General features: G+C 43.2%; 2 protein-coding genes and 1 pseudogene across 5 annotated transcripts in view; 1 reads left to right on the top strand and 2 right to left on the bottom strand.

Moving 5' to 3' along the window:
* Window positions 1-24172: 24172 nt before the first annotated feature.
* EDEM3 (ER degradation enhancing alpha-mannosidase like protein 3) lies at window positions 24173-80033 on the bottom strand. 2 transcript variants are annotated; one of them, XM_080917681.1, is made up of 20 exons: window positions 79693-80033; window positions 75443-75488; window positions 67559-67659; window positions 67035-67074; window positions 63214-63326; window positions 61602-61755; window positions 59425-59559; window positions 57802-57907; window positions 51620-51717; window positions 49366-49491; window positions 49105-49188; window positions 46862-46945; window positions 46088-46212; window positions 42149-42314; window positions 41760-41914; window positions 40617-40773; window positions 38334-38525; window positions 37637-37802; window positions 34341-34526; window positions 24173-27923 (listed from the first exon to the last, which is right to left on the bottom strand). In XM_080917681.1, exons 1-20 carry the CDS (start codon window positions 79851-79853, stop codon window positions 27517-27519), a joined length of 2802 nt encoding a protein of 933 aa, XP_080773807.1. In that variant the 5' UTR covers window positions 79854-80033; the 3' UTR covers window positions 24173-27516. The 2 variants fall into 2 exon arrangements, with proteins under 2 accessions (XP_080773807.1, XP_080773808.1); XM_080917682.1 differs by having other exon boundaries at window positions 40617-40770.
* LOC308421681 (tubulin beta-2A chain-like) lies at window positions 79852-98712 on the top strand (annotated as a pseudogene). Its single transcript has 4 exons — window positions 79852-80079; window positions 80402-80501; window positions 93930-94337; window positions 97451-98712. The product of its transcript is annotated as a tubulin beta-2A chain-like (transcript).
* A 10260-nt stretch (window positions 98713-108972) lies between these two features.
* The window catches only part of NIBAN1 (niban apoptosis regulator 1), a 148091-nt gene continuing 135167 nt past the window's right edge, over window positions 108973-121896 (bottom strand). For both annotated transcript variants that reach the window (XM_080917565.1, XM_080917566.1), the window contains 3 exons: window positions 120810-120917; window positions 114395-114506; window positions 108973-113181 (listed from right to left, as the gene is read on the bottom strand). In XM_080917565.1, coding sequence (XP_080773691.1) covers window positions 112043-113181; window positions 114395-114506; window positions 120810-120917 — 1359 coding nt within the window. In that variant the 3' untranslated portion in view covers window positions 108973-112042. The remainder of the gene's footprint in view (window positions 113182-114394; window positions 114507-120809; window positions 120918-121896) is intronic.

Genomic DNA, 121896 nt, shown 5'->3' with positions numbered 1-121896 from the left:
CTCTTTGATATGTAGATATGAGCTATAAAATCCTTCACCAAAAGTTCTGATGAAATATCTCCCCAAGTTTGTCATTTGTTGTTTGTTTATTTCTTAATTTGTTTGGGTTTTTTTTAAGACTTATTTATCTTTATTTTATGTGCATGGATGTTTTGCCAGCATATATGCATGAGTTTCCCTGAATGCAATACCCAAGGAGGCCAGAAGATAGATGATAGATAGATAGATAGATAGATAGATAGATAGATAGATAGATAGATACATATATACATACATACATACATGCATGCATGCATACATATATACATACATGCATACATACATAGGTACATAGATAGATATATAGATAGATAGATAGATAGATAGATAGGTAGATACATATATAAATAGGTACATAGATATATATATAGATAGATACATACATAGATACATAGATAAATAGGTATATAGATAGATAGATAGAGAGAGAGAGAGAGAGATATCTTCTGGCCTTTCTGTATCAGTAAAAATGTTCAATAAGGAAATTGTCATACATACATACATACACACACATATATATATATATATATATATATATATATATATGTATCTAAGTATATAATTGTGTATACATGTGCTTATATCCACATTTTCACATTTATGTTTTTATCGTTTTTAAAGTTTTAATCAGTCAAAACTATTTTTGATTATGCAGGACTCCAATTTCTTCTGATGGATTTCACATGGAGCCAACATCATTTATTACAGTATAGAAATGGTCCTTTCTTATTAGAGGAGATGATATATTTTCCATACAGTGTATTGCTATCTCTTATGCTATCTATGCTGGTCTGGGACTTGTATGGAGAAATGTAATGCTCTGAGCCACAGTGTACTAAACGTATTCCTATGATGTTAGAAAGTGGTTTGTTTTGTGGCAGGAATCCTTCTGCCCCTCTGCATCACCCTAAGACTGTTCTTGGATATATAGCATTCCACAGAAATCATAAACCCGAGTCTAACTTACAGACTCTACTAGAATGCCAAGTAGACGTCCACTAATTATACTTGTTATGTGGACATTGTTACCATTGTATAGCACGAGACTTTCTCTTCCATCCTATATGTTTTCACTACTTTATTCTGATCTAACAGATCCTTTGATAAAGTATCATTCCATATGGTCTCTGTGGATTTCTTGTCTATATTAATAATCCTTAAAAAATTGTATTGGGGGCTGGAGAGATGGCTCGGAGATTAAGAGTGCTGACTGCTCTTTTAGAGGTCTGAGTTCAATTGCCAGCAACCACGTGGTGGCTCACAACCATCTACAACAGGGTCTGACGCCCTCTTCTGGCACAAAAGTGCACTGCAATGCAGAGAGAACACTCACACATTGAATAAATAGTTTTTGAAGTTGTTTTCCTTCTAGTACCATAATATCTCTGGGGTTCTCGGGCATAGAACTGTGCTGACCCAAGCTCTAACCTGTCACTTTTTCTTTTCCCATACGTGTAGAGAACATTTCAATTTCTTGTTTTCTTGCATTTCTTAGAACCTCTAAATAATATGGGTTTATAAGGGTGACCTTGTGGATGCCTTTCTCTTGCTGACTGAAATGACAGTAACTTTCCACGTCCTCTCTCATAATGGTGCTCACTGTTGATATTGGTTCGTCCGGCACACTCGCGCACACACACACACACACACACACTTGCACACATACACACACGCGCTCGCAGGCACACACCTTATTTACAATACTTTTTATGCCCCAGGTTTTAAAGAGTAACAGTGCGCTTTAATACACGGAAACGATGGAATACAGGGAAACATTTACACATTCCTAGAATAAAACCTCCCTGGTCAGACACGGCTCTCATATTACAACAATCGACTTGCTCACTTTAAATTCGGCCCCTTTGCCACTGGATTTATTGGTATGATTCAGACTACAGTTTTCTTCTGGTTTTAATTTATACAACTTTTTTGCATAAACTATTCTCAATTTATTTACTGGCTCGCCTTTTTCCTTATTTTTAAAGTTATTTGCATCCCTGTGGCATCTTGTGGCTATAATTTGCTCTCTAATTTTTTAATTGGTTGGATAAGAGCTGGGCTAAACAGCGATCTCAACATTGAAAGGCACTTTTCCTTGAAGATGGTAATTCAGACTCCGATAGACTTCCCTTTTGTTCCGGGGAAGCATGAATAAGCCCTTTGTCCTCAAGAATTTCATTCAGAGAAAATCGTGAAATCATCCCTAGTCCAAAAAAAGGACGATTTTGGCCTGTGAAGCAGTGGGCAGAGGGAGGCAAACACATGTGTCTGCCTATGTCACATGCGTCTGCCTATGTCACATGCGTCTGCCTATATCACATGTGTCTGCCTATATCACATGTGTCTGCCTATGTCACATGTGTCTGCCATTGTCACATGTGTCTGCCATTGTCACATGTGTCTGCCTATGTCACAGGCCAAGTCCTACAGACTTGGTTAGGACTCCTTTCTGCCTGGTATATTTGGGGTGGGGAGGTTATGGTGCGGAAGAAAAGAGAAAAGAGAAATGTTTTCCATTTTCTGAAGGAACCTGGAATGCAACAGACTGAAAGGGATTTTATAAAGCGTTGTTTGCAAGAAATAGGGAGCTGGGGGAGGGGTGCTGGACGCATATGATGAAGATAAAAAATGAAACCAAAAGAAGTGGAGCCCGAGGCCATTCTGTGACACAGTAAACAGACCAAAATCTGCTGCGGCCCTGGAGGGAATTAGATGTTTCCCCCAACACCACCTTGTGGAGCACATCAGCATCCGCAGAAAAAGGATGGTTATTCCACTTTGAATACTGCTAAGAAGGTGGCCCAAGAAACAAAGCCTGGAAACCCGGCCGCGTGCCAGCCGCGTGCTCTGCCAATAGGCCTTTCTCGTGCCCCGGCCTTGGGTAGTGGGTCTACAGTGCAGGCTTGAGTAGATAGGACCAGGCCTACCCTGTTGGCGCCAGGCCTGAAGCAAGACCTCTGAGAGACCCCAGGACCAAGGCACCTCCCACGAGTTGTTTACACACGTTCACCACGTCCTTCTTTCTTTTCCGTTCTCAGACCCTTGGAAGTACCTCCAAAAGCAGCAAGGCTGAAGGGAATTAAGGAGGCCATTCCTTCTGTAAGGAAAACAATATGGAAGGCCATGACCGCCTCCCTCACGGGAGCCATCTGTGCCCTCACAGGTACTCCCTCCAGGGTATTATTCCTCCACTGCACAGGGCACTTTCGTGTCCTAGGCAAGCATGAATGACTAAGGGATGCTGTTGCTAAAACCCTGGCTAGGTGAGCGGCGCGTGACACCTAAGAGACAATACTGCGCGCCATGATGCTTCACCAGGGAGGCACCGGATTCATGAGACCTCTCTGGAATTCTTCACCGACTCCTCCCTCTCTCCTTCTCACGCTTATTTACCGCTAGTAAATGCCGGAAGCCAGCCTTTGCCCTACGTCTTTCATTCGGAGTATCCGAACTGCCAGGGCGGAAGGCACATTAGCACAAGGAGGAAGCAGAGAAGGAAGCCTACAGAGCCTGCCCCTAGGTGCCTAGAGCACGGGATGCTCTCAGAACTGAGTGATGGGGTCAGAAAGGGGGAGCTGATGTCCTGCGGCCTGGCTCCTTACAGTGCACCCGCAGACTCTTCCATGTAGAGCTATGTCTTCAACTCATTCGCTCAACTGTCTCTCGTCCAGGAATGACTCTCCAGCGCCGAGCTTCCAGTTCACTTACATTAATAGGGCTTGGGTAGACCGAGGAACAAGTGTCCCTCTCTCCTGACATCTCATCCTCCGATCTATTTTTTAACACTAGGGGGATAACCAAAGTGCCATGGCTTGTCCTTACGGGTTCTCCAGAGCCTCTCTATTCGTGCTTCTGGTTACAGAAAGAGCAAGCGAGCCAAGCTTTCAGATCGCTCTTACCAGTCACTACCTCAATAAAATCGACTAATACTGCTGGTTTCTGCAGGCTCCAAAGCACAGGAAAGTAGGGAAGTTACAGTCTTCAGATCTCACAGTCTCCCTGTCTTACAGACGTAACTCACATATCGCAGTTTGTGAGCAAAGCCAGCCCCTTCTGCTTTACAAGCTGTGACTGTTCTGGAGGAAGGGCTTCCTCATGCCTGCGCTACAATGAAAACATTAGGTATTCTATCTACTTAGCTCCTAACTACTGAGCCACTTCTCCATTACAAAAAAAAAAAAAAAAAAAAAAAAAAATTCTTATAGGCACTTTTTCATTACAAAGGCAATAAACAACTTTGTAAAGAAAATTGGAAAGTAGCCATTTTTTCTTGCATGTTTGAACACTATTTGAAATATGTTAAAAATGATTATGTTGTGGATTTCACATCCCAAGATTCAACCAACAGGGGGTAGAAAATACTTTGTATATGTCTTAGTTATGGTTTCCATTGCTCTGAAGAGATACCATGACCAAGGTAACTCTTATAAGAACAACATTCCATTAGGGCTGGCTGACGGCTCAGAGTTCCGGTCCATTGTCCTCATGGTGAGAAACATGGCAGGCTACAGGCAGACATGGTGCTGGAGAAGCTGAGAGTTCTACATCTTGTTCTGAAGGCAAACAGGAGAAGATAGGCCTCTCAGGAAGCTAGGAGGAGGACCTCAATTAAAGCCCACCCCTCTGGTGACACACTTCATCCAACAAGGCCACATTAATAGTGCTGCTCCTTGGGCCAAGAATATTCAAACCACCACAGTGAGGTCACACTGGATGTCTTTCTTTTATTTTATAAATGTTTTGCCCCCGTGTCTGCCCATGTACCACACATGTGCCTGGTTAGAGGAAGATGCTGGATCCCCAGGAGCTGGAGTTACAGACAACTGTGAGCCACCATGTAGGTTCTGAGAACCGAACCCCAGTACTCTGCAAGAATGAAAAGTACCTTAACCACTGAACCATCTCTCCAGCCACTGGGCTGTGTCTTTCTCGGTCACTTTCCAGCTTGTCCTTTGAGATGGGACCTCTCAGTGGCTCCAACACTCACCGACAGGCTGACCAGAGAACTCCGGGGACTCTCTGTCCCCTCCTATGCTAAGGTTACAAACGCACAGAAACATGCCTGGCTCCTTTATGTTGATGCTAAAGATGTAAAGACAGGGATAGCTACATATTTTTATTTTCTAAAACGGAGGCACGTTACCCACTGAGCCACCTACCTAACCCGGAAAATACTGTAAAATATGTTTATTAGAGTTTATTATTTATTTCAGGGGTGCATGATACAGCATGCGTGGAAGTCAGAGGACAGTTTGCAGGAGTTAGGTGCCTCTTCTACCATGTGGGTTCTGGGGATTGAACTCCGATCATTAGACTTGGTGCTGTTATCTTGCTAGCCAAGAAAAGACTTACAAAAAAAAACCTGTCTGCCTTATGGAGACAGACTTTCTTATTCATTATTCACTGCACAATGCAGTTTAAGAGCTCTTTAGCTGCATTCACAATGTATTGGGTATTAGAAGTAAATTTAGAGATGTTTTAATGTTTAAAGAGGGTGTGTGTGGGCTGCCTGCGAGTATTACAACGCTTTGTAGAGAAGACTTGACTCACCGTGAAGAGTGAGGGACTGAAATTTAAGAGCAGAACGTAGGATGGCAACCCACAGAATGAGACCAGTCTGCAAAGTGACACAACACTGGTGGATCACAGTAAGTCCAGGAGGAAAGAAAGCTAACGATAGTTATCTCTGAACGGTTGCAAACGGACATTTTTTCCCAGCTCCTTCTGGCAGTATCTTTATTTTTTTTCTGGGTAACGCATCAATGTGTATTAACTGATGAAATGTGAAAACGGTATATTCTTTTCATTTAGGAAATATAAGAATAAAAACGAATCCCATGCCCATTCAGATTCAACTATTGTTTAATTTTGATGTAATGTATATTACTAGAAAATATGTAATTTAAAATAAATAGCAACTGTAGCAGAGACTCTGAGCATCCTCGGTCTGAGACAGGTCTGCCCAAAGCCCTTCCCTGGGTTCCAAAGGCAGGAGTAGAAACCCTCCCACTCTTCCCTATGCGCTGTTCGTGTGTACACTACCTCTCACAAGAGCCCTTCCACTAGCACGTGACTGGTCCAGTTTTAGAGCGCCAAGAAACGCATTGATTGTAAGGACCAGTGCTTTTTTTCTTTTCTTTTTTTTTTTTTTTTTTTTTTTTTTTTTTTTTTTGTTCCTCTTCATTTTAAACTAATGAGCAAAACGTAACCTTTCCTTAAAAGTAAGCTGTGGGCCAAGGACCGTGTCCAGAAGCAAGGAGTTGAACTAACTACCCATTTCTTGCCAGATGGAGATGAATATTTTACATCATTTTTCTTAAAGGCCTGCTGTGGGCATTATATGGCACAGTAATGGAAGGACCTTCGCACAATGCCGGGAACAAGTTAACACTGGAGCGGAGCTGAGAGGAGAGCACCTCTGCCCTCTGCCCTCTGCCCTCTGCCCTCTGCCCTCTGCCCTCTGCCCTCTGCCCTCTGCCCTCTGCCCTCGCTTGGCCAAGTCCAGCACCTGTGCTTTAGGCTGGAGCACAGCGCCCCCAGCGGGCAGCCTCGGGCATTCCTGAGGTGGCAGCTGTGATCCCCCACTGGGCACAGGGAGAACCTTGTTCCTTCTGCCTGGCAGGGGACTGGAGAACAGGTTCTGTTCCTTATTCCAGAGGCTCTACAGGAATCACAAGGTGCAGGGTTTGAGCTGCAAACCTTCTTGGGAATTTCTTGTTGCTGCCTAGGGCAGGCGGTTTCCCTTAGCATCCGGAGATGCCATTAGACAGGCTGGGGACAATCAGCAGTAGTGGGGCCGGGAGGGTTCACGCTGTGCCTTTCGGTCACGGATTTCCTCCACGTTGCAGCCCAGGCCCTAGGCCGCCCACGGGAGACAGGTGGCCCAGCTCTGTGCTGAAGGCTCTCCAGGCTCAGGGAGGGCCATGGCTTCTCTCCCACTGTGCACCCTATTTAGTACCCTCGTGCTCTAAGTCACCCAGAGTCCCCGAAGCGTAACTGTTGAGGATGTAAACTGTATGGAGAAAGGCGGAAAGGAGACTCCTGTCCCCTTTCCTCTCCTCGCCATCGTAACCTTCCTACCACACTTCTCATGGAAGGCTTCTTTCTCCACACAGCAAGGGAATAAAAATCTCTGCCACATGAGGCACGTTGTGACGTGAACGGAAATGGAACGTTCCATCTGGCTCCTGAGGGGATGAAGAGAAACGGAGCTGTATGGTGGTGGGGTTTATTTCCAAGGGCAGACAAGACAGGCGGATGAACGTGCCTCCGGGGCCTCCCGAGGTGTCAGGCACTGGGCTAGGTGTCTTCTGTGGGTTCCCCTGTTTTGTAGAAGAAGACTACTCAGCTCAGAGCCCCGCAGCTCGCTGGCACATAAAAGAAAAAGAAACGCTCAGGACTGGAACGCCTGCTGTGTCAAGACACCTAATTAGAAGACAGCGTTGCATGTGAGGAGTTAGGAGGCCTCCTGTTGCACGAAATGTGTCACCAGAGGAATCACGGAACCAAGCATGTTTACCATCTAGATGACACAATGCGGCAGGCAGACGTCCGCGAGGAACTGGGCATGCGCCACACCTTTGTATAATGCGGAACAGAACAGTAAGCCTTTCCGGACAGACTTGCTAGATCAATAAAAGAATCCACTACCATCAGAGAGACCTTCACTCTCTTGAACCTGTCTCATTGTCCCAAGGCGACCAACAAAAGAAAGCACTTTGACAACAACAAAATTTGACAACCTTTTTCCCCCTCTCTAATTAAATAGTAACAACTGACTACTTTAATCACCAACAAAAGTTAGAGATTCTTGGAAGGGAAGAAAGTTCTTCGGTGCTGTGAGACAAGATCTAATCACCTATGCAGCCTAGGCTAGTCTAGAACTTACAATCCTCCTGCCTCAGCTTCTCAAATGCTGGGATTACAGGCCTGTGTAACCATGGCAGCATAATCTCTTACACCGCAGTTTCTCGGAATTTGTTGAGGCAGCTCACAAATGAGAATTGCAGAGTATCATGAAGTTCCGTTGAAGGGGACTTAGAAATCCGTCCCCACAAAGCTGGTCCTCGGTGACACCAAGCCCCATCCCATCGCTCCCTGGATGGCTCAGCCATTCAAGCAAAAGAGGTGATAACCGGGATCAGATGGTTATCAGAATGGGCTCAAGCCGAGATGTGGGATTACAACTAAGAAGCCATGCGCAGTTGAAGAGAATGTTGTCTATTAGGGAACTATCCAGTGGTAAGACTGACCCTTGATGGAAGGAGCACAGGTTAGACCACGTCTATTTGCATGCTGCCCTGATGATCGTGGACTAAACCTCTGAAACTGTAAGGCAGCCCCCATGAAGTGTTCTCATATATTGGTCACGGTACGCCTTCACAACAAGAAAACCCTAACAAAGACAGAGTGAGCGCTAAGAAGTTGCCCGTTTATGCTGGGGCCATCAAAGAACATTGATCCTGGAGGTGTGCATTCTGGGAGTTTGTGATAAGGCCCATTACCTTTCAGGGAGACCCCCACTCACCATGCTCCCCCTAAAAGCATCTCCCTCCTCCTTTTGGCTTGGTTTTTCCTTTGTTACCAATATATTTCAGATGCTGAGACCCATTTTATGATGTAAGACACCTCTAATCTGCTTTCTGGTTACAGTTGCCAGGTAGAAACCAACTCTAGCTACACATGTCTCTGAAGCACAGTCTCTTTTGGGGGACAATGCTTTATCATGTTTGCGGGACAACTAGGCTGTCAGCATTATACTGTAGTCAATCCATCTTTGAGATGAAGATATGGAGACAGATAAATAAGGTCCTTTTCCTTGGCACATTACAACTGTGTTGGGACCTGTTTATGCCCGCAGTTGGTCAATGTCCTTAGCACACACCTTTAACCCCAAACAATGAAGGTAAAGTTGGCTTGGAGAAGGAAGTAGCCATGTTTGAATTGAGGGGCAGACGAAGTGAAGAGTCGGAGGCAGATCTGACAGAGTGAGTCAGAGACAGGATACACCAGCTCTCACAGACCAGCACGGGCAGGAGAGGTTACTTACGAGCAGAGAGAGAAAGAAAAGGGTGGTGGGGTGTGTGGTGGCCCTCTGGACCCCTGAATTTTACTTATCTTCTGGCTCCTTCTCACTCTGACTTGTTCCGTCTTTACCCGTGTAAAGCTTGTCCATTCTCTGTAAAACTGTCCTGGTAAAAATGCATGCACACACACTGCCCACCGCCCACCAAACCTTATACAAACAGTTTATTGTAGCGAAAGTATTAGATGGATCTTAGGGTGCTAGGGACAGAGTGCAGCCGCTACAGGGAACACAGAGGCTCGAGTGACCCATTACAGCTCCTCCTCAGTTCTTCATCCTCTGGATCAATGTCTTAAAGTTTATGGCTGACCTATTCCTCCCTGATAAGCTTTGGGCTATGTTTTCACAAGGTTGCATTTAAATTTCAAAAAGTCCGTATCCGTAATAAAGATCCCTTCCCTGAAGATGTGTGTGTGGCCTAACGGGCAGGTTGTATTGGGGAAAGTGTAACAACTGTAGACCACTTCTTTTGAACTGGTGCTTGGTCATTCTACTGAACAATACACAAACACTCCTTTCTTGGTAAGGGCTGGAGTTTCCAGATCTGCTGGGCCTGGGATCTCCAGTAGGGGTCTAGGCTATATGGAATCCCGGGGATATTGATCTGCTCCTCAATAAGGGTCCAGATCACCCGTTGCGCATGCTGAGCTTTTCCCAACACCACCTTCCGAGCACTGAAACAAATTTTGAGTTCAGTTGTTTATCTTCAATACCTGTCAATAACTGGCCAGTGTAGCCAGCCGGTACCTGTTACTGCCTTCAGAGTTGGAGTTAGTTCCGTCTCGTTCTCTGAACACACACATTTTCCCTGCACTGAACAGTAGCACCTGAAGCATGCCTTATGCCCTGCATTTCACACTCGCAGAAAGACATCACTTATGTGTAAGCCAAGTACATCACACTGTTGAGAGTGAACTTGGGAGAGAGCATATCTTCAGCTAGAACGCAGGGCCACAAGGAAGGCTAGCTTTGCCCCTTTTTCAACACTCTGGGGAGATACCTAAGAGCCCCCAACTAGGTCTCACCTTTTGAGGTCTCAGAACTGCCACCCTGCAGACCAAGCACCAGATCACGTGACACTTTATGGAAGGCACAACTGAACCCCATCTGAATCACACCGTCCTCTGTGTTTTTCTTATGTCATATCGAACCCCAGAACTTGGGTTTAGCTGCTTAATTTTTATGAGGTGATACGAGCCTTACTCGGACTTGGTTGGTTTTGGTGACCTATTACCTCAGGCTATGGTGCCCTGCCTTCCTGAAAGGATTATAAATCTGTCCTGTCACCCTTATCCCCCTTAGCATTCCCTTTTTCAAACCTTTTCAAACAAGTCCTTTCTTCAAAGGATGTTCAGCTTGAAAACAAAAATTTGTCAAATAGGCTATTTGAAGCTACTCTATTTCTGTCTACAATACAGCATAAGGCTAATGCGTCCTCCACTGTCATCTCCAGAAGTCCGAAAATCTTCTGCTGATTCCACCATGAGAACCGCCACCCATTGGTGGCAGGCATTTAACATGCAAAGTCACCCTGCATCTCTGACAGTCACCCTTCGGACTGACTGACAGTTCCAGGATGAGTGGTCAGTCAGCTTGGCCCTTAAGATGATCACTGCTATTGTTTTGCTGTGTGTTTTTAAGAGGGCTGACTGCCTTACTCAGAGTGCATGGGTAAAATCACATCTCATGCCTAGCTGGTACTGTATATCAGGTGACAGAAACTACAACTAAGTTTTGAAATGACAGACAAGCGGTACCCTACTGAATCTGTTGCCCATTCACAAGAGTTTCATGTTCTTTGCAGTTCCTGAGCAGGTCAGGAAGCAGGAGCTGATGCAGAGGCCATGGAGGGATGTCACTTACTGGCTTGCTTCCCCTGGCTTGCTCAGCCTGCTTTCTTATAGTATCCAGGTCTACCAGCCCAGGGATGGCACCACCCACAATGGGCTGGGCCCTCCGCCTTGATCACTAGTTGAGAAAATGCCTTACAGCTGGATCTCATGGAGGCATTTTCTCAACTGAGGCTCCTTTCTCTGTGATGACTCCAGCTGTGTCAAGTGTCACAAAACCAACCAGTACAGATAGATAGTTAGATGACAGATAGATGATAGATAGATAGATAGATAGATAGATAGATAGATGATAGATAGATAGATAGATAGATAGATAGATGATAGATAGATAGATAGATAGATAGATAGATAGATAGATAGATAGATAGATAGGCAGCCCTAACTCAGTCCTGAAGTACAATCTCACCATCTCTTAGAAAACATACCCATACCACAGTCCCTGAAGCTTCTCTGCCTTCACCACCCATCCTGTCCCTCCTTGTGGCTTTCTAGGAGAAGCTTCCAAGAACTGAAAGTTTTCATTGCTGTGGGCTTCTGCCAGCACCTCCTCCCACACCCCTACACCCCTTTCCCAGTACCCAGGAGAAAGGATGTAACATGGCTTGCTTGTTTTTAGGAACAGTCTCCTCTCTCTATGCGTATAAAAGCAGTATGTCTCTGTGATGGTTTGAATAGTCTTGGCCCAGGGAATGGCACAATTAAGAGGTGTGGCCTTGTTGGATGGAGTAGGCGTGTCACTGTGGGTGTGGCTTTAATACCCTCATTCCGGCTACCTGGAAGCGAGTCTTCTCCCAGCAGCCTTCAGATGAAGATGTAGAACTCTCAGTTCCTCCAGCCCCATGCCTTCCTAGATGCTGCTATGCTCCTACCTTGATGATAATGGACTGAACCTCTGAACCTGTGAGCCAGCCCCAATTAAATGTTGTCCTTATTGAGAGTTGCCTTGATCTTGGTGTCTGTTCACAGCAGCAAAATTCTAACTAAGACAATCTCTATGGAAGCAAATGCTGGAAGGCAACATCATTTTCCATAACATAGGATCTCTTGGGGACTGTGGTAGGACCAAAAGTATTTGACACTATCTTTTCAAAAAGTTGTTAATAGACAAGTTGCAATTGTATATGTTTCCTTGAATACAATGTGATCTATGTCATATATGTATAACAAGAAACTAAATTAAGCAAATTAGCATACTCATCACCCCAATTTATTTATTTATTTATTTTTAATGGTTAAGATGGGTAGAAGCTAGTCTCTTAGCAATGCTGAAGTAGCAACACATTGTTATTAGCTGCCATCAGCCCGATGTGTACCAGACTCCAAGACCTCACCCCCGCCGTCCCACTGAACCCTCCTCCTCCACTGCAAAGCATGTCCCTGTATCCCTTGACCGCAGAGTCTAGATAATTGTAACAACCATCTACATAGTTGTAACAACTCTGGTTGCTACAATTCCATCCTCTGCTTCTGTAGGCAGGGTTGTTTTATAGTCCACATGAGAGTGGGACTATGCTGTATTTTCTTTCCAGATCTGAGTTATTTCCTTTAACGTAACACTCTCTCAGTTTACGTACGCTGGAACAGCTCCACACCTTTTTCCATAATGGATATAGAAACGTGCATTCCTGCTAGCCCTTGTGACAGATAAGAGCCATTCTGAGGAGCAGAGTTAATGCCTAGCTGTGCACATTTGCAATGTCCTTAGTGCTCAGTGATGCTGAGAGGTTTCCATGTGTCTGCTAGTGATGTTGTCTCCAGCTGATACACTTCCTTACACCGACAGAGTAAAGAGACAACCATGGGATTGAAGAACACACACTTGCACAAGATAAATCCAGAGCCAATTTCTAAACTACATGCATAGTTTAAACAACTTGATTTTAAGAAAGCAAACAACTCAACTGAGAAATACAAAAAGGGTCTGACCTGATTGTGTGTTCGTGTGTGTGTGTGTGTGTGTGTGTGTGTGTGTGTGTGTGTGTTCATGTGTGTGTGTGTGTGTGTGTGTGTGTGTGTGTGTATGGTGTATACATATCCATGTGCCTTTTAAATATTCATGTGTGCACTTATAGATTAGATCTTCTGTCTGCCTTGGCCAGAGAAACTCCTTGGGAGACAATTAATGCAGAGACTCCTGTGACTGAAACACATCTTAAGGGGTTATGGAAGGCAGGCACACCTGTGTTCCTCATCTGCCCAGCTGTGAAGATCAAATGTCTCAGTATTATCTCTTGACTTCAAATGGGAAATAAGTGTTTGCTGTGGTCGTTATTTTTATTTTCTGGTTGTATTCATGTCAGGAAAGGAAATTCGTATGTGATGCTATTCTTTCCAGAGTGTTTCTTGTGCTTTCCACAATAAACAGTCTGTGAGATGATCTCACACCGCTGTGCTGTACAGATGAGGGTGTCAACCTTCGAGTAAGAATAACTCACCAGGATCATCAAGTTTAGAATGTAAATTCAAAGACAGTGCTCCTGTAGACAGTGCAGTGACATTTATTAGACAATCGGAATAGAGCATCTATTCGGAAACTATGGATGAAGTATCTTACCCCCTCCCAAATTTCAAAGCCATAGTGAGTGACCAAAAGTGGTAGAAAATAGAAGGGAAATGCTTTAAATGATGAATCTTATATATTGGCTCATGAGAAAAATTTAAAATATATTGAAGGGAGGAGATACTGAAGATAAGATACCAGGGAGATAGTAAATAATCTGTAGAAGAATTTAACAAAGCCAACAGGTGCCCACTGAAAACCCTGCCAAGCCTCTACTAGACAGACAGACAGACAGATAGATAGCAAACAACACAAACAAACAAACAAACAAAAAACAATATTGAGAAAGAGGAAAAACCACTTATTGTTTTGGCAATAAGAAGAAAGCAAGAAATTATTGTTAATAACTTTATTGCGATAGTTTCTATAAACTAGACAACTCCCCTATATAAATTTAACCATGTACTTAATTCTATATAACTTCAACAATCCAAATTAAAAACTATACAGAATTTGACAAGCACAATGTTTCAAAACCACAAAGTGCATGGGGTGGGAATGAAAAACCTGAGTATCTATTTTTAAATTATTTTAGTTTTTTTTAACATTTTTGTTTAATATGTATGAGTGTTTTGCAGCATGTGCACACAGTGTGTGCACACACTGTGTGCACATGGGTGCCTACTGAGGTTAGAAAAGGGAATCAGATCCCATGAAACTAGAGCTATGCACAGTTGTGATTCACCAGGTGGGTGCTGGTCCCCTGGAAAAGACAAAGACTGCTAACCACTGAGCCATCTCTACAGCCCCGTACCTACCTATTCCTCATCTCCTTTGTTATCAGCTCACCACTATTACCAGAACTAAACAAAACCACCCAGCTGCTGTGAACTTCACTAGCCAATCTGACATTTAAGAAAGAAATTAGTAAAAAATGATCAATAGGAAAGGCTAAATTGTTATATTTAACCACTTTTGTGGTTTGTGCTACTCGGAGCCTCACTCCTGGTGACCCATGACGTCATAAACAGATATCTGAGATCTAACCCTAACTAACCATAGCCTGTTTCAAGAAAATAGCTTGACTGCAAACTTTACTTCTTAAGAAAGACGGTGTGATACCCACCTATCTGTGGAGGGGAGATGCGCTCCACATAAGTGGTCCCCGGGAGAAAATCTATTACTTCTGTAATCTGCGAGAAGATGCTCACCTCTGTCAGTCCGCAGACCTCCACGGTCACCTGCCTGCTTGTATCTTTGTACCGAACCATCAGAAATTATTTACTTTTTGGTGTCCTGATAAATTCTTTTACTGCCCACAAAATTGTTTCACATGGAAGAAATAACACAATTTTTAAGTTCTTTCCAAAACTAGAAAAGATATTTTCCAGCATACTTTGAGACCACTATAATTTTGATGACAAAACTCGATAAAGACACTAAAGAGATAAAATCTAACTTATCTCTTTCATGAATATTAACACAAAATATGAATATAATTTAGTAACATATCAAACAAGCAAACAAACAGATATACCAATGTCAACCAAGGTCGACCCCAAAAGTTCCAAATTGATTTAATATTTATCAATGTGATTCATTGTAGCAATGGTACAAGGAAGAGAATGTATATAATTTATGCTGTAAGTACATCATATAAACCTTTTTACTAAATACAATAGCAAGGCATAAAAACATCCTCATTAAAGTAGGAATACCTCAACCTGAAAAGGGGCATTTTTGAAAATCATGTAGCTAACAACGTATATAGAAATGAAATATTTGTGACAGGTATTAAGGAACTATGCCTTCTAGAAAGCACTGACTTCTCACTTGGGCCCACAATGTAACTCAAACAGGATGACTGGCTCCAAGGCATAGTAGCACATGCCTTTAATCCCAGCACCGGAGAGGCAGAAGCAAAATCTCTGAGTTCAAGGCCAGCCTGGACTATCAGGAGGAAGTCAGGCATCCTTGCCTTTGCTGTGTGTCCTGTCTCCTTTAAGGAGTATGTGTTGGCCACACCTAACCTATCTAATCATCTTTGAGCTGAGAACACACAGACGACAAAAGGAGCAGAGACAACTGTGTGACTGACGGCTTGTATGCTCCCCTGCTCCAGACACTCTAAAAGACACCAGGAAATCTACACTTATCGTCCTGAACTCATAATGACCTCGGTTTCCTGGAACAGTAGAACCACCTGGGCAGATGTCAGAATCAGCCCCAAGTAGGAGTGATGACCTCACAGGAACCAGGCTGTCCCTACCCAGCAAGCAATAATGACTCCCAGAGGTCTCCTTGCAGAACCAGAGTGGAAGCCATAACTAATCAAGTCACAGTTTGACTAAGACTGCTGAAGGTTGGATTCCTCTCTCTCACACACACATCCCAATTCCTCCTCTGAACCTCAAGTCACCATTTTAGGGATGAAATGCATAATTTCCCTCTACTCAAAGCAGCCCTCAGAGTAGTGCTATACACACAAGATAGCATTACCATGTATGAAAAAAACTCCTGAAAACTTACCCAAAATGCTAGCACTCATAAGGAAGTTTAACAGGGTTTAAAGCATAGGTCACTACTTAAGAAAACTAATTTTATGTCTACATTTAAGCATTGGATGATTTAAAAATTAAGGGGATCGACGTAGCAAAAGACATTCAAAGATTCTACACCAGAATTTCTGAGATACTGTTGATGGACCTTGAAGAACTATGTTTTAAGTGACCAACCATCCCATGAGTCTAGCAGCTGTGGCTTGGCAGGGTCTGAGATGCCCAGTTAGCATCTACATAGCCAGCCAGGAATGTCGGACGTAACTGACAAGCCTATTCTAGGAGTTACATAGAAACATGAAGGATCTAGAACAGTATGGGAAAAGGGTGTAAGACTGAAATTAGCAACTTAATTGTGGAGAGCTCACACTGCCCGACTTCGACTCTTGTTGGGAATCTATGGCAATCAATACGGAGGAATAGGTGAATAATGCACGTGAGAATTTGCTAATTTGATGCAGCGGTAAGGACTACGTGAGGTAACTTTCGACTGGGTGAAGAATTTCTTACCTCGGGACAACAGTAAGTTATGTGTGCTAACAAACGCTACAGGTCACATGGCACATGTTAGTTCTCAAATAAAAACTCATGCATCACTGGTCTGAAAACAACTTAAGTTAAACACAGAGAAATAGGTTTGATTCTTTAATACAATTGTGCTTTTAAATATTATCATACATTTAATATTTCTAAGACCTTCCTTTTAAAGATGATCGCATAGGGGCCGGTGAGACCACTCAGTTACTCAAGTGTTTGCCATACAAGTATGAAGACTTGAGTTTGATTGCCATCACCACATTCAAAGCAAAACATTGTGCATACTTGTAATCCCATGCTGGGGAGGCAGGGGCAGGGGGATTCCTGGGGCAAACTAGAAAGTTCTAAGTTAAGAGAGGGGGTGGGGGAGGGGAAGGGGAGGGGAAGAGGGAGAGAGAGAGCCCGTTCTAGAAAATTAAGATGGAGGATGCAGAGAGCGACTTTGGAGCACTCAGACCTAAGTGGGATGACCTATCAAAGCCGTCCCCTCAGGGTTCAGGAATCTATGCAGAAGAGGAGGCAGAAAGATTCCAAGAGCAGAAAGTGGTGGATGACTCCAAGGAAGCAGAGTCTTCCAGACACAAGGCTGGTGCACCAGCAAATCCACAGAGATGGTGACCTCACACCCTGTACCTATACAAGTTCAGCCACAGTCCTAGCACAGAGAAAGGGCAGTGGATACAAAAATCCCACCTCTAGCTAAGAAACTATTTGCAATCGACACCTTCTGAGAAGGGGAAGTTAATTTTCTTCAGTGGCGTCTTACTGGGTCAACCAAGCTCCGGGGCATAGTTGGCCACACAAATCGACTCCATGTTTTTTGTGTGTGCTTTTTATTTAGATTTTTCTTTTTTTCTTTTTTTTTTTTTTTTTTTTTGGCATCTTTTGTCTTATTGGATTTTTCTTGTTCGTTTTTGAGAGGAAAAGAACATGAAGTTGGGTATGTAGGAAGATGGGAATGATCTGGAAGAAGTTGATGACAGAAAAAATATGATTAAACATTGTATGTTTATATATATATAATGTTATATATAATGCATGTATAATGTTATATATAGTGCTTGTGTGTCATATACAATGTACACACATACATACACACACATATTCCATCTTTGCTGTTTGGCTCTGGCCAGTTTTAAGTGTTCTCTGGTTTTGGAGACCATGCAATGAAACCCACTTTTTGGGCACAGCTTCAACACACTGAATACAGAGCGCCCTTTCGAGGGTGGAGCGTCTCCAGATGGAGAATTCTGCTTTGTTATCTGTACAATATGGAGAGGCAGCAACTGAGGTACTGCCTTGGGAGCTAACTAGTATCCTTGTTTGCCTAGCTCATCCTGGGGACTCTCGGGATGACAATTAAGGGGAGAAATAAAGTTGCTACCCCCCCCACACACACACTTAGGGTGTACCTTGTTTTATGCTAAGAGTCAATTCCTTACTACAGTCTCCCATTATTTCCTCAATATTTGGTTTCTGAAAGTTCCTCATTGTTTCAAGGGATCTTTTTCTGTATTTTTATGAGAGTTCAAGATGGTGAAGCTGGTTTCAACGGGGCGGGGGGGGGGGGGGATTCTCTACCTGACTCTCTACTTGATCCTGTTAGAAGTCGAGGGATTTATCACTCTGTCAAAGGCCACCGGTGATGGCCCGGACTGATTGATACTCTTAGGATGAAGATCCTCTGCAGGGAGGAGGTACGGAGGGTGGATGGTGAAGGCTCATTTGCGCCCAGAGCTTTACTCCACTGAGCCAGTGGGCTAACCGCCTGAAAACAGCCACCCTCTGAAATAGGTTCTCTATCGTCTTCACGGGTGAGGAAGCTGAGATAAGTTGGAAGCTGGGCTGGGATTCTTACTCCGTAGTCTGGTGCCTGGGCGGACTCTCGACTGCTAGTTATACATAATGAAGACAAAGAACACCTCAAAGACCTCACCCCACTTCAAGTGCCCTTGATGCCCCCACTGGGACTCTTCAAAAACAAAATAAAACAAACCTCTACCTCTTACTAGAACCAGCCAGAGGCGTTATTAGTCTCCCTGCACCAGCTTCCTATGATTTCCACCATTTCCAATTTGGAAATGCCACATTCAGTGTTTTGGGTCATTAAGCTTGGAAGCCCCTGAGCCTAAGACCCACCCAGCTAAGAATCTGAATCTCTCTTTCCACTGAACTCTGCCCACACATGAGCTAATTGGGATGAAAGACAGTACAAGAAAGCACAGAATGTAATCTTTCATGAATGGATTTATTCATCAGGAAAAGAAGAACAGATACTTCCAGTTAGGAGAGCCAGTTTCTAGGGAATCAAAAGACATTTTTGTTCAAATGTGCCGTAAGTTTAAATAATGAGCAAGTCCGTCTACGTCAGTCGGTCAGTCGGTGCTACAGCAGGGCAGCGGAGCCCTGTCTGCACCAGCTTCGCAGGGCAGCTTCGAAGCTGGTAATGATCTCACTAGCTGGATGCTAACTTGCAAAGGAGGGGTGACTGAGCAGAGTCTGCCAAGTAAAGCCATGACCCCGAACGCACATGCGCAGAGCCTTCTTGCTGCGGAAGCTTAGAAGGGGTCAGTTCCACATGGGTGTGGCCCTGAGAATTCGCTTCCCACATCTGGCCTGTTTTCAGCCCAATGAAAAGAACGGATTATAGCGTGTTCTCAAGAACCTTTTGGCTCTGAAATCTCAAGACTCCCATGTGGGCTATGTTCTCTTCTGGGTCTACTTCAGAAAGACCACAAATGCTTCTCAGTGTTGTCCTGACGCAAAGCTGTTGCGTCATTTTTTTGACATTTCCCAGGGGTTTCAAACCCTCCTTCCTTGGAAAGCTCCTTGGGAATGAATGTGACCTGGGGAGGTGCTAACTCCTCCCACATTCCAGATTAAGCACTCCATTTAGCTCACCCAAGGCTAGTGACTGCCTGTCCTGTGTCCCCAATACCGGCCCTAATGAAAGCCAGGTGGCCACTTTTCCTTTCACTCCTTGACTCCCAATCTAGTGACACGTCAGAAAAGCTGACTGACAGTGGGGTTTAATTCTAATTTATAGACACCTCTTAGGTCTGGCGGTGTGGACCGCAGATGATGAACTAGCCGTTTCCTTGGAAACAAGGAGAGCTAGCTCACTTGGCTACCATTTTGAAGGGGGTAATAAATATCCCCAGTCTCAGAAACCAAAGAGCCAAGTCAGTAAGCAGTCCATCTGCCCACCCCCTACCCTTCTGACAAGGACTGGGAACTTCACTTTCCAGGTTCCCTCTGGAGCTGGTTAGTTGCCCACGAAGGTCTCCTGTGTGCATCTCTGTAAACTACAGCATGCCAAGCTACCACACAGATAAAGAATCACCCATTCAGCATGTGAGGATGCCTGCTGAAGGTACCAAAAAAACAAAACCAAAAAGGTAGTCCTTTTTACTCCCAGGCCTATGAGGAGGACATTATTCACCATGCTGGATTAGCGCTTGCCTGTTTAGCCCTTTCTGAGAAGTTTGTGGGACCGAAAGGGACCACTTTTGAACCGGAATGTATCCACCTGGGTACGGAGCTCTCTTGAGGCTCCTGGAGACCGTGAACCGCAGAAGGAAGTTGTTTGGTGAAACAAAATCAGCAGTTCGGCAGGACTACCTGATAAAGGCAAGATCTGAACTCGGTTTGGGAGAGACATTTTCTTGCTTCAGGTCAAAGAGCATCTTTGGTTGACAGAAACCTGTGGGAAGAGGACAAGACAGAGGCAATGTCCATTGACCTACCTGGCTGTAGAGCTCTGAATCAGAAACCATGCCATTTGGAGGGTGCCTTTGGGGTAAGTAGTTGATTATGAGCTGAAGGCAGGTCAATGGTAAAGGGTCCTCTAACCCCGAAGAGCACTCGCCCTTCCATGCAAGCATGGAGTGATGTTCCAACAGGCTAAACGCTGCAGACTGCAAATCTTTTTCTGTCACACATTGTTTGGCTTGAACAGCGTTACATCTTTGCTCTCAGTTTGGATCTAAACTGCCCTAAAGTGCTGTAGGCTTGGCCAATGTAAACAGTGCTCAGAGGCAAGCTTTGTGGTGAAATCATTGGGTTACAAGGGCTCTGGCTTCATGAATGGGTTGGTGAGTTTCTAACCTGACATCATTGGGGGGTGGTGAGAACTTTAATCTAATTGGAGAAAGGAGGTTCCTGGGGCTTACCACTGAATGTACCCGCCTCCCTTCCCTCAGTGCTCTACTTTTCAGCCACCCTGAGACAGGCAGCAACATCTCCCACATGCCCTAGCTAGTGATACTGTGCCTCACCACCGCCGTGGCAATGGAGTAAGATAACCAACTACTGAAACCTTGACAAATGTGAACGAAACGAAATCATCCCCTACCCCCTTTAATCTGTTTCTCTTGGATTTTTTTTTCCCGTTGAAAACATCTAACACATTAAATACCACCCAGGGGCTTCTATGCTACTGTCTAGGTGACTAGCCTGTGACATTTTACGGAGTGGGGGATAGTGGAACCTTTAGGAGCTGCGGCCCAGTGGAAGGAAGTTATGTCACTAGGAGTATGTCCCTGAAGGAGTGTTTGGGACCTGGCTCTCTTTTTCTGCTCTTTGTTTACCATAAAGACAGAAGTTTTGTTATTTGCACCCGACTCAACGGTTAACTCAACCACAGATCCAAAAACTAGAGCCAAACAACCAGGGACCAAAAATCCTCACAGTATGGGCCAAACCAACATCATCTTCTCTTTTGTCTTAGCAACAGAAAGCAATAGAAAATCTGTTTTAAGATGAGAAGATAGTTTTCTTTGGAGGGGAGGTTGCCAGGGCTGAGGACAGATAAGGAGGGCTGGGGAGATGGGCAGGTGCATGATGTGAGATATGCGAAGAATCAACAAAAGGTTTTTTGTGTTTATAAGTGAGATTTCACCCGGGTTTCTGGCCTTTCTCAAAGGGTATTCACTTATGTACTCTGTATCTGTTAGCTGTGGGGCAGTCACCTAGTATCTGTATCTGCTGCTGGATGGATTGGTACTGTGTAACAGTACTTGTGTTTAAGTAAGCCTCACACAGTAGCATAACACTGAGTCACAGTGCCTACCTCATCATCCCCTCACCCTCACTTCCTGTCTCCTGCGGGCGGTACACCACCTCTGTCGTCATAAGAATGGTGTGTGCAGGACAGCAGTAGAGACTCCTACATACAGAGTAGCTGCCCATTATCCAGAGATAAGGTCAGATATTTCCGTGTGTTAATGTTACTTAAAATATAATGCCAGCCTGTGTTGATTCTTACCATTCTCTATGCACTTAGCTATGTATGTATTTATGTTTATTTATTTAATATACCTCTGTAGCCTTTCCATTCACTGCTATACTCTCTAGTTTTGAATGTCGTAACACATAGTTTGTTGATGAGTCAAGGGCATGGCTATCCGAGGGTGTGAGGGTGTGTGTGTGTGTGCGTGTGTGTGTGTGTTTAATTATCAGAACTACACTCATACGATAGGTAATTCTAGATTTTCATTATTTAGTCTTATATTTCAGCAAGCCACTGATTTATTTAAAACCCTTCAGCAATTTCTCATTACCCTTAGAACAAAATTCAAAAGCCTTATCATATATCAAAACCCTTTAGCCTTCCCTTTGGAGAGACCTACATTCCTAATCTCTGGAGCTGAGGCATCTCAGAAACCTTAGCATCCACCACAACACAGCTTTCCCACAGGGCTGAGTCCTGCGTCATAGACTCCCATAGATAGTATCTAGATTGTCTGTTTTCAAAAGCCTCATTGCTTTGGTATTTTTTGATTTGAAGTCTTTATTTAAAAAAAAAAAACAAAAAACAAAAAACCAAAAAACAAAAAGCAGATCTGCAATGGTCTTGAGTATCACTCTAGGACTTCTAGAGCAGAGTTCAGTGTCTGGAGAACAGTAAAGACAACATTAATTAACAGCTGCATTAATCAACACTAGAAAACATGCCCCTTAGACACTCCACACATACATTATTCCTATTGCTCTGTCTCGATCTATCCTACTGTTACATTTACCTGCAGACATTCACGTGTCCAATTTTTCATTCCCATCTCCGCTCCCCTACCCCCAAGTATTTAGAAGGAGATGTGTGGGCTTCTTGTTATATTTTTAGATGACGTTAGAAAAGAAACGAATTGTTACAAAAGTTCTTTCTCCATTTCTGACTCTCCCTCTCCTGGGTCGTGCTTGCGTTTTCACTTGCATTAGACATAGAACAAAAGAATAAGACCAAGAGCTGCCTAATCTCATGGATGAGTGAGGTGTCTCACTGTAACTCAGCATCCCGCATTTCTGTCGCATGGCTCTGTGGTGGAGGCCGTGGGATGCTTCTGGTGCCTGCAGAACGGGAGTCAGGCAGTGGCCGGAGTTCCTTCACTCTCAGGCTCAAACGGAGTCTAGTAGTCCGATCTGTTTTCCCATTTTTCAGTACATCTGGTTCATTTGAGGTTCCAACTCTCTAGTACGAGGGTAGAAAGAGCCCTTGGGATCCTTCAGGGAGCCATGTAAAGAGGCACACACATAGTGATGGGCTGGCGAATACTGAATCCTCATTTGCATCTGTTTTCTTTGATGAAGAGTACGGGAGATTTGGAAAGGATGAAACATTCCAAGCTGCAAACATCTATCAGAGAAATATGGCTAGGAGCTCGAGGCAGTGCTAAATCTCATCTGAGATGCTCAGCCGTGATGTAAGTGAGGCTGCTCAGAAGTGGGATTTGGTTTCATCCAGTTCCCAAAGCTATTCATGCATCCAGTGTGCAGTTGGACTTCATATTTAAGGCTTTGCCAATTTAGTTCAACAGAAGGAAGAATGTTTTAATATTGGGTGAAATCCTCTCCACCCTCCACCCTAGTCACTAAATTTGGTACTTTGACTAAGGTGCCTGGAACTTGTTCAAGTCTTAACATTGATCATGATCGTTGCATGATCTTTCATGTATCTACTCAGAGGCCCTGGGAGGGCAAAGAGTTCAGAGCCATTGCAGAGTGTTACTGAAATGCAATGGCCAAGGCCAGTGTGCTGGTTTCATTGAGGGAGCCACCACTACCCTCCCGCCACCATAGGCTCTGCTGTGTAAATATTTGATCCCCAGCCTGGGACACTATCTGGGGAGGCTCAGCGGTGTGGCCTTACTCTGCCACCACAATAGGCTGTCTCCTGCTCACGGTCCTGTGTGAACTCTCAGAGGTACCATGTCTGACGGCTGCCATGATAATGAGGGGCTTCAGACCCTTGGGAACCATAAACCCAAAGCTGCTTTTGCTCATGGTCTTCAATACAGGAATAGAAAAGTAATCAATGAACCTACTTTTGATGATAATATTAAAAGAGGTCAAGTAATTTTATTAAATATAAGTAAATCCAAGACACAAATGTTACCAACAGTGACACAGAACTATTACTTTTTTAAACTTTAGTTTGATTTAGGTACTATTTGAGTTTTAGAAGTGATACTTGCATGGGTTTTTATTCCCTAAAACGCCTGTAAATTCACTGTCCTGGGTAAAGACAGACAAAAGGAAAACAGAGACACCAAATTCTAGATATTTGTACAATGATTCTAAAAATTTGAAATTTAAAACTAGACCAGAATATTTACATGTTTTATTAAATTTACAATCAGTAATATAATCAAATACACAATTATATACAAGGATTATATACATTTTGCCCAGACTTTTACATCACAGTACATAGTTTCCATTAGAAATATTGTTTACATTTATCACCAAACAATAAAACCCAACAACAGTAGTGTTACAGCACCTGTTAGTACAGACAGCTTTTTCATAAATTACATCATAAGAAAATATACGGCTGTAAATTGGGCTTTTAAAAATGTCTTTTATAAAATCTGAACATACAATGTTTCATTCACAGAATGTTTTTTTCTATGTTCTGACTGTAGCCTTGTGCATAAAACAACCAGTTGGAATATTTACTAGATGCTACCCTCCCCTCTAAAACTACAAACACTATCTGAATTACTTAGGCTGAGCTTTCTTTATGATGAATCTGGCATGGAGTTCGGTGAGAGAACAAATGCTGGCTTTGCTATAAGACAGGCTTATATGATGGTAATTTAAATCTAAAAGAATTCCCGAGAAAATAGTTCCATTAGTGAAACTGAAGTCAGAGAGTGCATAATTTTTCATTTAAAAATATCTAACACTGTAAAGAAAAAGGAAAGGGAAAATTACAAAATAATTTGTTCCAAAACAATTATACTTTTTTTGGAAGCTTATTACATAGGTTAAAAAGAAAAAAAGAAAACCCAACTAAGAAAAATAGCCCACCTCAAACATATCTAGTAAATTACTGTTCTTTCACATTTAAATTTTATGGGGAAAATATTGCAAATTAGGGCATATAATTTCAATGGAGTTTTTATGTGAGAAAAAAAAAAACCCCTAATTTTACTAGGTAAACAAGCTTTAAAACTTGGAAATACCTGAATTAAATACTTGCTCTAACAGCTAACCTTTAGCTTTCAGGTAAAAACCCACACTTGAGTCCAGGTTTGTAAACATTATATACATCTTTCTTAGTCAAATGATTTTATGGCTGTGGTGGTCATTTCAGCTCCGTTTCTAAGCAGTCAACATTTAACTGAGGTAGACCAGATGTTTCTAAACCCAGGGTCTCAGAATTCCCTGAATCTTCAGCAAGTAAATAAAATATGAGAGGTTTTTTAAACAAACAACATCAACAACAATGAAAAAATGAAGAAAATCTATGCTGTTGGAATTTTCTAGTGAACTCAAAGCCTATGTTGTGGCAGTCTGTCAAATTCGAAAATGGATGGAGAGTCAGTTAGAATGTTGTGTTCCGAAGCTGAACATATTCCTCCTTTCTTACGTAGGGGAATCTGAGTATTATTCCTTCTAGAGTAAGTAAAATGTCTTAAATTATTCTTTAAAAGTTTTCTAAAACAAATCAGTAAGTGCATCTAAACCTTAATGCAGGGCAACAGCACCTCCTAGTGGCCAAAGGAATGGTATGTGGCAGTAAGCTGGCTTTTCCTAGTGTGTCATGGGCTCCTTTATGCCATTGTGTTCTCAAGATTAAAAAAAAAAAAAAAAAAAAAAAAAGCAGCTTTGATTAACTTAGCAGAGTCTGATTTAGCCAACAATGGCTTTGAGCTACAAATACAAAATCAATCCATATAAGGCTTCTGTAATCAAAGTCTCAAGGGACATCTGTTCCGTTCTCCAGCCCCAGTCCTAAAAACCACATCATGTAATTGAGCCTCAGCTATTCTGGCAGCTTTGCAATGAAAAATGAAGCACATCCACTCTTCTGAATATTCTGTGCATTACAGTTCTAGCTCCGCCCACTAAACGTGACATGCAGAGAGACTAAAATACCCATGTTTGCTGTCAGGTTTAACCACAAGTTAATAAAGGCCTAGTCATACTACCCCGTCCCCCAGGGAATCCTCTACGATTAATATTACTCACTGACCAGTTCTGTTTTGTTGGGCCCTACAGGTACTTATCCTCTTATAAAAGGGCGCGTTTACCTGGGACCTAAGACAACCACACACACAGCCACGGTACAGCACTGCTGCCTTTCATAGCTCCACGTTTGTCTAAGTAATTCAGTACCTCAAAACCATGTTTTAGAGAGAAATAATTGTGTAATGCCATGGCAAAAAGGAATTAAGTCCCTCAAATATTCATTTAGAAGCAGTTAAAGCAAGCTTAAAAATAAATAAAATGAATAAAATCATGATTTCAATATAGAGCTATCAAGAGGCAAAACCAAAAATAATTAAATGTGACCAGCTCCAAAAATAACAAAACAAAAACCCACTTTTTCTTTTACTTATATGGCTATATAGTTTTTACACAGGTCACTAGAGACCAATTTTCAAGTCCACATCAGAAGGAGGAGTATTTGTTAAAACAAAACTAAACAAACTGAAATCCATGATTTAACAGAAAATGTGACAGACTCCAGCTTCAAGGGAGAAAGACAGCAGTCACCCCGGGGTTACAGACCGCCACCATGGCTTCTCACGGCTCTATAAGATAGGGAAGTGGAACAGGGCTTGGAGATGAGCCTTGTCTCAAACTGCGTCCTAAACATGGGATGGAGTAAGGCTGACGGCTAGAGTAACCACCGTACGAGAAATGAACTTGGGAAGACGTCCACTCTACCCACAAGGCCCACTGCTGACTTCCATTAGAGTAGTCATAGCTCCCCTCAGGGCAGCCCAATGGGAAGTTGATATTGCAACATTACAGTCTCTCTTTCTCTCTATTATCCCACAATATCTATAGGACCCTCTTCCTGGCCCCATAGTAGGTCTTTATGAAAACCTATAGAAAGAGCGCACTGGCTTCACCTTTGGTTTAAATGCTAAGGTCATTGTTGGGAGAGGAAAGAAATCAAGTCGTCTCGGCCATCTGTCACTGATGGAAGCAGGTAAGAGCGATGAGCAGAAACTGTGGTTACCATGAATGCATCTGCTTCACAACCCATAGGTCACTTAGAGTTCCTGTGAAGGCAGCAAAGCCACAATGCCACAATACTCATTCAGATCTTCCCCAAAGGCCTTCTGACCCAACCCCAGGGCAGTGAGGCTTTCTTTAACTAGAAAGCTGCACTGATGCTTGTTCCCACTTTCCATTAGCTGACTTTGTTTTTTGTCTACCCAGGAATGGCCAGTCATCTTTCCCTGGCTTGGGAGCTGCAGGTTATGCATTACCACCATTTGAGGGGTTGTGAGTTTCCACTTTAGATGGGACAGCTTCAGCGAGGTCAGCTCTAACACAGCATGCTCCAGGTTCCTATGGTAACTACTTACCCCAGTCAGAACGTGCCTGAGCAGTGCTCAGGGCCTCCCAGGAGAGCCTGCTTGGTACAGGGTGTCGGAAACCAGTTTACCTCTTCTTTTTAGTATCTACCACCAGAGTCTTTACAGCGAGTCATAGTTCGTCCTTCTCCATCATTTCAAATGCTTCTATGTCTTCATTCCAGTCTGCTAATATGGAGTCTATAGGCCGGGCCTTTGCACCCCAGCTGACATTAGGACTGGGGTCCTCCTCAGTTTCTGATTGTTCTTCAAGTTGGTTATCTAAGTCTGTACATTCACCATCAAGACTTGCAGTCTCATGGGTTTCTGGGGAACTAGGTATCTGTTCAGAAGGGGCAAAGCCGGCAGCTTCTTCACTGTCTGCTGGAGATGACGACTCTGAGGGAGAATCTGGGGGGTTTTCAGGGGTCTCCTGATCGGCCAAGTCGACTGTCTGAGAAAGCGGCAGCATCTGCTCTGTACTTTGATTCTGAGAATCATTTTCAGAAGATGGCTGGTCTTCATTTTCCATCTCAGGATCTGTATGAGAAAGAAACAAACACATCACTCCCCCTCTTAAAAACTACATCACATTTACAAAGTCACCTGGGTTTTGAGTAAAGCAGTAAAGCAGTGACATCAATGTAGAACAGGACACAGTGGCACTGACGACAAGGCCTTACAATCACACCTTCCGTGTGGCTACGGGCAGAATGTGCTGACAGGGAAAATAAGCGCCGCTCCGCGGAGAGGAGAAGAATCAACAGCATGGCGCTGGCTTGGACGAGGAGTGAGGAGTAGTGAAAGCACTAAACAAAGGTGTAAATGCATAAAAACGTCAACGTCAGAGCGGACGCGGCTCAGTGGCTAAGCAGCTTGCTGCACGGTGGTCAGGATGGTGGGTCCCCAGCACCCATGTAACAAGCTGGCTTCTCACAGATACCTACGGCCTCCATGTGAACGCACACATACAATTTATTAATAACTAACTTCAAGAGAATGTGCGTACAAGAACATTCTAAATGCAATACATTTTAACATTTTAATAGCATCTATCATTGCTAAAACTTGAAATCATATCTGTTGGAAAAGTAAAAATTCCACTCAGTGATCCACTTAGATTCAAACAAAACAACCTGATGGTTTTAAGTATTAATATGACTCATTAAAATATTTTCATAAAGACAAGAACTAAGATTGTCAATAAAACTATTCCTGTATATCTATGAATTTTAAAGTTAAAGCCTGAAATTCACTAGGAGCCTGAGCAGGTACAGTTTTTGTAATGAACATAAAATATAAAAGCCCTGGAAGTATTCTGAGTTCCCACAATACAGTATTAAATCGGCCACATCCTGCTAGGCCTCTTTCTGCAATGTAGCTAGAACTCTCCAGCTGCCTGGTGCCAGAGAGAAAATGAGGAGTGAAAACTGTCTTTAAGCATCTCACAGCCCAACAAGAAAGCAGTATTTACAAAAACTGGGTATGTCTACACCTAAGTGAAAAATCCCACTTTTAACCTGGGAGCTAGGCATGTGCCACAAGGAAAGTGGTAACAATATCTGCGGCTCCTTCGGAAGGTAAGCCGAGCTTGCGATCAGAAAGGGAGGAAAATGGACCAGCTATGAAGCCAAACTAACCCTTGGAGGGACTGTGGACAAGCGGGCACATACAGGTGAGTACGTACGGTCCCCTCTCAGGTCGGATCTCCTTATTAGGGAGGTTTCTGCACACACAGGAGCACACACATGAGCACACACAGGAGCACACACACACAGGAGCACACACACACAGGAGCATACATGCTTACTCGTTTCTGCACACACATGAGCACACACACACACGAGCACACACACACACAGGAGCATACATGCTTACTCATTTCTGCACACACATGAGCACACACACACAGGAGCACACACACACAGGAGCACACACACACAGGAGCACACACACACAGGAGCACACACACACAGGAGCACACACACACAGGAGCACACATGCTTACTCTCTCCAGTTCAGGCTCTGAGTCTCTGGATGGTGTGACAGCTTGAATAAGAACTGTCACCCACAGACCTGAGCACTGGCACTTGGTCCCAGCTGCTCTAGGTGGTGCTATCCGGGAAAGTGTAGGAGGCAGATTCTTCCTGGAAGAAGTGTTCACACGGATGAACTTTGGGGGTTCTTTCCTTTCTCTGCTTTCTGGTTGAGGTTTAAGATGTGTTCTCTCAGCTGCCCTGCTGTAGCTCCGTTATTAACTCTAGCACTGAGGGAAGGCTGTCCAAAGCAAGCACTCTGTAAGCTGCCTTTGTCATGGTATTTGCCACAGCAACAGAAAAGTTATTTAACACAGTTGGGTTTCTGGTTTTCTTGCTTGTTTTTTGCAGGGGAGCTGAAGGTTCAAACATCTTAGTTTTCTTCCTTCCTTCCTCCCTTTCTTCCTTCCTCCCTTCCTTCCTCTTCTTTCCTGCCTTCTTTCCTCTTCCTTCCTCTTCCTTCCTTCCTCTTCCTTCCTTCTTCTTCCTACCTCTTCCTTCCTTCCTTCCTTCCTTTCTTCCTTCCTTCCTTCCTTTCTTCCTTCCTTCCTTCCTACCTCTTCCTTCCTTCCTTTCTACCTCTTCCTTCCTTCCTTCCTTCCTTCCTCTTCTTTCCTGCCTTCTTTCCTCTTCCTTCCTCTTCCTTCCTTCCTACCTCTTCCTTCCTTCTTCTTCCTTCTTCCTACCTCTTCCTTCCTTCCTTCCTTTCTTCCTTCCTTCCTCTTCCTTCCTTCCTTTCTTCCTTCCTCTTCCTTCCTTCCTTCCTCTTCCTTCCTTCCTCTTCCTTCCTTCCTTCCTCTTCCTTCCTTCCTCTTCCTTCCTTCCTTCCTCTTCCTTCCTTCCTCTTCCTTCCTTCCTTCCTTCCTTCCTCTTCCTTCCTTCCTTCCTTCCTTCCTTCCGTGCTTAATTTCTCTTATTATTTTGTCATCTCAGTGTTCTGGGCTGTGAAAGAGGCACAATTAAGTAAAAAGATAGGAATCATGGGTGTGAGGTTGAGAGAGAGAGAGAGAGAGAGAGAGAGAGAGAGAGAGAGAGAGAGAGAGAGAGGTCGGGACAAGTGTAGGGCTGACCTGTCTAGTGATAAAGATACAGACAGTCTGGCTTAGACCCTTCAGAGGTCACATGTGATGCACTGTTACTCTGGTGTCTAGTTAGCCAGGGTAAACATAGAAAAGATACAAGTCTCACCTCTATTTTTAGATTGTGACGGAATACTGAAACCAAAGTGTGGGGGTCAGAATGAAAACGGCCCCCAGAGCTGCACTGTTAGGAGGCACGGCCTTGTTGGAGGATATGCATCACTGGGGGATGGGCTTGGAGGTTTCAGAAGCTCAAGTCAGGCCGTTTCACTCTCTTCCTGCTGCCGCTGAGAGAGAGCTCTCAGCTTCCTCTCCAGCACCAGGTCTGCCTGGGTGCTGCCATGCTTCCTGCCATGAAGAAAACAACCACGCCTCTGACACTGTGAGCCAGCCCCAGTTACCTGCCTTCCTTTATAAGAGTTGCTGTGGTCACGGTGTCTCTTCACAGCAACAGAACACTGAGACATAAACCAAATCTAACTCCTACCAAAGTTAATAAAAAATTGTAAAGAAAACTAAGTGCAAGCATCATTAACTACTCAACAGAAGTGCCAGCAGCTAAAAGTGAAATTGTACCTTCTTTCATAATATAAATTTAAAAACCCTACAAAACAAACTTATGACAGGCATACAGCTCATATTGCTTAAGATACACAATCATAATAACAGTAAAAATGAGAGCTGATTAACTTAATAGATATGTTCCACAACAGGACATTGTCACATTAACAGTTTTCTATTCTATTAAAAAAATATCAAATACAGAACTTCAAAATCTCATTTCTACTTCTTTTAGTTTTTGAACTAAAACTGAAATTCTAAACAAATACAGTAAGGGAAGAGCTGCCATATGAAATGTATTCAAAACAAAACTTGAGTTACTTGCACAGAAACAAGTAAGTTAGAAGGACAAAAGTGCAAGCGTTGCCTCTTTGGTTGTAAAAGCCTATGACCCACAGAACAAGAGTGAGCAGGGGCAGCAGCCAAGCCAGCCTGGGCTCTGGGAGGAACAAGGATCCAAAGGAGCTGAGTCTGCCATGTTACGTCTAAGGTACTTGTCACCCGTCAAAAGGGTGTAACGTTGACACAGAAATGGCATATCAGAAAGCCAAGAAACAAAGACTGGAGAATAGTCCAAGGAACATTACTGGGTATATTAATGGGAAAATTAATGTTGGTGAAAACATAAGAGTTTGAATAATATACATTCACTCAGCAGCACATTCTATGGTAACTAAAAGCAAAGCTCAGATAGTTAAGAAGAGCCATGTATTAGACAATCATGTAATACAATCACTGAACTATATCAGGGGAAAAAACCCTTATATTCTACCAAGGAGAAAAAGTGACATCAAAAGGTGGCATTCGGTTTGGGAACAGTATGGCTGAACTTCTCAAAGAGGAAAAGATCCACAGAGATGCAAACACCCGGCAGGTGACTAGCACAGCCTGTTAGGGAGGGCAGCGAGCACAGCTTCCTGACCATCACGCTGGGCTGCTCCTCTCCAGGCAGAGAGCCATCTGCTCGCGTCTCAGGCTGCCCTGGCTGGAGTCAGACCTTTACCAACGGTCCTGCATAGCCCAGTGCCAGGGCAGTCACGCTGAGGCCTACTGTGGGTGGGTTATTTGAAGACTGAGACTGCTCGGTTTCGATTGAGGGCGGTGTGTAAGACAGGACTCTTTCTTTCAATCTCTCTTCCATTTTCCGTCTGACTTCTTACCCAACAAGCACACACGAACACATAGTAACCTTGGAAGCATCTGTCTCTAGCCTTCAGGGCACAGGGCCTGCCTGTTATGTAGGCTGGAAGTGTAAGAATGGACTGGAACTTTAAGTGCTGGTGTGCTCCTCCATAACCAGGGAGAAGAGGAAAACTGACTCTAAGCTGTTAGCTGCATCAATTTAAAGGCAACCAACACACTGTTCTTTGTTTGTGAGACAGGGCTGAAATTATTAGATATCTTTTAAAACTCAAAATTTGAAGCAATTAGAACTAAGAGACACAGTGTTAAACTGTGTGTTTATAACTTAATGTTAGAAGTGTTAACAGTCTCCCCAAGGAAGCAACACTTCTACTTGATAAACCTGGAGTGTTTTCACCTCTGAAGAATGTGGTATCTGATCACTGGTGCTAGCAGGTAGAAGGACATCAGATATACACACCTTAACAGTCAAACCTGTCAGAAAAGGCAGGTATAGGAAGGAGCTTGTCTGGGGCTTCTAGCTCCTGTATTATAACTGCAAAGGACTTCTATCAGCAAGAAATATGACTATGTCTTGGAAGGATGATTTGAAGACATTTTGCTGCTTAGATTAGGTACTTATGACTTGACGGTCCTTACATAGGACTGTCTTCCTTACACTCTTTCTGGAGTATGACCACTTGTTTACCATGATCACACATCTTAACGGGTGCGCCTCTCACCTCCACAGGAGCTTGTAAACAAGCCAATGTCTTAAATATTTTACTCTGTATGTAAACAAAGGTGATCCAAAGTAATCATTTCTCATACAACAATGCTGCCGTCAGGGTGACTTGTGCATGGGCATGGACCAGTGAACTCAGCTAGAGTATGGAGTATATAATTAATAGAACTGCTTATGGGAGGATCAATAAAGAATATTACCGGGTAACTGATTGAACATGAAAGTTATAAATTACATTAAGTCATATATTATGGTACTCGGTGAAACAAAATTATATATATAATAATTGACTTATTAAACAAAATTATATATGCATGTGTGCATAGCACACACACATATATAACTGTTTTTTAAATGCAGGATACTTACTACTGTTAATAATGTAGCTTGGAATCATTTTACCTTTTAATATGGCTGCTGAGATTCCCACGGCAGCACAAGAAAGGGGAAAGCAAAGGCATTACAGAGGTACACAGAGTAATGTTCACTCGCCTGCGTCTGATGCACAGCAGAGCAGCAGAAGGGAGTGAATTTTGAAAAAGTCCACAGGAGGGTTTGAGAAGCTTAGGACCTGTCCGTATTCTGCCTCCACGCCCACACATCCGTACACCCACTCATTCAGTCCACTGCTCTGAAACAGCCGGCAGTTCAAAGACTCACAGAACAAAGCAGTACGAGATGACGGAACACCGACTAGGACAGCACTGTACTGTCGGCATTTAGAAAAGAGTGTCGTCTGGAGTCACAGTGAATCATCCGCTAACACACACCACACAGCACCGTGCATTTGAGGGAGGCATGAGGACAGTTCCCTCGAATGAGGATCACAGCCTGCATCTGGCACCCTGCGTCCCCTCAGCCCCCATCTCCTCAGGTGTGAAAACTAAGTGGCCTTCACACAGCAGGTTCAAAGAAGTTCTGTGACTCCTGCAGCACAAACACCAGAGATAACAAATGCACGTGGGAGGTGCTGCATTGCTGATGCCTCTATCAGGAGTGGCCAGGGCAGAGCAGGGCTGGTAAGACCTCTACTGTCATACTGTAGGCCACACCCTGCATGCAAAAATCTAATTCTAAAAGCATTCCAATTCAGCCAGCAAAATAAGTGTTTTATTATTTACAATAATAATAAATTACTATTAATATTTCCCAATACTAATGGTAATTTATTAAAAACAACTTATTTATTATTTATCATATAGTTAAATATGAAAATAGTAAAAATAATAAATGCTAATAATATTAATAAAGTAGGAACAATAAATTAGTATTGTTTCCAAGAGAACAATTCTAAACCGCCATCTGAAACTGTCACTTGCTTTACTAGTGAACTAAGAGTAAAAGAGCCGTGTGGCTCTCGCCAGCAGTTCTGCTCCGGGCTGAACAGGGCCGGTGCACTAGCCCTGGCTGTTACCTCGGTCTCTCGCTTTGTCGGAAAGGAGCACCTCCACCTGCTCATGCTCTCGGATGGCGTCCAGGATGATGCTTCCCTCCTTGCTGAACAGGAAGAGCATGGGGATCTTTATGTCATCCGTGTCTTTGCCATCGCCGGCCATCTGGAACAGGGGGGCAGTGTCACTGCTGCTACCCTCGTTGTCATCTGCACACAGACAGACAGGGAGTCACTGCTTGTTACCTGCTGATGGAAATGCTCTTGGGCACCAAAAAGAGTATAACCTTTTTTTATTTTATGACTTATCCTAAGGAAATAATTGAAATCAGTAAAAGCTCTAACCTCAAAGAAACTCACCGGACTGACAGTTCTAAGCCACTCTCAATAAATTATGATGAATTACTTGACACAGAAAACTGTGTGAAAAGCACAGCACACAGATTTCACGACGGTACTATTTTCATACGTGAAAGGACAAGTCTACACATGACGACTTTAATGACCGGATCACACAGGTGTAACTGTGAATGACCTTTAGGTTCCTCAAATAGCTTTGTCACAGTCATGAATTTTAGACCAGGATCACTGAGCTGGCAGTAGCGGAACTGAGCAGTGCTGTTATCTCACACTGCTAAGTAGCAGTTAACTTCTCTGCCCACGTGAGTGTCAGTCACATCCACTGTCATGCATCATGTCCCTGAGTCAAGGGCAGTCCCATCCCTCACGGTTTGCTAGTGTCTTCCTCTTAGTAATGACTGACCAGACAAAGGATGGCTGACCTCTGACCCGCTGTAATCCTAGAACTGCCACCCAGAAACACTGTTGCTGCCAGTAACCGGTGTAAGTGACTCAGACTGTGTGCCTGGCTGCCTTTTGGGAGCTGTGACAGGGAGGGAGAGGGAGCCGGTGTGGGAGGAGGCGCAGCTGCTCCCAAAGCTGAGACGGTGCTGATACAAAGATGGAACGTGTCAGCCATGACAACGCTCAGTTCCTCGTGTTTACCAGGTGTGTGCTGCTCTCGGGCTGAGTGAAAACCATCCCTTCCCATATAACAAACAACCTCCCTTCTTCAAATATAAGAAAATTATTACCTTCTGCAGTCAAATGATTTCTAAGGTAATTTGTATTTTTAGTCCTCATAAGAAAAAAATAAACAAAATTTACTAAAAGGAAAAAAACTGCCTTATTAGGAAAAAATTTAGGAAAAAGAAGTCACACATTATATCAGAGAACATCATAAAGACTCAGCCCAGAAACTGGGATAATCTTATACACTGAAAGATATTTTTAAAAGACTGATATACACAACCTATGCTATGTCTTATACTTTAAATATGTTCAGTGTTGGTAAGTAAGACATGCTCAAAATCCTAGTGACAATAAGGTATTAAGTTCTTCTGTCATAGTAGCCAAGGACAAACAGGATGTCTTGGGGCTAGGAAGAGGCTCAGTTGGGACGGCACCGGCCACACACTCATGAAGACGGGAATCTCTAGTACCCACATAAAAGATGGCTACTGTGATGCGCACCTGACCCTGGCCCGGGCGTTAGGGCGAGAGGCAGATGCACAGTTCACTGGCCAGTGAGCTTTGGGCTCCGTGAAACACTGTTTCCAAAACTAAGATGGAGAACAGCTGGGAAAACACTGACACTGCCCTGGGGCCTCCGTGAATATGTGCGTGCGCACACAACCTGTACATACACACACTCAGAAGAGAACAGGTTTACGTGAGGGGTCAGGAAAACCTCCTGTAACTGGCCACACAGTAGGCGCTGTTGGAACTACCCAATGTACAATGCAAAGCACGCAGAGACAGCGTGTGCAGTACGTACTGTGCCTCAGCAACGTCTAAACCGAGACACAAGTTACGAGGCCCACACCCAATGTGGGTTTCTCCTCAAACTTCAGCTAACAAACTTTATTCACTTAAACCAACATTTTAGTACCCATATAAGATAAACAAAGGAAAAAGTAAATGATTTTTGCTGAAATAAATCTAAGTACTTAAGTGATCACATTTTGTTTATAAGTCAAAAGCAGGGTCAACCCTGCTACACTCACTCGCCCTGCCCTTTCAATGCCTTACCTACAATCAATGTAGAAATGGATGCTAATTAAGGGAAATAAAAAATGCAAAATAAACTTTCTCAGTCAATTCACAACTGATGTGGGATTCCAGTCTTACACTTCTTTCTAAATACAAATGCCTTTTTACCTTCAACATCTAAAATTATATGTTCCTGCTGACAATCCTGGCTTGTTAGGGGAAAGGGAACTAAAGAACAGCAGAACTCTGGTTGAAACCTGTGGGTAAAATAAGCTAAAACTGGGCATTTGTAATTCCAGTGGAAAAAATCCACAGGACGCAGTGTTCTAGCAACCTGTGCTTACGTGCTGTTCAGTATTACGCAGCCCACACAAATCCTTTTCAGAAAGAAAAGGTAACATATGAAGCTCAAGAAAAACAAACAAAAAAACAAAAACAAAAACAAAAAAGAAGAAAGCCTCGGTCCTTCTTAGGAAAAAAAAATGTATAGCACCCTCTCAGAGTGTGGTACACCCGGACCTTAAATCACTAATAATCCAAGAGCTAAGAATATAGCCTTGTGGCAATTTTTGGTATTCACAGATCATTATTCTATACTCACCAAGAAATCTGTTTCCATGTGACGTTCTGTTCTACATGTACTTTATGCTTATGGTAACTAGTGGGATTTCATTGCATGCTATCAAACCTCTAAAAGAATTAAGTACTGACAAAAATATTCATATAGTGTTATGTCAAAATGCCTTTAAAAATCTGTATATGTATCCCTCTTTTCTTAAAATAAAGTTGTAAGAGAGAGAGAGAGAGAGAGAGAGAGAGAGAGAGAGAGAGAGAGAGAGAGAGAGAGAGAGAGAGAATAACGAATAACCGGAGCTGGGCCAACACTGCACTGCCAGTCTGTGACAGCCACCAACTGTGCCACAGGTCTGGGATTCCAAACCTGCCACCCTGCGGAGGGACAGAAGTCTCTGAGGGCTGCCCACTGCAGGTGGCTGAGTGCAGTTCTTACCTGGGGACTTTAGGTCTCGAGGGCCGTCTCTTTTCCAGAGTGTGGGTATTTTCACAGCACTCCGGCTCCACCCTCACACCTCACCCCAAATATTTTCGCTGACATATCAATAGAAACCAGTTTCTGTACTGTCAAGAAATGATCACATCACTGAATCATCCATCCTTTGTGTTCTCAAATGTAAATAACCAGAACATCCTTTTGACAAGATTTAAAAAAAAAAAAAATGAACAGCAAAGGCTCTGATCACCTCACTCACCAATCACAATGCCGCCGATGGCACCAGCATTCTGGATGTTCCGTGCCTTTTCTGCAAACATGCACTGCCCTCTTTGTATCAAGGCAATTTTCCCCATCACTGCCTCAGGGTTAGTGAGCTCCGAACAGCCATTATATGGTTTACTGCTTGCAACAAATCCTCTTGTCTGTCAGAAATAAAAGCAACGTACATCATCTTCTTCAATTATAACCTAATCCTTTAATTTTAGTATCGTGAGCTTTAAGGGAAGGACCCCCTCCCCCTCCTCCCGAGTGTGTGTACACACAAAAGCTACTGATCGATCATCAGTCTCACCACCATCAAAAGCTATTCACCTCATCTTTTAAGACTGGGTTTCTCACAGAACTTGGGGATCACAGGCTGGCCAAGGGATCCTGAGAAGTCCTCCTGCCTCTGCCCCAGTGCTGGGAGTAGAAGAGGCACTAACATGCTCGTTTTACTGTGTGCTTGGGATGGATGCAGGTCTTCCTGTGTGCATGGCAGCCACCTAAGAACCCGGTAACTATGCTGGAGGCTGGATGCTCAGGTAATGCTGTGCTACGCTGTGCTGCGGATCGAAGCCAGGGGCTCACTCAGCTGAACGTGTGTTTACACCACAGGGCCCCCCAACTTCTACACATAAAGAAGTCAAATACTTACTATTTCAACTCCAGCAAGCTTACTGGAGTGCACATACCTCTTTGTGTTTAGACAGATCCAGCCCAAACTGAGCTGGTCCAGCAGTTAAGACTACCCTGCCGAAAAACGGGTGGGAAATGATCTGGACAGCTCGAGGAGGCAGCTGCTGCTCCTTCTGCTGCTGACTGGACAGCTCTATCATCTCCTGCATGAACCGCAATCCATCCTCAGCATCAATTGAACTAGCAGCCTATGAAAGAAACAGACTCAGTGGGGCTTCCCTGTCCTCCCGCACACTTCCCACCCTTTCTGCTTCCTACATGGAGTCTCTCTCCTTTTAGTACAGGCTCCTACTAAATATCTGTGATCTAACTTGGCCTCAATACATTCTCTCATCAACTACATTCTCTGAAAACAACTGTCTCTAACTTCTCTCCATGTCTCTTTCCTTACACGCTTACACGCCAGCTCTGGGGCACACTCGGCTGTCCTGTATGAGATGCACAGCGCCCTTCTGCTGGTTTACCTCTGCCAGCTTCCCCTTTGAAGGGAAGGAAAGCTTCTGCTTTCAGAGAACACTTTCAGAGAAAGAAGACACAATTAAGTTAGGGCGGATACAGGCTAAGATGTAGAAACATGGAGCAGAGATATAAAAGGTGGGCTCTGTGTAAAGTTCAGGACGAGTGTTAAATGCACATGTCTAACATGTCGAGCAGCAGAAACAGGATGCTGTTAAAGAAGAGGGAGAAAAGAATGTCACTACACTCTTAGACGTCTACACTGAGTGGGTGTGCCAGGGAAGCAGAGCTACAAAGGAGTCTACAAGGCAAAGAGTGAGAACAGAAAAGAAAGTACGTTGCTAGAATACCCTGGGACCAAAAAGAAGAAACCGTCTTAAGGAAAGTCAACAGTTAAGCAAAGTTAAGCTGTACTAATGATTAAGAAGCCACAGGGGCCTCAATGAAAGCATTAGAGATGCCACACTCACAATTAAGGACCATAAGGATAGAGGAATATTCTTAAATGAAAGATGGAGGTAACAAAAAATAGATAAAAATGGGAGGGAAAGGTGATGTCATGGGAAAGCTGGTTTGAGGACAGGCTATCGGAGTGCTTCCAGCTTAAAATTAATCAGAATACTATGCTGTTCAGAATCAAAGTGCTAATGATGCAAGTAACTTAAATGTTTCATGTTATAAAATTTTTAAAGTAAAAACCAAAAAAAAATTGTCTAAAAAGTATGGTATATTGTTCAGCTACAAATATATGAGAAGCTTGGTTTCTGTAATGAATAAACTACCAAGATTCAATATTTTGGGGAAACTAAAACAGTGTGAACTATTATTATATAATTATTATATAATATTTTATATAATATAATAATATAATATAAAATAATATAATATAATAATAGATAACCTCTATCTCAAAATAAAATAATGGAGAGACAATGAACCAAGAAAGAAAAATTTAGATTTACATCCTATTTTTTACTATAGTGCTATAAACAAATCATCCCAACTGATCACACAGAATTTGAATGTTTCCAAAAGACTTCCATGTGTGTTCCCTCAAGCTTCCAACAGTCAAAGCCATCACTCTGTTCAAGTGAGGAACAAAGCAACAGTACCTAGTCCATATGGTACTTAGTCCATATGGTACTTAGTCCATATGGTACCTAGTCCATATGGTATCTAGTTCATATGGTACCTAGTCCATACAGTAAGTAGTGCATACAGTACCTAGTCCATGCAGTACCTAGTCCATACAGTACCTAGTCCATGCAGTACCTAGTCCATACAGTACCTAGTCCATGCAGTACCTAGCCCATACAGTATCTAACCCATACAGTACCTAGTGCATACAGTACCTGGTCCATATAGTACCTAGTCCATGTACTACCCAGCCCATACAGTACCTAGTGCATACAGTACCTATCCCATACAGTACCTAGTCTGTACAGTACCTAGCCCATACAGTATCTAACCCATATAGTACCTAGTCTTCACAGTACCTAGTCCACACAGTACCTAGCCCATAGAGTACCTAGTCCATGCAGTACCTAGTCCATGCAGTACCTAGCCCATACAGTACCTAGCCCATAGAGTACCTATTCCATACGTACCTAGTCCATACAGTACCTAGCCCATAGAGAACCTAGTCCGTACAGTACCTAATCCATACAGTACCTAGCCCATAGAGAACCTAGTCCATACAGTACCTAGTCCATACAGTACCTAGCCCATAGAGTACCTAGTCCATACAGTACCTAGTCCATACAGTACCTAGCCCATAGAGTACCTAGTCCATACAGTACCTAGCCCACACAGCAATGTCTTACTTGGATTGCATGTTGGACCAGCTGGACTCGCCCATCTTTGAGGTGAATCAAACTCACCCCCATCTTCTTCAGGATTTCTAAATGTTCAGGGTTAGTGGCCATAAAATCTCTGGCTCTCAGAGGAGGCTTAGCCCCACTTCTGAAACTCTCCTCTCTGCTGAAAGGAATCAGAAGCAAAGCTTACAACTATACACTGTAAGTAGTAAAATATAAAAATAAAATAAGAATAATCTTAGTAGCTATTTGCAAAACAGCTAATTTTAGATCTGGTAGAGCTGCATTTTCCCATGCATAATTCTGATTATTAACAAAGTATGTTATTTCTGATTATTACCCGTGTATGTATGCATTTGTCTATGTGTTCCAGTAAACTAGATCATGTATGCTGTCTTTGTCCAAAATCTTCTATTTCTCACATTTTTTCCAGTTTTAGTTTTTAAAAACTGTATGTGTACCAGTGTTCTGTCTGCATGTATGTCTGTGCAGTGCCCTTCAAAGCCAGAGGAGGATGTCACATCCTTGGGACTAAAGTTACAGACAGTTGTGAGCTGCCATGTGGGTTCAAGGAATTGCACGTGGGTCCTCTGGAAGGCCAGCCAGTGCTCCTAACTGCTGAGCCACCTCACCAGCCCTGACAATACTTTCATCAGTGGATAATGACGCCTACTTCATTCTTTCTGCTCCCTGTAGTCAACAGCCTTTACAGTGACTATCTAGACACAGAAAGTGTTTACATGCCTCCCAAATCAGTTCAGTTACAATCGAGCGTAAGGATTTCTAAAAAATAAAATAAAACACAAACAAAGCAACACAAAACCTGTCTTTCTACTATGCAGAAACTAGAGAAAACATCAAGACATACCGAACTGATAAATCTCGCATCAAAAACTGGCCTAGATAAATTTAAAAACTGTTGTATACTATCTACTATTAAACAAAATGCAAAAAAGTTCACATAACTTTAATTTAATAAAAACTACATATCTCAGTGTCTCTGGTCTAAGTGAAAGTCTTTTCAACTATTGTTATATGCCCCTTAAGCATAGCTATTTATTATGAATTAACTTGGCACTAACTATATTATCAAATATAATGGTATTTATTATAAAATAACTATGGTATTAAATATAAAACAATACATACACTCTGATGATGCCTCTTGGACAGCTCTTATCCACCACGTTTTTCAAGGGTTCGCGGATGCTCTGAGCGTACAATGGATCATTAGGAAAAAGAATCTGCGTGTTTGGACAAGTCCAATCAAAGTTACTATCATCCAGTTCTGTGTATTCTGAGGTCTAGAACATAAAAAAAAAAAAAAAAACTAATAATAGTGATACTTAATATTATGGATAAAAGGGAGATTTTTATTAAACAAGAGTGATGTCCTAAAAGCAAATGAGACAATATTGTAAATAGTCCCCTCCTACCATGCATATATAAGCTGAGTTCTCATTATAGGTTACTTCCTAGAAAAATAACACAAATCTATAAAAAAGAAAGGGGATGAAGTCATTTAATTTAAAACTCACTGTGTTCTTCTTCGAGATGCTTCGGTTTGTGGTAGAAAGCCAAAGAGGTAACAGATGAGCTTCTGTTGTGAAGATATAGTCTTCGATGTCAAAAATTATGTCTTCTTTATCAGCAAATAACAGGTACAGATATTTAAACATTTCAGCCAAGAAGAATGAATCCATTCTAAATTGAAGTCACAGACACATATTTAAAACTAGAGTCACTATAATACTGAGTGTCTCAATCCTTCACTGTCAAATAACCTAACTCAAGTGTAACGCAATGGCACAAGAGACCAGAGGAGCTGCTATCACTGCCACTAATCTTATCAAAAAGTCACAAAAAAAAAAAAAACCTGCAAAAAAAAAAAAAAATCCCACATAAACACACAAAATTCACACCTCTCTCTCTCTCTCTCTCTCTCTCTCTCTCTCTCTGTGTGTGTCTCTCTCTCTCTCTCTCTTTTTAGACAGGGCACTCTGGCTGTTCTGGAACTGGAGCTCTCTGTGTAGACCAGGTTGTCCTTGAACTTACAGAGAGCAGTTTTTCTCTGCTTCCTGAGTGCTGAGATTAAGACCTAAGCTACAACTGCCCATTTTATTTTGTGTTTTTTTTTTAAATGTATTTATTTTTTGTTTTGTTTAAATGTAGGTGTGCTATGTCTGCAGAAGGTCATGTGTGGTTGCTGGGAATTGAACTCAGAACCTCTGGAAGAACCTCTGAGCCATCTCTCCAGCTCCCATACTACACATTTGACAGGTTTTCTACTGTGGAGAAAACAGCACAGACACAGTAAGTAAACATCCACATCAGACTTTGACGGTATCATTTATAAAATGTTCCACAGAAGTAAACGCAAAGCCCCAGGAAGGCACAGCTTAGTACAATACTTATGTCCCAGAGCTGTAAGGGTTTTATCTATTTGTTTACTATTTAGTTGAGGAGAGACAGAGGGAAGTATGGACATGCCTTCACAAGTAGCTTAATGTTACAACATTTTACAAAGAAATTTAAGTAAAATTAATTTCAGGAAAAGAGCATCTAGGGATTAGATGGGAATGCCCTGCCTCCCATAAGGCAGCAAGGCTGTGACAGTAACTGATGCCTATGGCTTGTTTAACAGGTGGAAGGGCATTGCTAAGAATGATGGGAGTGGTGAACAGCTGGGATTTAAAGATGACACTTTTCTGTGAAGGAGGTCGCTGGCCATCGGGACATTACCTGAAGACTAACTTCTGTTTCCTGTTCCACAAAGGGAACAAAACAGCAAACCTACGTGTGAGAATGAAACCACAACTCTACTTTTTCCTGTGTCTGAACAGCTGTGCGGTGTGTGTTCTGTCACAAAGTTTCCCACCACGCCTGGAACTAGTCAGCTGGTCAGGCCAGGTGGCCAGTGGGCTGTGTGCACCCTGTTTCTGCCCCTGCAACCCTGGGCTTCTGGACACATGTGGCCAGGCCTGGCTCTTTATGTGGGTGCTGGGGGATTACACTCCTCGTGTTGTGCAGCAAACTCTTTACCCACTGAGTCAGCTCCTGGTCATATCATTTTAAAACCTTGTGGCACATTTTAAATGCAAATCTTGTCTGGAAAAACAAAGCTGTCCTGTTAGTCTGTAAAAAGCTTACTGTAGCTCTGCCTTTCTGAATGCTACTTCAGAACTGCAGACTGACTGGTACATCAATGAGTGAGAGTCTGTGAGCTGATCATAAAGCATGTTTGTAAACATTTAGAAAAGAGTAAGACGTAGTTGGATACTCATCTCTAGGTTCCGGTTCGTCTGGTTGTATCTAAAGCCAGAAACATACACAAGTGCAAAGGTGTTAATTACCCTTGTCTAAAGTGACGGCTAAATTCCTCAGCATTGTCTTCGGCACCTTACAGCAGGGTCTTCACAAAACTTTTTTGTCAATCAGATTATTTTTAGTAATCACATACTACTAGAAAAATACAAATATTTTCTTCTTGAAAAGTGTGTGTGTGTGTGTGTGTGTGTGTGTGTGTGCAAGCCCACTTGTGTGCACATGCAGTTTTGTTTCAAAGTGGAGGATAAAATCTAGGACTTAACTCAAGATAGGTAGGTTCTACCACCAACCTACATCCCAACCCAGATAGTTCAAGAGATATTCTATATACCTCACTACAATCAGAAAGGAGTGAGGCAGTGATAACACGTCTAGCAACATCATCATAAAAGGAGTAGCGGGTAGAAAGGTAAAGGAAGGTTGGTCAATTCTGAACACTGGAAGGTCTTAAGAGAACGACCTGTCCTCTAACTCCCTCCAGTGTCCTGTGCAACATTATCATATGCCTCTGACCTCTCGACACACCCGCCCTGCTCACCAACCACAGCACTGCAAGGCCAGGACTGCGTCTCATCTACCAACCCTAACACTTAAGTGCAGAGCCTGGTGTGAAGTAGGCGCTCACCTACTGTTCCTTGAACAGACTGCTGTCATCACATGGTTGTCTGTGCCAATGTACTGATTACAATTCTCACCAATTTTACCAAACACCTTGGAAGCAATTCTCTTATTTTTCCCCTAGGGTTGTTCATCTTTAAAATGAGGATGATGATGGGTTTAAACTTCCAAGGGCTGCTGGATCAAATGAGTCAAACATACGTGCTCAGAAGAGCGCCTGGATACAGGGAAGTCCGTTGTTTGTGTGTCTACTTCCCCAACCTAGACTTTCCTTATCAGCTACAGTGGAAAAGGGAGTTTAAGGCCAGCTATTTCTCAAACACTCCGAGAGAGAGAGAGAGAGAGAGAGAGAGAGAGAGAGAGAGAGAGAGAGAGAGAGAGAGAGAGAGAGAACACCAAGGGCCAGCGCTGTGAGTGTGAGCACCGTGTTCCTCACGTCTTCAGATCTGTGAGTGTGAACACCATGTTCCTCACGTCTTCAAATCTGTGAGTGTGAGCACCGTGTTCCTCACGTCTTCAGTCTCTTTGCCTAGAACAATTTTTCATCTGTCTAACTCTTCCTCATCTGTCAGGCCTCAGCATTCTCCAGAAGCATCTCAGTGAACATCACATCCCCCCTTACATCTCATGCCCCTTCCAAATGATTCACAGCACATTTGAAAAGTCTGTTTATATATCTTGTCGTTGCTGATTCAGGGGCTCAAAAGACATGCCTTTACATTCTAATCTTTCTTTACAAAGATTTATTTATTTATTTTATGTATATGAGTACATTGTAGCTCTCTTCAGACACCAGAAAAGAGCATCATATCCCAATACAAGGGGATCTGAGCCACCATGTGGTTTCTGGGATTTGAACTCAGGACCTCTGGAAGAGCAGTCAGTGCTCTTAACCGCTGAGCCATCTCTCCAGCCCTGTATGTCTAACCTTTCAAACTAGTATAATGCTGGCAAATAATGGTTTCAGTAGTTATGAAATGGATCTTTGGTACTAACCAAATGAATAAACCAGCTTTAGTGACCACTCAGAGTGCAAGACTACAAAAGTGATCTTGGAACAGCAGGAATGTGAGTGGCAGCCACACTGCTCAGTGTGTGTGCCCTTACCACTTGAGTACTTCAGGACACATCTACGTAGTAGCCAGTGAAACAGATCCCAGCACTGTCTCCCCAGGGATAGAATCAAGACCACATATTGACATTGACCATGATACTGTTGATGAAGAATTCTTGACTGAATACAAGTCAGCTCTTTCACTATGTTGATAATTTTTCTTACATAATATTAAAACCATTACAGCACAGAACACAATATTTTTACTGTCCCTGAAAACAGTAAAAATAAAAAAACAGTAAAAAACAAAACAAAACAAAAAAAAAAAAAAACTCTGACAGACCACGGCTTTCCAACCTGCTTTACACGAGCAGATCAAAGGTTCTTAAAGACAAGAGCAAGTAAACTGAGGTTTGCACTCAGTGCCTGCATGCTGTGCTGGGCTCTCTGCTGAGGCCAGGGGACGGCGCTGGCTTACCTGTCCTCATGACTCCCAGTCCGAACGTCCTTCATGGCAGCAAATCCACAAGGCACTCGAGCGTACTTATTCAAATTTTCAATAAGTGTTTTCCCCACTTCAAGGTAATAAGGGTCTCCTGTAGCCTGTTAAAAGAAGGATAAAAATGTATGCATAGATGGAGCATATATGCTGCCATACACCATTATTACTACATCCAGTAAGTACTGAGTGCCTACTAGATGCCTGCCAGGCCTTCTGTTGGGCACCAGCACACATTACATGGGAAACAGGTTTGGAAATACACCACTGATTCACCGATTTGATTTATAGAATTTCAACCAACTGAAACCATAAACTTAGCCTTTAAGTTACATTTCTAAATCCTCAAAAGAGCTCCCTGGTTGAAGGGAAGAAACTTGCTTTAGGACACACAATATAAAATTGTTGAGTTTTGTTTTTTTTGTTTTTTGTTTTTTGTTCTCATGACCCTTCTTCTTTATAGCAGAGATTTTTACGGTGTTCAGAAGGGGATAATTTATAGCATAGTTGAGATCTCATTTTCCTGTGTCTTCTGTCTGGAGCTACAGCCTCTACCTCGGGTCTTCAGAATTATATTTGAAAAGGCACTAAGTTCACATCAAATCTTACATTCTTCTATAATATTATGAGCTAAATGAATGCAAATCATAATACATCTGAACATTATAACCATGAATATTATTTTTTATCATAACAGAGCAAGAGAAACAACAGGATGTAGTGAAAAGGCCAAGAGGCGGTGAGTTATCTTACCTTGTATAAGAAGTAGGTACTTTCTGCAAACTCTGGCCTTAAAGGATGCTGAGCCCAATGAACTCTGAAATCTGTAGTAAATGCCTGTATAGAACAACATATAAGTAAGAATTAAAATGTGAACAATCGGTTTTAGAACACAAAGCAAAATATATAAAAGGTAAAAGTAACTAATATTCAAGTCACAGTAAATTTTCATCCATAAAATCCTATTGTTACTAAAATACTAATTCATCTTTAGAAAGACTGTTTAGCTGAGCTTAATGAATTATTTTTCTGTGTGTGCACGTTCGTGAATGTGTGTAATCACAGAAATACTCACAGAGGGTAACTCTGGTACTCCTCAGTTTTTTCCATCCTGCCAAGTAGAGTGGCTGACCAGGGAGTCCCAGAGAGTCACCTGCCTCTGCCTCCCCAGCGCTGGGATTACGGATGTGCACTACCCTGGGTTCTAGGGACTGAACTCAGGTCTTCACGCTTGCATGGCAAGCACTTCACCAACTAACCCATCTCCACAGCCTACATTACCTTTTAAATAACCAACTGGACCAACAATAAAGTCAGAAAACCTCAATGGCATTCAGTAGAGGCAATAAATACATCCTATATTGTTGATAAGAGCATTTTCCCTTTCTTTCTCTCCTTTTCCTCCTAATTAGTACCTATCTACTGTTCCAATTCCCTTTTAATCTTTTTTAGTTGACAAAACTGTGTTTGTGGTGCACAGTATGCTATTTTCATGTGCCCACACACAGTGACGAATTCAGTCAAGTCAATTCATTCATGTATGTTTCATCTAACATAACATATTCTGAGGACACTTAAAATTTACTCTCTTCTATGTATTTCTGTCCTTTGTTATTTTATGTACTTTCAAAGATATATTTTTATTGTAGCCTATTTTCTTTTATAGTAATATCAAGTCCTCTGTGAAATGAATCAAAAACTTACTTAAAATTAGTCTATTTAAAATGTCATCAATAACAGCCAATAGTGTCCTTAATTTTTTTTATTTTACTTTATGTGCATGTCTGTACTGAACGCCCTGGAACTGGAGCTACAGACGGTTTGAGTGCCCGTGTGACAGTAGGAATGGGACCTCGGCCCTCTGAAGGGCAGCCAGGGCTCTTCAGCACTGAGCCACCTGTGAGTCCCAATAGCCAATAGGGGGTTGTGGTTTTGTTTGTTTTTAAATAAAAAATGAAGAAAAATTTCATCTGTGATCAGTGCATCTTACTGAAACCTCACATAACTCGGTATGAAGATGAGCTGTCTGCAACGCAAGGCCTTGCACATAAAGGTGAATAGAACTATACTTCCCAGAGCTAACACCTTAGGAACACCTAAGTAAATGGAAACCTTAGGTATTTCACAGAGAACAGAAAGAATAAGGCTACAAACAGGGTATAAGATTTATAAAGGTATATTTCTAGAAAGTCAAAAAGCAAGCAATTAGTATTTTTTCAAATAAATATAGCAAAGATATTTATTATAAATGTAATGTTGTTTTAAAAAAAAGTCATTTTCAGTCAGCATGAAGACAATATCAGTATTTTTAGGATGAGTGCATAATGACCAAGATCACATCTAATGTACACGGCTTTCATCAAACAAGCTTCAAAATATGCATGGTGAGATCTCCCTCGCTGGTGTGCAGCATAAATCAGAATGAAGGCCAGCAAGACCGCTCAGCTCGTCAGTAAGCTTGCCATGCGGGCCTGACAACCTAAGTTCAGTCTCTGGAACCCACAAAGTCAAAGGAGAGGGACTTCACGATGAGACGAACTGGAGCAGGTTGACAAACAGTGAGCTCGGGCTTCAGAGCAGCCTCACCGCTGTCCTACATTAGACCTCTCAACGTATAAAGAAAATGATATGTCTAAACAAAAATGTAAAGGAGTAAACGTCTTAAAGATGAAGACTGATTAAAATGTAATCAACAGCAGCCAACAGCACTCTCACATTTTCTATTTTATGTGTATATGTGTTTTGCCTATGTGTATATCTGCTGAATCCTCTGGAATTGGAGTTAAAGATGGTTGTGAATGGCCATGTGGAGCTTTAAATTATAAATTTAATATATATATAATTTATATATATTTGTTTATATTATTTAAATATATATATATGTATTAATGTATTTTACATATTATTTAGATATTGTTTTATACATTTAATATATAATTAAGTTACTATACACACACACACACGTGTGTGTAGGAGAATTTTAATTATTAGCTTACCTCTGGTAGAAAATTGTGTTTTTTAATCACCTGGTATAACATTTCATGAGTTTCAATAGCAGGTCTAATATCACCCTTTAAAACCTAGAAGTAAACAACAAAATCATTTAGTAGAGCATGGATTAACTTCATCTATAACCATTACATTACAAAGTTAGTACAACCTTGAAACGATCACTTTTATCATTTGAGTTTTAGAGATCACAAATGCACTTAATCAAAATAAAATCATTCTAATGTGAAGAAAACAGGTGTCTTTACCTGCAAACCTGGGAAAAAGGCAAGCAGTGCGTCCATCCAGGTCCGAGCATTCAGCATTGGTTTGTGGATATGCACATCGAGTAGGAGCGGTGGCTGGCTAATATACCTCATTATGGCATCGTAATGCTGAGAGAGCATAACAAAGTGTTCATAAAAGCAGATGTAACAAATATATACACTACAGTAAAATAACTGCATCTGAATACATATAGATATAGATAAACTCCTATGTCAATTCATTATGTAAATATTTAAGTGAAAGAAATTATATATACTGCTCTATATTTTCTCAGTCATATGCAGAAGTATGGGCACAGCTCAGTGGAAGGATGTTTGTCTAGCATGCCCAAGGTGTCAAACCTAAGGCATATATACACAAATGGGTGTACGCACACACACAGAGAGACAGAAACAGAGACAGAAGAACTCAGACAAACAGCTACTACGGTGTAGAACAAGCCTGATGCAGTGGTGAGTGCCCACAATGCCAACCCTGGAAGACTGAGGTAGAGGAGCAAGAGTCCAAAGGTACTGTAGGCTACATACAAGATCCTGTGTCTTTCCAAGGTAGAATATTAAAGCCTACAACTAACATGAGACTTCCTGGGGCTTACTGCACAAACATGAGGAGCTGAGTTCGGACAGCCAGCATCCATATAAAAAAGCCGGGTGCAGCACCATTCTCTAACCCCAGTGGCTTAGGAGGTAGAGACAGGATGATCGCCTGCTGGCCCAGCCAGTCTAGTGAAGAGATTCTGACTCACTAAGGCAAGGCACGCAGCAATTGAAGATGACATTCAACGTCAGCTTCTGGCCTCCACACACACACACATACACTTGAGCATTTGTGAACACATATAAAAAGCAAAAGCGGTGTAGGGTCTTCTGAGAAAGAGACCTAAGCATCTTTGTGTGCTGTGATCAGCTCATGTTAGGTTGCCTGTGCGGCACTGATGTTCTCTGGTCCCCTTGGAACAAAATCAGTTTTCATCTTAGAGTTTAGTTTCCCTCCTTGAACTGTGGTCCCTTCTCAGCTAACCCAATATTCTGGAACTTACTACCAAAACTAATGCAGTCACTGCTACCACTCTCATGGTCTGCTACCTCTGCCTTTTCTGTTACTGGAGACTCCTCTCCCCCTTCTTTTAACCTTTGAAAACAGGACAAATTGTATTAATGAGCCAACGATAGTAAGTTACTGACTTAATTCATATCTAAGAAGAAACAAAATCTTCAACAGCTTTTTAAATACTCAAAGATGTACTAGGATATTGTATTTTTATTTATTTTTATTTTATGTGCACGTGTGAGTGCCTGAATGCATATCTGTGCACCACATGCACGCCTGGTGCCTAGAAAGACCAGATGAAGACATGGATGACCGGGAACTAGAGTTAAGTGGGTTGTGAGCAGCCATGTTGGGAACTGAACCCAGGTTCTCTGTCAAAGTAGCAAGTGCTCTTACCACTGAGACATCTCTTCAGCCCCAGTTTAAGCTGCTTTGCTAGCTCATCTGGTATTTACTCACTATTATTGACAATGTTTAGTTACCTATGTTCTAATTACTGTGAACATAAAGACTCTTGGAACCTCCCAAAACAAAAGGTAACCAGGGATGTTCACAAAATCAGTATGCTGCCCAAACGGGATATAAAAACTAAGATCTTTCTACTGCTTTTAACTACATTATTAAACCATATCACATATAAAATGCACATCAACTGATGGATGGGCAAAAAAAAGAAAAAAATTGTGTCTAAACGAATTTATTAACAGGGCTGATGAGTTTGCTACATTAACCTTAGCTTGTTTCAGTTAAAAAACCCACGATGTGTCCAACTGTCTCCTTCCCCAAAGCCTCTCTGTGTGGTTCTTAGGTCCAGTCGGAAGACAGCATCTTTTGGAATGAATATGCACTACCCAAACCCTGATGGCTGGTATAAAGTCCCACATCTCTAGAACTGGAACCGGGAAGAGAGCTAGCTGTGTCTCATTCCAGGAACTGCCTTCCTCGTTCACAAGGTTCCGTGAAACCCAGTTTACCTATTTTGACTGTTGTGATAAAGTGAGGAGACCGCTGTGTGGATGTGTCCCACGTGCACACTGCCTTGCCCACCATCAGTGAGAGCTGACAAAACACTGCGACACATTTTAGGACAAATTGTTTTACGAACATCACTTAGCTTGTTAAGTTTTCATCATCTTAAACTTGTGAAATTAGCTACAAAATTAATAGAAAAATAAATCAACTTACCGTATTAAATCTTTCCAGAAAACTGTCATCTCCAAGCAAGACATAGGCTTTCAACAGATACTCATAATATGAGTCGATCCCTGCTCCGACTCCACTATCTACAGGAAACACATAAAGGTGGTCCTTCATTAAACACGTCTGAACACTAGTGAGCAGGACGTAACCGCACGCCAACATGAAGGCCCTTCTGTAGTAACTGCGCTTCTCTACACTCACAGCCCTCTCTGTTAATAGCTCCCTTGCTGATAGTAATTGTTTAAAAAGTGCTATGACATTGGTTATAATTTTCCTTATTTAGAAAAAGAGCTAACACCACGTCTAAGCTATATGGAGGATAAATTAACAGTAATTAATCCAACAAAAACTGAAAATTCTAAAGAAATAGAAACCAATTTTTAGCAATTAAAAGCATTTTAAATTTAAAAGATCCAAAAATGACAAAAGAAGAAAGCTTATACCTAAAATTGTAATCCTTTTTTTTGAAGTTTTTCATAGTTTTTATTATTTACAATCTTCCAGAAATAAAGGAAAGATCACATATTAAGAATATGGAAATAAAAACAATATCACATTTTTAACAAGATGTCTGAAAATAGAAGTTATATTTTAAAAACTTGATGGAAAGTAACTTAAGCCAAGAATTATACCATCACTCCGATATTAAAATAATCTACAACTACAGCAGTATAGCTCTGGTGCCCAAGGAACACTAGCGCACACAGTTTAGTACACCATACATCCACCTATTATCTCAACGGCGGTTTCAAGACTCATGGGCGGCCAGAACCCATTTCAGTGGTAGAAGCCGCGCAGCATCACAGGGTTTGAGCAATCTCCAAATCCACTTTGATAAAATGTATAGCGTATAAGCTATAGAGATGCTCATTATACTGTACTGTTTAGAGACAGCAAACCTAGGCATGTTAGAGCAGATGCGGCTTTCCCCTGGCTACTCTCCCTGCAGCTCACTGAACACCGGAGCAGAGCCCACATACACGGAGACTACGTAACTAAGAGACAAGTCATGCACTTCAAGTGAACTCAGAGTACAAGTGAGTTAACACCGCAGTGAAACTTGCTGTCATTCAAACAGGGAAGAAGGGAGCATAAGAGGAAAGAGACAGAGGAAGAAAACAAGCCCACAGCCACCATACAGACACTCAGAACTGTCGACATGACGGCAAAGGATTGGGAGGAGGAGACAAAGGGGTCGGAGCACATTCAGTTTATCTTTAGATGTCTTTAGAGACTCAAAAACAAGAGGGGAAAACGCAACTAGAAAAGATGCAGCGCGCTGACAACAGAAGGAGCGTACGCCTATATGTATGAATGTACTAAAAACCAGCAGACTGACACGAGACAAGGCAAAGCTGTTGAGATGTGTGCAAATCGTATGGACACACTTCCAGCACAGGCAGCTGCAGGACAGAGTGGAGCCAGCTACTAAGAGACAGGCTCCACCACTGCACAGCGACAAAGGGCTCAGCTAAGAGGAGATGGCAATTAAAAGTGAATGCACCCCCTTACCCACTGCGACATACATAAAAAGGATTGGAAGAAATCTTCTTTAATAAACAGGTCATTAATGTGGTCTGTATAATATTGATAATTTGAGTAGAAATGTGAATTAGCCCAGCCACTATAAAACTCAGTATGGATGTAAACATTTTCAAGATCCCAGTCTTCTGACCTCCCGTAACGGGCATACGATGCCACTCTAATATCCCTAAAGACAGCGTGAGATCATTTAATACACGGGTGAAAAGCCCGTCTTCACCATGAAAACCCAGAGATCCCTTTCAAAGCTCTTTACCAATGGGACGAGTGTCTGGACTGGAGTTCTAGTCCCACCCTTGTGTCTACAAGACGGGAGTGCTCATTTGGAAAAAAGTAAGAAACCAGAGCTTTCTTCCGAGACTTCCTGGACAGAAAACCCAGGGTCTGTCTGAAATTGCTGCATTTGGGTTTCCTGTACTGAGCTGCCTGTGCACCGCTTAAGAGTTCAATTAGTTGGGTCTCTTTCAATGGCTGATTTCCTTAAGCCATATTAAAGAGATGGGAGGAATGATAATGTGCCCTTCCCAGAACCCCTGCCTTCTGTAGAGTCACAGCACCATAGTAAGGAGGTTTGGGACTTGTAAAGAGTAGGTGTGGCCTTCCTTTGTCCCTGGAGGAGGGCCTTAATGTTTCAAAAGCCCTGTGGATCCGGATGCCGAACTACCAGCTACTCTGCACTATGGCTGTGCACCTCCATGTTCCATCATGGTCATAGTGGACTAAGCCTGAAACTCTAAGCAGGCTTTCTTTTCTAAGAGCCTTGGTCATGGTGTCTCTTCTCGGCAACCAAGCACTGACTGAGACGTGGTATTTAGAAAACAAGAACCATATGGTTTCTACCCCATGTGGAAACCAGGTGTGTGCAGGGAGTGGAAGAGGACCCACACAGTAAAGGGAGCCTGTCAGGGATGGAGGGGGAGGAAAGAGACAGAGGAGTGAACATGACAGGTATGTGTGTGAAAACATCAGCGTGAAACCCATTACTTTGTGCAATTAAAATGCACCAATAAAACAAAAAATTAGCTGAGAAAACTGACTTGTACAGAACTCTACAAATACTTAGGAAAAATATTCTTTCCTAAATCCTTAAAAAACACAAAAACTGTCCATGTTTTAGGTCAAAAAAGAGCACCTGATAAATTTTAGAGCAGGTACCAGCATTTAGTTACTGAACAGTCCACCGAATCCCAGGTATAACTGAAAACCACGCCTAACGAGGTGAAAACCCTGCTGACGCTTCCTAAACAGCAGAGTGCGTCTCATGTTACAGACATCAACCAATATTGATATGCAGATAGTCACAGACGTCAACTTTACTATCACTGTCCTATTCAGAAAATGTTCTTAAAACAAAACAGGGTCGACCAGAGGAAGACTGGCGCGAGTGACATCATCAACAAAAAGACCCTAACGGGACAGCACGGGCCACGAACAGAAGGGGGCACACGAAGGCACACAGCCAACAACAGCAGCGACGCATGCACAATTCTGCAACTTTAAAGTCACACTCAACCAAATGCAAATGGCAAACCCACAAAAGCAATAATTTTAACATAATCTAACAGGGCTTGGGACACAGCTCAGCGGTAGAACCCTTGCCTAGGGAGGGTGAGGACTTGAATTTGAGTCCCTAATACCAGAAAAAACAAAACAAAAACAAAAAAACAAACCCCTAAACCACATGGGATGGCATTTTGGCACTCACTCGGTTTGACCACCAATGATGCCAAACATGTCTTCCTATTTATTGGCTTGCTTATTTATCTGATGTTTTTGGTGCTCACACTTTAAGAGGCTGGCAATACAGTTGGAGAAGATGCCAGCACACAGGCCTCTTACATGCTGCCAGTAAAGTGCACAGAAGTGAAGAGATTAGAATTAGAACTCTCATCCTGAAGTGAAGAGCATTACCTCACAGTACTATCTAAAATTTCTAGCCATATAGCCAGGAGAAACTTCTGCACGGACAAGGAGTAACTTCACAGCATCACTAATACCAATGATCACATCAGCAAAATCTTTGAAAGCACTCAAGTGTCCACTAACTGGTTTATCACTGCAGCATTGGAAAGTTGTGAGTTACTTCACACTGCAGTGAGGATGAGTCTTGGTAACTTATTGCTAAGTGAGGTCTCACAGGGACATGCAATATGCTCTACTTAAATGAAACTCAAACAAAACAAAAACATACTTTTTAGGAATAGCTAGAGGTAAAATCTCATTAAGAGACACACTATAAATGATGGTAAAATAACAGTAAATGTAAGAAATCTGGCTTCTTCACTTGGAAGGAGGCAGCATTCCAAAGGTTGGAGCAGAACAAGACCACATACAACAGGACTGTGTCCAGAAGTTACTGCTGCAAATGCTGCTTAGAAGGCACTTAGTGTTAAAGAGGACTAATCAAAATGGGCTGGACCTGAACCAATGATCAGGCCATCAACCAGGAATTGCAAGGAATTCAAGAAGATGATAAGAACTGAAAACAAAAAGTTAAGGAAAATTGCAGAATTATAAAGTAAGTTCTCAGGGACCATTTAAACAAACTTAGAAAAATTTGTATAATACTAAATACAATTATTATACTTATTTCAGTTGTCAGATTAATAATTACAGATTCTATTTATTTAAATGTGGCTATTTTTTAGACACAAACAAAAACGAACAAAACTGGTAATACAGGAATACTGACGGCAATATTTGTTAGTGGGTGCCTCCTGCCCACCTGTCTCTGGGTTCTAGAAGACAAAATGCCAGTCCTCCAGGTCTTGCTATAGCCACATTGTAGCATTTCTGCCAGCACGGTCCACAGCTCACAGGAAGGAGTCTATGAGGCACCCACCACTTCCGCATCCCCAGGAGCCCTCCGGGCTCTGCCACCCTTCAATGCTTCTCCCAGAACGAGCTGCCGTGGGGAGGGATGTGCCTTAGTGGTTGGTAGACTTCAGAGGAAATACATCCCCGCACTTTGTCAAAGAGTCAGTTGCTTCTACCTCTCCATGATTTGGAATTGAGTCTAATGGAGACCTAGCAGGGAACCAGAGTTGTCTGCTTCCATGGACCAAGACTCTTTCACTAGTTAGAAAACTGATTTCTAGGATGGAGACTCATCCTGCAAATTTGTGCAAAGAATCTGAAACCACACTAACAAAGCCAAAACTAAGGATATGCTCAGTGAAACCAGAAACCAGAAACTGAACCTAAATAAAACTGCTTGCACACTGCCTGAGACATAACAAAGACTATGTTATCGACATATTATACTGACAGGTATTCACCTTTAAATGTTTTCTCTTCAAAATATTACAGTGTGTATTTTATGTATTTTTATTGTCAATCATTTTTTACAATAAAAGAATGAGATAACCTAGATTCAAATATACTCAAATATATCAAATACAAAGATGGTATGTGTTTATTTATATGTGGATTTTAGCTGCTAAGTCTCCCATTCGCAAGCGACATCCACATGACCTCAGCGGTTAGGTAGAGTAGGGACTGGGTGGAGAACTGGGTCACCCTAGAAAGGGGAGATAGTTATGGATGGGCTGGGTGAGAGGTGGGGAGCTGATATAAAAGGATCAAATGGGGAGGCAGAAAAAAAGAGGGAAATTAGGGAAGAAATATGGGGAGGAACAAAAAATTGTGTAACATTAAATATAAGTATTACATTTATTTTAATTGTCAGATTAATAAATTCATTAATTTTTATTTATACACTAAATAAATAAAAGTACTAAATTTTTGTTTAGAGATAAGTACTTAATTTTTACTTATAGACAAGTACTAAATTTTTATTTATAGACAAACAAGATGAGCCTTTTGGAAAACAGAATATAAGAGATAACCTCCAGTGTATTTCCATTCTTCAGAGCTGGTCTAACAGGGGAGTTTTAAAACATACAATATTCCTTATCCAATACCAGATACTATTTGCTCATAACATTATGTTTCTTTTCCTGATTCTAATTAATTTGAAAAACTTAATACTGCAACATGTAGAATGTAATTTTAAGTTATTACGTTATTACCACTTAATTCTGTTTTCTAGTACTATAAATAAGATGTGGTAGATATCTTTCGAAACAAACTTCCTGTGCACTTGAACTCTTTCCTCAGGCTAGGTTCCAGAAGTACAGGTTTGGTCACTGGGACTATCAGTGACTTTTCATAGCAGTGACTCTGACACATGCCAGGACTGCCCTCAGGATTCCAAGTCAAGTCATTTACCCTCCAGAGACTCTGAAGTCCTAATGCCTCATCTTACAGTGTGGGTGCAGACAAACATAAGGTACCTAATTTGTCCAAGATCAAACAGCTTAATTCTAACAATATGACTCCAGAGTCTATGTTCCAGTCTATTTCTAGAGGCAGAAAGCAGATACACACACACATGCACGATGGGGAGAGGGGAGACTGACAGCATTAAATATATCCACTAAACTATGAAATGAGATTAAGCATTCTTGTTCCTCAGTCCTTAAGGAAATCGACCCCAGTGTCTCGTTTCTCCTTGCACCTGTTAATGCTGTACTAAGTTTGTGAGACAATGCTGTCTTGGTTATTTTCATAAGTCCTTCATCTAACAACCGTCCTGAAGATGTCTAAAGGCCCGGCCTGCATACCTTTGCGCACCCAGTCTCCAGTATGAATGTTGATGGTCACGCCCACTAAGTTGCTACTTCTCTGTCTTTTCTCCCAGAGAAAATCAAGAGCTTTTCTTGCATATTCCTATAATTAAAAAACAAAAGCATATTTAAAGAATTTCGCCTTTGGCAAAGACTGGGAAATCCATAAAAGAGCCATGGGATCTTTTAAGAATTAAGCAAAATTCTTAAGACAGCCACTTAGAAATTTCTTTAAAATCTGGCCTTGGCTCATTTGAATACCCATGGCCATTTAGCCTTGTAGCATGGGTCATACACATATATAAATTATTATACTAACTGCTGACATAACTAAATGTACTTTCTCAACTTGTGACTAAGATAGAGATAGACAAAACAAGTCGAGCACAGATGTGGTTTCATATCAATTTTAAAAAACAGGCTACAGCATGAAACCCTGATAACAGTAAGGCTCTGTCAAAGGCATATTACAAGATTTTAAAAATCATGATTTTCAACATTTACTCAGAAAAACAAACAGAACAATGGAAACAGTAAAGACCTGCATTTTAAACCCAGCTACATTTGTTTCCCCACAGACTGCAGGATTCTCAGTAAAACTCAGTTTTGCCCATAAATGTGTCAGTATCTCAGAAAGTTTTTAGTTTATATTAAAATGTGGTGGGCTGGAGGGATGGCTCAGTGGTTAGAGCACTGACTGCTCTCCCAGAAGTCCTGAGTTCAAATCCCAGCAACCACATGATGGCTCACAACCATCTGTAATGGGATCTGATGTCCTCTTCTGGTGAGTCTGAAGATAGTGACAGTGTACTCACATACATTAAATAAATACATCTTTTAAAAAGATGTGTTACAATTGCCTATATGTTTAACAAAGGGAAACTACTAGACAAAAAGATATATTTTAAGATTTAGATTCAAAACATTTACCAATAACAGCCGATAAATGTGCCCTCAGGGATATGCACGCACAGCTGTCCACTCACGCCCAGACAAGAGCAGACAAGCTTCACGCTGGCTTCGATCCCATCCTGATCCAGTATCTATAATGAATGGTGATCAACGTTCCCTACTTCTGCCCTGCTATGTTAAAGTGAGCACATAAGTAACTCTTGAAATCTAATGATAACTAAATTACAATGAATAATTACATTAGAATTTTTTAATGTAAGCAAAGATAAACCCCAATAAAATATGTAGGGTAATGTAAGTCTTTTCAATAGTGATTAACATATCCTTTGAAATAACAAATTTACATATTAGACTCTCAATCACGGCTTCTATACAAACGTCACTATTAAACGGTTTGTGAAGGTTTCAGAGATACAAGCAGTCATTTGGAAGTCTAATAAGTAAAGCACAGGTACCAGGACAATTGTGCTAGCAAGGAGACACTAAATTTACAAGATGCAGTTAAACCATCTTCTAAGAAGAAAACTAAAATCTTGCCCTATCGTCTGTGAACAAAAGGTGAACTTACATCTAATACAGTGCCTCACAATGTCTTCCATGCCTGTAACACTAACACCTGATTAAAAGTTCACTGAAGTAGCAGTGATCCTACAGTTAGAACCCTAACCCTTAGCCAAAGGAACGGATACAAGGTCCTGAAAAGCAAACCTCAAATATTGTGGCTCCTGTGAACCGACTCAGAGCAGCAAACTCGAGGATCAAGGTGCCCGCACAAGCTGTACAGGTGTCTGTCTCAGTTCCCGTCCGGGCCTCCGGTTTTCTGATGCCAAACTTTAAATTAATCTAAATACAATGAGAATGTACCATGAGCAACTACTGAGCGAACAGGAATTTATGACCTCTCAGTGCCAATCAAGCCTTATCAGACTGAAAATGATTCACTGAGTGAGTGAAGAGTGAAGTCAGTCTGAGGACGTCGGCAGCTCTCCAATCAACATCCAGGGAAATACATTCTGAGCTTACATATACAACTTATGGGGTAAGTAAGTTCTCATTTATTTTCTTTCTTGATGATGTAATAATACAACATTATAACAATATAATCATTAAAGAATACTGGTTAGATCAGCTATAAAAGAAACTAAGTTTAACTGAGAATTTGTGAAACCAGTACAATGTTAAGTTCTCCACAGAGAAAATTAATTGTAATGGTATATACTTAGAAGAGATTAACATTTTTATAGTTTTTATAGATTAATTTATTCTTGACCACTTCTACACGTATACAATACAGTCTGCTCACACTCCTCCCCACCCCTCACCCTCCTCCCCCAAACACTCTCTTTATTATAATGATCTTTTACTGTGTACTAAGCTAAACTGGTGGGGAAGTCAATGGCTATGACTTCTGGTCTGAAAATACAGATACGACCTATCTGTATCACGCTGCTAAACACCTTCTCAGTCAACAAGGACTTCATAAATACAGAAAATGAGCCTTGCTGGACTTAGATTTTCAGAGACGTTATAGTAGATGTAGGGATGGTAGGCCTAAAGCATGCAATTAAAAAAACAGATCCCTAGGAGTTCATGAGAGCACTACATATTGTCTTGGATGAAATGTAGTTTCCCTAGAGTATAGGAATATGGGGGTTGAATATAAATGCCCCTTAGGCTTATGTTTGAATGCTTGGTCCCCAGTTGGGGAACTATTTGTGAAGAATTATAAGGTGTAGCCTTGTTGAAAGAGGTGTGCCACAGGGCTAAGCTCTGAAGATCTAAAAGCCTCCCAGCATCCCTTTGTCTCTCTGGCTGCCTGCCATACCATCTTTCCGTCACCATAAGCCCTTGCCCCTTCCTCTCCTGTTACCTTGGCCATGGTGCTTTGTCACAGCAATAGAAAAGCGTTAGAAAGTCTACCGACAAGCTATAATGACTTCTGAATGCTAAGGGACATCCAGTGAAGCAGGAAGAATGTTAAAGTTCTCAAAGCAATTCAATAAAAACTATGTTTCAGTCATGCCGTTTTCCCAAGTGTTCCGATAGTAAGCCTGAGAAAGGAATGACCACTTTAAGATACAGTAGTTTATGAATGAAATTCACTTGGCTTTATTTTTGGTTGTGGGCCTGGCCTTTGAGGGCCGAGCCATCTCTCCAGCCCTTAGACTGGCTTTAGTTGCACAGCAGCAGGAAGAAAGGGGTAAGGGACAGACCTCATGTCTGACTTGGACAAGTGTGAGATGTGTTAATAAAGAATGAGACTTTACTCCGTCCTCAGTGGCTTCCTTCCCCACTGCATTAATATAAACTGTTCTTGGAGGGCAGACCAATAGCAAAGCTCCCAACAGCTCTACTGCCAGGTCCCAGAGATCTAAGTGCAGCGTGAGTGAGGGGCACACCTTCTCCTTCCCCGCCAGTCTGCCCGACAGCCTGCAGAGCACACAGATCACAGCAGGACACGCCTCCGTCTGGAACGTCTTACGGTTTGGTACACTGCCCACTGTAGGATGCTTAAATGCTGCATCTCTGAATGCTTTCTCTTCCCAAGCTCCACTTCCTGATCATCTTCCTCGTGGAGAGTAACACCTTCCTACTCCCAGAGCCTCCCTACTGGCTAAGTACCAACAACTCTGCCCCACACTGCATCCTGGCATCTGTCTCCTCCTGCAGCACGATCTAGTCCGACACAGTCTGACACACCGAGGCCGAGGAAAGCTCACACTCACGATACATCGCTCAAACGTCAGCTGAAATGTCAATACATCTGCTGTCAGCTCTGACGCGTCTTCCAGGCTTATGCCAGTGAGGAACCCTCTCGTCACCAGCACTCACTCTCCAAACAGCAAAAAAAGCATCAACAGAGCTGGACCTGCTCAGTGACTCACCCGGGGATATGGAAGGCCACTGGTAGTGTTGAAAGCTGGTAGAAGCTTGTAGCCCAGCTGCTTTGCCATCTGGAGCAGCTCACCGTTGTACCACTGCATGTGCTCACCTTTCTCCTTCAGCATGATTGCCAGCGAGTGTCCGCCCAAAAGACCCCTGGGATCAAAGAAAAACCTGACCTGTACTTCAACTGACGCTATTTACAAGCTACTGCCTAAGAAGGTGTAGGCATTTGTACACAACAATTTGCAAACATAAGGCTACAGAATGGCTGAATTCTTTTTTGCTGATTACTCATTCTTTGACCAGCTATTACAATCACATAGCTAATATACCAAGGCTGCAGATTGGAGTTTGAACTCCAAACACACTACAAGTAAAAAACTGATACCCTGCAGGCCCTTCCTCCATACACATACAGATAAATGCAAAAGTATACAAACTGTTAAAACGTACTTGACATTCTCAAGTCCCAGAGGGCACCCTGGATTCCGCATGCATTTTTATTAAGATTTATCTTTATTTAATGTATACGAGTGCTCTATCTACATGCCTGCATGTACACCTGCATATCCGAAGGGACCTCATTACAGATGGTTGTGAGCCACCATGTGGGTGCTGGGAACTGAACTCAGGACCTCTGGAAGAGCAGTCGGTGCTCTTAACTGCTGAGCCATCTCTCCAGCCCACTACATGTATTTTAACAAATGAGCTAAATGTCTTCAAGATGAATGTAAAGTTTTAATTTTATCACCATCTTTGAATCTTGGCATAAAATTTAAAACACTTTAATCCTTATTAAAAGGTTTAATTAATAGTCTCTAATAAGTTAGCTTAGACTTCTTACATTTAATTCAAAAGGTGGGACGGAGAATTACAAAAGCTATTGAACATGAACTTACCTAATGTTAGGACAAATCAGTCTTATAATCTCATACTTGTAGCCCTTAAAGGTTCCTTACTGTCTGAGGAGCAAGCCTGTAAACTGATCTCATGACTCTCTACAGAGACTCCTAGCTAGTGCTGGCCAAGTGTAAAGACTCTTAGAGAGCTGACATAATTAACGGAAAACACAGCCAACCTACAATTTCTTTTCACACGCAGACCACCTGTAGTGTGAGTCTCTTTCCAAAGACTGTGATGTCTATTACGGCACGTTATGACATTATCCATGTGGCCAGTTTTATGACATCCCAAATTTTATCTTTTGAGGGGGGGGGGCTCAGACTGGCATGGGACTTACCAGGCAGCTGGGCTTCACCTTCTTAAAAGTCTCCTGTAAAGACTTCTGAGTCTCAGCATCACAAGCCTGAGCCACCATGCCTACATTTCAAATTTCCTCTCTCTTTTTCTCTTTCTTTCCTTCCTCCGCTCCCTCTCTCTTCCGCATGTACACAATGCCTTTGGAGACCAACAAAGACCCCAGGCAGTTGTGAACGGACTTGTGGGAGCTGGGAATTGCAACTACAACTCCTGCAAGAGCTCTTGACTGTTGAGCCATATCTCTAGCCCTCTGAATTCTGTATTTCAGAACGTCTTCACTACCTTCAAGAGACAGTCAGCGGGAAGCTTTTCTCTACAGATAGCATTCCAACCCTAGCATTGTGTACTTACCCAAGAACTCTGATGTTTGTTTCAAAGACTGAAACAACTACATCGTTATCTAAATTAACATCCCTTAAAACTTTTCGAACTGCATCTTCGAATTCCTTAGTTTTGTTTAATACCTGAGGGAAGAAAAAGATGAAATAAAATTCTTTTTTTCCAAGCCAAAAAAGAAAATTATACTCAAAATTAGACACTAAAATCAATGTTAGCATACTTTAAGAGTCAGAAAAATGAGTCATTCAAAGTAATACATCCTTTAAGGATATTATAAAAATGTGATAATGTCTAAAACTGAAGAGTTAAGTAAACGCACTGAAGCATCTTCACACACTGATGCACTGAGGCATCTTCACACACTGATGCACTACAGCGTCTTCACACACTGACGCACTGAAGCGTCTTCACACACTGATGCACTACAGCGTCTTCACACACTGATGCACTGAAGCATCTTCACACACTGATGCACTGAAGCGTCTTCACACTGATGCACTTTCAGAACTTTAAGAGATCCATCAAAGGAATTCAGACTGGCTTCATAATACAGGCTGAACATCACTAAGCCCCAAATCTGAAATTCAAAATGATTCAAAATCTAAAAATTATAGGTTACAATATCTTGTTGGCACCAGTCAAAATGTTGCAGATTTCAAGTATCTTAGGCTGCTGGATTAGGGATGCTCAGCCTGTAAAGCCTATGACATGTACCAAAACACAAACTTCTAGAACCAAGTGATTCAGAGAAAAAGATTTTTTCGTACACAGACATGAGACAGACAGGCATACATAGAGAACTTTTTCTTTTCCTACTTCAAATACTGTGCAGATCTGTATATACACATACATTGTCCATGGCCAGTTAACGCTACATGAGGTGTGCTCTCCTGGGCTTGCTCAGTGGGTAAGGGCACCTGCTGCCAACCCCGATGCCTGAGTTCAATCCCTGAGACCCATAGAATAGGAGGACCAACTCCACACAGCATGGTACATGCACCAGAATAATCCAATACATAAACATGTCAAATATGAAACGGCCTACTTCAGAAGAAAGTACCGTCTTCGCTGACTGGGCCGGAGCCTTTGTCCTACGCCACCCTTACCCCACGGACGTCCCACTGGCAAAGGAAGCCATGTACGGCTGCAGTCAAAATCAGGCCTTGATTCAAGCTCTAGTTCATTCATGTAAATCACGTGATTCAAGTCAAACCATTGCATATGTGAAAGTGTTCCTTCGTCTATAAAGGAAGGAGGAACTACTCTGTAGAGCTGTTTTATTAAATGAGACCACATGTGCAAAACACTTTGGCCGGAGTGTCTGACTTAAGTCCTGAACAGCATTGCTATTATATGTTTACATGTTTAACATCATTACTATTGTAATCCAGCAAGTGTAGACTTATGACTCAAAAGAAACCTGCAAAGGCCGCTCTCGTTTTTTCCATCTAAGTTAGGGAGGTGATTAGATGTTATGTAGAGACCAGATGCAGTAAACAACGTTGCCTTTGACTGTTTAATCTTTTTGTTTGACAATAACTTTGCAGGTGGTTTTTTTTTTTTTTCAAACTTGATCTGATCCTATCTTAAGCGGGACACAGTCCCTAAGAGTATGTGTCTAAAATTCAAGTAACATTTAGGGCAAGCCTGAAATCAAGGACAATGGACCTGACTCTGAGCTGACTAGTTTCTCTCGCCAGCCTCACAAGCATGTGAGCTCCATGGCAGCAAATGCAGGCGTATGTGCCCTGCCGCACTAGGAGAAAGACACACCCGCTCTGTCCCCCTGGCCATCCCTTTTTCTTATACCTGTTTATCTTCTCTGCGGTCTACCTCCTGAGAACTGTTCTCACTTACAGCCACATTTCCCTCCAACATACATCACAGGAGTACCAATGCCAGACTTCCAGGCAGAGCTTAGCTTTGCCTGTGATAAGCTACAAAGCTAATTCTAACGGGCTCTTAATTCTCCCTGTTCCTTTGTCTCCTAACAAGTAGCAAAAGGAGAGTCTAGGCTCACCCCCTCGCACCTTTTATTCTGTTTTCCAACCGTTGCCCTTTCAGGTCCCACAGTAATGTGGGTATACTCGTGCATGTTTAAGCGCCAGATTCTAAGACAATAAGTCGAAACTAGTATTTTGAGTGATTCAAATTTAAAAATCAAACTGTGGCAAGAGGAACTGACTTAACATTATTTTACAAACTAAACAAAAATGGCTGGGCTCTGTACACTCATCACTACAAGCTCTGTGAGCGTTATCAAATCACTAAATCACAAGATTTTTTTAAAAAAATCACAATTTACAGGCAAACTTACTTAAAAATACTAATACTTGCGTTGATTAAAAGCATGCAACATAATGACACCTCTAAATACAGGCAAACCTATAAGAGTACTCTCTTATTTTCAGTTCTGTTTAAACTCAAAAATACTCAGGATAATGATTTAAAGTGAATTTGTTTATTTCCAATGCTACGGTTACTTTGGTTATTCGCACATGAGAAGATTGAGATAAATACTTTATAAGTAGTATTTCATTTATAGAGTGTGGACACCTGTTTGTGTGTAGGCACATGTATGTCAGTGTATGTGACCACCTCAGAACAGTTTGTATAAGTCAGTCCTCTCCTTCCACCATGTGGGTCCTGCTTGTCAGGTTGCTGGCCTTGGTGGTAAACACACCTTCCGAGCCATCTCACCAACCCACAATCATTTGTACTTCTAACTAGATCCCAAATAACGCTGTTATTACTGGTCTAGGCACCTTACCTTGAGAACTAATAGCAAACTCTTTCAAAGGTATAGCCTGAAGAATACTGCTTCACAGCAATTGTGGCCATCCAATATGAGAAGCCGACAGATTTCTAAGTGCAGGAATGTTGTGCATCATGGGAACACCTTTATGTGTGCTGGGGCAGTGTGTGTCTTCTCTGTGACCGTGAGTCAGAAATGCAGCACTGACTATCTTTTTCATAGTTCCTAGAGTGCAGTTTGCACTTCCTCATTCGTCTTTGTGAGGGAAGCTGTGACTGTCACATCTCCAGCCCAGCTGAAAGATCTAAACAGTCGGTTTTCACCATGGCTACATCACAGACAGAGAGAGCCGTGACCAGAGTGGGCATGTCTCTCTAGATGTCAGCTGCTATCACAGCGAAGTTTCTGTCCCAAAATTAAGAATGTGCTGCTAAGGAAAATACAGAAACACTACCAGAAGGCAAAAACTTTCTGTTACTTGAATGATGTTTCTATCTTGTTTTTAGATTAATCAGCACTTGGAATAATAGTTTAAAGTACAGAAAATGTTTACACAAGCCCACATTCCACAATGGTCTAATGGTGGCATTTCAGACAGCATTTCAGAACAGACAGCATCTTGAACACACTCTTGTCCTTCTACGCCATGAACAACTCTAAAACTCAGACTAATCAACAGGATCTCCCACACACAGGACGAAAAGGAGAGACAAAGTCCCTGTTGGGAAAAACAACTTTTGTTTGTGCATAGCTCAGCACTGTGTGGACACTGCTACAGAAAAGGACAGCAAAGCGTCTTTCCAAATCACTTCTTTCAAAGGCTTCAGCCTCCTTGTCCTGAGGGAGGGAAGGTACGTGACCCCATGTCTCCATAAACTATTTGAGTGCTTCCATCATGCTCTGCGACTATGTTGACATAACTCAGTAATGTTCGACCTTCAGTAAGAGCCAAAGGTCTGAACATCCTAAGTTCTTACGGCTTCTACTGCAAACATTAGTCTGCTGCTTACACTTACAGTACTTGAGTATGGCTGTCATGAAATACAAAGTAAGTAACTCCAAGAAAAATGGAACTCACCACAAGAGTGTCCAAAGAGTCGATCAGGGTTAGGGAAAACCTAAGGAACAAGTGTGACAAGGTCAGCAACCGTAAACTTGAAGTGGTCCTCCATGAACACGTAAGCAGAAGTCTCTACGTCCTACTGACTGTGAGTTTTAGTAAGCAGCTCCCTCATGTATCTGCACTGCAATGTGACTGACCACACGATGACCAAGCAATCTGAAACGTCCTACGTATCACTGAAGAGGCATAGAAACTTCATTGGCTCCATTTAAAACAAAACATTAAAGGTCAAAGCTAGGGGTCTAATCCCAGCAGTGCAAATTAAGTTAGTAATCACAAATCAAAACATACCACATACATACGTATGTACATACATACATACACATGCAGTGGCACACGTGTAAACACGCACACACAATAAACAAACAAATGAAAAAGGAATTCAGAGTTGACAAAGGCCCAGACGTGACTGTAAGTTTTCTCTCCTAGTGGGACCTGGTACTCTGAAGACACACCATGTGCCTTATGCTCATACTCACTTTCCCAAGGCGTCGTCCACGTCACCCCGGCTTGGCTCCTGGCCTCTGACACGGCCTCGGCAGGTTAAAGGCATGAGTTCATCAGCTGGGTAGGCATGTTCCTACAGAAAAATTATCAATAACTCACTAAAGAAAGTGAGAGAACATATACATCATTTAGAGAATAGGACTGATACTTAAAAGATGAATTATCTATACAATTTGTAGATAATTTAAAATTTTGATTTGAAATGTAATACATGCTTGGACAAAAGCATATTAAAATTTCTTTAAAAATCTGTTAGTCTGGCTGGGCAGTGATGGTGCACATTTTCAATCTAAGCACTCAGGAGGCAGAGGCAGGCAGATCTCTGAGTTCGAGGCTGGGATACCTAGCCAGCAAGTTCCAGGACAGCCAGGGATACTCTATCTTGAGAAACAAAAAACAAACAGTAACTACAACAAAACCTGATAATCTGATTTTCCCTCCTTGAATCTCACTCTAGAAGTTACCACATTTCAGACCAGCCTTTTGGGGTTGTTTTTGTATTAATATCGTAAAATATATGCACGTGTATCATTTATAACATTCCTTCTTGAAACAGGGTCTTATTATGTAGCCTAGACCGGCCTGTTACCAGCAATTCTCCTGCCTCAGCCTTCTGAAAACTGGGATTACAAGCCCATGCTGCCATGCCCACATAACAACTGGGACCTGAACCAACCCCAGACCAGTTCAGTGGATCTTACTGAATGCAGTCCTTTCTCCTGGTGATGGATGATACCCGAGGTTCCGGTTCTCATATAACTATGCGCATGCATTACTTTGTGTGCAAACTCAAGGGTCTCAGCCATATCAGGCAAGCACTCTGCAAGTAAATAGCCTACATCCAGAAATTGGATTTACAAATAGGTACTTAGGCCAAGAATACTCAACTGTCTCACTTACTCTATATTTTATTCAAACACAAGGTACCCCTGTGTTGTGTGAGTGAGAATAGCTCCCACGAGCTCATACATTTGAACACTTGACCCCCAGTTAGGGATCTACAGAGACTGGGAAAGATTAGGAGGTGTGGCCTTGTTGGAGGAAGTGTGCCACTGGGAATGGGCTTTGTGTTTCAAAAGCTCACATTAGGCTTAGTCTGTCTGTCTCTCTCGAACTGCTTTCAGATGGGATATGAGCTCTCAGCTACTGCTCAAGTGCCATGCCCCGCTGTCTGCTGCTAAGCTTCCCACCATGAGAATGGACTCACCCTCTAATACTGTAAGTAAGCCCCCAATTAAATGCTGCTTTTTCTAAGTTGCCTTGGCTATGGTGTTACTAAGACAACCTCTCCCACCATATGGAATGTTTCAGAAATACTTTAATAATGAAGTGTAATTATAACTTGTATTTATTGGGTCTGTGTTCTCTACCCTCTATTCTATAAATGCAAATAGTTTAATTATCTCAACAATCCTCTGAAGGAGATTCAATTGTCTTCGTTCCACAGGGGAACTAGTACCCAGGACATCACATAAACCTAGGCTGAGCAGCAGCCATGATGAATCCAGAATTCAAACCCTGGTCACCTGACTGAGGAACCCACACCCTTAACAGGACAAGCCTGCACAGCACACATACATGTATCTATTCCTGTACAGGTGAACATGGAGGATGCGCTATCAAACGTCTGTGCACATATTCACTTTCATATACATATTTATTATATGGATCTCCTAAAAATAAGTACGAGTCAGGGGAATATTGAATTTTTTGATAGTTACTACCAAGCAGGGTATCAATTTACTATTTATTTCACTCAGTACGAAATGATTGATGTTTTGTACTTTGCCAATCTCCTGGGTTAAAAGAAAAATCTTCCAGTACTAAAAAAGGATACACATCTTATATTAGCCACTCTGGAGAATGCCTGTTTATATAATTTATTTTTTAAGGACTACTTCTATTGCCAAAAGTGATTCAACAAACATGATTTGTTATAAACAATAAAACCTGTTGTCTTTCCTTTGTTTAGTTTTAATTTCTGTTTGTAGTGTTTTCGCTATAAGCTTTAAGTAGGTACATCTATTCATTTCTGGGTGTCTGGAATACTGCGTCAGGCTACTCTGGGCCCTAGAAACATTACTCACTCACATACGCATGTACTCATACATGTACACACACATATAGACTCACACGCACACATATGTATACATACACACACATTCCAAAATTGTTTTTTCTATGTGGAATTTATTTTGTTTCTAATGTTTAATGCTATTTATCCCCCCAAATGGCAATCTTATAAAGTCTACTTTTTAAAGAATTCATTCTTTCTCAATTATCAATCTGGCTAAATTATCAACATGATTTAAGAAGCTGGTTATGACAAAGGGTTAAAGCTGTCACAGAGGAAGTTATCCTACAAAGGAAACTCTAGACCTATTTCATGATACTAAGAGAGCAAAGTATCAAGTGCCTGACACCCGTCCGGAGTGAGAGAGAACCGAGATGACCAGGGAAGGCGCTTGCCCTGTGTCTTAGGAGAAACTCCTACAAACAGGAGGACTCACTTTCCGTGTGTCTTACCTCCAGTTCTAGGAATCTGACACCCCCTTCTGGCCTTCAAGAACACTGAATGTATACGGTGCATTTTCATACATGTGGGGGGAAATTTACACACATAAAAACCCTTTTCTTAATTCTCAATTTTCCTGTACACTTGAGTGTGTGGTTACAGTCCTCAACACTGTATTTCTTAACCTACTTCTTAAAAAATGAATGATCCATGACGATTCATCCTGAGATGATTCCAGGCAACAAACATGTTGGCATATTTGGAACCCATGTACAGTCACTACATCCGGATCCCACACTACATATTTTAAATTTTAATAATACGCAGTTTCAGCACAAATTCTTAATTATTTTTATGGGTCAATCTCAATACAACTGATCCCCCAGAATGCTTATAATATTATTGCTATGTTTTATATTTAACACATATAAGTTATAAAGTTTTTAGAAGTTTAAAACTGCTTTAATATTTTGAAAGTTATTTTGTAAAAAAAAAAAAAAAAAAAAAAAAAAAAAAAAAAAAAAAAACAAAAAAAACAAAAATACTAATTTAGTGGCAAAAAGTTCCTTACTATTTTAAACTACTGTTTAGAAACCTCACACTACTATTTTTAGAGTTCTAGAAAACAAAAACACAAATGCTCTTATCTGAAATTAAACCTGAACTCCACACTGACTATGAAAATTCAAATCCTGAACCTATGTAGATAATAAAAATATCCATAGCAAGTACAAAGTAGAATAATCAAAGTAACTTTGAGCTAAGGTAAAGATGCTTCATACTCTTTGTGTCAAGATTAAAGGTAAACATAAAACCAAAGGCTTCCTTCAGGTTAACCACAAAGTACACTCCAGAGAGTTTGCTAAGGCCAGAGCAAGGTACACGTGTCCACAAACAGCTGCAGCAGGCTTCAACTGTGCGGACAGTAAGGTCTCCTCCTCCTCACTTGTTGACGAAACCAAGAGTCAATATAACACTTAACAATTATAACCCAGAAATGAAACTTGGGTGGTGATACAGAAACTGAGTAGAAAATGTACCTGACTAAAAGCACGGGAGAAAAAAGAAGTTACAAATACAAGCTACTGGATTCTCCATGTTAGACTCTCAATTTACTCTGGCTTTGAAGTGATAAACTCATCTATACAGTCAAGTCAAAACACCAGCCCAAAGACGTTTAGTAACACTTATTATATGTTAGGTAAAGGGACAGCATTTTATCCTACTAAAAACAACTAAAATCATTAGTCATATTATTGAGCCTAAGTAGATAGAAAACTATTCATAGATTAAAGGCTTAATATTAAGTAATCAGTTCTCAGCCAGGTAGCAGTGGGGCACAACTTTAACCCCAGGGTTCAGGAGGCAGAAGCAGGTGGATCTCTGTGAGTTTAGGGCTAGCCTGGTCTACAGAGTGAGTTCCAGGACAGCCAGAGCTACACAAGAGAAACCCTGTCTCAGAAAACAAAACAAAATGAGGAAAGAGAAAAAAGAAACCAGTTCTCTACAAAAGTGAGGTGTTGGGGCACACACCTAAATCTCAGCACTTGGAAGACAGAAAGAGGAGGATCAGAGGCAAGATGATCTTTAGCTACACAGTAAGTTCAAGACTCTGTCTCAGAAAAAGAGGAAAGAATAAAGGAATTCTCTCCAAATTGTTCTATTGACTCAACACAACCCCAAATAAAAGCTGGTGACTGTTCCAGTAGAAATTGGCAATACGGTCTTGAATTTTACATAGTAATGCAAAAAAAACTAAAATAGCCAAAAACAATCCTAAAAAAGAAAGACAAAAAACTGGTAATTTCACACTGCTGAGCTGAGAATGCATCACAAGGTCACAAAAGGTAGGCCAATTGACACTGGTCTAAAGGAGCAACAAACAGACAGAACCTAGAGAGACCCATCCACCCACACACACACACACACCATACACACACACACACACACACACACACACACACACACACACCATACATACACACACACACACCATACACACATACACACACCACACACACACACACCACACACACACATCACACACCATACACACACACATGCCATACACACACACACACCACACACACACACACACAAAATCAAATTATTTCTTTTCACAAAGGTGTCAGAGTAACTGAGTAGAAGCAGGCCGCTCATTACAACAATACTGCTATAGTAACTAGACAGTCACACATAAAAAAACCTGTAAGTCAACATTTATCTTATATGCAAGAGTTAACTCAAAATGAGCCATAAGTCTAAGTGAATAAACTAAAGCTATAAAAACACTAGAAACAAGAAGTTTGTTTGTTTTTAGAAAACTATAAAAGCGTGATTTTTTTTAATAAAAATTAAATCAGACATGATCACATTTTAAATTACTTCTGTTTCAAATATCACTGTTAGAAAAATTAAAATTCAAAGTTCAAACTAAAAAAAAAATCCATAAACATGATAAAGGTTTCACATCTAGGTTATAAAATAATTTTTACAACTCAGCAATAATAAGACAAAGGACTTGATTTTACAATGAAAAACGAATGTAACAGATGCTTTTTTTAAAAAGACACATGAATATAAAATAAATTCATGGAAAGATTTTCAACCACATTAGTCACCAGGAAAAGTGAAACACTCCCACTCCCACTAGAACAGCTAAAACGAAAGACTTAAAAGTACCAGTCCTTGAGACGGCAGTAACAGCCACACTGCTGGTGGGAAAGGCAACATGAGAACTCTGGCAGTCGGCTCTGAACTCAGACTCCCTTACAGGAGACCTGGTACCCTTCCTAAAGCACGCTGGTCTCCATTACTCTTTCTGATGAACAAGTGATAAAAAGAACACCTAGTGTAGCTTCAGGGAAAGACAATGTCCTAGACCAGTGGTTCTCAACCTTCCTACTACCTGACCCTTTAACACAGTTCCTGATACTGTGCTGACCTCCAACCATAAACGTTTTTGCTGCGACTTTGCAACTGTTGCTTTGCTACTGTTATGAATTGTAGTGTAAGATATCTGATATTTCTGAAGGTCTTAGGCAATACCTGTGAAAGGGTTGTTTAACCCCCAAAGGGATCTCAGCCCCCAGGTTGAGAACTACTGTTCTAGAGACAAATGCCTTGGAACTGTTTTCTAAAGGTGACTAAAATTTATGTTGTGCATATGTTGTAAAATAAAATTTTAAAGGGGGAGTAGATGGACATAAATCTGGAACTCCAGTGTACATTGCACTTAAAATTTAAAATAGGTCTTACGGCTTAATAATGAAAACTGATTAGGTGGGTGTGATGGTGCATAGCCCTAAGCTTAGCACTTGAGAGGTTGATGCCCACGTTTGAGGGTGATTATAGAACTAGGAAGACTCTTCCAGTTAGAGGGAGGTGTGCTTTCCAACTCTTTCCAATATCATCTGTGATATTCACAAGTCTACAAAAGAACATTTTTTGCTTACAACAGTTTGATTGCCCAGAGTAGCCATGAGAAACCCTGAGAATCAACTATCCTAGGAAGGAATGGCCCTGATACATATCATTTCATCATCTGTATTACTGTGCAAACTTAACTCAGTACAGACATAAAAAACCTGTTACTAGAAGCTTTAGAGTAACTATGGTCTAGGGCTAAGCAAAATTATGCAAGAACTGCCAAACTAAACACCAAATTTCATGTGATATGGGGAAAAGAGAAAGCCATCTGTGCAATTAGTTCACTGAGAATAAACCAATCTGATGGGACTAGAGATTTGTTAGACAATCATTATAATGTTAATAACCGTGCCAATACACAAAAATGACAATATGTCTCATGATAACTCCAAGGATCACACAGAGGTAGTAATCTTCCCGGAGCTAGCAAGATGTTCTATCAAGAAACAGTCCACGGAGAGTCTTGTATTTCATTAGCAGATATAAAAATGAGCCCAAACAGTGTGTGCCCAGACAGTGACACAAGTGCAAGCTGTCAGGACGCTCTCTGCTCAACCTACAAACAACTGCATTCAGACTTAGATGAACTGTAGGGGAGAATTTTCCTCCTTTCTGGTTTTTGCTTGGTTCTGGTTTTTTCAGATAGGGTCTTAATCCTGGTGAGCCTAAACCTTGCTGTATAGACCAAACTGTGCTGGAACTTGCAGTGATCCTCCTGCCTCTGCCTTTCAAATGTTCGGATTAGAGATGTGTGACACTACATCTTACAGAAGAAACCTCCATCTCTGCCAAATAATACAGAAGTAATGTAATTACTGGTCGAGCTTACATATGGCACTTTCGAATACTTGCCAGACACTAGCCCGACGAGGCAATCTGTGTAAGATGAAGACAGACTTGCCTGACTCCATTTATACAGATGACAGAAAAGGCTCTGAGGTCAGGTGGACCTCATCACATCTTAACCAGGCTGGTAGGTGGCAGAGCCTCTGAGGGGTATCCTCTTCCAGATCCCAAGTCCATGGGCCTAACTATTTCACACTGCCCATGTTTAGAAAATGCCATTTTCTTCCCCTGGGAGCCAAGAAGATTTAAGGATATGTGGTAGTCTGTAGTGTGCAGAGCAGACTGAGGAACAACACTGCACACAGCTAGTGAGAAATGAGGGCAAACGCTCTGCATTATTAAAAGCCTACCGAGTAGCAGGCACTGGACATTTAACATAGGTAGCAATACAAGGAAGTATATGGATCCTGAAATCCTCCATAACTTTCCATTTTAATATTAAGTTTTTTCTTTACTTTAAAAAGGCAAGATGTATTAAAATAATCAAATGCAAAAAAAAAGCTTGATTTCATTTTCACAAGAATTCAATTTAGTTCTTTAAAAAATATTAACTAAGTACTTTGGGTGCTCATATGCCATCCTAAGCACAAGACATATAAAAGATGACTTTATTAAAAATTAAATACAAAGAAAGGTTTCTCCGTTTTAAAAGGTCTATGGTCTACAACAGTCCTCTGCAATTTCCCATTCTACAAGACCTGACTCAAAGGAGTTAACCCTCGGGTTAGGATCTAAGTGAATAAAACCACACGGAGCTGCTGTGTGTGTGTGTAGAAGGGGTAAAGTATTAAAGATACCACACTTTATAAAGAGAGGCTCCTAAGGACTGGGAGACGGCTCAGTCAGGAAAGTGCTTGTCCCACAAGCATGAAAACCTGAGCTCAGATTCCCCAGAACTCACACAGAGAGCAGACACGGCAACCCATACCAGTGATCCCAGAACTGTCCTGCTTTTTTTAAAGCTGTCTTTAAAAATATACATTAGCAATTCAGGTTTCAAAGATTCCCAGCTAACCGTGCATCGCTCGCTCTATAAACAGCATGCACAGAGGAGCGTCACACTTACCATATAGTTGCCATACGCATGATCAAACATTTCCAGGACTTGATTTCTGTGGAAAAACAGAGAGGGAGAAAAGTTATGTATATTCTACCTGCTGTACTTCAGGAACATCCCTCCATCATAAAAGCACACTAAACGTACAACAAGCTAGGACGCCACAGAGCAGCAGAGAAACCCTTCCTACTTCACCACAGGGAGCCGGGCCAAGCTTTTGCTATTCCTTGTCCTAACAATCTATATAAAACTTCTGGTTTGTTTTCCTAAGAAAGCTATTGAATGGCCCATGCCAGAATGTCAAAGAAGAAAATCAGGTCCTGAAAAAAACACTCCTGCTATTAACTAATGGTGTAACTTCCTTTTGGACTGGGGTGTTTCTAGATAAGTCTCAAAGTAACAGTTACCAGCACCCTTTATTGCCTTCTCTACATAATTTACTAAGGGAAGGGGGTAATACTACTATTACTTTCTCAAGCCTTTGCCTTACCCATTAAGCTGAGTAAAAGCTGAGTAAACGCTGAGTAAAACATATACTGTGTTTGTCTCGTTTCCAAAAGATACATTTTCTAATGTACTCTGCTCTCTTAAAAACACTCTCAAAAAATAGAATTCATTTCAAAAGTTAAAAAACAAACAAACAAACAAAACTCTAATGCTCAGAAGTGAATTAGAAGAGAAACTTCTAACTTTCAGGAGGCTAGGGCTGGAAGTTGACAGGTTTAAGATCAGCGAAGGCAGATCCTTAACGAGGAAGCAGAGAAGGGAGGAAGAAAAGGAGAGACTTGTATCAACCTCTGATCCAGCTGTTTGAAATAGAGGTGTCAGGTGCCCAAACCACACAAGTCTCAGAAACTCTGAAATAAGTCCCACATGAGGTATTCTCATGACCAGGGCTTGAGTGTTATTACAAAAGCTAGTGGGAGCCAGACAGGGCCAAATCCAATAGCCAGCAAAGGAAAACAGTGAAACACGTCTTACTAACTCTTCTCTTCCCCAAGTTCCAGATGCTAAAATGAGGCATAGGAAAGTAGTAAAGAAAATGACTGGCTGTATTTCCCTTCAATTATACTGTCATTTTCAGTACAATGGAAGACGAAATGCTGATAACAATAAAGCTTGCAGGCGGAAAAGATCTAATATGCAGACTGTAATGAGCGGGAAGGTCAAACACACTTCATTTCGGTGACCTAAGTAAATCCTGACAACTTTTATGACTATTTTAAAACACGTAGCCATTAAAAACAAGCCCTTGGCTAGCAAAATGGTTTGTTGGGTAAAGGCACTTGCCATAGAGCCTGCAAATCTGAGTTGGATCCCAAGAACCCACATGGTGGAAGAAGACAACTGACCCCTGCATGTTGTTGTGTGTTAATTGTGCCATGGCATGCTTACACACCAGCAAATGTAATTTTAAAAAGTTTTTACTGTTGTGTTAAAATATTGTACATTTGGGGCTGGAGAGATGGCTCAGTGGTTAAGAGCACCGACTGCTCTTCCAGAGGTCCTGAGTTCAATTCCCAGCAACCACATGGTGGCTCATAACCATCTGTAATGAGATCTGATGCCCTCTTCTGATGTGTCTGTGTGTCTGAAGACTGACAGTGTACTCATAACATAAGAATAAATTTTTAAAATATATTTTAAAAATTGTACATTTACACAGATCCAGAAAATGTCAGAAAATTAAGCACGATCTCGGAGAATTCCTCATCTTGCAAATGATAAAAACCTCTCAAACAGCTGCAAAGTGAAGGCCCCACAAAACCTGCAAGGACTAACATAAAAATGGGATACACTAACTTTTCCTTCCCTAAAGTAGAATAAATGATTGACTAATATCAAGAAGGGAACTCTCTTGTCTCTGGGAACGCTGCAGCCTAGAGGTCGGTCACAGGTTAAAAAACCTCTGACTTGCTAACCCAACTTTGAGAACTGTCAATTTTCCAAATTATGAGTAAATTATGATTGCATACGAGGGCATACTTGCATCTCTGCAACAACCAGCAAGTCCCATGACATCAACTTCAAAGTGGACCTAGCCACAGAATGGCACAGTGACTGTATTCAACCGTTAAAAAGTCTCTATGGTTTTATATCAACTTAGCAACTGTATAAGAAATATTGGAAAGCCGGCCCTCCCTCATTTAAGAATGTTTTTCATTACTAAATTATTTCTATAAATGATTTTCTAAAGTCACACTGCCTCCCGACATCAATAGTGAATGCACTGATTTATATTCTGTTAACTAAAAATATTAGCAAAATTGCTTATCCTGAAAAACATTTTTCTGTGAAAGATAAGACTACATAAGATCCGATATTTGAGTGCAAGAAACTGAGCAACTGTTCACAGTTCCAGTGTGTGTGTGTGGGGGATACAGTTCCAGTGTGTGTGGGGGGGATACAGTTCCAGTGTGTGTGTGTGTGGGGATACAGTTCCAGTGTGTGTGTGGGGGGAATACAGTTCCAGTGTGTGTGGGGGGGATACAGTTCCAGTGTGTGTGTGTGGGGGGATACAGTTCCAGTGTGTGTGGGGGGGATACAGTTCCAGTGTGTGTGTGTGTGGGGATACAGTTCCAGTGTGTGTGGGGGGGGGATACAGTTCCAGTGTGTGTGGGGCGAGGGATACTGCTTGGGTTTTTCTGAGACTAAACCTGGGGCTGACAGGCCAATGACTCATATAAAAATTTAATAAGAATGTCAAAGAAAATATTTGCATCCATAATAGAAATACCTCCCCTCCCCCCCCCCAAATCTTGAGGAAGTACTATACTGTGCAGACTGTGAGGTATGAGATCAGACATAGATTAGAAATACAAATGTAACGAAGAACCTTGAGTCTCAGTTTCTTCATTTGCACATGGAGATAGCGTCCACCATGTGATCTAACAATTTTAGGGATGGCATTGAGTTAAATGCCAGCAGAATGGGAACAACGGTAAAATGTCACAAAATAGTACATTAAACCTATAAAGGAATAAAAGCAGGATACTGGAATTCACTGGCAATTTTGTTTGAATAGCTGACACTTCATCTTCTCTTCCTCACATTCTTATTTGCTCTTTTATTAAAAAATTGGTAGTTCTTCTTCAATGACCGAAATAAAGAAGCATCTACATTAGAACCTAATGGGTCCACTTCCCTTTCATCTTAACATTGTGGGTTAAGTTACCTTTTTCCCCCCTGAGTTCAGGCAACTGTTTTTTTTTTTTTTTTTTTCTTATAAAATGATATGTTTTCTACTTCTATATTACCCCACAACTTGCTTTTTAGTATGAGCATCCCAGAGCCTGGTCCACTCTTTCAAAATGTACCCTTTATCTACACTGATCTCTAACAGTGTCGATTTCTATAGAATAGATTCCCTAGAGAAGGAAATGAATCCAAGAGCAAGCACAATTTAAAATCAGGAGTTGGTGTCAGCAAGTCACACGATTTACATTCCCGCCCAGTTTTCTCGCGTCTTCACTAGCCAATTCTAGTGTTCTGTGCTTACTAAACGGAGGAGCAAAACCCACCCACCTCGCTGTTTTAATAAGCATCTCTCACAAGCAACTCGTTCCGCTGCCGATAGGCACGCATTTCCTCTCCCTTCACTTAACTTCACGGTTTTGCCAATTTCCAGAGATTCCCCACTTCGTTAAGTCATTTGTGCCCCTTCTGATGTATTAGAATTACTAGATTAAATGGCTATAAAGGGTGTTTTGCAACCCTTTTAAGACTCATAAACTACTCTAAGGGGTACACTTAACCGAGGCCATCTGAATAATATTAAATCACCTGCTCCATTTCACAGATGCGATGTAGGAAAGAAAACACAGCAAGGGGGATAGTGAAGCCAGAAAAGTTCAAGTTCCAGTGAACGCCCCTTTTCCTAGAACAGGTGTAAACATCGCAGCATTTTCCCGCTGGGAGCTCACTGGGTGAGACTTCTAACCCTGCCTCCGCCAAAAGGCGCCCTCACAACTCCGCTGCCCAGGCGGCAGCCCCTCCACCAGCCCCTGACATGGCAGAGGCGCTGACACACAACACATGTCACAGGCTGCCCAAGAGACACTCGACAGCCCCCGAGGTCACGTCCCGGGGATCGGCTCCCATCCTCCTGGACCCTGTCCACCGCACCAAGGTCCTCCAGCCTCACCAGCTGTTATAGTCACCACAGAAAAACTCCACTGTGCGCCTGGGGCGCAATGACAGGCACCTCCACTGCTGGCAGCCTCGCTAGGAAACCCACCCGGACATCCACGCAGCCTTACCCAAGCTTCTGCTTCTCTTCCCTACTCATGGGCGCGGCCCCTGCCGTGCACACGGACGTGGCCAACATCAGACAGAGCGCGGCCGCCGCTGCCACCAGGCTCCATGACGCTCGCTGGGGGACCCGGCACCCACAGCCCCGGCGGCCGCCGGCTTCGCTCATGGCCCCGCGGTTCCGCGCACGCGCAGCTGCTACACCCGCACGGTGGGCCACATTGCGGGCTGCCGGCGGCGAGGAGGCTGCGAGCCGTGTCGAGGGCGGGCTGTGGGGTGAGGCTGGCGGCCGCCGGCGCCAAACTGTTTGCCGAAGCCACCGAGCCGGTCCCCAGCGCCAGCGCTGCCACCGCCCTCCGCCCTCCACGGCTCGGAGCACCGCCCCCAGCTTTCCGGTGTCGTAGTCTAGGAAACCGCCTCCTCAAGGCTACTTCCGGGTAGAGCTGAAGTGGGATAGCCTCGGGACCAATGGAGACAGTGTCGGAAAGGGGCTGGCTGCAACTACAGGACCGGGCATTGGCCAAGAGAAGCGGGACGTGGACAAAAGGCGGGACTGGGCAGGGAGCTGTCCCTTCGACCCACCTCCGACCCCAGGAATTGCCACCTAGGGACTACTTGTCCCAAAGTGCACCGCTTCCTCCGGCTTGACTACAGCCCTATGCGCAGGCGCCTTGCTGAATTTCTGCCTAGTAGCGCCCTGCGTTCTGGGACTTGTAGTCCCATCCTGTAAAGGCCACGCAGGTTCCAGGCGTTCTGCGTTCCGCAGGACCTTTGGCCAACCCTACCTCGTCGGTGGGCTGCCCAGTCCTTGGGACTCGTAAGTTCTTTACCATTCTCTTTCTGAAGATGTTTTTTTCCTGAGAACTGACAGAATGAGACTTGTCCCCAGGTTGGTAGCGAATGCCTTGGGGAACAGGGGGAATATTCATCTGCCCTCGAAGAAATGACAAAAACAAGAAAGTAAGCAAATGAACAACAGTAAAATGACTTGAACCTTTGACGACTGAGCCATGTGAGAGTTTTACTTCCGTTAGCGTATATATTTAACTCTAATATGTATATATCATCCATCTTGAACTTTTGCACAAAGGCTTGAGGAAGTTAGCAAACACTAATCTCACTCCAGGATCACACCTCTTTCAGTAGCCCCAGCAACTAAACAGGACCCTCAAAATGAAGAAGGGCAAGTAAAGCTAAGGACATGATTAATAATAGTTATTGTAAAAGCCCATGAAGGAAAGAAGTGTGCAATGCAAACGTGACTTTTTCTTCTTAATTTAGTGAAGACTAGATGTTGTAATGAGTTGCAATGGCTGATTGGCAGGCTGTTGGTAAAATGACAAGCAGGTTTCTCTTGCAAAAGCACATTTCTTCCTTTTGTGCTTCTTCAGCAGGTGGCTGCAGAACTGAGGAGCTTAGATGTGACCTCTGTGGTCACAGTAAATTTCATATTTGTTCATTCAGCAGTATTGAGCTCTCTGAAACCTCTTGCTTTTAAAGCCTCACCACTGAAGCCTGATCTCTCTGACCATCCCGGTTACAAGATAACCTTTCTTCCTTCAGTCCTCTTTCCAAAACGCAGGTGTTTCCTGACGGTTTTATTTCAACCCCTTTGCTCTTTGGACTCTCGGTTAGGTGCAGCCACCTTATTCCTCTGATGGATTTCTAGATTTATATCTGTCCTGATCACCAGCCTTACATTCAATTTCCTTTCTATCTGATCCAAGAGAAACTCAAGTGTAAAATCATTTAATGCTTCAGAACTGTTTACTCCTCTCTTCCTTCTTAGTGTTCAACCAGTGGCTAAATAAGCCAGCTCCATATCTCTGCCATCTTTCAGACCACCGCCTTTCTAGTCCACTTTTGCTTAGTTCCAGATCTCATTATTTCTTTGCTGAACTGTTGCAACAGCCTAAGTGATTACACCCCACCCCAGTCTCCTCTCTACTGCCACAGAGCAAACATTCGATTTGCAGACCCTCTGAATTCCTCCTCTCTGCCTTCGGCCTGCCCCTGCCCTCAAGTTCTATGCGGCAAGGAAATAAAGTCTCACACCATGTCCTTCCTTTATCTTTGCTATTCTATCTCCTCTGTTATTCTGTAACCTTTGCCCCACGCCCACAAACCATTAAGACTTGGCTTAGATCCCATCCCCACAAAACAGTCTCTAAACCTCGCTGAGAGCTCAAGCCCTGCTCCTTCCTGTTCTTCTGCCGTACCCTGTGTCTTAAGTGCAGTTTTACTTGCATTGGTTATGATCCTTTGAGGGGTATTAACCAGCTTGTTTCTAAAGAACCAGATTATTCTAAAATGCCTAGTGCTGTGTCTCCCCCACTATACATGTTCAAGAAGTATTGAGCATACTGTTTTCTTATTCCTTCATTTTTTTTCACTATAAAATAGAAATAATGCCTTTCCCTGTACTCATATGGATGCTGTACCCAGGAGCTCATTTCTGAATAATGTTTATCCCTTTTACAAACCTGCAATGCTGCCAACCCGGATCCTCGTTGGCAGTCTTAATGATGAAGTTAGCTAAGTAAATAAATACCTCTGAGTTGGTGTGGATGTGGCATAGAGAACCGGACAAGCCAAAGGTCAACACCAACCCTCTAGGATTTGAAAACGAAGAACAAAGACCGTAGAAAAATACCTAATGACTTTCAGATGTATCTTCATGTCAGTTATTTGAAGTGGCTTATTGACAATAGCCCAGTCGGCTTTACTACTATGGTTACTATCATCATCATCATCATTATCATCAGCATCATTATTAGCCTTCTTGATGTCCTAATCATAAACACTTCTGAGTCTTTGGCTCATTAGTGATCTTTTTAAAGAGACAACTGAAAGGAAGCCCTGGCCTGAGTCTTTTCTGCATTTTTGCTCGTCTCTGAGCTACACTACATTTCTAAAGGGCATGATGAGCAGCCAGGACACATTCTTTGTTGACTCACTGAATAGTAAAGCTCCTTCTTCTCCCTACTGTGGTTCAACTTCTAGCCAATAGGTGAGTCCATTTCTCATTAACCTCTGCAAAAATCGTAAGTAGGGAAAATCTGGTGTGACCTAAAAAGTATTGGAAGTTAACATTTCTGAGCCAGAGATTCCTATTCATGATGGAAACACACTCACAAAAGTACATTTCAAAGTGGATGCCATTTTAACCCTTTAATGGGAATAAGGATTATTAGGTAATTGGACTCCTGGGTAATTTTTACATTGTTAGCTTTAAAACTTACACATGAGCAATCTCTTTAAATGATACAGAAGTTAACTTGAAGAGCTTGGAATTGTATAGAAAAAAAAAACTAGTATTAGTGGAAAGCACCCAAGGGGAATAAGAGAGAAAGACATTTTAAAGAATGTAAAACAGATTTTTAGATGTGTCGATCCCATTGGAAATAATAAGGGCAGTTTATAAAGGGGTGCCCTTTAACCAGCCAAGAGTTTGTTTACACAGCGTAGTATCTTATGCAAATATATATGTGTCAGAGGCTACGAAGGACTGTGGACACAAGGGAGAAGCTGCACTTCACCTCTATTATGACTCAAGGAGCGTCCCGGGAGACTGAGAGCAGCTGCCCCTGCAGGTCTCATACACCTAAAGAACAGTCTGGAAATGGTGGTTGTAGCCTTCCTCAAATGACTGCCCAACCTTCTACTCTCAATATTCCCATCAGCTGACAATGTGGAATTTATAGGACCCTTTTCTTCTTGTGAACTCAAGCCTGTGTATATTAAATCAAGGCAACATTTATTCTGCATTTACTTTAAAGCTCCAGAGGGTGTATTTCATGAGAAGTGCTCAGTAAATATTATGGGTTGTCTCCTGGAATAGCTGGCTATCTTACCCAAATTCCAGAAGGGGAATGAGGAATTCAGATGAGTCACTGTCAGCAGTGATTTGAGACCTTCAGAACACTTCGGATTGCTCTCAGCAATTTGTAGGCAGCAGTGCCGACTCCTGTGTCATTTGTAATGATACAAGATGGAAACATTTGTTCTTTTAGTAGCCATTTAGCGTGCCCTCTCTTTATCAGAGGTGAGGCCCAGTTTTCTTTGCACTTTCTCCAGCTTACAGCCTCATTTCGCACCAATACCATTCTCAACAGTTAAAGAGTAGCCACAGGTTTTAAATTAGTACTGCCCAACAGCTTCCAACTCCGGCAGCACAGAGACCAAGAATGATGGTTCTGAGCCAGCTCTGCTACCTTTGAGTCATGTTCACATAAGCCAACTATTACAGTTCTTTGTGTTTTAGCATTTCTGCCGGTAAAATGAGGCTGACTTCACAGCACTTTGGGAAATGCTCGTGACTTGGCATCTGTACCTTCTAGGGCTCTTGTGGAGATAACAAAATAGTGTGTGCGTGCAATAAGTAGAAAAATTCTCAACAGCTCAATAAATCGTAGTTACTGATGTTTATCATTGGTATGGAATAAAACAGAAAAGCTGCTATGATGAAGGTATGAGTCAGGGGTGGGTGTAGGTGTCCACAGCCCTGGGTCTAATCTCCACCACAGATTCACGGCCTTGTTCCGCTGACTGCACCCTCCCTGTCCTAAATTCTAATCCTCCTGGACCTCCATTGCTACTCAGTGAACCACAGATTCTTCCATTGGAGACCTTGTATAAGATGCGAGCCCCATCCCTGTTTTGGAGGGAATGTGCATACCTACAAATGTCTGGCACCTTTCCTTCCTCGGAAGATGTGGCCTCACCTGTAAGGCGTTTAAGGTTGTAAGAGGGGTTGGAGACTGTATGGTTAGAAAGTCTTGTGAGCGTTTGGTCTACATAATTTTTTTATTTAAGATTTTGCATAGTTTTAAAGATTAAAAAGATTTTGTGTGATTGAGCATTTGCCTGTCTGCATATATGTCTGTTCCCATGGACATCAGAAGAGGGCATGGGATCCCTTGCAACTGGAGTCACAGATGGATGTGAGCCACTGTGTGGGTGCTGGGAACCAAACTCAGGTCCTCTGGAAGAACAGTTAGTGATTTTTAACTGCTGAGCTATCTCTCCAGCGCCCATATGAGAGTTTTTCCCTTAGTCTTGTATATATGTGTTGCATGCTTGTGTGTGCATGTGCACGCACACACACACAGGTGATTAATCTTGTGAAATCAGCTCACCACTTCCAGATACAGGATTTGAACTTTAAACCTTGAGAGATGTGGTTTTAGATACCACCTCCCTTTTAAAGTTCATCATCTTTTTCTCTGCGTCAGATAATGAGCTGTCTTAGGGTTTTACTGCTGTGAACAGACACCATAACCAAGGCAAGTCTTATAAAGGACAGCATTTGATTGTGGCTGGCTTACAGGTTCAGAAGTTCAGTCCATTATTATCAAGGCAAGAACATGGCAGCATCCAGGCAAGCATGGTGCAGGAGGAGCTGAGAGTTCTACATCTTCATCTAAAGGCTGCTAGCTGAATACTGGCTTCCAGGCAACTAAGATGAGGATCTTAAAGCCCACACCCACAGTGACACACTTACTCCAACAGAGCCACACCTTCTAATAGTGCCACTCCCTGGGCTGAGCATTTACAAACCATAACCTGAGCTATGCACCACGATACAGATAAAGACTGGTGGATTTTATTGAATATTTGCACAGGTAATTGATAAGCAACTTTTACCTTCAGAGCCTTCCTAGCCTTTCTGTGGGAGGCTTGCAGTCAATCTGGGCTGGGGTTTCCCAGATCCCATGTGTCCTGTGCTACTTGGGATCATTTCCAATCCATGTGAATGCCTGTCCATATACCTCTACCTTGTGCCTACTCCTGACTATTGAACTTTGAATAGAATGTAAATAAGATCCCTTATACAGCTGAGACCTGGATAGAACACTTATATTGTGTAGAATACAGTTTCTCAAATATTCAGTTTTAGGTTTTATTTTTCCTGATGTAAATTACCGAGGATTTAGATATGAAGCTGTTTCTTTTAAAAGTGTTGAATAACTGTTACACACACAGTTCACACTGGCTAGTTTTCTGTGAATTTGACACAAGCTAGAGGCATTTGAGAAGAGGGAACTTCAATTGAGAAAAATGCCCGTATCATAGGGCAGATATATGGAGCATTTTTGGTTGTTGGTTGGTTTTGCTTTTCTAAGACAGGATTTCTCTGTATAGTCCTGGCTGATCTGGCTGGTCTCAAACTCACAAAGATCTGCTTGTCTCTGACTCCTGAGCGCTGGAATTAAAGCCACCACATCACAGATGCATTTTCTTGATTAATGATGGATGGGCACGTGCCCAGCACATTGAAGGTGGTACCACCCATGGAGTAGTAGTAAGAAAGCAGGCTGAGCAAGCCAGTAAGCAGCACCCCTCCATGGCCTTTGCATCAGCTCCTGCCTCCAGGTTCCTGCCTTTAGTTTCTGCCCTGACTTCCCTAGATTACAAACTGTGAAAGGCAATAAACCCTTTCCTCCCCAAATTGCTTTTGGTCGTGATGTTTGTTTGCTAGTTTGTTTTGTAGTAGTTTGTTCTACAGCCGTAGAAACCATAACTAGGACACAGTTTCATCATACAAAACTACTAGCTGGCTTTCAGCAAATAATTATAGCAGCCGGATTACAAGAGTAGGGAGAAAATTAAGTATTACCTGACCACTTCGTAACCAGTTAACAAGACAAGCTTAATTTCTCTTGGCAGGCAACAACAAGGTGTCACATACAACCTGTGTGAGTTTGACTAAATCCCAGGTTCTGTTCTTTTAAAATCACAACCAAGGCCTGAAACAACCATGAAACACACCATGAAACAATTACTCAGGCCAAGTAGAATACACAAAAGCCTATAATTCCAGCTTCAGGTCTCTGCCAACACCCTCTCCTGACTTTTTCAGGCACCTGTGCTCACATATACCCCTACATGTTCCCCTCACATACCCCTCACATGTATTCCCATATATACCCCTCACATGTACCCCCACATGTACCCCCACATGTATCCCCACATGTACCCCCACACATACACATCACTAGAGTAAGTCTTTAAAAAGAGGGGAAACTGGAAGAGATCTGCACGTTGAATTGGACAACCAGACACACTCTGGGCAGAATTTCTTACCGTGAACCTGGATTTGGTTAGACCCATTCTCTTCCTTTAAACTGCAGGAAGGTTTTAGACAGTGAGGGGTGAAGCTCAGAAAAGAGAGAGAAGGGAGAACCGCGAGTCAGAGTTAGTTAATGTGGTCAGCAAGGGAAAAGAAGTTTCTTGAGAAAGAAAGCCAAATGGAGTACAATATTGTGAGAAATGTGTGCCTATTTGACTCTACATCACAACTCTCCATAATAAAACCCTTCCCAAAGGCCAAGAAGTAAAAAACATCTTCTAATAAAATTGCTTTCTACAATTTAATGAACAGTAATAAGAGCTTACTGTTCACTCTCAAGGATTGGAAATCACCATTAAAATGAAAATATATGCAGAAGATTATTTTATTGCAGACTCTACTATGAAAATGGTTGTGGAAAAGCTCCTTTTTGTTATCATTTGCTAAGACAACACTCAGTATACGTAAGTACTTTAATCAATATTTACTAAGCCAGGAGTGATACCTAATACCTCTAATCTCAACACTCAGAAGGCTGAGGCAGGAGGACCACCACAAGCTAGAGGCCAGCCGGGTCTACACAGAAGTGGGTTCTAAGCCAGCCAGGACTCCATAGTAGGTCCTGTCTCAGACAACCACAAATAAGTGAATGAATGAATGAATAAATAAATAAAAAAATAAACAAATAAACAAACAAATAAATACTAATACAATAAGCTTAATGTAGGTGGGGAAAACACGCACTGGGTATGTGGTGCCCTGATCACAATGGTAGCCATGGGCTTGTTTTCACCGAGTAGGTAAGAGACTGTTATCCTTTCTCATTTTCCTTTCTTCCCGAGTCTAGACAAGCATTCCCTCTACCCTCTACTCTAGTGTCTGTTTGCTTTCCATGAAATAATCAGGAAATAAAATAGTCCTGCATGGCAGACTTTGTTTTCATCCGCTAACAGTATCTCTAAATGCTATTGTGCGTGTCGTTTCCTGAAGAAAAAGTAAGATTCTGGGAGCCCCTCACCTCCCCCGTAGAGGAACTAGGTCTCAAATCTATACAGTCTAGCTTGGAGGCAGCATTCAGCCACCCAGTACCTGGCATCACTGTTACTTCCTATGAGTTAACTTACTCCTTCTCCTCATGGACGAAAGCAAAACTCTAAAGTTTATTTAAAGACTTGGCTTGGGGCTGGAAAGGTGGCTCAGCAGTTCAGAGCACTGACTGCTCTTGCAGAGATCCTGAGTTCAAATCCCAGAAACCACATGGTGGCTCAGAACCATCTGTAATGGGATCTGATGCCTTCTTCTGGTGTGTCTGAAGACAGCTACAGTGTACTAATATATAATCAATCAATCAGTCAATCAATCAATCAATCTTTAAAAAAAATAAAGACAGCTTTCTGCTCTCATATTTAAAAAGAAAAAAGTGGAGGCTAGAGAGACGACATTAATTAAGAACATGTCTTATTCTTGCAGAGAACTGGGGTTTAATTTCCAGCACCAGTGTGGTGTCTCAGAACCATCTGTTAATTCTAGTCCCAGGGGATGCAATATCCTTTACTGGCCTCTAGGGGCACTGTATAAATGGGGTGGACAAAATGCATGCAGATTTCCCACACGCAAAATGTTGAGATCAATACAAACCTTATACCACTCAGAATATTTGACATGTAAGATATTCACACTGCCTCTAAATGATGTTTTTTTTAATGATGAACTATTATTAGCTCCGTCATGAACTATTGACCCTCCTCTCAATTATAAGGCTCCGTGTCCAGAGATGGGTCAGGGTGAGATCTCTCTGATAGGGTTTAGGATAGACACCGAAAGCACAAAGCCACCAACGTCTGCCACCAGCATAATGCAGATAAACAGTGAAGAGACGGTGGGGGCAGGTAACACTGCCAAATTTAATGACCTTAAACTCAAAGGACTGTCCCGCCTTTCCAAATCTCCTTTAATGGCTACTGTGTATTAGGTCTTCAAGGGTGACAGTTAGGAACAAGATCCTAGAGGAACCGCTGACAGTTATGCATGTGGTAAATTAATAAACTTTGATATACTCCTGTCACAGAGACGCACTTTTTCTGACCAAACTCTGCTTCATTTCTGGAAAAGACAGTCAGATTTCAGTTCTTTCAGGAAATCTGTACCTAGCGCTGCCCCTCAAGTTAGTAGACAGTGGGCAGAGTTAAGGCGTCCCTTACGTCCCTCTCAACAGTGATTGCTCATTGTCCCTGTCACACTTGATCAGCCTTTCCATTTGTTCGATACTCGAGGCATTCAGCAAACATTTGTTGTAAGTAGCAGTTTGGGGTGAGTCCCTCCCATCTTTATTACTCAAGCAAGTGGATAAATGATTGTGTCACTCACTACAGTGGAAACCATGGGATGAGTGGCCACAGCGGGGAAAGGGTCGTTCAGCTGGGGCATGATGAATTTGAGGTGCTTGTTTGACACAGAAATCTCATTAAAACAAAACCAAAATATGTGTGCAAAAGACCTGTAAGGGGTAAAGGGGAAGGGTAGAAAAAAAAAAAAAAAACAGAGATTAAACGGTGCCCAGACAAAGCATTATGTGACAAAGAACCTCAAAAATGCCACTGTGCTTGTTTTGTGTTAGCATCCTACAGCCAGACCTGGGGCCTGCCCTGAAGAGTGGTTTGTAGACCTGGCAAGATTCCATTGGAGAAAACTATTTTTTTCCTTTGGGAGTGGTTGTAGCTTCTGGGTTAGGGATAGGGGCTTCCCCTTACCCTCTCAGGGTTGGGACCCTACCTGTGCAGGGCCTATGTATGCTGTCCCCGTCTCTGTGAACTCATACGTAAGCCAGTCCTGCTGCGGTTAGAAGACCTTGTTTGCACCCAGTCTGCCTCTCGCACTCTCCGCTTCCTGTCCTGCATAGCCCCTGATCTGCGGGGAGGGTTGATAGAGGCCTAGGACTGCCTGTTCCAAGGCCTCTCGTGCTCTGTACATTGTCCCGCTGGGAGTTTGGTGCGTTCCCATTCACTGCAGGAGGAAAGCTTCTCTGATGATGGCTGATCTGTTGGTATAGCAGAGAGTCACGGGGAATTCTTTTATTGCTACATCCCTTTAGCAGAACGGTTGTATTTCATTTTCCTCTAAGTCCCTGGCCTATCTAGTCTCTGGTTCTTGGCCATGGGAACAGCGTCAGGCATGGGTTCATAGAGGGGCCTTAAATCCAAGCAGAGGGTGGCCGGTTCCTTCCACAGCCTTTGTTACACCAGTGCTTCAGCTTGTCCTGCAGCCAGGACACCACTGCAGACCGCAGGGCTCGTAGGTACTGGTGGCATGTAAGACACTGTCCTAGTCAGGGCATCTATTCCTGCACTAACTTCATGACCAAGAAGCAAGTTGGGGAGGAAAGGGTTTATTCAGCTTACACTTCCGGATCGCTGTTCATCACCACAGAAAGTCAGGACTGGAATTCAAGCAGGTCAGGAAGCAGGAGCTGATGCAGAGGCCATGGAGGGATGTCACTTACTGGCTTGCTTCCCCTGGCTTGCTCAGCCTGCTTTCTTATAGAACTTAGGTCTACCAGCCCAGGGATGGCTCCACCCACAATGGGCTGGGCCAGGGATGGCTCCACCCACAATGGGCTGGGCCCTTCCCCCTTGATCACTAGTTGAGAAAATGCCTTACAGCTGGATCTCATGGAGGCACTTCCTCAACTGAGGCTCCTTTCTCTGTGATGACTCCAGCTTGTGTCAAGTTGACACAAAACCAGCCAGTACAGGCATGTACTTTACAGTACCATGAACACCAGTCAGTAGGGGTGGAAGATTCTAGGTAGGCACCAGCTCGACTTCTCCATATTCCATGAGTTGTATAGATGTAACAACCCTTGGACAACTCCTTTTAATTTAAAGAAATATACCCTAGGTGCCTGTGTCATTTAATACTAACAATCTGCTTAAAGCTGGTCATCATAGGAGCTTTGTAAAGAAAAAGAAAATGTCCTGGAAGGAAAAGACCCCAGAGATATCAGCTTGTACAAGATGATGGGTGTCAGCTGGGAAGTAGTGGTACCCTTTAATCTCAGCCCTTATTCGGGGGACCGAGGCAGGTGAGTCTATGTGAGTTCGAGGCCATCCTAGTCTAAAGTAAGTTCCAGGACAGCCAGGGCTACACAGAGAACTCTGAGTTGGTTTTTTTGGGGGGTGGGCTGGAAGGGAGATATGGTGAGTGCCTTTATTTATTTTCCCATTACTGTACGCAAATACTCTGACTAAAGCAGTTTAAGGGAGAAAGGTTTGTTTGGCTTATAGTTCCAGGTTACAAGTTATCATGGTAGGAAAACCACAGCAGGTGGAGCCAAGAGAACGGTCAGGTTTCATCCAGAGTCAAGAGTGGAGGGCAGGGAACGGGCACACACTCATTTTCAGCTTGCCTTTCCCACCTTCTATAATCTAGGACCCCCAACTCATGGAACAGTCCAGCTCACGGTTCAGGTGGATCTCCCTGTGCAAGGCAATTGCTATTAACCATCACAGAAAGATTTAGCAGTTTAGCTGGTGTGTGTGTGTGTGTTCAATTTTAAATGACATTAGACTCATTTCTGTTGGCCAAGTGCTGATTTAGAAGCTACGAAAGAGAAATGACAGACAGCTGCATTTACAAGCTTACATAGGCCTAAGCTAAGGCTATAAAGATTTAAGCTTTTCCACCTTAAAATTCTTTAGAGTCCAAATCAGTGAAATGTTCAGAAGCGAATGGGCAATCCAGGGCCCGTGGGCAAACCTGTTCCACGATAGGAACGCAGGCCCTTGTTTCCTCAGCTGAAACGCTTTCCGTGATGACCAGCTCACCAGTGTGGAAAAGCCCCCAGGCTATCCGAAGGTCAAACAGGAAGGGAGAAGGCAAGCAGAGTCCTTTTTGAGGGATGTCAACAGGAGAGCTGTGTCTCTTTCCTCATACCCTTTCTGAATGGATACCATGGAGTTAGGAATTGGTCACACCTAGTTACAAGGCTTGAAATTTGATTCTCAGCGAGCATAAATGTGGCGAACCTCAAGTCCGAGGCATTCTGTGACTTGGAAGGAGAAGCGGTCTCAGGGAGTCGCTCAGTTGTCGAGCCAAGTCCCTGTTTGCTGTCCTCTGCCATGCCTGCTCAGTAAGGTGCAGGAAGGGATTGGTGATACACTCACAGATTTTAAAAGAAAAGATTCATTGCGAAAAGCAATACCATGGAAACATTATGACTCATAGTTTGTTCACTGAAAGTCTGAGCACAGCAGAGAAGAAGCGGGTCGTTGGAGAAGCGTTAGTGTATATAACACCCATCCCGTTTACCGGGGAAGTCTTTCATCATCAGGGCTTCCCCTCCTTTTCTCCTCGGCCGGACATGCGCAGAGAGGATGTGTTGCCGGAAGGGCTACCGGCAGCTTCCCTTGTGAGTATCCAAGTCCCATGGTGGTGACAGAGGCAGTTAGCAAACAGTACGGTTATTTCCTGCTCCACCTCTGGGAACAGAGGGGTCTGTTAGAAGTTGATAAGAAAGCCTAGCAGCTTGCAAAATTGTTTGATAAATTTAATCATAGTTTTTTTTTTCTTTTGAGAGAGGGAGAGAGAGAGAGAGAGAGAGAGAGAGAGAGAGAGAGAGAGAGAGAGAGAGAGAGAGAGAGAGAGAGAGAGAGAGAGAATGGAAATTATTAGTCAACCAAAGGGGCAAGGACGTGTATTTGCTAAACAGAAGTCTTTCTCTGTCATCGTCTTTCCCCTGGGATGCCGGGAACCTGGAGTTTAGAAACCAGTTATATGGAGTTTTTCCTTTTTCGTCCCTCTCCTATGAAGCTGATGGATGGTTTCATTAATGATACACGGTAGAACTATGCAGACCAGCAGAGTGGTCACTAAGGACAGGTGGTCGTTGAGCACTTGAAACATGATTAATTTTAAGTGCAAATATACTTTTGGATTTCCTCTCAAGAGACTAGATTTTAAAGACTTGTTAGAAAGTATAAGATGGGGCCACTGATGTGGCTCAAAAGTCACCTGCTTCCAAGCCCAATGTCCTAAGTTTGAGTCCCAGAACCCATTTGGTAGATGCTAGATCCCTAAGATTGACCTCTGCCCTCTCCGCTGTGCGGTGGTGGATGATGTCAATATACAACAATGTGGGTCCAGCCTATCATTGGATGAGAAGGAAAGGTAGGCGGGAAAAGTCTAGGAAGGAGAGAGGAGGAGGAGAAAGCAGAAATTCAAGAGAGGGCAACATGAAAGACAAGAATGTTTCTCATATCTCTCTACGGGTGAGGTTGTTATGAATGCTTTGTAAGGGATGGAGTTGTACAGGATCATTTGACTTATCTAGGTGGGCAAATTATATCATACCAACTGGATCAGAGTATTTTTGGTGTGTTCTTTAATGTGGCAACTTAACTGAGTTCAAAGAGGGTATGGTGGCAGGACACACAAAGTCTGTCATGGGATGTGTGTGCGCAAGGCTTGGCAACAACACACCAAGGGAAAGTGAGTGAAAACAGCCCTCTGGGGTGGTTGTGGACCACTAGGGACAGAAGCAGCTGGGGCGGGTGGAGTGGATCATGCCTGGGTCATAAGAGGGATCTGTGAGTACTTAGTGGTAGCTTGGAGCCACTGAGATAAAGATGCTCCGCAGTGCCATGTGGCCCTGCAGGTGCTGGCTGTAGTGCTGGATAAAAGGTTATCACTTTTTAATTTTTACAGCAACAGAACCTATTGAATATTTACCTTAACACTGTGGCATATGCGTGTCCACACGCGTTCACACACTTCACAAAATGAATAGATTAAAATGTAAGTTTGAAAGGGGGTAAAATAATGGTTTCTTAAAACAATTAACTGAATGATTTTAATATTCTTATAACAACACATGAGAGATAAAAAAAATCAATGATTAAAAATAACCTCAGTTAAAATAAGCAGACATCCAAAAATGATTTTTAACATTGGCTAAGTATTTAAAGGAACCCTTTAGGTAGATTGGGTTACAAAACAATCACCACTAACTTTTACCTGTTTCTTTTTTCTTTAAATGTGAAATAAATTGAATTTAGACGATGCAAGATTAAGTTCTGTTGGGCAATCCTGATTTAGGAAGCACAGAAGGGAACCAATAGATGAGCACCTTGGCAGGTGTGACTGGGTCTACTCTACAGCACTTCTCTTATTGTCCAGAGAACAAGGTGACTGGGTCTACTCTACAGCGCTTTCCTTATTGTCCAGAGAACAAGGTGACTGGGTCTACTCTACAGCGCTTCTCTTATTGTCCAGAGAACAAGGTGACTGGGTCTACTCTGCAGCGCTTCTCTTATTGTCCAGAGAACAAGGTGACTGGGTCTACTCTACAGCGCTTCTCTTATTGTCCAGAGAACAAGGTGACTGGGTCTACTCTGCAGCGCTTTCCTTGTTGTCCAGAGAATATCTTGTGTGTTGTACAGATGCATCGCCTGCCAAGTAAAAAGTCTGTGGCCTATAGCTTAGGCAGGAAATTCGGCATAGGGCATCTGGGAGGCAGAGAGAATTCTGGGGTAGAGCCAGATGTGGGAAGCTTCACACAGGAGGATGTGAGGAGACGGAGCACAGGTGAGCAGAATGTAGGTTAAAATGAATGGGTTATTTTAAGTTGTGATCTAGTCATACTAGAGCCTAGTTATATGGCCAAGGCATTTGTAAATATATTTTGGGTCTGAGTCTTAGTTCTGGGAACGTGGGGCTGGGCGGTAGAACCATCTACATTTGTCCCAAAGACTATAAAGATTTTTGATTTGCTTCCCTAAAATCCTTTAAACTGCAAACCGATGGAAGGCCACTGCTAGCACCTCCAGGGTTATTGGTGTTGGGTTAAGCTTTCTCCAAATGGCAAATGTTCAGCTATTCTGCTTAATACTTCTGCTTCCGGAGGGTTCAGGAAGTGGTCCCTGGCTCTGTTGCTTTTAAGCTGGTGGCAAACCTGCACACCTTGGGGACTTCTTTCAGCTGATGAACTCATATAGAGGTGACCTCTATGTGAAGTTTTATAACTATTTATCATGTTGTGTGTTGGAGGCATTGGATACCCAAACTCCGTGGTGCACACATGGAGGGTGGTGGATAGCTTTTGGCTGTGGGCCCATCCTTCTTTCTGTTTATTCTTCATACTTCAGGACAGATGGGCCATGAGCTTCCAGCCCAGCCTCCTGTCTCCACCCCCCAATCTTTCTGTAGGAGTGCTTCATATACAGATGCGCACCACTACTTTTTAAGAACAGCCAAACTTGGACCCAAAAAGCCATAACATGCTTCAATTTCCAAGATGATGGCTAATAAAGAGCGTGATTTATGCCTGTGAGAGGTGACATCGTAGTTTCAATCTAACCTGACCCCAAGGAAAATATAATAGCTACCCCCAACCAAAAAGGAAGTCCGAAATCAAAGCACTGGCCACGGGCACGCGCACGCATGCGCACTCACGATTGCACAACTTTGCTTTCCTCTTCTGTGTTTTAAGGCCCGTCTGGATAATCTGAAAGGATCTCATCTTGAAATCTTCAATTCAGTTATGTCTGCAAAGATTCTTTATGCAGACAAATGTGGCTAGGATGTTAGTAAACAGTGAAGGATTTGTGCTGCCGCCGGGAACCATATTGATTTGAGGTCCACGGCCTGTGTGCCTGTGTGGATGTCCGGGGTCCACGTGACCACTTGAAACCTGTGGCCCTCCATGAGCCAAGCTGCAAAAGAAACAGTCCAGACAGGAAGCTATTGGAAAGCCGTTTAAAACTGTGGAGAAGACGTGAAGTTGCATATATACTCGTAGGGATATTATGTTGAGAAAAAGGAATAAAGGGGAGGGGGCAGGGAATCATAAATTAGACCATAGCATCGCACACTAATATCCTGAAAATGTTCTGATTTGCGGGACACCTGCAATTTCTAAAAAGCCAGGAAGTTTGAATGTTGTTCTGGGTTCAGATAAGTTTGGAAACACTGCCACCTTTCCCTAGCTATAGCTAACTGGGGATAGACAGATGCCTGCTCCAAATTAAAGCTTGCACATTCTCTCCCCCAGGGGTTTTGAGCTGGGATTTATTTATCTCGTGTATTTGTGTATGCGAGAGGGTCAGTGAGTACGTATGTGCCAGGGCTGTTTCAGAGGACAATCTGCCGAACTTTGTTCCCTCCTTCTATCACGTGGGCTGTAGAGATCAAACTTGGGTTTTCTGGCTTTGCGGCAAGAGCCTGTCCTCACCTGCCGAGCCTTCTCGATATCCCAACCCTCTTCTTTCTGCCCAAGGTTTAAGTAGTTTTGCTACATCCTGTATATCTTTGGCTGAGCCAGAGAGATTAGCCTCTTGTGTGGTGCATCTTCTAGAGGCATTTAAAATACAGCGAAGAGAAAAATGCTAATAAACAAACCAAAGAGGCCTGGGGATGTGAATCAAAGACGCAGTGAGGAAGAGAGGGAGCAAACGTCCCATGAACTTTGCGGCTCCTCCGCACCCAGCACGGGTTAGGGCGGCCATGCCTGTGATCATCTGCACAGTAATAAAAGGAAAGGTTTGCTTTGGCTCGTAGTTCGAAAGGTTTCAGTTCCATGGTTTGTGGGCTCGATTATTTGGGGGCCTGTGAGGCTGGAAAGTAGGGTACAGGCACAAGGTGTTCGCTTCCTGGTATCTGGAAAGCAAAAGAAAGTAAGAGGAGGGGCTAAGGGTCCCCTCCATGGCAGGCCCTCACTGTCTCACTCCCAGCAGGCTCCACATCTTAAAAGTTTCACCGAGCCTCTAAGGAATACCACAGGCTGAAGACCACACCCTTCAGACATTAAGATGTGAACCTTTTAGGGGACATTTCAGATCCAAACTACAAGGAGATAAACAGGAAGTGTAATAGTCTCCTTTCTCAAAGCTTTTACTGCAACATGATAGCTTCTGGATGAATGCTTTTCAAGGCATGTCTCGGTGGCAAATGTTTGTAAGGATCACCAGTTTTAATTAAGTGTGGCGAAGTCACTACCTCCATAAGTATTCTGTAACTATGAGGAGAAAGAGATTTAAAGGCATATTCTTCCCATGTTTATGGGTTTTCTGCATTATAAAGAGTATCTTTGAATGTTCATAGCAATATTAAATATAGAAGTACTGAACTAACATACAATGTAAACCCCTACCAGTTTATATGTTTAATCTCATCTCCTTAAAAGACTCAGTAACTTTGTCTTAAAGTAACCTTCTTGGGTTTTGTAGCTTTAAACGTTATTTGGCAAACAAACAAAAACAAAAACTTTAGACACAAAAAGATAAGCAGGTGAAAATTTTATGCTGGGTGTGGTTTCGGGACTTGAAACACTGTTGTGCTTTGGGAAATGGGCTAAGCTGTCTGTCTTAGCAGACCGGCTTGGGAGAGTCCTCGGGAATACACAGCTGAGAACACAACTCGGGCATTTCCTATTCCCACCTGGGCAGTCTGTCATCTTGCCAGGTTGGGTGTCTGGGTTCCCATGTTAGGAGGGGGCCAGCAAAGCAGCAGCTTGGCAGGGGCCTCACAGAAAAGATCAGAGGCAACAGCAGAATGCCATTCACGTTTTAAAAGCATATTACTCATTCCTCAAAAAGTCCACAAGTTGCTCAGCCCGTCGGTTCCAGGTGGCCAGCAGTGGGTGTGGAAGGGGAGGATCACCAGACCCAAGGCAGCAAGAAGCTAAGGAGGCACCAATCGAGAGATCGTGCACACTCAGGCTGGCCAGTGTGGCAACCAGATCGGTGCCAAGTTTTGGGAGATCATCAGTGATGAGCGTGATACCGACCCCACTGGAAGTGACCATGGAGACAGTGACTTGCAACTGGAACAAATCAATGTATATTACAATGAAGCAACTGGTAATAAACACGTGCCTAGGGCCATCCTGGTGGACCTGGAGTCAGGCACAGTGGACTCAGTCAGGCCTGGACCATTTGGGCAGATCTTCAGGCCACACAACTTCGTGTTTGGCCAGAATGGTGCGGGAAATAACTGGGCAGAGGCGACGGCACAGAAGGTGCCGAGCTGGTGGGCTCTGTCCTGGATGTGGTGAGGAAGGAGTCAGAGAGCTGTGACTGTCTCCAGGGTCTCCAGCTGACACTCACTGGGGGGAGGCACTGACTCAGGCATGGGGACCCTCACCCAAGGTCTCTGACACCGTGGTGGAACCCTATAATGCCACCCTCTCCATGCACCAGCTGGTGGAGAACACAGATGAAACCTATTCCATCGACAACGAGGCTCTGTATGACACCTGCTTCCGCACCCTGAAGCTGACCACGCCCACCTATGGCGATCTCAACCACCTGGCGTCAGCCACCTTGAGCGGAGTGACCACCTGCCCGCGCTTCCCAGGCCACCAGAACGCAGACCTGCGCAAGCTGGCTGTGAGCATGGTGCCCTTCCCACGACTGCACTTCTTCAGGCCAGGCTTCGCACCCCTGACCAGCGGAGGTAGCCAGCAGTACGGAGCCCTGAAATGCCTGAGCTCACCCAGCAGATGTTCGACTCCAAGAACTTGATGGCTGCCTGTGACCCACGCCACGGCCGCTACCTGACCGTGGCCGCCACTTTCCGTGGCCACATGTTCATGAAGGAGGTGGACGAGCAGATGCTCAACGTGCAGAACTAGAACAGCAGCTACTTCGTGGAGTGGATCCCCAACAACGTGAAGACGGCCGTGTGTGACATCCCTCCCCGTGGCCTCAAGATGTCAGCCACCTTCATCGGCAACAGCACTGCAATCCGGGAGCTGTTCAAGCGCATCTCGGAGCAGTTCACGGCCATGTTCCGGCGCAAGGCTTTCCTGCGCAGGTACACGGGAGAGGGCATGGACGAGGTGGCGTTCACAGTGGCGGAGAGCAGTATGAATGACCTGCTGTCTGAGTACCAGCAGTACCAGGAAGCCGCGGCTGATGAGCAGGGAGAGTTCGAGGAGGAGGAGGGCGAGGATGAGGCTTGAGTTCCCCAGGACAAGCAGGTTAGGGAAAGCTGAGATGAAAGGGGGTGGGGGGTCTTAATCTGTGAAAATACCGTGGCGGTTGAAGAAAGGAGGGTGGTCTTAGGTTTGTGCTGAGTCACTTCTTTTTCTCTTTTTGTAATATGGATAACATCAATGTAATACTTGAGATCTTTCTGAACTCCTGTTGTAATGGCTAAAGTCACATAAACCTTTGTGTCCTAAAAAAATGTTTATAAGTCGAAAAGAATCTTAATCATATATACCAACTTTCCTCTAATTGCCCTGTGGCTGCCCCTAGCACATCTTCCTCCCAAATTCATGTCTTCTTCCTCTTTCTCTTCCTCCTCTTAAATAATTCGGTGAGTCTGATTACTGTCCACGTGAGCATGGCTGGGATGTCATCTACTAGAGCCTGGGTAACCTCCCCCCAAAGAAAACGGACTCTGCTTCCCCCGGAAGCCATCAGTTGCCAATGGTTCCTCAGCTACAGGTGGCCCCTCATGAGCCCCCCCCCCATCCATGCAGGAGTTTTGACTGGCTTAATCTCAGGCAAGTGCTGTTCGAGTACCCACAACTGCCATGATTTCACAAATGTAGCAGCTACGGCAGAGTCTAAGGGACATTTCACGGCATTCTTTCTCTTCTTTGGGCTATGACGTTTCTTCTGCTTCTTCTTCCAAAGAGCAGAGCAGTGGAGTCCTTTCAGAATAGTACTGTCAAACGATTCTCCATGAAGCTACGGGTCCGTTCGCCATGTCTTCCTCTGGTGCTGAGGAGCTAACAGATCTCTTACATCTCCCCAGGAACATGTCCCCTGTCTAAGCTGTATCTCTCACCCCAGGGTTAGATTTATGTTAAGGTGACACATGATCGGATAGTGGAGAGGTAGGTGAAGAAACGGTGGGAAAAACAAGAGGAGCAGAGACTGGGGGGAGAAATGAAGATGGAGCTTGAGAAGGGTGATCTGGACCCAGGTTAATTGGCACTCGGTAGATATAAATATTTTAAGGGATTCTATAGGTCTTTTATCTTATATGGAAGGGCAGTTTGTATCTTTGTCTGTTGTATTTAATCTTATTGTGTAGAGGGTTTGTGGACTGAGAATCTAATATATAAACCTACAATGAAAAGCAACCAGGCTTTGGAGTAATGTTTGTGCTAGGCGTAGTGGAAAGAAACACACCAGGACAGTCATATCTACCCGGGGGTGACAGTATCCATCCGGGGTGACAGTATCCATCCGGGGTGACAGTATCTACCCGGGGTGACAGTATCTACCCGGGGTGACAGTATCCATCCGGGGTGACAGTATCTACCCTAGGTGACAGTATCTACCCGGGGCAGAAGCAGCAGGGCAGGCGTGAACTGCCTGGGAAGGGAATCGTGTGGAGAGGGCGGCTTAGACAGAGTGACAGAGTCTGCTCCATACTAAAGCAGTGCCGGCGGAGTGAGACCTCAGGGGCCGACAAAGAGATAAGCATTCCATTTTAATATTTACTGCAACAATTTTAAATTGTCAGAGCTTTCTGTGACTTCTGCCCCCTCCTTATAGGCCACTCTTAGTTATGTGCCATTATTAAAGCGGGTGAAGATGCTGGCGAGGGTGTGGAGAAAGAGGAACACTCCTCCACTGTTGGTGGGTTGTAAACTGGTACAACCACTCTGGAAATCAGTCTGGCAGTTCCTCAGAAAATTGGACATAGTCCTACCTGAAGACCCAGCTATTCCACTTCTGGGCATATACCCCAGAGACACTCCATTATACAACAAAGATACATGCACCACAATGTTCATAGCAGCCCTATTTATAATAGCCAGAAGCTGAGTGAGATAACCCAGTCACAAAAGAACAGACATAAAATGCAGTCACTGATAATTGGATACTAACCCTAGAAAGCTCTGAACACCCCAGAAAGAACTCACAGGCCATATGAAGCTCAAGAAAAACAAAGGGCAAAAAAAAAAAAAAAAAAAAAAAAAAAAAAAAAAAAAATGAAAACCTCAGTCCTTCTTAGGAAAAAAACCTGTATAGCACCCTCTCAGAGTGTGGTACACCTGGACCTTAAATTAATAATCCAAGAGCTATTGTGGCAATTTTTGATTCAAAAAGATCATTATGCTTAATCTATACTCACCAAGAAATCTGTTTCCATGTTACATTCTGTCCTACATGTACTTTATGCTTATGGTAACTAGTGGGATTTCAATGCATGCTATCAAACCTCTAAAAGAAGTAAGTACTGACAAAAATATTCATATACTGTTATGCCAAAATGCCTTTAAAAATTTGTATATGTATCCCTTTTTTTAAATAAAGTTGTAAAATAAAAAAATATTTGATTTATAAAAAAAATAATAAAGGGGCTGAGTGTAGGTACATGCACCAAAAGAATATCTCAATTTATATGATTCCGGGAAAAGAAAACATTAAGAAATATTGTGCTTCCAAGGACTCATGGGGAGCTCCAACTTGGCTGCTTTAGAGGAGCTACCTCAGGTTTCTGCTGGACGTTTATAAACCCCTGGTTTGATGATAAACTTCCTGATTTAAAAAAATCTCTCTCTCTCTCTCTCTCTCTCTCTCTTTCTCTCTCTCTCTCTCTCTCTCTCTCTCTCTCTCTCTCTCTCTCTCTCTCTGTGCATGTGAGTGTGTATGCGTGCCTGCATGTATGTTTGTGGACCATTCATGTGCCAGATGCCTATAGAAGCCAGAAGATAGCATCAGACCCTGGGAACTGACATTACAGGTGGTTGTAAGCCACCAAGTGGGTGCTGGGAACTGAACCCAGGTCTTCTGCAAGAGCAGCAAATGCTCTTAACCACAAATCCATCTCCTAGACCTTGCCCCCTGCTCCTTTACTTGAAATCTCTACCCAATGGGACACCAGTTAATTGCCTTAACAGTTTTTCCCAGGTCGATTTCTGCTGGTTGTTTTGAGCATTTGATCTAATAAAGTTTCGATATCTATCTGTATCATTGTATATATCTGTTATCACTTACTTTTAATTTTTATTAAATGAGCACCAATTATTTTATTGGCTTACTATTCATCTAATAAACTTACTTCTTAGTTAGGGTTTTACTGCTGTGAACAGACACCATGACCAAAGCAACTCTTATAAGAAAAATTAATTGATGCTGGGTTACAGGCTCAGAATTCTGTCCATTATCATCAAGGCAGGAACGTGGCAGCATACAAGAAGGCATACTGCAGGAGTTGTTGAAAGTTCTGCATCTTCATCTGAAGGCTGCTAGAAGACTGGATTCTAGGCAGATAGGCTGATGGTCTTAAAACCCACACCCACAGTGACACACTTACTTCAACAAAGCCACATCTTCTTATAGAGCTACTCCCTAGGCCAAGCGTGTACAAATCACCACACTCCCTCATTCAAACCCCAATGAATACCTATCAAAAATTATTGTCTAAAACAGGGAGTTACACATCTTTATTGTGAGACACATGGAATAGGGTGGCAGATATAGAAAGCAACAACTACCAATTAAAATCCCTCCAGTCTGGGCTGGGGAGATGGCTCAGCAGTTAAGAGCACTGGCTGCTCTTCCAGAGGTCCTGAGTTCAATTCCCAGCAACCATATGGTGGCTCACAACCATCTGTAATGGAATCTGATGCCCTCTTCTGGTGTGTCTGAAGATAGCTACAGTGTACTCACATACATAAAATAAATAAATCTTTTAAAAAAATCCCTCTGGTCCAATTTGTTCTTTTTACTTCAGGCTTGCTTTTTTTTTTTTTTCATTTTGCTTTCTCTCTCTCTCACACACACACACACACACATATATATATATATATATATATTTAATCATCTTGTGATGTTTCTTAAAACATAGCAGCTGTGGTTTTCTCACATTATTAAAATTTGTTAACACATCTCTCTAAAGTTGCTACATCCAAAATTGCTACATATTGAAAACAAAATAGTGCAGGAGGGATTCAAATGGGTTTTCTTGGTGTTTTGAAATTTATGACAACTGTGAGATTGGAGAGAGCAGCAGGAACAGTCATCTGTCCTCCTCTCTTCCTTGCAGTCTGCATGGGGACTCAGATCCACTTCCTGTAGATGAGTAAGTTAGGCTGTGTCTTGCTGCGGATAATGACATTCCTCTGTGTGAGGAGACCGACATCACCCAACAAAACCGCTTGTCTCGGTGTCAGCACATTCATGGCAGTCATTATCCACGTGGTCAGGATCTGGGGAAACGTGATTTGTGATGTGTATTCTATCAGCTTTTGTTCTTGGCCATAGACAGTTGGACAGTTTAAGAAATAATTTCCAAATTTAAATGAATGTAAATGTGTTCTTGGAAAGCCCAAGATCCTGGCTTTTAAAAAAGCTGTCAACTCTAAAGGAGGAACACTGCTCCTGGATATCTGCCACTGTGAGGGCTGGTTATCACTCTGCTGAGCAACCACACTCAGAAAAGATTTGCCATAAGCAATGAACTCCTGGCTCCTGAGTCTTCGGAGTTGGCGTCTCATGAGCGTGTCTTACTGATAAGAGTGAATCCATGTTCTTACGTGTAAGGGAGAATACAAAACGAAGCTGGTGCCTTCTAACTTAGGGACAGGTAGATCCACTGGACATGGAAGTACATATCTAGAATTCTAGAACTCAGGAGACTTAGATGGGGGGTGGATGAAAACTTCAAAGCCAGTTAACACCGCACAATAAGACTCTTCCTCAACAAAACTAAACAGAAGGACAAACAGAAGGTAGGTTTTGAAGGTAGGCTCTCCCAGATAGAAAAGACTATTACTAGGTAAAACAATGTCCAATGCTAGATGACATATATGTTTCATAATATATTTATTAATTACTTGTTGACAATTATTAGAGCATTTAAAACTGTTTTTAGGGGGAGAGACTCATTAGGCCCCATTTGTTAAGGAGTTATTGACAGCTGATGACTTGCAGAAGGGAGAGTCGTTTTCTCTGCTGATGACTGTAGGCTGACCATGTTCCATGTCTGTATTTTGTGACTGCAGGCTTTTCTGCCCACACCCCAGTTCCCAAATCAATGGCTGAGTCTAGCTTGTTCCTGTTAGCTCATCACTCAACTATCCCATTAATTGTAGTCTAAGTCCCACCATGTTATTAGTTACCTCTCCTCAGGTTCATATAACCATCTTCCTCCGAGTTCAGGGTCAGTCTTCCTGTCCCTGACTCTATCCCACAATCCCAGTCTCTCTACTGAAAATCCCACCTCCTATTTCCTGCCTAAGCTAATAGGTCAGCAGCATCTTATTGACAGGTGATGCTTCCATACAGTGCACAAGATATTCTTTAATTAAGGTCAGTGGGTTATTGAGAGAGAGAGAGAGAGAGAGAGAGAGAGAGAGAGAGAGAGAGAGGAGAGAGAAGGAGGAGGAGGAGGAGGAGGAGGAGGAAGAGGAGGAGGAGGAAGAGAATGTGGTAAACCTGGGAGGATTTGGAGAGAATGGGTGGTGGATATGATCAAAATACATTGTATATATCTAGAAATCATCAAAGAATAAATAAATTGTATACAATATTTTAAATACTTAAAAAAAAAAAACATTTTAGCATGCCTTTAATCCTAACACTCAGGAGACCGAGGCAGATGGATCTCTGTGAGTTCATGCCAGCCTAGTCTATAAAGTGGATCCTTTTATACCCTTCAACCTTCTTAATACATAGTCTAATGAGTATTGGCAACTGCACAGTTGAAGTACCGCTGCTATAATAGAAATGTCGATTGATTCAACCATTCCTCAAAAATTTCTCATTTGCCACTTCCTAGCGAGGCCCCATAGGAGTGCCAACTGCTGGCCACCAACGATCTACTTGTTGTGTGATCTTGCTGTGTGTGATTATTTGAATGATTATTCTACCACCTTGTAATCCACTCAAAATCTTAAGTCATTTAGGTGTTAAGATATCTATTAGACGCAAGGCAGTGGTGGCGGTCCACACTCGGTGGTCCACACCCGTAATCCCAGCACTTGGGAGAAAGAGGCAGGCAGAACTCTAAATTTGAGGCCAGCCTGGTCTACAGAATGAGTTCCAGGACAGCAGGGTTACTCAAAAAAGCAAAAACTGGATTATTAATCATTTATATATCCACAGAGTATCAATTCACAATCCAATCGAATGTCTCTAGACATATCCTTGTGGACACACCCAAAGGTGCAGTTTACTAATCTATGTAAGTCTCTATTCAAGGGAACTGACAATCAGATTAACCATCAGATTCCCCCCACACTTTCGAGAAACAGCCACACGGTACGGAGGCTCTTATGTTGTCTGGTGTTTCTCGCCCTTCCTAGTTACTCTGAGACTCATTCTTGTTCCCGGGCTTATCAGTAGAGGGCGCCTTTTTATTGTTGAGTGTTGTTCCATGGTATGGATGGGCCTCAGTTCCCTGTCCATTCTCCAGCTGAAGGACACTTTGGGTATCTCTAGCTCTTGAAAGTTACAAAGACAACAACAGTAGGTATGTGAGACTATGTGTTTGTATGAACAAAAGTCTTCATCACTCTATAAATATCTAGGTATTTCTGAATCCGATGGTAACTGGGTGATAATTAACTCTGATAATGCCAATGCCGAACTGTTCTCCCAAATGGCTACAGCTTCTGCCATATCACCAGTGAGGATGGGAGTTGTGGCTGCATCCTCACCATTCCTCTTTTTTTTTTTTTTTTTTTTTTTTTTTGTTGTTGTTGTTGTTTTGTTTTTTTCTCTCAGTTTTAGCTATAATACATGTTAAAAATAATACTAATGGTGTACTGCCAACACTCGGGAAGCAGAGGCAGCAGGATAATGGGGGCCAGTGGGAGCCACCGAAGGAAACCCTGTTTCACAAAAGCAAGGGTGGGAGATGGGGCCTAGAGGAAGCGAGCTCGCCCAGCATGTGCTCCACCCCAGCTTTGATCCCCAGTACCGCAGTGCTGATCCTAGATCAATTCCAGGATAGAAAAGAAGAATGGAACATAACACCAGAACCTAGGAAAGCCATGCTCTCTCCTTCTCCCCTTGCTTTCCTGTGACAGATTGTGTTCTTGGAAACAGGCTGGGATCATAAATGAAGTCCAGACAAGGGATGAGGCAAATTCAGAGCGGCTCAGCTGAGCATCCACACAAAGGTCCCAACGCCCTTAGAACGGAGCTGGGAGGCCTGTCTTATTTTGTGCTCTTCCTTATCCAAGAGCCCTTGGAATTTTGAAGGACGCACACCTCAGCACATGGAAAGAGGAAGTCAAAGCCAGCAAACGCCCCAGAGGTTAGCACCAGCTCATTCATTCCCTCCATTGAACTCACTGCATCTTTGGATGATCCTTCAGTTTCTCTAGATTCTTGATCTGTCCTTTGCATCAAATCTCTTCACCAAGGCTGCGATTTGGCTGTGTTCCCGGGTTCCATGCGGTTCCCTAGCCACTGCCCTTCCCTTCCTTGGACAACTTCTGGTATCAAAGTAATTCCCCTAACCTCACACCTGCTGCCAGCTTTTGATGCTTGTTACTGGCTTCAGACCCAGGCACATCTTCCACTTTCTGCATCCCAGCTCTTGCCTGGCGGTAAGGGAACTGACGTCATTGCTTGAATAGGAACAACAGTAAGTGAATCGGTAAGTCTGTGGGAGACATAAAACCAGGAGAATAGCTAATAGACCAGATGGCAGAATTATGCCAAGGATTTCCATACGCGAGAACAAAGGGGTGAAACTAACCAATGTAAGTTGTACCTGAGTAGGGTTCTGATCTATCTTAGCTCTATCTCTACCATGGGAGCACAGGATGGGAAGTCATGAGTTGCTACTGCGAAAGTGTCATGTAGGTAAGCGACAGAAAAACAGATTATATTGCATATGAGTCTGTTGAATGTGTAATACATAGTACTGCCCCTCAAACAACTTGAATATGGTGCGACGTTCTATTCATAGGTACAAAGTGGATCATCAGGTGAAATGACCCCAGTTTACCATGCTAGTCAGCACTTAGAACATGGGCTTCAGAACATGTAACACCCCAAGGCAGATAAGGAGAAGTTAGTGTGTCTGCCCCCGCCTCCTCGGACAGTCTGGATGCTGTCCTTCCAAGGTACCGATGACTTTTTAGAATAAACAATGGACAGATTTCCCCCTGTCAAACTCAAGCTCTCTGGGGTGCTTGAAACATTGATCCCTTACCTTTCAAGTTGTGTCCTCTGGCTTTTTATCCTTACACTTAAAAAAAGAAAGAAAGAAAAAAAGAAAGAAACTTGTCCTTTTTCTCTCCTTGTTCCACAAATGATGTTGCCCAAAGTACCGTAGATCACATGTCTGTAGATTTTCCCATCTATTCCCCAAGAGCTTCAATCACCAAATTCTTATTTCTAGACTGACCTTTGTGACGTCTTGAACTATGTAGTCTATGGAACATGAAGTATTTGGTCAATAAACATCCATTACAAGTCTCAAAGGGGAATAGGAAAATGTCAAAAGGAGATTTGAGAAGACAAACCTGGTAGAGATTTATTACATTCGAGAAGCCTTTGTAGTTAACATGATGAAAGCCCTTGTTTTTTCTGAATTATATTCTGGGAAGAGTTATCTTCTTAAAAGAGTAGATTTATATAATCTGAGGTCAGACATGGAAGGGGTGGGGCTAAAAAGAAAGCTCAAAGCTCAGTCAGTGAGCATGTGGACCTGAGTTCGATTCATTCCCAGAACCTACATAAAAGAACGAGGTGTATGCTTGTAATCTCAACCCTTGGCGGCGTCAAAATCAGATCCCTGGGGCTTAGTGGCTAGCCTTCCTAGCCTAATGGGCAAGTGCCAGGTCAGTGAGAGACCACATCTCAAAATTATGCTTCTGAGGAACAAGAACTGAGGTTGCCTTCTGGTCTCCACACTCATGTGTATGCATGTGTGCATGTATGTACCTATACACATAAATACACGGATGATAGGAGTGGTAGCAGCAGTAGTGATGATAAACAGAAAGCAGATGTTTGCTGAGTTCTACTTGTTCAGAAATGAACAGTGGGTTGACAAGCAACAAACGTTCCCTAACTTTCTCAGCAGTCAGAAATGATAGCCCTAGTGATCTAGGGGGGAGGGCCCAGCCCATTGTAGGTGGAGCCATCCCTGGCCCAGCCCATTGTGGGTGGGGCCATCCCTGGGCTGGTAGACCTGGGTTCTATAAAGAAGCAGGCTGAGCAAGCCAGGGGAAGCAAGCCAGTAAGTGACATCCCTCCATGGCCTCTGCATCAGCTCCTGCTTCCTGACCTGCTTGGGTTCCAGTCCTGACTTTCTGTGGTGATGAACAGCAATGTGGAAGTGTAAGCTGATTAACCCTTTCCTCCCCAACCTGCTTCTTGGTCATATTTGTGCAGAAATAGAAGCCCTAAGACATCATCTAAGTAGGTTCAAGCAGAATTTTAAGTCAGCTCCCAATGTTAGTGTGGCTGTACAGAAATGTTGGAGAGGCCACTCCAAATGACCTCCAGACATAGGAAGCTTGATAGGCAAAGGGAAGGCAAGATGACCTATCAACCATTTTCAGTCCCTCCCACCCCTAATGTTCTTGATACCTCCTCTGTATTTTTGTCTCCTGAATTAAGTTGTTGGTACCGAGCCTGGACTGACATCATAGATGAAGTTTACGTCACTTGAAGGAACAACTGTGTGTTCTCGGCTCTCCCTGGCTGTCCCCGCTGAGAATTTGGGTTTGATAATGTCAGGGGTCCTGCCTACTGCAGTCTCCTGTATTTCTGTACCACTCACTGCATCGAGGAGATGCACTGAGACTTTTTTTTTTTTTTTTTGGACAATCGAATTCACAGATAAGTGAGCAACTGTGAATGTTAGTGAGTAAACACTGTTTTATTTATGATTGCAGAAGGAAGAAACGGTTTACTCAGTCTCGCCCACTGAAAATATACTTAAGTTTGAACAGCCGTTCAGTTCTATCAAGAGTAATTACCCATTGCTGGATTGTGGATGGGATCCAAGTCCTTGAAAAAGAAGCGTGTGTGTTATGAAGGCAGAATTTCACTGGACATTAAGTCGTGCCCAGCAGATTTCTCCCCAACAACAGAAGTCAGTCTCCGCAGCCAGCAGGAGTGGCTTGCCTCTTCATTTCCAAGGTCTGTTCCTGCAGCTCCAGTGTGACATTTGCTTAAAAGATGAAGCCAGCCCCATTCTAAATAAAGGTATCTGGACAGCCCTTCAGTGATGAATGTTTTATTGGCATATAGGCACTTGGCAGAGCAAATACACAGTTACAGCATGTTCTTAGTTTACTTGCTTCAAATAGTGAATGCAAAAAAATGAAACCACAGTGTGGCATTCTTTTCCCCCAAAGTCCTGGACTTCAGAAAGCAAATCCCTAGTGGTATGTGTTTATGGTAGAGAAGGTGTTCTCACATCGTGAAACTATATTACGTTTTATGTCAATGATGCCAAACCTCCCGCCATATTGAAATGATTAATAACTGTTCAACACATTTCACATACATCACATAGCTTCCCCTCAACCCAACCACCACCTGGAGATTGAAGGAGGATCTCCAGCCTGCTAGGCAAGTGCTGTGTCTGAAATCATGCCCTCAGCTCATGTAACACTTTACAAAAGTAACAAATTAAAATCACCTTTGCCTGGGAAAACTACAAAATCCTCAGAAGTCACAGGCTTTCAAGAAGAACCACAAGGACAAACATGAGGATACGTAGAATAACTCTTCACACAAACGCTCTGGAAAAGACACTGGGGTCTGACCTTGTAGTTTCCAAAATGCCTTTTTAAAAATTGTGGGGGGTGTGTGTGTGTGTGTATGTATGTGTGTTGGAGTTGCTGCATAATTTCATATACTGTGCCAAGTTACCAGAACAAGTCATTTTTATTTTCAAGGAAAATCTCTTTGAAAAGGTCAGTATGTAGCCTAAGTAGTCTAAAGTCCTGGAGTTTTGGCCATAAACCAGGAGTCTTCAAGAGCTTTGCCCAAGGCAGAGATTGCCCATTCAGATCACAAACGCCTTGCTTCCCCATGGAAACACTGGAACATGCTCGAACCTATGAAAAGCAAGACAAGTGTTGGACACGCTGCCACACACAGACTATTGTAGTGCACAGCAGGGTCCTTGTCCACCCTGCCGTGTCACAGCTGTCTTGCCCGTTTTGGAGACCTGGGCTGTGTGGGATGCAGATGGGTGCGTTCTTGGTGTTTCTAGAACACTGAGCTACTTGGGGCCTGCTCCTCCCTGGCCTTCTGGACCAGCCAACTCAGCGACATGAGCTCTCATCCATCCTTAGCTTCTCAGGCCATACAGGAGGTTAGCAATGGCAGGGGAGATGGGAGGTTCTGAAGCGGCATTGGCGTGAGCTGGGGCTCCGTGATAGTGGTGGCTCTCTGAGAAAGAAGGGTAGTGTTTGTGGGCTGGATGCTTGGCCCTCTGCCTTGCTGGGCCTGCTGCTGGCCGTTTGGCTATCTGTCGCTTTGGTTTTGGACTTTATTTATGAGAGGATCCGCAAGGTCAGAAAGCTTAATTAGAAACATCTCCCTGCCTAGAAGCCAGCCCCAATCAGCCCCCTGCACAGAGCGTGCCAGGTGTTCAGCTCCCACATTTCCGGAGTAGCATGGAACTTGTCAGCCCTTGTCCTAGGCCCTGGGATGTTGAAGTTACTTGGCAAGCTGGAAGCCATTATTCAAGGCTGTAGGTTTCCAGCAGAAAGAGTAAGCGATGACTAATCTCTAGTTTCAGTCCTTGAAGGCAGGGGGAGGTTGTGGAAGTAGATGTAATTTTGGTGCACCATGCTCCAGGCCGGGTAAAAGGTAAGCAGGGAGCACAGGAGATGGGCTATCCCTTGCTCACTTGATGCCTGGTTAGTACTTCCTTATTTAACTGTGGGCTATCTCACAGACGCAAGGATGCAAACAACCTAAGAAAAGGTGAAATGACTCAGTATGAGACCATACTGACATGATTGTTACTCATCCTCTGTGCCTTAGAAGTCCCGGGAAGTCTTTGTGGGAGGGGTGGGGAGGGAGATAGCTTAATTCCTGCTTAAACGGCTAAGTGTGGGAAAACTTCTCTGAAGGAGGTGCTTGATAGCAATGAATAAAACCAACCCAAAGCCAATGCGTGAGGTTCTGGGGTTAAGATATATGAAAGGAAGACCCGGCCCACTACCCAGGACTGAAACCTCAAGGGATCTGTTCTGAGACACAGTGAGGTCGTCTCACTGCAACTGAACGCATTCGCCTCCTACATCCACAGTTAAAGGCTGCAGTCTCTTTTAGAGGTGAATTTCTCTGTCTCCTTCAGAAAGAAGGAACACCGGCCTCGTGCCTGAAAGGGCGCCTAAGAAAACAATTTGTTGAATGATCAAACAGTTTCTACATTGGTAAAGTCTTTGGTAAACTTGAATGGTTTTATTCATTCTTTTTTTATTCATTCATTAATTCATTCCCTCCCTTTGAGAATAAACAAGAACCGTGTGAATGGGAACAGTGAAAGGCATCACTGTTTAAAACTTAAACATTGGAATAAATATTTGTTTCTTCTAGACTAATTTCTCACGAGCCTTTTCATTTAGATGAAGCAAAGCACAGTGTGGCTAACAGAGCGTGCAGTACTGTTCAAACCCCGTCTGTGTAATTGGTAGGTTTCGAGCTAGAAAATCTAGCCAAGCACTTTGTACAGCCTAAGGCTAATTTGTGCCAATGAATTTCTTGCCCCGTCTGAATTTTCTTAAAAAGTGATTAATTAATATAAACCAACAAAATTACCATACGAGGGATTGATAGCAGGATTAAGAACAGGTCCAGATAGTTCCACAGACCTTCCCCCTTGGATTTCTGCTTGGCATCACCTGAGATCTACCAGCCATGGCTGGCTCTGGGTGCTTCCTAACATGGATGCCCGGTTCGGACTTCCTCACTACGGACAAGAGACAGTGGAGCTCCGTGGGTGGCAAGGCTGGAGACCTTCATACGCTGCTTAAAATGCCTTAAAGCGAAGCTCAAACTTTGAACCAAGGTGTCCTTTTCTGCTCCTACCCTGCCCCCTCTCTGGGTCCCCTTTAGCTGCCTTTTACCCCAGTTCTCTTACCCATTTCTATCAAAACACCAAAGCGATCGATCAGTCACGGGGAGAGCTTCAGCTCCCCAACGTCAGCTCAGTGCTCACACCCTCTGTATATTCTCTCTGGCTTCAAAGTGAATAAATATTTCATAATTTTTAATAGCAAGTCACATGCAACCCCCTAAGGATACCCATAACTAAGATCCCTTGACTGACAGTTTTAAAAAGAAAAAAGAAAAAGAAAAAAAAAAAAAAAAAAAACGACTGGCAAACTGTTTCTACCATTCCTCTGAGGGCGCGTCTGGGGAGCTCACGTCATAATCCTGCCCGGCTAGGATGTCAGTACTCAGGGCATCCTCTACCACCCACTGGCACCCATGCACGTGGGTAGAGTTGACCGGCTCTGTATCCACAGCATGATCTGGGCTATTCCCACCCAGCACTTCCTGATCCTCACAAACCTGGGGCCCCTCACTCCTCTCCGTGGGATACATGGGGTCAAAACTTAGCCTGGCATCATCTTGAGGCGTGACTGTCACAGAACGCACAGCCTCACATCCTGCCTGGATGCTGTCCTGTGGGTGAACTATGGCCAGGAGCACCTCCTCAGCGGGCCCTTGAGCCTCAGACGGCTCCTCTATGGGGCCTGGACAGCTGATGTTCTCAGCGAGCCCCCCACTGGTAGACTGAGGGGTACAGCCTCCACCCTCTGGCAATGTCCCCAAGTCCACCCCGGGAGCCTCAGCTTCCAGAGGTGTAGGATGGGCCTCCCTCTCTCTGACTTCACTTTCTTCACAGCTGCCCTGCTGGATAGCAGCTGGATGGCTGTCTTCTGCGTGGATCTTGCCTTCTTCTTGTTTATTTTCTTGGGGTGTCCCATTGTGTGTATCACTTTCAATCACTGGGGCAGACTCTACAGACACCGTCACAGTCAACAGCTCTTTCAGTTCCTTCAAGGACCCTGGCACAGTAGTAGACTCTGGCCTTTCACAGGTTGGTTCCTCATCTTTAAGGGTCTCGCCAACTTTCACCTCTGACAACTGTGAGCTGAGGGGTCCTGCCGCACTCTCTACAGTGGGAGGGCTCCCGGCAGAGTTGTCCACAGTGGACACAGACACCTGCCCCTCCCCACCCGAAGGAGGGCTGGACCCAGAGATGGAAGTACTTTCTTCCCTGGCCAGCGAGCCAGGCACCCCAGGTTGCTGCTTCTTTTCCTCCGGCTCCTGGAACACTTCATTACTTGGGGTCTTAGTATCTGAAGCTTCTGGGAGAATGGCGGATATTCTTCTGGCTGGGCTGGCCTGGTTTGACCCCACGGAGGTTTTGAGATCTGTCAGGCTGGACACACTTTCACTGGGCAAAGCCATGTTGTCTTCAAATAAGTTGTGTTTCTTCAAAATAGCCGCCTCCGTTATCACTGAGGGAGACCGGAAAACAAACACTGTGTTAGTACTCTGCTCAGCAAACCCGGGTTTTCTGATGTTATCCAGAAGCCAATCAGAGCTCCTCTGGCTCCCCAAACTCTCAGTCTCAAGAACCGTCATATGGCCACCCTCTTGCAGGTATCCTTCCCTGATGATCAAGACCCGCAAACTTTCTGGACTCTGAACCTTGGTAGGGTTCATCCGAAAATACCTTCAATCAAGGGACACTTGCTAGGCATCTTAAATCTGAGACCAGCCCCAACGCAGAGAGTAAAACAAAGCCTCTGGTTTTAAAGAGCTCAACGTCTCCTAGGGCGTCATACCCGCTGCTTCGGAACTCTAGTAAGGCAGGCGGGCCTTTCACGTCTTTACTTTGCCTGGCAGTATGGTCATGATTGTGTAGTGGGTGCTCAGTGCTAAGCATCTGGCTGAGAGAGCCTGTCTGGCCTGGAGTGTCCAAGATGAACGTTTACGTGCACCTACCTCCATCTCAAAGGCATGAGGAAGAACAAAGGGAGTGACGGCACCAACCACAGTGTCGGGTGACTCTGCGCAGGGCTATGGTGTCCAGCAGTGCCAATGGGAAGCAGGTACTATGGCAGAGGCAGAGCCATTAGGGGCAATGGGCACTCGTGGCCTGCTCTGACAGATGCCGTCTTACAGCACGTTACAGGCAGAGGGGAAGCTGCACAGAAGAACCTTCTTCCGACTTAGCTTAGACATGTCTGCGGTCGGCTACCCATGGCCTATGCACACACGGCGTCAGTCAACACGTTTGCTTTCCTCGCCGCCTGGGAATTCCTGGCCAGCTACAGTGACCTGAGACTTGTACTGGACCATTTTTTCCTCACTGGAGGCGTTTTAGTAATGGCTACTAAATAAGCCCTGAAAGCTGTTTGGTGTTCTAACACAGAGAGAAAAAGACAGATCTACATGACAGACCCTCAGTTCAGCCCCACTAAGCCTTAGTTTCTTTCCTCTTTGGGGAGAAAACGTATATCGTTATCCTATAGAATTCATTGAAATTGAATTTGGGCTGTCATGGCCCATGGTGCAGTCAGCCCGTGAATGAGTCGAGGTCGGCCCTTCCGTCCTTCCTGCCCTCTCCTTGTCGTCTCCTCTGCAGACCAACGTCAGTTTCAGTCCTTCCTGGTTCCGGCCTTACAGCCCCCCCTCCCCGTCCTGTTTCCAGAGCCCCCTCCTCACCTTTCAGGGTCTCATCGAAGAGGATCTGATACAAAATCTCTTCATAGATGTTCTCAACATGGATCACATTGGTGTGGTCTGCGAAGATGAACTGCTCATATTTCTGAAGCTCCTGGAGAGTGAGAGGGAAAAGGATGAAGAAGAAAGGCCACGGCACTGGAGGAGCGATGCTGGAAATTCCACCTCACCATCTCGTAAAGGCAAGAAAGCGATAAATGCTGGTGGGGACACAGAGAAGAGGAAACATGGCTGCTTAGGGACGGGAGTTAGTTGAGGCATTAGAAAGATTACTAAGGTGAGAACTGCATGTGACCCAGGTGCCACTCTTACGTATGTGCCTGAAGGAAACTGTTCATCATAGCCAAGATATGGACGCAATCAGAGAAGAGTGGTTAAGGAACGTGTGGTGTAGACACAGGAAGTGAAACCAGGTCATCTTCAGGGAAAACGGGTCAGATGGAGATTGTCAGCCGAAGTGAAATTATCCAGACCCAGAAAGACAAATGTTACCCACTTTCTCTCACATGTAGAATCTAGACTTAGAAAACAAACAGAAACGTAGAAGGAAGACCGTTCGGAAAGCAGATTGGCAAGACGGATGAGTGGGGACAAGAAGGGTGGTGAGAGAAATCGATCAGAGGGCACTGTGTACGCACGTGGAAAAAAAGGAGACCGGTAGTTTTTTGTAATCAATATATAGGAATAAAAAACAAGGCGGGGAAAGTAAGATGCCTATTTTCAAAAGCGGTGGGGAAGGGGCGACTCCCACTTACTGCTTCCTCCTTGGGGAACGTGGGAGGGTACCAGCTGGTCCCACAGGTTAAAGATGCTAAGATAACAAAGCAGCCGGTAATGCCGCCTGTGTTCCCTGTGCCTCAAGCCCATGTACTGGCCTCTCTGTACCTGTTAACTGTCTACGATAAGAAGGCACCCAGCCATTGGTCATTCCCTTCCCTCTGTTTATACTGGGAGCACATCCTGTGCAGAGATTTTTTTCTAGTTATCTCAAGGTCTACGAGTGGGTGCCATGTCCTCTTTTTCTCAATACTAACCAATTTTTCTTTATTTAAAAAATTATTATTTATTCATATGAGTGTCCTATTTGCATGCGTGCCTACATAATGGAAGAGGGCATCAGATTCCCTTACAGATGGCTGTGAGCCACCATATGGTTGCTGGGAATTGAACTCAGGACCTCAGGACTTCTGAAAGGGCCAGTGCTCTTAACTGCTGAGCCATCTCTTCAGCATCTCTTCAGCCTTCCTCCTTCATTTTTTATCTGATACAAAGAGTACTTTACCAAAGTAAAGGTTATATGCGGTAAAGTGCAGATTTTAAAAGTAGAGCTTGATGATATTAAATATAAATATGTTCATGTGACCGTAACCTAGGTTGTCATCCAGACCACAGCCCTCCAAGAGATAAGGCCTGACAGCCATCTGTCACGGTAGGTTGTGTTTTGCATTAAAGGAAACTAAGTGTTATTTTGTGTTTGCTCTTTAGATTTTTGAACATCAAGATACGGGTCAGCAGCTTGTTCCTCCTTATTGATAAACAACATTCTCTATATGAACGAGTTAGGATGGTTTATCCATATTCATTTCATATTGGCTAAGGTGGTTTGTATAAGAATGGTCCCCATAGGGTCATAAATTTGAGTGCTTAACTACCAGAGAGTGGCACCGTTTGATAAGGATTGGGGGTGTGGCCTTGTTGGAGTTAAGTGTGTCACTGTGAATAGGCTGAAATTTCAAAAGTCCACACTATTCCAAGTCTCCCTCTCCCTCTCCCCATCTCTCTCCCCTCTCTTCTCCTCCCCCCCCCCCCCCGTGTGTGTGTGTCTTTGCCTGAAGGTCAAGATGCAGCTCTCAAATACTTTCTCAGCCATGCCTGCCTGCACACTGCCGTGAAAATGGACTAACCCTCTAACACGGTAGACCAGCTCCCAATGAAATACTTCCTCTTATACGAGTTGGTGTCTCCTCAAAGCAATAGGACGGTGACTCAAACACTGAGTTCTTAACTAGTGAACATTGTTGGTGCATATTCTGTTCTGTATGGATGACTTAGGAACTCACTCAGCTTAGGTAGACACCTAGAACTGAGGTCGCTGGATCAGGTATGCATGGATAGTCAACACTATTATTACGGGGTCCTTTCCAGCTGGAGGATCAAGGAATCTCCCTCTTCAACTGGGAATGACAGCCTCCGATTCCAAGACCACTCAGACATGATACAAAGTCCCTCAACATGCCCAACTTCCTAAAGCCTTCCAAATGCCTTCTCACCAGCATGAAGACCAGACAGGGATAAAAATGTTACTAATTATATGCCAGACATGAATTTGGCTATTCAGGCACATGACGGTGCTGGAGGCGATGGGGGCACTCTGTGTACGCAGCTTTTGGAGAACCAGAAACTTAGCAGTGAGATTTGATGGTTTTTGGTCTGATGGCCATATTTGAGGCAGATAGCAAAAAAGTACCATGTAGTGGGCTGGCCTGATGCTGCTGTATTGCAATGCCAATATCGATATGGTTGCCCCAGAGACAAGAGAGTCTGCATGCCAACCCAAGTGGCACTATGTGACCCTGCCCCCAAGTTATTTCTGAATGGTAAAGATGCCAGCAGCCAATAGCTGGGCAGAAGACACGTAGGTGGGGTTTAGGATTCCCGGGCTTGGGGTCAAAGAGGAACAATGAGGAGAAGAAGGTGGAGAAGTCACCGTGGGTTAGGTGAGTTTATGAAAACATGGCCCTAAGGGCTGCCCAGTTGGAGGTAAGAGCAGCCCAGATAATAAGTGATTACAGTAAGTAATCACTCAGGTTATCAATAGGGAAGCGTTCTAATGGCAGACAGGGTAGATATCTGCCCATATCCTGTGCTGTTCACTTACTGTAAATAATACAAGTTGTTTCTTTCATCTGGGAACTAAATGGCCGAAGGTGAGCAGACTGGAATTTGTCTAAGACATGGGGGTGCTGTGACCCTGATTTTATGGAACCCCCAGTGGATGACAGTGAGGTCTCTTTATGTCCACCTGAGAAGAAAGGCGGGAGATTAAAGAGGCAGCAGCGTTCAGTGAGCTCTGGGTGGCTTAACAGGCAAGAACCATGAAGCTTTGGAAGGAGCACTGGCTGGGAATGAGGCTGCTCACGGCAGCCTGGGTAAGCCGAGGCACCAGTCTGAGTCAGTACTTCTGTTATATAAGGGGTGCTAGATCAACCTCAACACCCCACACCCCTTCACCCTCCCATGCTGGTCCCCACTCCCCTGACTTGCATGCACAGGTATGAAGTGACTCTGGAAAGTCCCCTGAAGTGCTGGAGCTCAGCGAGGGCAGTTGCCACCCGCCCTAGAAGGCTTCCCTGGGCAGTCACTGTTGCCCTGCTTACATTCCTCTATCCCGGGAACTCCAGGACCACAGGGGCTGTGACCTGGACCGCGTTTTATATACACCACAGTACCTGGATCACGTTTAAGTATTTCTGAAGTATGTTTGCCTGAATAAATAGAAAACATCTTTTCAGCCAGTTAAATAATTCTGTGGGAAGGCACTAGAGAAACGTACATGTTGCTCGATTACAAGCACATCCTGCACGCCGAGACGGCTAACTGGGTCATCGGCTTAATATTCTCCACTGGCCAAGACGGAACCCTGAACCGAGACCTAGACAGTGGTTAAGAAAACGCACCACAGGCCACTCGGCCACACAGCTAGGTTAGAGTCCAATGTCACAGTTCTAGGAAGAACTAAGGAAAAAGCACACGTTAGGAAAATAAAGACTTCTGTGAAGCAGATGATCCCCTAATCTATCTGCCTATAAACCTAGAGTTTCCAAGAGCTCTTGACACTGACACACAATATCCGCTATCATGAAAAAGTCAGGGTCATGGGCTCTTTTTAAAAGCAACCCCTTTCTACTCAAAATGTCAAGAGCCATGGCTGGGCTCAGTGGCTCACTGGACAAGTCACCGTCATACAGGTGGGAGGGTCGGGGGTGGGATGGTTCGACACCGGAAAGCCCAGTGCTTAGGAAGCAGAGACAGGGTTCCTAAGCAGGTTGGCGAGATGGCTGAGCCGTCTAGCAAACTCCACGTTCGGTCTGATGGAGAAACACACTCTGTGTCAACCTCTGGCCTCCACACAGACAGACAGACAGACAGACAGACCTGGAAACACGCACCTGTACACATGTTCAGTAAATGCCATTCACACACACTCCAAAACAAAACGTCCACAAAGAGCCGTACACACTGGGCACGGTCCACACTGGGCATGGTCCACACTGGGCATGGTCCACACTGGGCACGGTCCACTCTGGGCACGGTCCACTCATTGGATGTTAGGAACAGAGGACATAGAGGTGAGGGAGCCAGGGTCCTCCTCCTCACAGGGAGACGGGAGCGCCGAGGCCACCATACTTCCCTTGGGAGGAAAACACAAATGCGTTTCAAGGTGGACTGGTAATCCCACCCGAGCTACTGAATCATCCTTCACGTGCGGCCAAAAGATGCGCACACGGACCAATTCCTCTCTCCTTTGTTTCTGTCGGAACCTTTCCACCAAAGAAATACTCCAGGGATAAAATGCAAGACTGGATATGCCAATGGTTATCTGAAGAAAAGCGGCATTTACAGAATATGAAAACAACCAGAGAAAATCCCACACTATAATCACCCACACAAAAGATTTTAATGTCTGGTGCTTGGAGAGTCTCCAAATTGTCAAAAAGCCATTTAAAAATTCTCTCTCTTACTGACTCCCCTTACAAGTTGCCAAGCTCCTAAGTCTTTTTTTTTTTTTTTTTTTTTTTTTGGAATGGAAAACCAGCAAGAGTAACAGTTGAAGGCATTGCTATTTTCTGAGCGTCAGCTGTGTCCTAGGTAAATACAAACTGGATAGCGGTGGCAACAGCCTTGTGATGCTGGGCCTGCTTGCCGCCACTCAACCGCTCACTTCCCTAATGGCACCTTGAGGATGTGAATAGCCTCTCCCCTTCCAAGGGCCTCTGTGAAATTCATTTTGATGACCGATAAGAAATGTTTAATGCTATGCCTGGTGTATGATAGGAACTTAGTCAGATGGCAAATGCATCTTTCTAGTGTTTCATTCTTGAGACAGATGGTGCGCTGTGTGGAGGTGTAGTTTGAGCAGGCCAGAAGGGTCACAGGTTCAATGCCCAGCCTGGGCTACACAGCAAAGGCATGAGGTTTGGTGGTAAGAGAAAGTAAAAAGTACGATGCACACAGTAGTGGACGAATTTGATAACTGATGAAGGTGGAGCAAAACAAGAGCTTCCAGCAGAGCAGAGCACGGGGGAGCCAGGACTAACAGAGCCTGGGAGTCGCTCTGCTCACCCCATGATGATGTCCTGCAGCCCCTTGCTCACAGCAGCCTGTGCCAGAGATGTCAGTAAACTAAAGCTACAGGACCTAGGAGTGCAAACAGCCCTTTGCCATCACACCTTAGAGCCTTTCTGGGCATAGTGGCCAACTTTCAGGGTCCATGCTGAACAAGGACTGGCCAGGAAGGCGGCGGTGGGGGCGGGGCACCTCTCGTCTCCTTTGGTCCATGTCAGCTCTTAGGCAGGACTTTGATTTCTGTAGTCCAGAACTCACAAATCCTGTGTGTGTGTGTGTGTGTGTGTGTGTGTGTGTGTGTGTGTGTGTGTGTATGTGTGTATGTTTGTATGTATGTGTATATGTGTGTATGTGTATGTGTGTCTATGTGTATGTATGTGCATGTGTATGTGTATGTGTGTATGTGTGTATGTGTGTGTGTATGTGTGTGTGTATATGTGTGTGTGTATGTGTGTGTGTGTGTGTGTGTATGCATGTGTGTATGTGTGTGTATGTTTGTATGTATGTATATATGTGTGTATGTGTATGTGTGTCTATGTGTATGTATGTGCATGTGTATGTGTATGTGTATGTATGTGTATGTGTGTATGTGTATGTGTATGTGTGTATGTGTGTATGTGTGTGTATGTGTGTATGTGTGTGTGTTTGTATGTATGTGTATGTGTGTATGTGTGTATGTGTGTGTATGTGTGTATGTGTGTGTGTTTGTATGTATGTGTATGTGTGTGCGTATGTGTGTGTATGTGTGTGTGTATGTGTGTGTGTATGTGTGTGTGTGTGTGTGTGTGTGTGCGCGCGTGCACACATGCTAAGTTTACTGAAATACAGACTTTGATTATCTATTTATGCATCCGATCTGGCTGCTGTTGTGCCACACAAGCACTGATTGTGACAGAATCAGGCCCATAAAGCCTAAAACATCTGCTACCTGACCTCTTACAAAGAACGCCCCAGCCCTCTGGTGCAGTCTAGTATACGTCAGCGCAGAGGGGCAAAGTTAAACATTTGAACTCAGAGGTCGGCAGGAGCAGGCTCACGGGAATCGCCTTACTGGTTTGCACGTGGACGCCAGCGTCTTCTGCATCGTGGGTAGTGTGATCTGAATCAAGGCCTCCTGGAAGGTCTTCTTCCGGATGGTGCTGCTGTCATAATCATATTGCTGTGGACACAGAGACACATGCTAAGGAATACCATCCAATCTGTGACCTTAGACAACAAAACAATACCGCCACCACAGTGTCATCTAATTTCTACGAACTCTTGGGTCTCAGAGATCTATTTCTGGAGCTTCTACACAAACTGGCCATAGACTGATCATCACCCATTTCACGAACACCTCTTACAAATGTGGAAACCGAGGCAAGATCAAAACAAAGAAGTGACGTCTTGTTTAAAAAGGTGGGGACCTAACTAGAGAGTGAGTTTGTGCTTCATTATTCCTCACTGGGTAGACACAGGGAAGCCGTCCTGAAAGCAGGGTGCATGGCTTGTAATGAGAGGATGTGGCTCAAAGCTCCATCAACACAGTGGGTGACAGTTAACAAAGAAATTTGCTATCTCCAACAAGAAAGGGTTTCTCTGTTTCACCCTGAACATCCCTAACTGGAGTTATGTCCTAGCCAAGCTGTGTGGTTGCAACAGAAAACCAAGACTTAAAACATCTACCACCTGACTTTCAGGACACTTTCCCCAGCCCTCTCTGGTTCAGTGTAGTAACTTCTAGGACAGGCACACAAAAGACCGATTTTGGACTTAAGAGTTAATAAGAGACTCTTGGGAGCTGCCCATCTCCTTACTGCTTTGTATGTGAATGCCACTGACTTCTGCACGGGTGCACTGGAGAACTGCTGTGGGCATGCATGTGCTCACAATGATGGGTATGCATGTGCTCACAATGGTGGGTATGCATGTGCACACAATGGTGGGTATGCATGTGCACACAGTGGTGGTATGCATGTGCACACAATGGTGGGTATGCATGTGCACACATCTGCCAAGCCCAAAGAGGAAAGGACAGAAAGGAGAACACTCACACTGAAGACCATAAATGGGGGCAAAATGACATCTCTACTCAAGATACTAAAGGCAACCAGGTAGAGAAAGCTATGATCTCAGAGGCCGACTCTAACATCAGAAGG

Source organism: Micromys minutus (assembly GCF_963924665.1).
Source record: "Micromys minutus genome assembly, chromosome: 6".
Classification (NCBI taxonomy): Eukaryota; Metazoa; Chordata; class Mammalia; order Rodentia; family Muridae; genus Micromys; species Micromys minutus.
Note: the sequence above shows the minus strand (reverse complement) of the source record. Positions and strands in the feature narration are given on the sequence as shown.

What these genes read in the sequence shown, in the direction of transcription:
- EDEM3 (XM_080917681.1), bottom strand. Translation starts at nt 79,853, where the DNA reads ATGAGCGAAGCCGGCGGCCGCCGGGGCTGTGGGTGCCGGGTCCCCCAG. An exon ending in GCATCTCGAAGAAGAACACA is followed by an intron (nt 41,915 to 42,148) that starts GTGAGTTTTAAA and finishes TTTATGTTCTAG; the next exon opens with ACCTCAGAATACACAGAACT. An exon ending in TGGTCCAACATGCAATCCAA is followed by an intron (nt 38,526 to 40,616) that starts GTAAGACATTGC and finishes TTTCTTTCATAG; the next exon opens with GCTGCTAGTTCAATTGATGC.